This window comes from Coregonus lavaretus, assembly GCF_964263955.1.
Source record: "Coregonus lavaretus genome assembly, chromosome: 7".
In the NCBI taxonomy this organism is placed as follows: domain Eukaryota; kingdom Metazoa; phylum Chordata; class Actinopteri; order Salmoniformes; family Salmonidae; genus Coregonus; species Coregonus lavaretus.
This window is the reverse complement of record NC_139994.1, coordinates 21,556,982-21,701,160: the sequence shown is the minus strand read 5'-3', so window position 1 is coordinate 21,701,160 and position 144,179 is coordinate 21,556,982. Positions and strand designations below refer to the sequence as shown.

At 41.7% G+C, this 144,179-nt stretch overlaps 3 protein-coding genes across 5 annotated transcripts; 2 read left to right on the top strand and 1 right to left on the bottom strand.

Moving 5' to 3' along the window:
• Positions 1 to 18,887: 18,887 nt before the first annotated feature.
• LOC311132431 (uncharacterized protein) lies at positions 18,888 to 26,319 on the bottom strand (the record flags this gene model as incomplete). The annotated part of the gene is made up of 3 exons (XM_084165723.1): positions 26,188 to 26,319; positions 22,464 to 22,666; positions 18,888 to 19,157 (listed from the first exon to the last, which is right to left on the bottom strand). Exons 1-3 carry the CDS (start codon positions 26,213 to 26,215, stop codon positions 18,888 to 18,890), a joined length of 501 nt encoding a protein of 166 aa, XP_084021849.1. The 5' UTR covers positions 26,216 to 26,319.
• A 3,516-nt stretch (positions 26,320 to 29,835) lies between these two features.
• On the top strand, positions 29,836 to 57,769 carry LOC311131730 (death-associated protein kinase 2-like). 3 transcript variants are annotated; one of them, XR_014613458.1, is made up of 13 exons: positions 29,836 to 30,114; positions 43,947 to 44,124; positions 44,441 to 44,662; positions 46,858 to 46,996; positions 47,474 to 47,603; positions 50,320 to 50,368; positions 53,088 to 53,114; positions 53,288 to 53,440; positions 53,896 to 53,941; positions 54,040 to 54,129; positions 55,464 to 55,550; positions 56,131 to 57,233; positions 57,524 to 57,769. XR_014613458.1 is itself a non-coding variant. In XM_084164851.1 (12 exons), the coding sequence occupies exons 2-12, from the start codon at positions 44,060 to 44,062 to the stop codon at positions 56,209 to 56,211; spliced, it is 1,089 nt and encodes a 362-aa protein (XP_084020977.1). In that variant the 5' UTR covers positions 29,836 to 30,114; positions 43,947 to 44,059; the 3' UTR covers positions 56,212 to 57,769. The 3 variants fall into 3 exon arrangements, 1 of the variants encoding a protein (XP_084020977.1); XR_014613459.1 differs by having other exon boundaries at positions 56,131 to 57,347; XM_084164851.1 differs by having other exon boundaries at positions 56,131 to 57,769.
• Positions 57,770 to 58,812: 1,043 nt separating this feature from the next.
• Positions 58,813 to 142,459, top strand: LOC311132702 (rho guanine nucleotide exchange factor 2-like). Its single transcript, XM_084165974.1, has 28 exons — positions 58,813 to 59,026; positions 72,263 to 72,534; positions 74,029 to 74,203; positions 74,613 to 74,721; positions 76,340 to 76,379; positions 76,895 to 77,039; positions 98,826 to 98,988; positions 100,823 to 100,890; positions 101,179 to 101,242; positions 101,573 to 101,705; positions 104,620 to 104,729; positions 105,053 to 105,196; positions 105,542 to 105,792; positions 106,088 to 106,213; positions 107,003 to 107,120; positions 117,111 to 117,187; positions 125,740 to 125,911; positions 126,106 to 126,182; positions 126,383 to 126,555; positions 126,655 to 126,722; positions 130,281 to 130,475; positions 132,283 to 132,381; positions 132,483 to 132,532; positions 135,258 to 135,299; positions 135,409 to 135,459; positions 136,278 to 136,613; positions 136,842 to 137,007; positions 140,855 to 142,459. Exons 2-28 carry the CDS (start codon positions 72,263 to 72,265, stop codon positions 140,926 to 140,928), a joined length of 3,498 nt encoding a protein of 1,165 aa, XP_084022100.1. The 5' UTR covers positions 58,813 to 59,026; the 3' UTR covers positions 140,929 to 142,459.
• The last annotated feature ends 1,720 nt before the right edge of the window (positions 142,460 to 144,179 follow it).

Genomic DNA, 144,179 nt, shown 5'->3' with positions numbered 1-144,179 from the left:
TCCTGTGGATCATCCTGATGGTCATTGGCAAACTTCAGACGGGCCTGGACATGCGCTGGCTTGAGCAGGGGGACCTTGCGTGCGCTGCAGGATTTTAATCCATGACGGCGTAGTGTGTTACTAATGGTTTTCTTTGAGACTGTGGTCCCAGCTCTCTTCAGGTCATTGACCAGGTCCTGCCGTGTATTTCTGGGCTGATCCCTCACCTTCCTCATGATCATTGATGCCCCACGAGGTGAGATCTTGCATGGAGCCCCTGACTGAGGGTGATTGACCGTCATCTTGAACTTCTTCCATTTTCTAATAATTGCACCAACAGTTGTTGCCTTCTCACCAAGCTGCTTGCCTATTGTCCTGTAGCCCATCCCAGCCTTGTGCAGGTCTACAATTTTATCCCTGATGTCCTTACACAGCTCTCTGGTCTTGGCCATTGTGGAGAGGTTGGAGTCTGTTTGATTGAGTGTGTGGACAGGTGTCTTTTATACAGGTAACGAGTTCAAACAGGTGCAGTTAATATAGGTAATGAGTGGAGAACAGGAGGGCTTCTTAAAGAAAAACTAACAGGTCTGTGAGAGCCGGAATTCTTACTGGTTGGTAGGTGATCAAATACTTATGTCATGCAATAAAATGCAAATGAATTACTTAAAAATCATACAATGGGATTTTCTGGATTTTTGTTTTAGATTCCGTCTCTCACAGTTGAAGTGTACCTATGATAAAAATTACAGACCTCTACATGCTTTGTAAGTAGGAAAACCTGCAAAATCGGCAGTGTATCAAATACTTGTTCTCCCCACTGTATATATATATACACATACACATACATACACACATATATATATATATATCCTTTAAAAATATATACATTTCCCTTTATTACTTTCCAACCCCACCATCCCCTCCCTAATTGAAGTAAACTAGTGAACAACAACGCTTAGGCCTCTACTTCATGCTTATACATACTATATACATTTTATGGACACAGTCACTAATTATATTGTGTTTGTTTTTACTCCTGAACTTCCTCTGATTATTTTCATGATGTCCATCTGGTATGCTTCTATATGCCATATCTTTCTAACTGTGCTCTTTCACAAAAGCTCACAATATATAACCTATATACTTATTATGGACACAGCATGTCTTACACTAGTTATCTTGTTGTTATTAGTTGTTGTTATTAGTCCCATCTTTCAGCTCCATTCAACACCTCCCATCTACAGTGCTCTCCACTGTTATTGGCACCCCTGTTTAAGATGTGGTCGAGGACTTCCAAAAATTCTCATTTTTTTTAAACAACATAGAATCCAAATGCAAAAAAAGAGAAAAATCCAACCTTTTATTTAAGTACATTACTTTGGTGGTAAAAAAAAAAATCACACATTTAGAAAAAAAAAAACTTGAAATCATGTGTCCCACAATTATTGGCACCCCTGATGTTAATACTTTGTACAACCCCCTTTTACCAACAAGACAGCACTTAATCTCCTCCTATAACATTTCACAAGATTGGAGAACACAGAGAGAGGGATCTTTGACCATTCTTCTTTGCACAATCTTTCTAGATCATCCAGTGTCCTGGGTCCTCTCTTATGCACTCTCCTCTTTAGCTCGCCCCACAGGTTTTCGATTGGGTTGAGGTCTGGGGACTGAGATGGCCATGGGAGGACCTTGAGTTTGTGACTGCTGAACCATTTTTGTGTAGATTTTGCCACATGTTTTGGATCATTATCCTGCTGAAAGACCCAATGACGACCCATCTTCAGCTTTCTGGCAGAGGCCATCAGGTTTTTATTTAAAATGTCCTGGTAGTTCAAAGCGTTCATAATGCCATGCACCCTAACAAGGTTCCCAGGGCCTTTGGAAGAGAAACAGGCCCACAGCATCACAGATCCTCCACCATACTTCACGGTGGGCATGAGATGCTTTTCGGCATACTCATCTTTTGTTTTACGCCAGACCCACTTAGAGTGTTTGTTGCCAAAAAGCTCAATCTTAGTCTCATCTGACCAAAGCACACGATCCCAGTTGAAGTCCCAGTGCCGCTTAGCAAACTCCAGACGTTTACGTTTGTGAGTGTTAGTGAGAAAAGGCTTTTTCCTTGCATGCCTCCCAAACAGCTTGTTGGCATGTAGAGAGCGTCTGATGGTTGTTTTGGAGACTTTGTGACCCCAAGATGCCACTCTTTGATGCAATTCTGTGACAGTGAGCTTAGGACTTTTTTTTACTTCTCTTACCATCCTCCTCACTGTGCGTTGTGGCAAGATAAACTTGGGACCTCTTCCAGCCTTGTTTGTCACTGTTCCAGTTGTTTTAAACTTCTTAATGATTCCTCTGACTGTAGATACGGGCAAGTTAAGGCGAGTGGCTATTTTCTTGTAGCCATTGCCTGACTTATGAAGGTCGACACAAATCTGCCTTACTTGAATGGTGTGTTCTCTTGTCTTTGCCATGTTGACAAATGGGTAAGAGAATGAGGCCTCTGTGTCACGTCATATTTATACCCCAGGGAAACAGGAAGTCATGAATTACTAATTAAAAGTTCCTAGATACCCTGACCAACTTTAGCAACTACAGAAAAATATATTTAAAAAAAAATCAATTAAAATTTTCAGCGGAATTGTTAGGGGTGCCAATAATTGTGGGACACATGATTTCAAGTTTTTTTTTCTTCTAAATGTGTGATTTTTTTTTTTACCACCAAAGTAATGTACTTAAATAAAAGGTTGGATTTTTCTCTTTTTTTGCATTTGGGTTCTATGTTGTTTAAAAAAAAATGAGAATTTTTGGAAGTCCTCGACCACATCTTAAACAGGGGTGCCAATAATAGTGGAGGGCACTGTATCTATTAACACCATCCATATTGGATTTCTATTTGCCATATATTTTTCAACTGTACTCTGATGTTTTACAAAAGTTCTGAACCTTTCTATTCTCATTGTTTCTACAGTTTGTGAATTGAAAATAAACATCTTTGCTAAAAGTATTATTATATTATTGATCAATTGACTATGACTTTTCAGATCACCCAGTAGTGCTATCTGCAGGGTCAGCTCCATGCAAATATTGTAATCCTTCAGCCATTCCTGGACCTGTGTCCAGAAACAAGCTACAAATGGACAGTACCAAAACAAATGATCTAATGATTCTGTCTCTTCACAGCCAAATCTGCAGAGCTGGGAAGATTGTATCCCCCATAAAAATAACATTATATTGGTAGCAAGAATTTTATATAATAATTTAAATTGAAAAATTCTAAGTTTTGAATCCGGTGTCGTTTTGCGTATCAGTTCATAAACACTATGCCATGGAATCAGTACATCAAAAATCTCTTCCCAACTATTTTGCAATCTATATGGGATGGCTGTCAATCTTTTGGTCCTTAAATTAAACTGGTAAACGTTTTTATTTATCACAATTTTCTTTAACCAATTCAGTTCTTTAATGCAAGGCCGACAGACAAGTTCCTTACTTTTTCCTCCTTCCACTTTCCTCTTCCATTTTTGCGGTAATGCTGCAATTATTTGGTTGTAATTTTGGGTAGAGCAGACATTTCCATTTGTTTTTGTTAGCTGCATGTGCGACATAACTCCACCAGTCCTACTGATGATATCATTTACGAAGATTATACCTTTTTTTCTCAAAAAATAACGTTTTTTTTAATCAATTAGTATATTTGAGTTTAACCACAATATTTGTTGCATTATCTGTTCTGTCATTTCTGGAGGATTAAATTGAAATTGCAACCAACTTTCTATGGCTAGTTTTAGAAATAGTGATATTTGGGAGATTATTTCCTTTTCAAATACCTGAAAGTGAGGGGTTGTAATCTGAATAAAGGGAAAAAGTCCCTTCTTGAACATTGGGTGAGACAATCTTACTAGTTTGCTAGAGAACCAGTTTGGATTTAAGTATCATTTTTGTATGACTGAAGCTTTAAGTGATCGGTCTAATGCTTTAATATTTAATAATTTATGTCCTCCTAATTCATATTCATTATATAAATAGGCCAGTTTAATTTTGTCTGGCTTGCCGTTCCAAATAAAATTGAATATTTTTTTCTCATATAATTTAAATGAACTGTTCGCTAGGCGTAAGCAAGACCATAAGCAAATAGGTAAACTGGGATAATACTAAAGAGTTAATCAGTGTGATTTTTCCACAAATGTACAGGTATTTACCTTTCCATGGTAGCAAGATCTTATCTATTTTTGCTAACTTTCTATTTTTTTTTTGGGGAGTGAGATCATTTATTTCATTTGGGATATATATTCCGAGTATATCCACATCACCATCAGACCATTTTATTGGAAAACTACATGGTAATGTAAAAATTATTTTTTTAGTGATCCAATACGTAATATAGTACATTTATCATAATTTGGTTGTAATCCAGAGAGGTTAGAAAATGTATCTAGATCCTTGTTACGTTCCACAGTTTCTGTGTTGTAGGTTGTGTATTTTCATGTATGTATTTCAGGAAATGGGTTCCTGAAATTCCCCAACAAGCAGCTGATTGGTCAATGAACATTGATGATTGGAGAGCTGACCCTGCGCCCTCGTCAGGACGCAGCTGTCTCCAATTACCAACTCCTTCTGAAGCTATATAAGCCCCAGTTCTGTTGCTCAGAAGAGAAAAGGGGAACCAGAATTGCTGAGAGTTGGTTGTATGCTAAGAGTTTGGTATGTACTGTGTTGTTGTTGCTCTGAGAACCAATTGTAATGTTTTGTGTTAGTTTGTGGCTCAGAGTTTCTTTAATGTCCTGAGTTAGTTTTTTTCTCAGGTTTTGTTGTTGAACCAGTTTGTGCTATTTTTGTTTCATTTGTTCCCAAGGGGGGAAGGGGAAGGCACCTAGGGAGTGCTTAGGCAAGAGGCCCGCTGGCATAAATTACCCGTAGAAGTTGACTGTCTATGCACACTAGGAAAGACCTGGGTGGACCATCCCTTGTATTTTGGTTAGTGCACCAGGTGGTGCTAGTTAAGTAAGTAGTGGGTAGGCAGGTAAGGTAGGAGAGGGGGCTTTGATATTTACTTTATTTGCTTTGGTTCCGTCCAGCCCCTTTTCCCCAAACTTACCGTGCGAAGGAATAAATTCCCTGTTAACGGTATTCTCTGCCTTTTGTCATCCTTACTCACACCTACAGTCCCATACCTCTTTCACACCACAGAGAGTTGAGTTGTAGCAGGGTGTTGCGTTCCCTCTTCCGAGAGGCGTGCGTAACATAATGGGGGCTCGTCCGGGATTTCTTTAAACCCACCGGACCCTGCTGCACTGAGCTCTCTGAGTTGTGATTGAGGTGTAATGGTAGGTTGTGAGTTTGGGTGACTTGTTTAGTTTGTGTGTATTCAGGAGGCTGCTGTATACAAGATGGCTGCCTCAGCCATCTCCAAGTTCATTGAAGTGCCCTCTGTTGATAGTTTGGAGAGGTTTCGGAAAACAGATATTTTCGCTATTGCTCACCATTATGGAATTGTTGTCCCTGAGAAAGCCCTAAAGGCTGAGCTTTTGGTGCTAGTCAGGGAGTGTTTAATGAGAGAGCGAATTCTCTCATTTCAAGATAAGGAGCAGGAGGCTTCAGGAGAGGAGACGGGTAGACCTTCCGATGCCAAGTCGGAGGACAGGACGGAGGAAGGGGTTGCTCGTACCCCCTTTACATTGCCCCGATTTGATCCTTTATCTTCTGCTTCAGGTCATTCAAGCGGGACCGCTAGGCTAAAGGTGAGGCTGGCCCGGTTAGAAATGGAGCAAAAAGATAAAGAGAGACCGATGCAGTTTGAACTTGAAATAAGGAAAATGGAAATTGAAAAGGAAAAGGAGGTGAGAATCCGACAACTGGAGCTAGACGCTGGCTTCAGTGCGACTCCACAAACTGCTTATCATCAAGCCCACTTTGATGTAAGTAAAAATATAGCGTTAGTCCCTCCATTCCGAGAGTCGGAAGTTGATTCCTATTTCTTTGCTTTTGAGCGTGTGGCCGCTGCGCTACATTGGCCACCCGAGGTTTGGCCGCTCCTGTTACAATGTAAATTGTCTGGGAAAGCCCAGGAAGTAGTAGCTGCTCTCTCCCTGGAAGACAGTTTACAGTATGATACAGTTAAAACTACCGTGTTGCGGGCTTATGAGTTGGTGCCTGAAGCTTATAGACAGCGCTTCAGGAACCACAAAAAAACATCTCACCGTACTTTTGTTGTGTTTGCAAGGGACAAAGTGTCTGTTTAATCGCTGGTGTTCAGCCAGCAAAGCTAACACCTTTGCTGATATTCGGGAGTTGATGCTGTTAGAGGATTTTAAAAGCAACCTCCCTGATAGAATTGTAGTTCATTTAAATGAACAGAAAGTGGTGACATTGGCCCAGGCAGCAGTGTTAGCAGATGAGTACGCTTTGACACACAAGACTGTCTTTGGTGTGCCTCGTTTTGAAGACCGAACGATTACATCATCAGTGCCTCGTTCAGGTTGCTTTTCCTCTGACAACCCTAAGCCTTTTCACGAAAACCGTGAATGTTTTTACTGTCACCAAAAGGGTCATGTGATTGCGGACTGCCCGGTTTTGAAAAATAAACCGAAACAGTCCCGGTCACCGTCCCCAAAAATGAAAAGTATGGGTTTAGTCAAGTCTTTGGCTCGTCCGTTGGACCGAGTTATTGATTCAGCATTTGAGAATCCGGATCCTGTCTATGCTCCGTTTATATTTGCTGGTTGTGTTTCCTTAACTGGAGAACAAGTTGATCAAAAGCCCATTCAAATCTTGCGAGACACCGGGGCGGCGCAGTCAGTAATGGTTACTGATGCTTTACCCTGGTCTCATGAAACATATTGTGGCTCGCATGTCATATTACAGGGGGTCGAGACAAAAACAGTACATGTACCATTACACTGGGTCCACATAGTGTCAGACTTGGTATCAGGATGTTTCCGAGTTGGTGTAGTGTCTACACTGCCAATAAAAGGAGTTACATTGTTACTAGGGAATGATATTGCTGGTGGTAACGTCACTCCTGTGTTAGAGGTAGTAGACAACCCAGAAATCAGAACTGCAGATGATAAGCTGGTTCAAGCATTTCCACATGTTTTTCCAGCAGTGTGTTAACGAGGGCACAATCTCGCAAGCTAGGAGATGTGGTGGATTTGGCTAGTTCCATTTTTGAGAAGGTTGAGGTAGAAGACAATGCACCGAGTATTCCTTCTGCAATGCCGACAGTTTTTACTCCCGTAAAAACTAAGGCAGGGGAAAGTGAAATCACGCCCCAATTACATGACATTCTTTTGTCTGTCACCCCTGAGAAGGTGATTGAATGTCAAGAGACACCAGTCTTCGCAAGTGTTTTACTTCGGTAATGTCCATTGAGGAAGCTAAAACTAAGGAGACTGCCTACTTTATGGAAGCAGGAGTATTGATGCGTAAATGGGCAGCTCATGACACCGTTAGTGACTGGAGTGAAGTATGTCAAGTGGTTGTTCCGACAGCAGGTGCTGTCACTCGCCCATGACCAGGCTTGGTCCGGACACTTGGGGATCACGAAGACTTATAACCGAGTCCTTCAAAAAAAAATTTGGCCAGGTTTGAAGTCTGACGTTATCCAATATTGTAAAACTTGTCACGTATGTCAACTCACTGGGAAAGCGAATCAAACAGTTCCTTGTGCGCCGCTCTGCCCGATTCCTGTGGTGGGGGAACCGTTTGAAAAAGTGATAATTGATTGTGTAGGTCCGTTGCCGAAAACCAGGTCAGGTAACCAGTTCTTACTAACAATAATGTGCAGTGCTACTCGATACCCAGAGGCTATTCCTCTCCGTACAATAACGGCTAAGACTGTCGTGAAGGCACTGGTAAAGTTCTTCTCTACGTTTGGACTCCCTAAAGTAATCCAAACTGACCAGGATCCAATTTTATGTCAAAGCTGTTCTCAAATGTGTTGAAGATGCTGTGTATTTCCCATCAGGTCTCCAGTCCGTATCATCCGGAGAGTCAAGGGGCTCTCGAACGCTGGCATCAGACGCTGAAGGCAATGCTACGCAAGTATTGCATGGATACCAGTACCGATTGGGATGATGTTGTGCCCTTTGTCCTATTTGCTAGTAGGGAAGCAATACAAGAGTCCTTAGGGTTCAGCCCTGCTGACCTTGTGTTTGGACACACCCCACGGGGTCCGCTGAAAGTGTTGAAGGAGCATATCTTATCTCCTACACCCAGTAGTGCCCCCGTAAAAATGTTTTGGATTATGTCAGTAAGATGCGGGAGAGACTGCACACTGCATGTGCGTTAGCCCAAAAGTCTCTCTCCTCTACTCAAAAATGCATGAAGTTGCATTATGACAAAAAGGCTGTTGGCCGTTCTTTTGCACCAGGGGATCAAGTTTTAGTTTTGTTGCCAATCCCTGGCTCATCTCTGTCAGCACGTTTTTCTGGACCATATCTAGAGGAAAAGAAACTGAGTGACACCAATTATGTAATAAAGACCCCAAATCGGAGGCGTTCTTCTCGAGTGTGTCATGTTAACATGCTGAAAGCATATTATGTGCGTGATTCTCCCAACAGTTCCTCAGGTAAGCCGGTCCAGGCCGCCGTCTCCAGTGTGGCTGCGGTTGTGCTGAAGCCTGGTTTGGACCTAGAGGAGGATAAGGAGGACGGGTTGGAGTTGCGACATACGTTACAGCAGTGTGAACGCTTATATAATTCAGAGATGTTGAAAAAGTTACCCTCTCAAATGGAACATTTGGATAACGAGCAAACTAAGCATCTTATCCTATTGATAAACAGTTTTCTCAATGTGTTTCAGGACGTTCCAAGTCGCACGTCTATCTTGGAACATGACGTGGATGTGGGGAACGCGGCTCCCATTAGACAGCATCTGTACCGAGTTAATGCAAAGAAAAGGGAGGTGATGAAAAGTGAAGTAGATTATTTATTACAGAATGACATGGCAAAACCCAGTAACAGCTCCTGGAGTTCTCCGTGTATTCTTGTTCCTAAGCCTGACGGTATGTCTCGCTTATGTACGGACTATCGTCGAGTAAATGCCGTTACAAAGTCTGATTATTTTCCTCTACCTCGCTTAGAAGACTGCATTGATAGAATTGGCTCTGCTGCTTATGTTAGCAAGTTAGATTTGCCAAAAGGTTATTGGCAGGTGCCTCTGACCTCTCGAGCTTCTGACATCTCGGCTTTCGTTACGCCAGATAACTTCGTACAATACACTGTGATGCCCTTTGGAATGTGTAATGCACCTGCTACCTTTCAGCGGCTAGTTATCATTGTGTTCGCCGATGTGCCAAACTGTACTGCTTACCTTGATGATGTGGTGATTCATTCGTCTACTTGGTCTGATAATCTCGCCACCTTGAAAAGTGTGTTTCAGCGGTTGGAGAATGCTTCTTTAACCCTCAATTTGGCCAAGTGTGAGTTACTTAGGGAAACAAGTGGGACGAGGTCAAGTGCGCCCAGTAACTTGCAAATTGGAAACAATTGTTGCTTTTCCTGATCCCACGAATCGCCGCCAGTTGCGCAGATTCCTGGGGATGGTAGGGTACTATCGTACATTCTGTAAGAATTTCTCGACGGTAGTAGCTCCCCTTACATCTCTGCTTAGTCCTAAGGTACCATTTATGTGGTCCCAGGACTGTAACTATGCTTTTGAGTCCGCTAAAGCGCTACTTTGTAGTGCCCCAGTGCTTGCCGCCCCCAATTTTGACAAACCTTTTAAGTTGGAGGTAGACGCTAGTATAGTGGGGGTGGGTGTGGTTCTCTTGCAGGGAGATGAAGATGGAGTGGATCGACCCGTCAGTTTCTTCTCCCGTAAGTTCAACTCGTGTCAGTCAAGGTACTCCACAATTGAACAGGAGACGCTGGCTTTATTGCTAGCCTTACAGTTCTTTGAGGTATATGTGGGCTCCAGTGCCTTGCCTGTTATGGTCTTCACGGACCATAATCCGTTGGTGTTCTTAAAGCAAATGTACAATCAGAACCGCCGCCTTATGCGCTGGGCTCTGATTGTACAAGGATATAATGTACAGATAGCCTATGTGAAGGGCTCGGCAAATGTGGTTGCCGACGCCCTATCACGGGTTTAATAACTGGGGATGCGTTGGTTTTTGTTATTGTAAACTGTATGTTTGCATTTTTTGTGGTGGGCGTGTTACGTTCCCCAGTTTCCCCTGTGTTGTAGGTTGTGTATTTTCATGTATGTATTTCAGGAAATGGGTTCCTGAAATTCCCCAACAAGCAGCTGATTGGTCAATGAACATTGATGATTGGAGAGCTGACCCTGCGCCCTCGTCAGGACGCAGCTGTCTCCAATTACCAACTCCTTCTGAAGCTATATAAGCCCCAGTTCTGTTGCTCAGAAGAGAAAAGGGGAACCAGAATTGCTGAGTTACAGCATGTTGGTTGCAAGGGCGGTGTGTTCAATAGGGCGATATGGGCGACGCACTGCCAAACGGGAAAAGGAAGGGATTTTTTTTCTAATCAATTATATCACGGCAACAGTAGTTATCAGTGTTGTAATCTAGACGTCTGATCTGCCACAGTGCCACACTGCCACTAAATGTCCAATCAGGCTAAAGTCGTGCTTCAAATGGCCCCCCCCCCTTTTGGGGCGATTTCAGTCAGGTTGAAAATCGCCCAGAAGTCTGTCATAGACTCCCATGTAAAATCTATTTTTTTCAAATTTCAGAGCTTTCAATACAATCTCTATGGGTGTCTGAGGGCTTGCACTTACGCGCTTTCGTCATACGTAACGTAACCATGAACGTAACTAAGAAAAGAGCGGGTAGCAGCGTCTCTGTTGCGACCTGCAGTGTGTGTGACGTTTGGTGTGGCGTTATCTTATGTTTTTAATCTTATGTTTTTAATTTGTACACTTAGTGGCGTTATTTTATGTTTTTAATTTGTACACTTAGTTTACAAACATTCTGCCAACCATGGATTTCCAGTGGTGGGGTCACGGTGTTGGACTGATCTTGTTGATCGTGTACATACCCGCTACGAACTGACTAAATAATGAAAACGCTGCTGGCAGCGGAATCCAATACAGCAGGGAGTTTTTACTACAATGCAACTCAAATACGAACGCGATGGATATCCCAATGGCCCATCTAATACCTGATTGTCTGCGAGTGGATTACAAACCCAAATGCAAACGTGGAAAACGCGGGGGAATCAGACAACGACTTAAAAAAAATTAAGAACAAACTTCCCTTACCCACCACCTTGCTGATTAATGCCCAGTCACTGAGGGGGAAAGCGGATGAGTTGTCAGCGAATCTGCGCTTCCAACACGAATATCGGGAGGCCTGTTTGCTGGCATTTACTGAGACTTGGCTGGATGACAGAGTCCCGGACAGAGAAGTGGAGCCGGCCGGCTTCACCCTGGTCAGAGCGGACTGCGATCTGACAGTCACAGGGAAACTTCACGGCGGGGGCGTCTGCCTGCTTGTCAGCGACCAGTGGTGTAAATCAATCCTGGTAAGAGAGCGACTCTGTACCCCCGACATTGAACTGCTTTCTGTGTCACTGCGACCTTACTATCTGCCCCGTGAGTTCCCCCAATTGTTTGTTACCGTTGTGTACATTCAACCAAAAGCTAATATAACAAAGGCATCAGAGATTATTTATAATCTGTCACAGAAACTGGAATCCATCTCCCCCGACGCACCCACATTTATTTTAGGGGATTTTAACAACTGTACCTTGCACAAAGTCTTGCGCACATACCATCAGTATGTGAAATGTCACACTAGGAAAAATAGGACTCTTGATTTGTGCTATGGGACAATACCAAAGGCGTTCTCTGCCACCACCAGACCTCCTCTGGGGACATCAGACCACAATGTGGTCTACCTCAGGCCAATTTACTGTCGCCTCCTGGAGAGGGAGAAACCCACAGTTAAAACTGTCCAGATCTGGAATGACAACAGTATCACTTGGGGTGTTTTGACTGTACAATGTGGGAGGTATTTGAGGACAGCAGCTCTGATCTGGATGAACTCACAGAGGTTATTTCAGACTATGTAAACTTCTGTGTTGAGTCAGTTGTGCCTACTAAGACCTGTAAAATCTTCCCTAACAACAAGCCTTGGGTATCAAAACATCTTAAATCACTACTTGATAGGAAGAAGGCAGTTTATGCTGGGGGTGATAGACAGGCTTTAAGAGATGTACAACGTGAGATAAAAAGACAGATACTGGTGGACAAGTTTTGCGGAGTGTTTGGGTTAGCTTTGCGAGGCAAAGATGAAACTGAGGGCTCCACCAACCCTGGTAAGCCAACACTTTTGAGATCAGTCAATAAATGCTTCTGGTATTGACTTATATGCTGCCCCTGTCTTCATGTTGTTGCTGGACATATCTTTTTTTAAAATGTGTGTAGGTCACCTAAATCATCAGAAAAATTGCCCCCCCTGAGAATTTTTTCAGGAGCCGCCACTGGTTGGTTGTATGCTAAGAGTTTGGTATGTACTGTGTTGTTGTTGCTCTGAGAACCAATTGTAATGTTTTGTGTTAGTTTGTGGCTCAGAGTTTCTTTAATGTCCTGAGTTAGTTTTTTTCTCAGGTTTTGTTGTTGAACCAGTTTGTGCTATTTTTGTTTCATTTGTTCCCAAGGGGGGAAGGGGAAGGCACCTAGGGAGTGCTTAGGCAAGAGGCCCGCTGGCATAAATTACCTGTAGAAGTTGACTGTCTATGCACACTAGGAAAGACCTGGACGGACCATCCCTTGTATTTTGGTTAGTGCACCAGGCGGTGCTAGTTAAGTAAGTAGTGGGTAGGCAGGTAAGGTAGGAGAGGGGGCTTTGATATTTACTTTCTTTGCTTTGGTTCCGTACAGCCCCTTTTCCCCAAACTTACCGTGCGAAGGAATAAATTCCCTGTTAACGGTATTCTCTGCCTTTGTCATCCTTACTCACACCTACAGTCCCATACCTCTTTCACACCACGGAGAGTTGAGTTGTAGCAGGGTGTTGCGTTCCCTCTTCCGAGAGGCGTGCGTAACAATCCTCTATGAGGCTGTGGAGGGATTCAAGTTGTGGATTTCACTAGTTTACTTCAATTAGGGAGGGGATGGTGGGGTTGGAAAGTAATAAAGGGAAATTTATATATTTTTAAAGGGTATATATGTGTATATACAGTGGGGAGAACAAGTATTTGATACACTGCCGATTTTGCAGGTTTTCCTACTTACAAAGCATGTAGAGGTCTGTAATTTTTTATCATAGGTACACTTCAACTGTGAGAGATGGAATCTGAAACAAAAATCCAGAAAATCACATTGTATGATTTTTAAGTAATTAATTTGCATTTTATTGCATGACATAAGTATTTGATCACCTACCAACCAGTAAGAATTCCATCTCTCACAGACCTGTTAGTTTTTCTTTAAGAAGCCCTCCTGTTCTCCACTCATTACCTGTATTAACTGCACCTGTTTGAACTCGTTACCTGTATAAAAGACACCTGTCCACACACTCAATCAAACAAACAGACTCCAACCTCTCCACAATGGCCAAGACCAGAGAGCTGTGTAAGGACATCAGGGATAAAATTGTAGACCTGCACAAGGCTGGGATGGGCTACAGGACAATAGGCAAGCAGCTTGGTGAGAAGGCAACAACTGTTGGCGCAATTATTAGAAAATGGAAGAAGTTCAAGATGACGGTCAATCACCCTCGGTCTGGGGCTCCATGCAAGATCTCACCTCGTGGGGCATCAATGAGGAAGGTGAGGGATCAGCCCAGAACTACTCAGCAGGACCTGGTCAATGACCTGAAGAGAGCTGGGACCACAGTCTCAAAGAGAACCGTTAGTAACACACTACGCCGTCATGGATTAAAATCCTGCAGCGCACGCACGGTCCCCCTGCTCAAGCCAGCGCATGTCCAGGCCCGTCTGAAGTTTGCCAATGACCATCTGGATGATCCAGAGGAGGAATGGGAGAAGGTCATGTGGTCTGATGAGACAAAAATTGAGCTTTTTGGTCTAAACTCCACTCGCCGTGTTTGGAGGAAGAAGAAGGATGAGTACAACCCCAAGAACACCATCCCAAACGTGAAGCATGGAGGTGGAAATATCATTCTTTGGGGATGCTTTTCTGCAAAGGGGACAGGACGACTGCACCGTATTGAGGGGAGGATGGATGGGGCCATGTATCGTGAGATCTTGGCAAACAACCTCCTTCCCTCAGTAAGAGCATTGAAGATGGGTCGTGGCTGGGTCTTCCAGCATGACAACGACCCGAAACACACAGCCAGGGCAACTAAGGAGTGGCTCCATAAGAATCATCTCAAGGTCCTGGAGTGGCCTAGCCAGTCTCCAGACCTGAACCCAATAGAAAATCTTTGGAGGAAGCTGAAAGTCCGTATTGCCCAGCGACAGCCCCGAAACCTGAAGGATCTGGAGAAGGTATGGAGGAGTGGGCCAAAATCCCTGTTGCAGTGTGTGCAAACCTGGTCAAGACCTACAGGAAACGTATGATCTCTGTAATTGCAAACAAAGGTTTCTGTACCAAATATTAAGTTCTGCTTTTCTGATGTATCAAATACTTATGTCATGCAATAAAATGCAAATTAATTACTTAAAAATCATACAATGTGATTTTCTGGATTTTTGTTTTAGATTCCGTCTCTCACAGTTGAAGTGTACCTATGATAAAAGTTACAGACCTCTACATGCTTTGTAAGTAGGAAAACTTGCAAAATCGGCAGTGTATCAAATACTTGTTCTCCCCACTGTATATATAAACCCCAGTCGTACTTTATCAAATGCCTTTTCGAAGTCTGCTATGAATAGTAGGCCTGGCTTCTCAGATTTTTCATAGTGTTCTATTGTTTCGAGTACTTGCCTTATATTATCTCCAATGTATTGCCCATGTAAAAAACCTGTCTGATTAGAATGAATAATGTCCGACAATACCTTTTTTAATTCTATGCGCTATACATTTTGCTAGAATTTTTGCATCACAACACTGAAGTGTAAGGGGCCGCCAATTTTTTTTAATGGACTGGATCTTTATATTTTCCACTTGTATCCTGTTTCAGTAATAATGAAATCAGGCCTTCTTCTTGAGTGTCTGATAATCTACCATTTACATAGGAGTGGTTAAAACATGCTAATAACGGTCCTCTGAGTATATCAAAAAAGGTTTGGTATACCTCGACTGGTATGCCATTCAACCCTGGAGTTTTCCCGGACTTAAAGTCTTTAATTGCATCTAGAAGTTCTTCCTCTGTAATTTCACCTTCACACGAGTCTTTCTGTATGACTGTTAATTTTACATTATCAATAGAAAAAAAATCTCTACAATTTGCTTCAGTTAGAGGAGATGGAGGCGACTGAAAAGAAAACATATGCTTAAAGTACTTTGTTTCCTCCTTAAAAATATCATTTGGTGAATCATGGGTGACTCCGTCATTTGTAACCATTTTCAATTAATTATTTTTGGTAGCATTCCTATGTTGAAGATTAAAAAAGAATTTGGTGCATTTTCCCCCATATTCTATCCAGTTTACTTTATTTTTATAATATATTACACTTGATCTTTCTTGAATACGTTTCTCCATTTCTTTTTGTTTTTCCTCTAATTTATTCTGAGCCTCTGTTACAGTTTTTATTGCTATCTATCTGTTCTGTTAGACCTTCTATTTCCTTTGTTAGTGTGGACTCTTTTGACCTAAATTGCTTTTGTTTTCGAGATGAGTACTGAATTGCATGGCACATTAAATTAAAGGCACATTTAAAGGTATCCCATACAATAAGGGGATTTGCTGTCCCTATGTTATGTTGGAAAAAATCAGTTATAAATTCCTCTGTCCTAGTTAAAAACAAGTTATCATCCAATAGGCTTTGATAAAATTTCCAATATCCTCGCCCACGTGGAAATTCAGTAAGAGTAATGTATATGCCAATTATATGATGGTACGACCGCATTCTGTCCCCTATCAACACTTTTTAAACTTTTGGTGCCAACGAGAATGACATAAGAAAGTAGTCAAGACGACTAGCTTGATTGAGTCTCCGCCATGTATATCTCACTAGATCAGGATATTTAAGCCTCCATATATCTACTAGTTCTAATGTATCCATGACATTCATGATTTCCTTAAGAGCATGAGGGTGATTGTTTGTAGTGTGATTTCCTTTACGGTCCATTGAGCTATTTAAAACGGTATTATAATCTCCCACCATAATAAGAGTCTTGAATTGCTTGCAAGGTCGATAATTTATTATATATATTTTCAAAGAAGTGTGGTTCATCATTATTTGGTCCGTAAAAGTTAATGAGCAATATTTTTTTATGGTCCAATAACATATTTAAAATAATCCATCTACCTTGCGTATCTGTTTGGACAATTTGCACATTCGGATCGAAATTACTGTTAATTAATATCATCACCCCTTTTGAGTTTCTTAGCCCATGGGAGAAGTATATTTGCACCCCCCCCCCCCCCCCCCCCATTCCCTTTTCCACGCAACTTCATCTAGAATTGTTAAATGGGTTACCTGTAAACAATATATATTATATTCCTTCTCTTTGAGCCATGTAAATATTGTTCTTCTTTTGTTATTATCTGCTAAGCCATTACAATTATACATAATGAGAAACAAGTTTCAAATCTATTTGTCATTATACAGTGAGAGAAAAAAGTATTTGATTCCCTGCTGATTTTGTTCGTTTGCCCACTGACAAAGAAATGATCAGTCTATTATTTTAATGGTAGATTTATTTGAACAGTGAGAGACAGAATAACAACAACAAAATCCAGAAAAACACATGTCAAAAATTTTATAAAATGATTTGCATTTTAATGAGGGAAATATCTATTTGACCCCTCTGCAAAACATGACTTAGTACTTGGTGGCAAAACCCTTGTTGGCAATCACAGAGGTCAGATGTTTCTTGTAGTTGGCCACCAGGTTTGCACACATCTCAGGAGGGATTTTGTCCCACTCTTTGCAGATCTTCTCCAAGTCATTAAAGTTTCGAGGCTGACGTTTGGCAACTCGAACCTTCAGCTCCCTCCACAGATTTTCTATGGGATTAAGGTCTGGAGACTGGCTAGGCCACTCCAGGACCTTAATGTGCTTCTTCTTGAGCAACACCTTTGTTGCCTTGGCTGTGTGTTTTGGGTCATTGTCATGCTGGAATACCCAACCACGACCCATGTTCAATGCCCTGGCTGAGGGAAGGAGGTTCTCACCCAAGATTTGACGGTACATGGCCCCGTCCATCGTCCCTTTGATGCGGTGAAGTTATCCTATCCCCTTAGCAGAAAAACACCCCCAAAGCATAATGTTTCCACCTCCATGTTTGACGGTGGGGATGGTGTTCTTGGGGTCATAGGCAGCATTCCTCCTCCTCCAAACACTGCGATTTGAGTTGATGCCAAAGAGCTCGATTTTGGTCTCATCTGACCACAACACTTTCACCCAGTTCTCCTCTGAATCATTCAGATGTTCATTGGCAAACTTCAGACGGGCCTGTATATGTGCTTTCTTGAGCAGGGGGACCTTGTGGGCGCTGCAGGATTTCAGTCCTTCACGGCGTAGTGTGTTACCAATTGTTTTCTTGGTGACTATGGTCCCAGCTGCCTTGAGATCATTGACAAGATCCTCCCGTGTAGTTCTGGGCTGATTCCTCACCGTTCTCATGATCATTGCAACTCCACGAGGTGAGATCTTGCATGGAGCCCCAGGCCGAGGGAGATTGACAGTTCTTTTGTGTTTCTTCCATTTGCGAATAATCGCACCAACTGTTGTCACCTTCTCACCAAGCTGCTTGGCGATGGTCTTGTAGCCCATTCCAGCCTTGTGTAGGTCTACAGTCTTGTCCCTGACATCCTTGGAGAGCTCTTTGGTCTTGGCCATGGTGGAGAGTTTGGAATCTGATTGATTGATTGCTTCTGTGGACAGGTGTCTTTTATACAGGTAACAAACTGAGATTAGGAGCACTTCCTTTAAGAGTGTGCTCCTAATCTCAGCTTGTTACCTGTATAAAAGACACCTGGGAGCCAGAAATCTTTCTGATTGCGAGGGGGTCAAATACTTATTTCCCTCATTAAAATGCAAATCAATTTATAACATTTTTTACATGCGTTTTTCTGGATTTTTTTGTTGTTATTCTGTCTCTCACTGTTCAAATAAACTTACCATTAAAATTATAGACTGATCATTTCTTTGTCAGTGGGCAAACTTACAAAATCAGCAGGGGATGAAATACTTTTTTCCCTCACTGTATATACAACAATCCCTAATATATATATATATATATATATATATATATATATATATATATATATATATATATATATACGACAATCACTTTTACACAATATACAACACACTAGGCACCAAAAGTCAGTCCATATGCTATCCCGGGCATTTTCTTCTCACCCACGTATTATAGGCCTACTCCTCACTTTCGTGACATACTACTATTTAGTAATTATTTCAGTTAGAACTTGAAACCGACCATGACTGTTATGAATTTCAAGTTCTTTGGAAGACTATTCCAAAGAATGGCAGCTGAGTAGAAAAAAGTTTCCCTCCCCATACCACACTTAACGTCAGTTTCACTTCTTCTAGTGGAATAGTTGTGGTTATCCCTGACCAAGTTAAAGTAGTTACGTAGGTACACGGGGACCGTACTGTGGACAATCTTATGAACAAGGCACAATTTAAGGCTTTCAAAGTGGGAATGGTCAAGATGAGTATGTGTATCCCTATATATGTGTCGTGTCATCTGTGGTCTTGTGTGAGTGCGCGTGTGCATTTTACGTGTGTTTGAGTGTACGTGTGTGCATGTGTGTCTGTGGTCTTCTTGCATATGCACTTGTTTCCCTGGATGCGCGATGTTTCTTTATTTATATTGCAGATAATGTATACCAGTATATGTTTCTATGTGTGCTGTCTGTCTGTCCGTCTGTCCGTCTGTCCGTCTGTCCGTCCGTCCGCCCGCCCGCCCGCCCGTCCGTCCGTCTGTCTGTCTAACCTGCGCGTGGCGAAGCCATGTAGCCAGCTGGGCAGGGGGCGGCCAGGCCGACGCAGGCGGGGGAGCTGTGTCCTCTCGAACCACAGCAGGGTGTGGGCCCGAAGGGACGGAGAGAAGGGCTCCAGGGGCCCGGGACCACCCAGAGTCAGAGCAGGAGACATCCTCTTCACTACTGTCTGAGAGAGGGAGGGATAGAGGGAGATAGACAGTGAGGGTTGTGAGATGTATAGGCATATTCAATAGTTTCTCTGTTGTGCTATCTGGTATCTTTCCATTATTGTGGAGATTTTAAGGCCATATTGAAAAGAAAACAAGGCCTGGTCCAGAAACAGCACCTACCAACTACCACTTCATGTAGATCTGAAAGGAAAGAGAGAGAGGGGGTGGGAGAGGGAGACAACGGCTGTTCACACACGTAAGCTTGAATACGTTCCCACAGAAGTTACCTTAGCAAGAGAAGACAATTACATTTTAAACACTTGATATGCTAATCCATGCCTTTTTCATTCCAGCATGCAGTCAACTACATGGAAGTGGCCTACATACCTCCCATCCTGGACATTGGGCCTTACCCGCAGCCCATCCAGTTGGTGCTCTCTGTCACAAACAGCAAGGCACTACAGTCACCGGCGTTTGATACAACATTACTGTGCTGCCAGTGGACAACCAGGCCTATAGTCTGTTATATCTGGTGTTATTCTCCTGTCTTATTCGGTGTCCTGTGTGAATTTAAGTATGCTCCCTCTAATTCTCTCTCCCTCTCTCCCTCCCCTCTCGGAGGACCTGAGTCCTAGGACTATGCCTCAGGACTACCTGGCCTGATGACTCCTTGCTGTCCCCTGTCCACCTGGTCGTGCTGCTGCTCCAGTTTCAACTCTTCTGCCTGCGGCTATGGAACCCTGACCTGTTCACCAGACGTGCTACCTTGTCCCAGACCTGCTGTTTTCAACTCTCTCTCTACCGCACCTGCTATTTCAACCTCTAAATGCCCAGCTATGAAAAGCCAAGTGACATTTACTCCTGATGTACTGACCTGTTGCAACCTCTACAACCACTGTAATTATTATTTGACCCTGCTGGTCATCTATGAACGTTTGAACATCTAGGAGAAAAATCTGGCCTTAATGGCCATGTACTGTTATAATCTCCACCCGGCACAGCCAGAAGGGGACTGGCCATCCCTCTGAGACTGGTTTCTTCCTAGGTTTCTGCCTTTCTAGGGAGTTTTTCCTAGCCACCGTGCTTCTACATATGCATTGCTTGTTGTTTGGGGTTTTAGGCTGGGTTTCTGTATAGCACTTTGTGACATCTGCTGATGTAATATGGGCTTTATAAATACATTTGATTGATTGATTGATACAGTAGGTACACTGTGTAAGTCAAAGTGTGTAAGGTATAAAACTTCATACAGTGCCTTCGGAAAGTATTCAGACCCCTTGACTTTTTCCACATTTTGTTAGGTTACAGCCTTATTCTAGAATTGATTAAATTGTTTTTTTTCCCTCATCAATCTACACACAATACCCCATAATGACCAAGCAAAAACAAGTTTAGAATTGTTTTGCTAATTTATAAAAAATTAAGAAAAAATGAAATATCACGTTTACATAAGCATTCAGACCCTTTACTCAGTACTTTGTTGAAGCACCTTTGGCAGCGATTACAGCCTCGAGTCTTCTTGGGTATGACGCTACAAGCTTGGCACACCTATATTTAGGGAGTTACTCCCATTCTTCTCTGCAGATCCTCTCAAGCTGTTAGGTTGGACGGGGAGCATCGCTGCACAGCTATTTTCAGGTCTCTCCAGAAATGTTTGGTCAGGTTTAAGTCCGGGCTCTGGCTGGGCCACTCAAGGACATTCAGATATTTGTCCCGAAGCCACTCTTGCGTTGTCTTGGCTGTGTGCTTAGGTTAATTGTCCTGTTGGAAGGTGAACCTTCGCCCAGGTCTGAGGTCCTGAGAGCTCTGGAGCAGGTTGTCATCAAGGATCTCTCTGTACTTTGCTCTGTTCATCTTTGCCTCGATCCTGACTAGTCTCCCAGTCCCTGCATCTGAAAATCATCCCAACAGCATGATTCTGCCACCACCATGCTTCACCGTAGGGATGGTGCCAGGTTTCCTCCAGACGTGACGCTTGGAATTCAGGCCAAAGAGTTCAATCTTGGTTTCATCAGACCAGAGAATCTTGTTTCTCATGGTCTGAGAGTCTTTAGGTGCCTTTTGGCAAACTCCAAGTGGGCTGTCATGTGCCTTTTACTGAGGAGTGGCTTCCGTTTGGCCACTCTACCATAAAGGCCTGATCGGTGGAGTGTTGCAGAGATGGTTGTCCTTCTGGAAGGTTCTCCAATCTCCACAGAGGAACTCTAGAGCTCTGTCAGAGTGACAATCGGGTTCTTGGTCACCTCCCTGACCAAGGCCCTTCTCCCCTGCTTGTTCAGTTTGGTCTGGCGGCCAGCTCTAGGAAAAGTCTTGGTGGTTCCAAACTTCTTCCATTTAAGAATGATGGAGGCCACTGTGTTCTTGGTACCCTTCCCCAGATCTGTGCCTCGACACAATCCTATCTCGGCGCTCTACGGACAATTCCTTCGACCTCATGGCTTGGTTTTTGCTCTGACATGCACTGTCAACTGTGGGACCTTATATAGACAGGTGTGTGCCTTTCCAAATCATGTCCAATCAATTGAAGTTACCACAGGTGGACTCCAATCAAGTTGCAGAAACATCTCAAGGATGATCAATGGAAACAGGATGCACCTGAGCTCAATTTCGAGTCTCATAGCAAAGGGTCTGAGTACCTTTGTAAATAAGGTATTTCTGTTTTTAATTTTTTATAAATTTGCAAACATTTCTAAAAACCTGTTTTCCCTTTGTCATTATGGGGTATTGTGTGTAGATTGCTGAGGATTTGTATTTATATAATCAATTTTAGAATAAGGCTGTAACGCAACAAAATGTGGAGAAGTCAAGGGGTCTGAATACTTTCCGAAGGCACTGTAGGTCAAATAAACCCATCATAGTATTTCACCAATCCTTCCCATTTTTGCACATCAAACTTGGAGAAGGCTCTAGAGACAGAATCTGAACTGGACTGACCCATGCAACACTGAACGTAGAGAGGTAACTTTCAGTTTTCTTTGTTTTATTCTTTCATGAAATGGCCGTTTTTATTAACCGAGCCACAGGAAGTTGTGTGTCTCTAACTGTACTGTGTGGTTTAGGGTGTAAAGTGTGGCTGCTGGTTTCAGACATGACAATCTGACTGAAGGCTTACGGGAAGTCCTCTACAAAGACACAGACATATGCATTTTAGAACACAAGCATTCACATACAGTAGAAATACACGTGTCAATTAAAGCACAAATGCTTGTCTGTGTCATGTCTACCAAGCATAGAAAACACTATTGAAAAGCATGCAAATTTGCAGAATTTCCACTGATCTGGGATCTGATGTTAAATCTAATGTAAAATTTTAATTCTGTAACCTCATTCTCCTGGCCATGGGTTTGTTTGGCTGGCAGCGCCACCTCCTCCCGAGGGGTTTTCGGGACCTTTAAGCTCCGCCTGGGTTTGATTGGCGGAGTCTGGCGGGTGGGCAGGTCTTGAGCAGAATGCTGGTGTGGTACAGGCTTTTGGGGTTGGATAGGCAGGCAGCTGATTCGCTCCTCTCGCCTGATGCTTTCAACATCTGCAAACCAACACAAAATAATCTATAAAGCTAACGATTAACCATCACAAAAGTGACGGCCACAGAAAGCATCTTTTTGACATTGAACTAACACATTATGTATGTATTTATATATTTTTTTAATTGAACTTTTATTGAAACAGGTAAGAACCATTGATATTATCAACATCTGCAAACCAACATAAAATACATCTTATAAAGCTAAACATTAACCATCACAAGTGACGGCCACAGAAAGCATATTTTTGATGCTTCTACATCTGCATTGCTTGCTGTTTGGGGTTTTAGGCAGGGTTACTGTATAGCACTTTGTCATCTGCTTTATAAATAAATGTGATTGATTGACATTGAACTAACACAATATATTTTTATTCAACCTTTATTTAACCAGAGGTCACACTGAGTTTCACATCTCTTTTAAAAAAGTGAACCCTGGCCAAAAAAACAGCATACGTACAGTGGGGAAAAAAAGTATTTAGTCACCCACCAATTGTGCAAGTTCTCCCACTTAAAAAGATGAGAGAGGCCTGTAATTTTCATCATAGGTACACGTCAACTATGACAGACAAAATGAGAAAAAAAAAACACTGACTTTCAACTCCCTCCAAAGATTTTCTATGGGGTTGAGATCTGGAGACTGGCTAGGCCACTCCAGGACCTTGAAATGCTTCTTACGAAGCCAGTCCTTCGTTGCCCGGGCGGTGTGTTTGGGATCATTGTCATGCTGAAAGACCCAGCCACGTTTCATCTTCAATGCCCTTGCTGATGGAAGGAGGTTTTCACTCAAAATCTCACGATACATGGCCCCATTCATTCTTTCCTTTACACGGATCAGTCGTCCTGGTCCCTTTGCAGAAAAACAGCCCCAAAGCATGATGCTTCCACCCCCATGCTTCACAGTAGGTATGGTGTTCTTTGGATGCAACTCAGCATTCTTTGTCCTCCAAACACGACGAGTTGAGTTTTTACCAAAAAGTTATATTTTGGTTTCATCTGACCATATGACATTCTCCCAATCCTCTTCTGGATCATCCAAATGCACTCTAGCAAACTTCAGACGGGCCTGGACATGTACTGGCTTAAGCAGGGGGACACGTCTGGCACTGCAGGATTTGAGTCCCTGGCGGCGTAGTGAGTTACTGATGGTAGGCTTTGTTACTTTGGTCCCAGCTCTCTGCAGGTCATTCACTAGGTCCCCCCGTGTGGTTCTGGGATTTTTGCTCACCGTTCTTGTGATCATTTTGACCCCACGGGGTGAGATCTTGCGTGGAGCCCCAGATCGAGGGAGATTATCAGTGGTCTTGTATGTCTTCCATTTCCTAATAATTGCTCCCACAGTTGATTTCTTCAAACCAAGCTGCTTACCTATTGCTGATTCAGTCTTCCCAGCCTGGTGCAGGTCTACAATTTTGTTTCTGGTGTCCTTTGACAGCTCTTTGGTCTTGGCCATAGTGGAGTTTGGAGTGTGACTGTTTGAGGTTGTGGACAGGTGTCTTTTATACGGATAACAAGTTCAAACAGGTGCCATTAATACAGGTAACGAGTGGAGGACAGAGGAGCCTCTTAAAGAAGAAGTTACAGGTCTGTGAGAGCCAGAAATCTTGCTTGTTTGTAGGTGACCAAATACTTATTTTCCACCATAATTTGCAAATAAATTCATTAAAAATCCTACAATGTGATTTTCTAGATTTTTTTTCCTCAATTTGTCTGTCATAGTTGACGTGTACCTATGATGAAAATTACAGGCCTCTCTCATCTTTTTAAGTGGGAGAACTTGCACAATTGGTGGCTGACTAAATACTATTTTCCCCCACTGTATACAGTGCCTTCAAAAAGTATTCACACCTCTTGACTTTTTCCAAATTGTGTTGTGTTAAAGCCTGACTTTAAAATGGATTACATTTAGATTTTGTGTCGCTGGCCTACACACAACACCTCAAAATGTCAAAGCGGAATAATGTTTTGAGACATTTTTACAATTGAATTAAAAATGAAAAGCTGAAATGTCTTGAGTCAATAATTATTCAACCCATTTGTTATAGCAAGCCTAAATAAGTTCAGGAGTAAAAATGTGCTTAAGTCACATAATAAGTTGGACTCACCCTGACATTGAATATCCCTTTGAGCATGGTGAAGTTATTAATGACACTTTGGATGGTGTATACATACACCCAGTCACTACAAAGATACAGGTGTCCTTCCTAACTCAGTTGCTGGAGAGGAAGGAAACTGCTCAGGGATTTCAGCATGAGGTCAATGGTGACTTTAAAACAGTTACATAGTTTAATGGCTGTGATAGGAGGATGGATCAACAATATTGTATTTACTTCACAATACTAACCTAAATGACAGAGTGAAAATACAGAATACATTCCAAAAACATGCATCATGTTTGCAATAAGACAGTAAAGTAAAATTGCCAAAGAAATGTGGCAAAGAAAGGAACTTTATTTCCTGAATTCAGAGCTTTATATTTGGGGCAAATCCAACAAAACACATCACTGAGTACCACTCTTCATATTTTCAAGCATGGTGGTGGATGCATCATGTTATGGGTATGCTTGTCATCATCAAGGACTAGGGAGGTTTTTTTAGGATAAAAATAAACGAAATAGAGCTAAGCACAGGCAAAATCCTAGAGGAAAACCTGGTTCAATCTGCTTTGCAACAGACACTGGGAGACAAATTCACCTTTCAGTAGGACAATAACCTAAAACCCAAGGCCAAATATACACTGGAGTTGTTTACCAAGACGACATTGAATGTTCCTGAGTGGCCTAGTTACAGTTTTGACTTAAATCGGCTTGAAAACCTATTGCAAGATTTTAAAATGGCGGTCTAGCAATGATCAACAACCAACTTGACAGAGCTTGAAGAATTTAAAAAGAATAATGTGCAAATATTGTACAATCCAGGTGAGCAAAGCTCTTAGAGACTTACCCAGAAAAACTCACAGCTGTAATCGCTGCCAAAGGTGGTTCTAACATGTATTGACTCAGGGGTGTGAATACTTATGTAAATTATATATTTCTGTAACATTTACAATAAATGTGCAAACATTTCTAAAAACTTGTTTTCAAAAATGTATATTTAATACATTTTGAATTCAGGTTGTAACACAACAAAATGTGGAATGAGTAATCAAGGTAGTAAGATAACTACTCTTGTGTGATGAGTAACCTTTTTATGAGACTTGCCTTAGCTCCCACAGCTAATGCCTGTAGGTTTTAGCTTAGTGGGCTAACACAATCTTCGGCTGCGCAGACAAACCTGTCTATCTAACTTGGTATAAAGCTGAGTGAATGGGCTGGGGAAATGTAACCACTCTCAAATTGAGTGAGATCGACATGATATTTTGAAGTATATTTTGAAACTATACATTGTTTGTTAACTAAGACTCGTGACAACAAAAATGTAATCAATGGTAGACATTAGCAATGATATTAAATGGGTTAATAATGAAAACATTGTTCCTACATAGTTCTGACTGAATATAAAGTTGTTAAAAGTATAAGCCTGACCTTTTAAGCGCTGGTAGTCGAAGTCCATGTTGATGTTTAAAATAGGTCGTCACAAGACGGCTGTGAAAACGGATGTCTGAACATATCTTTCCTCCTCTACATCAACTGCTGTTTGTCTGTGTGTGTGTCTATGAGAGCGAAAGAAAGGGAGAGAGAGCGAGAGAGACAGAGAGAGTGATAAAGAGGAAGGGGGAGAGAGAGGGAGGAAACAAAATAGAGAGATAAACTATGAGTTTTTGTGGGTGGGGGAGGGAAAATTGAATCTTTACCAATTTCTTAATTACATAATTATGTCCTAAGTTGTGCATACATAGATAAAATGTGATATGTGCATGAATCTACAATTCTCATGTATTATTTTTTAAATAAAATAACAACTGCTCACGGCCGTCACTTTACCCGTCTCATTCTTATGAAAATAAACAATAACTGAGCTGAGTCTTAACCCTGTTGCCTACGACATGTAACCTAGCACTCTCTTTTTGGTGCACATTCTGCATTTATCATGTTAGAGAACTGAGAACCCCCCAGGGTGAGTCCACACACACACACACACACACACACACATATATATATATACCCCTCTATCTGTCTCAGTAAAGGTACTGCATTCTTTCACTTCTTTCTCTCCACTTCCTTTCACCTAAAAATATCTATGTGAGTCACACTATAGCTGTGATTGTCTCAACTTGTCATGTGACTTGGCACTTGCTAATTATGAAGCATTTAGAGCTATTTGTTTTTCTAAGAGCTCATATTATGTCCACAACTGTTCTGTTCCATCAATGTAGGTCTACTTACTACTTTACAGACGTATTCTAAAATGAATTAAATTACTTGTTTCCCTCATCAATCTACACACAATACCACACAATGAGAAAGCAAAAACAGGTTTTTAAAATGTTAACCAAATTTATTAAAAATAAAAAACAAAAATACGTTATTTACACAATTATTCAAACCCTTTGCTATTATACTCGAAATTGAGCTCAGGTGCATCCTGTTTCCATTGATTATCCTTGAGATGTTTCTGCAACTTGATTGGAGTCTACCTGTGGTAAATTCAATTGATTGGACATGATTTGGAAAGGGACACACCTGTCTATATAAGGTCCCACAGTTGACAGTGCATGTCAGAGCAAATACCAAGCAATAAGGTTGAAGGAATTGTCCGTAGAGCTCCGAGACAGGATTGTGTCGAGGCACAGATCTGGGGAAGGGTACCAGAAAATTCCTGCACCATTGAAGGTCCCCAAGAACACAGTGGCCTCCATCGTTCTTAAATGGAAGAAGTTTGGAATCACCAAGACTCAGGGGAGAAGGGCCTTGGTCAGGGAGGTAGACAAGGACCTGATGGTCACTCTGACAGAGCTCTAGAGTTCCTCTGTGGAGATGGGAGAACCTTCCAGAAGGACAACCATCTCTGCAGCACTCCACCAATCAGGCCTTTATGGTAGAGTGGCTAGATGGAAGCCACTCCTCAGTAAAAGGCACATGACAGCCCGTTTGGAGTTTGCCAAAAGGCACCTAAAGGACTCTCCGACCATGAGAAACAAGATTCTCTGGACTGATGAAACCAAGATTGAATTCTTTAGCCTGAATGCCAAGCGTCACGTCTGGAGGAAACCCGGCACCATCCCTACGGTGAAGCATGGTGGTGGCAGCATCATGCTGTGGGGATGTTTTTCAGCTGCAGGGACTGGGAGACTAGTCAGGATCTAGGGCAAGATGAACCGAGGTAAGTACAGAGAGATCCTTGATGAAAACCTGCTCCAGAGTGCATAGCGATGCTCCCCATCCAGAGGATCTGCAGAGAAGAATGGGGAAAAACTCCCCAAATACAGGTGTGCCAAGTTTGTAGTGTCATACCCAAGAAAACTCAAGGTTGTAATCTGCTGCCAAAAGTGCTTCAACAAAGTACTGAGTAAAGGGTCTGAATACTTATGTAAATGTAATATTTCCATTTTTGCTTCATCATTATTGGGTATTGTTAGAAATGGCGTAATTCAAATCTGGTATTGGAATAAGAGAAAACATAATCAAGAGATATTCAATCCAAGCTCAATTTATTATATGCAAAATGTATGTATGATAAGTATGTTGGTTCGTATACGGGCTCACTGAAATACCACGCAGGGCAGACAGAGAACTAATCCATTGTTACAGGTTCTTCTTCAAATACTCTGACAGAGATAGTTCCCACTCTCTGCTGGCCAATCAGAGTAGAGACTGAGCGTGGTTTAGACTTACTCAGCCAATCCGTTGGCGCAGGGGCTGGTCCCAACCCCTTGGCGCTCCACCGTTCCCAGGCATAAGTTGCTATCATAATAACCTGTGGAGTTAGCACCCAAAAAACACCATTCTGCTGTACCTACGTTCAAGGACGGTTCACAGGCAACAAAGAGAGAGTGTTCGGGTATTGTGAGACAAGTTCTTATCTCCCCTTACTCCCTAAAACAGCTCCTCACATTAATCACAGCTTGTTAGGTGAAACAATTCATATCAGTACAGTACAGACCTTTTATGCTTTAATCATTAATGCATTCTTTCTAAGTTAGTCATCCCATCCATTTATGAGAATAATAAATCCCCACAGTATTGTGTGCAGATTGATGGGGGGAAAGTCAAGGGGTCTGAATACTTTCGGAATACACTGTAGTCTATATAAACCGCACAATTGTTCAACGCTTTTGTTTGAAACAGCCGGTACATGCATAGATTTCGGATCTTGGCTGGACTGGCACGACTCGTGACGTCTCGGTGTGCAGCCACGAGGACAGTTTCGAAAACAGGTGAGCCTCTTTCCATGGCCTTATGCCTTTAGGTACCGGTATTTACTCATACAGAAAAGCAGAACACTGCCGGGGTATCAGATCATGTTGCATTGCTGTGGTATGTCGCAATTCAAACGAAACAACGTTGCCTGAATGATTATAATAGGCTACATTCCTAGAACAGGATTCCAATAAATTGCTGGTATTTATTTTCATCCAGATGGGTCTATTGCAAAATGAAATGCACACAGTTGTAAATACCGGTTGTAGTGTTTTGTACGACATGCCATTCTCTCCATGTAGTGAGAGCGAGGGGTCCATTTTATATTAGTAATGTATAGGCTACTGTACAATCACATTCTCTATCCTAGTTCGTTTTTATGTGATACCCTACTGTAAATCTGGTTGTGTGTAGTGGTACTACTTCGAAGTGATGGGAATTGGGTGAGTGTGTGCACTTGAGCGAAAAGCATCGTGAGCTCTGCTGAGTTGAGCCTACATGAGTTCTCTGCGCTGTTCCCAGGGGAATGTGTTGTCTGTATTGTTTCAGTACCACATACCAGTAGACATCATAACATATTAATTGTGAGTTTCAAATCCATATATCTTTGTGTGCGCGCGCATTTTCCTTGAGCAATTCATGACTACACTGAAGAACTCCGTAGTGGCATAATCATTGGCGACCACAGCCACAAAGTCATTATGGCTAAACCCCGCCTATTTAAAAAAATGTGTCTTCTTAAAAATGTTTAACCTTAACCACACTGCTAACCTTATACCTAACCTTAAGTTGAGACCAAAAAGCACATTTGAGTTTCATACAATTTTATGATAGCCAATTTTGACTTTGTGGCTGTGGTAACTAGTGCCAAACGAGGCATAGCCGGGCTGCACCCAGGCAAGCGAGCACTCCCAACAAAGTTACACAGAAACTGAAGGAGGGGCAGAAATAAGGTGAACTTTTCCGCATTCCACGGCTATCTGTAAAGACCTCTGGCTGTAGGCCTATTTACACATGGCACAGAAAAGTTTGCTACGTCGTTGACTAGTCGTCGTCGTACTTGTCATGAAGGAAAAGTAATTGCAACACATTAGAAGACCACACGCTTATCTGTTTCAGGTTGCAAAAGAGCCTCGTCTGGCATTCAGTTGGGTGAGTTTCTCCTGATGTTCTTCTCTACGCATTTTATTATTTTCGGTGTTTTCTCTGATTTATGCTTCTCTCTATATATGTAATCCACCCAGACTACCCACCACATTTCGTACAATAAGTTATAAACACACAATAAACGATGCGCCACTCTATCACCCATTTTTCTGTCAAGTCCATTGCGTATCACTGCTGCAATCATAGCGCTCTGTCTCTCTCCCTCATTCCCGACGAGTTGAGTTTGAAAAACGGTGGAATACCTTTTGGAATAGAACATTTATTTTCGGGTTGTGTTCTGCTATGACCTGATGGGAGTAATGGATTGTCAGAATCTGAAGGTTAGTAATTTTAAAATGAGAAAGCTAGGCACGTTACACACCGTTTATTTTGGAGAAATTGTGCGCGTCGATGTTTGGTGTGAGTTATGGGATTTGTTTTTTTCATACCTGGTTGATCTGAGCTTCTGATTAAAAAAGTTTTGTTTTGCATAAAGTTTAGGCACCCTTCTTTCTCCACATTGGCTTTCATATTTCCCTAATTCCAACCTATTCAGCTTCCATATATCGTTATTGTGGTATCCATATGATCATAATCTTCTCTAAATCTTTTGCTCTGTGTGGTGATCACTTCAGTTAGGAATTCATAGTAGTATTTTCTACGAATTCATTCCAATGAGTAGCTGGTCAACGACTTTATATTCACACACACACAGGGGAAGGCCAAACTCAACATAATGTTGAAAAATGAACAGATCACATTCCCTTAGACACACATGTGTGGTCAGGGTCTGCAGTAGCCCAATAATGGATTAAAGGATCCTAACGTTACTCCTTATATGTCCTGTTTAGAGGCAAATAGGCTCCAGCAGCTGAAACAACCTCTTCCTTACTCTTCAGAATAGACTGACCTAGATAAAGCAGTGAAGCCACGGTCTGTCAATTGTCTATTTTGGCCCACGTTCAGGAGTGAGGCCTCAGTTTTGGCCACTTATCAGACCTCTTGACATGATGTCATAGTGCACCGTTCAAAGACAAGGGACATTGTTCAACTGTAGTGTTATTGGGGGAAGGGTTGGTTTTGGAGTTGCGCGGGAGCTGCTTCTTGAATAGACGCAGTTGTTCTCAGGATGTTGTACTGTTGTTGACTTCATGGTATTGGGGTGGGAAGCTGGGGGTGGATCACGAGGGGAGTTTAGGAAATCCAGGCTGGCATTGGATTTACTGTTACATATGGGATGCAACAACATCTAGGAATGATTTTTAGCACATGGACGAGGGGAGGGGACATGCACATAAATACAGTTTTAGAGTGAAATAGTAAGTTATACAGGAAGACTCACAAACATGCTGTCACAAATAGACACATTTCCCTACTCTGATAGACAGACATGGTATAGTGTGTTCAACAGTCACTTGACCACTTCTCGTCCCATGTTGGTATCATCTCTCACTTTTCTTTCTTCTTCCCTCTTCAGTCTTATGCCTACGCGTATCTCCCTTCTCCCCTGTCTCGTCCTGCGACAGGTCATTAGCTCACTGTCTGTCTCGTCTGTATTCTTGTGTGTTTTATTCCTATTGTGTTACTATTTTTCTTTTTATTATAGTTTCTTTACTCTGCATTGTTGGGAAGGGCTCGTAAGCAAGCATTTCACGGTTAAGTCTACACCAGTTGCATTCGGCGCATGTAATAAATACAATATGATTAGATTTTCTCAAGGAGAATTTTCAAAAGTGCCGCATTACATAACCAAAGCAAAAAAAAAAACATGCAGACACTCACTGATGCATGGGCTGATGTACTTCGACAATTGAGGCTTTTTGAGAGTTTCAGCCTGTAATTTTAATCACGTTTGTTTTCACACTATGGGTAGAGACAGAGTAATGCTCTGAACTTGCACTTCAAAACACTGGCTCACTCTTCAGTCCCTCAGAATGCACTGCTAATAAGGGCTTATGGGTCGTACCATTTGATTTCAATCACTTTTTGACCGCACCCCTTTTGATTGGAATGAAACTTCAGAAGATATTTGCCCATGGTAGAAGTGGTCAGAACTGCCAAAACATTTAGGAGATGGAGGTGCTCAAGGTTTACCCATTTTGCAGACCCCACTATACCATGAGACATCCATGTCTTCATCACTGGTAAAGATAAACTGTTGAGTTTGATACGGTTTAAAAGCTTGCAAACAGGGTTGTCAAACTATTTTATATTTTCTTGAAAAAATTGTCCCCCAAAAAAATACAAATGGTCATTTAATAAAAAGAGTAAATTATCAAACGCCTCAACTCAGACTTTTTCAATTTTCGCATATGTTGTAGTTTAGACCCTATTTTACATAATCTGAGGTGTTTGTGTTGTGACTGCCATTGTTTGAGACACACCATACTCTTGAATACAGGGTGGTTGGCATTTCAATCATATAAATATAATTTATAGAATGGACATCCCTTCAGACCACTGCAATTTAGCTGGTACGTCATTGTACAGATGGCTGCCGGTCCACCCACCGTCGAACGTCAATTTAAAAGGGAATGTATTTTTTTATTTTTTTTTATTTCACCTTTATTTAACCAGGTAAGCCAGTTGAGAACAGGTTCTCATTTACAACTGCGACCTGGCCAAGATAAAGCAAAGTAGTGCAATAAAAACAACACAGAGTTACATATGGGGTAAAAAACATAAAGTCAAAAATACAACAGAAAATATATATACAGTGTGTGCAAATGTAGCAAGTTATGGAGGTAAGGCAATAAATAGGCTATAGTGCAGAATAATTACAATAGTATTAACACTGGAATGCTAGATGTGCAAGAGATTATGTGCAAATAGAGATACTGGGGTGCAAAAGAGCAAAATAAATAACAATATGGGGATGAGGTAGTTGGGTGGGCTAATTTCAGATGGGCTGTGTACAGGTGCAGTGATCGGTAAGGTGCTCTGACAACTGATGCTTAAAGTTATTGAGGGAGATAAGAGTCTCCAGCTTCAGAGATTTTTGCAATTCGTTCCAGTCATTGGCAGCAGAGAACTGGAAGGAATGGCGGCCAAAGGAGGTGTTGGCTTTGGGAATGACCAGTGAGATATACCTGCTGGAGCGCAGACTACGGGTGGGTGCTGCTATGGTGACCAATGAGCTAAGATAAGGCGGGGATTTGCCTAGCAGTGATTTATAGATGGCCTGGAGCCAGTGGGTTTGACGACGAACATGTAGTGAGGACCAGCCAACAAGAGCGTACAGGTCACAGTGGTGGGTAGTGTATGGGGCTTTGGAGACAAAACGGATGGCACTGTGATAGACTACATCCAATTTGCTGAGTAGAGTGTTGGAGGCTATTTTGTAAATGACATCGCCGAAGTCAAGGATCGGTAGGATAGTCAGTTTTACGAGGGCATGTTTGGCAGCATGAGTGAAGGAGGCTTTGTTGCGAAATAGGAAGCCGATTCTAGATTTAACTTTGGATTGGAGATTCTTTATGTGTGTCTGGAAGTTGAGTTTACAGTCTAACCAGACACCTAGGTATTTGTAGTTGTCCACATACTCTAGGTCAGACCCGTCGAGAGTGGTGATTCTAGTCGGGTGGGCGGGTGCCAGCAGCGTTCGATTGAAAAGCATGCATTTAGTTTTACTAGTGTTTAAGAGCAGTTGGAGGCTACTGAAGGATTGTTGTATGGCATTGAAGCTCGTTTGGAGGTTTGTTAACACAGTGTCCAATGAAGGGCCAGATGTATACAAAATGGTGTCGTCTGCGTAGAGGTGGATCTGAGAGACCAGCAGCAAGAGCGACATCATTGATATACACGGAGAAAAGTGTCGGCCCAAGAATTGAACCCTGTGGCACCCCCATAGAGACTGCCATAGGTCCAGACAACAGGCCCTCCGATTTGACACACTGAACTCTATCTGAGAAGTAGTTGGTGAACCAGGCGAGGCAGTCATTTGAGAAACCAAGGCTATTTAGTCTGCCAATAAGAATGCGGTGGTTGACAGAGTCGAAAGCCTTGGCCAGGTCGATGAAGACGGCTGCACAGTACTGTCTATTATCAATCGCGGTTATAATATCGTTTAGGACCTTGAGCGTGGCTGAAGTGCACCCGTGACCAGCTCGGAAACCGGATTGCATAGCGGAGAAGGTACGGTGGTATTCGAAATGGTCGGTGATCTGTTTGTTAACTTGGCTTTCAAATACTTTCGAAAGGCAGGGCAGGATGGATATAGGTCTGTAGCAGTTTGGATCTAGAGTGTCACCCCCTTTGAAGAGGGGGATGACCGCGGCAGCTTTCCAATCTCTGGGGATCTCAGACGTTATGAAAGAGAGGTTGAACAGACTAGTAATAGGGGTTGCGACAATTTCGGCGGCTAGTTTTAGAAAGAAAGGGTCCAGATTGTCTAGCCCAGCTGATTTGTAGGGGTCCAGATTTTGCAGCGCTTTCAAAACATCAGCTGTCTGAATTTGTGTGAAGGAGAAGCGGGGGGGGCATGGGCAAGTTGCAGCAGAGGGTGCAGAGTTGGTGGCCGGGTTAGTGGTAGCCAGATGGAAAGCATGGTCAGCTGTAGCAAAATGCTTGTTGAAATTCTCGATTATTGTAGATTTATCGGTGGTGATAGTGTTTCCTAGCCTCAGTGCAGTGGGCAGCTGGGAGGAAGTGCTCTTATTCTCCATGGACTTTACAGTGTCCCAAAACTTTTTGGAGTTAGTGCTACAGGATGCAAATTTCTGTTTGAAAAAGTTAGCCTTTGCTTTCCTGACTGCTTGTGTATATTGGTTCCTAACTTCCCTGAAAAGTTGCATATCGCGGGGGCTATTTGATGCTAATGCTGTACGCCACAGGATGTTTTTGTGCTGGTCAAGGGCAGTCAAGTCTGAGGAGAACTAGGGGCTATATCGGTTCTTAGTTCTGTATTTTTTGAATGGGGCATGTTTATTTAAGATTGAGAGGAAATTACTTTTAAGGAACAACCAGGCATCCTCTACTGACGGAATGAGATCTATATCCATCCAGGATACCTGGGCCAGGTCAATTAGGAAGGCCTGCTCGCTAAAGTGTTTTAGGGAGCGTTTGACAGTGATGAGGGGTGGTCGTTTGACCGCGGACCCGTTACGGACGCAGGCAATAAGGCAGTGATCGCTGAGATCCTGGTTGAAGACAGCTGAGGTGTATTTAGAGGGTATGTTAGTCAGGATGATATCTATGAGGGTACCCATGTTTATGGATTTAGGGTTGTACCTGGTAGGTTCGTTGATAATTTGCGTGAGGTTGAGGGCATCTAGCTTGGATTGTAGGATGGCTGGGGTATTAAGCATATCCCAATTTAGGTCACCAAGCAGTACAAACTCTGAGGATAAATGGGGGGCAATCAATTCACATATGGTGTCCAGGGCACAGCTGGGGGCTGAGGGGGGTCTGTAGCAAGCGGCAACAGTGAGAGACTTATTTCTGGAAAGGTGGATTTTTAGAAGTAGAAGCTCAAACTGTTTGGGCACAGACCTGGATAGTATGATAGAGCTCTGCAGGCTATCTCTACAGTAGATTGCAACTCCACCCCCTTTGGCAGTTCTATCTAGACGGAAAATGTTATAGTTGGGGATGGAAATTTCAGAATTTTTGGTGGCCTTCCTGAGCCAGGATTCAGACACTGCTAGAACATCAGGGTTGGCAGAGTGTGCTAACGCAGTGAATAACTCAAACTTAGGAAGTAGACTTCTGATATTTATGTGCAAGAAACCAATACTTTTGCGATTACAGAAGTCATCAAATGATAGCGCCTGGGGAGTAGGAGTGATACTGAGGGCTGCAGGGCCTGGGTTAGCCTCTACATCACCAGAGGAACAGAGGAGGACTAGAATAAGGATACGGCTAAAGGCTTTAAGAACTGGTCTTCTAGTGCGTTGGGTACATAGAATAAAGGGGGCAGATTTCCGGGTGTTATAGAAAAGATTCAGGGCATTATGTACAGACAAGGATATGGAAGGATATGAGTAAAGTGGAGGTAAACCTAAGCGTTGGGTAACAATGAAAGAGATAGCATCGCTGGAGGCATCAATTGAGTCGGTCTCCGCGTGTATAGGGGGAGGGGCAAAGGAGCTATCTAAGGCAGGTTTAGCTAGGCTGGGGGGTCTACAGTGATATAGTACAATTAGAAATAACCGAAACAACAATAAACTAACCATGTTTGGGCTGAGGCTAAACATAAACAGGATGTAGTACCGTAAAAAGGAACAGTCCAGCAGACATCAGCTGTATAGCTGAGTTATCATAAGGTCCGGTGGTAAAGGACTAGTGAGTAAGAGGCCACGGCTAGCGTGTGCTAGCGGGCCGGGGCTAGCAGATGGATGGAATCTTCGTGGTTAACGTCGTAACCACATCAGACGATTTCGTCGGCAGACCAGTCGTGTAGGATCGGCGGGGCTCCGTGTCAACACTAGGTGGTCCCGTCCGGTTGACAGAGAGGTAGATAGCCGGGAGATGGGCCTAGCTCAGGATGATTAGCCAGACCACAGCGTCCGTTTTGTTGTAGCTAGCTGGTAGCGATGAATCCGGAGTTAAAGGTCCAGTGATTCAGTGATTCCGGCGGAAAAACTGATATGTTCTGGGTCGATAACGCGCTGTGCAGACTGGCCGAATATCCGGTGATTAATGTCCAGTGATTAAAATTAATTAAAAAAATTAATCCCGCAGAAAAGAATCCAATGTTCTGGGTGAAATACCGCTAGCTGTGGCTAATAGCAAGTAGCTAGTTAGCTGGCTAGCTAGTTTCAACTGGAGATTCTAGATTCTAGATAAAGGTAAGTCAATAATAGAATCCGTTCCACATTGAGTGAGGCGGGTTGCAGGAAAGTATATTTTGTAGAAGGATGAAAAGTCTGATAGGGAAATATGTACGAAAAATACAGAAAAATAGGGTATTTACAGGCTATTTACAGACATACGATAAAAACACAACTGCACTACTACGCCATCTTGTATGTTCTATTATCTATATTTCTATGATTTCAATAGGTTTCCTATGGAATATTGACAGTATAATTTAAACAACTGATATTCCCTATCAGGGGTTGGAACCCAAAATTATTTTCCAATCATTCCGTTCCGAGCAGAACTGATGTTTTGTTCGTCCCAGTGTTCTGACCAGAAAATTAAGTTCTGAACTGGTTAGGAACCAGTTCTTAAAAAAAAAAAACATTTAGCTCATTAATTTACTCCAGCAATTTGCGCTGATAGAGCAGCTTGCTGTTGAAAGGGTAAGATATTTGTTTACATGTTTGATTGGTCGGATAAGTGCAGGTTTGAGATGCTACTGACATTTCGCGGGGGTGGACATGGAGGGGGCTTGGCTTGAAGCGCTGAACATCATGACGTGAATTGCAATGTGTTTAGGCTATTACTAGTACTATAACTTCACTGAATTACAGAATGTGTATATACTAGAAATTAGGAATATTTCTGGAACTAAAACTACTTTTTTTTTTTACCAGTTCTCAAAATGTGAAAATAATGGTTTTGTTCCGGACACTTTAACTCACTTTCGTTCTTTTTTGGTGTTTGGTTCCCTGAACCGGTTCCAACCCCTGATTCCCATTCAAGTCAACATTTTCTGATGTGTGGATATCCAACCATCTTTGTGCTACCGTTTGAAAGCTAACATGGAAATTTAATACAGTTCTCAGCCAAAACATGAGACCCACCCTGTATTCAAGAGCATGCTGTGTCTCAACCAAGGACAGGCACAACACAAATGCCTCAGAGTATGTAAAATAGGGTCTCAACTACAACATATGCGAAAAAGAAAAAAATCTGAATTGACAAGTTTTTAGACAATTGACATTAAAGGGATATTTTGGCAATGAGGTCCTTTATCTACTTCCTCCAAGTCAGATGAACTCGTGGATACCATTTTTACTAGTTAGCAATTGCGCTAGCGCTAGTTAGCAACTTCCTTCAAACTGCACGCAGAGATGTAAAAATGGTATCCACCAGTTCTTCTTACTCTGGGGAAGTAGATAAAGGTCCTCATTGCAAAAATCCCGAAGTATCCCTATAAATATATACAGAACTAGTCACAAGTTTGTCACACCTACTCATTCCAGGGAATAATAGTGAAGACATCAAAACTATGAAATAACACATATGGAATCATGTAGTAACCAAAAAAGTGTTAAACAAATGAAAATACATGTTATATTTGAGATTCTTCAAATAGCCACCCTTTGCCTTGATGACAGCTTTGCACACTCTTGACATTCTCTCAACCAGCTTCACCTGGAATGTTTTTCCAACAGTCTTGAAGGAGTTCCAACATATGTTGAGCACTTGTTGGCTACTTTTCCTTCACTCTGCGGTCCGACTCATCCCAAACCATCTCAATTGGGTTGAGTTTGGGGGATTGTGGAGGCCAGGTCATCTGATACAGCACTGGTTAAGTGTGCCTTGAATTCTAAATAAATCACCAGCAAAAGCACCCCCACACCATAACACCACCTCCATGCTTTACGGTGGGAAATACACATGCAGAGATCATCCGTTCACCCACACCGCGTCTCACAAAGCCACGGCGGTTGGAACCAAAAATCTCCAATTTGGACTCCAGACCAAAGGACACATTTCCACCGGTCTAATGTCCATTGCTCGTGTTTCTTGGCCCAAACAAGTCTCTTCTACTTATTGGTGTCCTTTAGTAGTGGTTTCTTTGCAGCAATTCAACCATGAAGGCCTGATTCACACAGTCTCCTCTGAACAGTTGATGTTGAGATGTGTCTGTTACTTGAACTCTGTGAAGCATTTATTTGGGCTGCAATTTATGAGGCTGGTAACTCTAATGAACTTATTGTCTGCAGCAGAGGTAACTCTGGGTCTTCCATTCCTGTGGCGGTCCTCATGAGAGCCAGTTTCATTATAGCGCTTGATGGTTTTTGCGACTGCACTTGAAGAAACTTTCAAAGTTCTTAATGTTCCTTATTGACTGACCTTCATGTCTTTAAAGTATTGATGAACTGTTGTTTCTCTTGCCATAATATGGACTTGGTCTTTTACCAAATAGGGCTATCTTCTGTATACCCCCCTTACCTTGTTACAACACAGCTGACTGGCTCAAACGCATTAAGAAGGAAAGAAATTCCACAAATTAACTTTTTTAAGAAGGCACACCTGTTAATTGAAATGCATTCCAGGTGACTATCTCATGAAGCTGGTTGAGAGAATGCCAAGAGTGTGCAAAGCTGTCATCAAGGCAAAGGGTGGCTATTTGAAGAATCTCAAATGTCCAAACCTTTTGACTGGTAGTGTGTGTGTGTGTGTGTGTGTGTGTGTGTATATTTTTTTTATAAGAAATAAAATAGTTGACCAACCCTGTTTGTAAGCTTTTAAATTATCAAACTCTATATTTTCTAGTGATGAAGATATGGATGTCTCATGGTAGGGTGGGTATGCAAAATGGGTCAACTTTGATTACCTCGATCTCCTAAATGTTTTGGTATTCAGGTCCAAAAAGTTACTTTCTGACTACTTCTACCATAGGCAAATATGTATAGAACATTTAGTTCAAATTTGTATTTATTATGGATCCCCATCCTCTTCCTGGAGTCCAGCAACATAAGACAGTTAGATACAGTTTGAAATACTACATGACATTACATTTCATAACACCTTACACAACACCATTTAGTTTGTTCCCTCAGGCCACCATTTGACCAACACATATTTACAATAGAACATCCATGTGCACGTGTGTGTAGATTTCGTGTCTTATGTACAGTGGGGAGAACAAGTATTTGATACACTGCTGATTTTGCAGGTTTTCCTACTTACAAAGCATGTAGAGGTCTGTAATTTTTATCATAGGTACACTTCAACTGTGAGAGACGGAAAAAAATCCAGAAAATCACATTGTATGATTTTTAAGTGATTTAATTTGCATTTTATTGCATGACATAAGTATTTGATCACCTACCAACCAGTAAGAATTCCGCCTCTCACAGACCTGTTAGTTTTTCTTTAAGAAGCCCTCCTGTTCTCCACTCATTACCTGTATTAACTGCACCTGTTTGAACTCGTTACCTGTATAAAAGACACCTGTCCACACACTCAATCAAACAGACTCCAACCTCTACACAATGGCCAAGACCAGAGAGCTGTGTAAGGACATCAGGGATAAAATTGTAGACCTGCACAAGGCTGGGATGGGCTACAGGACAATAGGCAAGCAGCTTGGTGAGAAAACAACTGTTGGCTCAATTATTAGAAAATGGAAGAAGTTCAAGATGATGGTCAATCACCCTCAGTCTAGGGCTCCATGCAAGATCTCACCTCGTGGGGCATCAATGATCATGAGGAAGGTGAGGGATCAGCCCAGAACTACACGGCAGGACCTGGTCAATGACCCGAAGAGAGCTGGGACCACAGTCTCAAAGAGAACCATTAGTAACACACTACGCCGTCATGGATTAAAATCCTGCAGCGCACGCAAGGTCCCCCTGCTCAAGCCAGCGCATGTCCAGGCCCGTCTGAAGTTTGCCAATGACCATCAGGATGATCCACAGGAGGAATGGGAGAAGGTCATGTGGTCTGATGAGACAAAAATATAGCTTTTTGGTCTAAACTCCACTCGCCGTGTTTGGAGGAAGAAGAAGGATGAGTACAACCCCAAGAACACCATCCCAACCGTGAAGCATGGAGGTGGAAACATCATTCTTTGGGGATGCTTTTCTGCAACGGGGACAGGACGGAGTGGGCCAAAATCCCTGCTGCAGTGTGTGCAAACCTGGTCAAGACCTACAGGAGACATATGATCTCTGTAATTGCAAACAAAGGTTTCTGTACCAAATATTAAGTTCTGCTTTTCTGATGTATCAAATACTTATGTCATGCAATAAAATGCAAATTATTACTTAAAAATCATACAATGTAATTTTCTGGATTTTTTGTTTTAGATTCCGTCTCTCACAGTTGAAGTGTACCTATGATAAAAATGACAGACCTCTACATGCTTTGTAAGTAGGTAAACCTGCAAAATTGGCAGTGTATCAAATACTTGTTCTCCCCACTGTATGTGTGCCTGTATGTGTCTCTGTCCTCCCGAGTGGTCTAAGGCACTGCATCGCAGTACTAGCTGTGCCGCTAGAGATCCTGGTTCGAATCCAGGCTCTGTCGTAGCCGGCCGCGACCGGGAGACCCATGGGGCGGCGTACAATTGGCCCAGCGTCATCCAGGGTAGGGGAGTGGCCGGCAGGGATGTAGCTCAGTTGGTAGAGCATGGCGTTTGCAACGCCAGGGTTGTGGGTTCGATTCCCACAGGGGGCCAGTATGTAAAATAAAATAAAATAAATAAATACAATTTAAAAAAATGTATGCACTCACTAACTGTAAGTCGCTCTGGATAAGAGCGTCTGCTAAATGACTAAAATGTAAATGTCTTCACAGTCCCCGCTGTTCCATAAGGTGTATTTTTATCTGTTTTTAAATCACATTCTACTCTCATCAGTTACCTGATGTGGAATAGAGTTCCATGTAGCCATGGCTCTATGTAGTACAGTGCGCCTCCCATAGTCTGTTCTTGACTTGGGGATTGTGAAAAGACCTTTGGTGACATGTCTTGTGGGATATGCATGGGTGTCCGAGCTGTGTGTTAGTAGGTTAAACAGACACCTCGTTGCATCAACACTTCTTTCAAAAACAAGTAATGGTAAAGTCAATCACTCCTCCACTTTAAGCCATGAGAGATTTACATGCATATTATTGTTAGCTCTCCGTGTACATTTAAGGGCCAGCCGTGCTGCCCTGTTCTGAGCCAATTGTAATTTGGCACCTGACCACACGACTGAACAGTAGTCCAGGTGTGACAACTAGAGCCTGTAGGACCTGCCTTGTTGATAAACCCTGGATTGTAAACCATGACAGTTTACAATCCAGGGTTACTCCAAGCAGTTTAGTCACCTCAACTTGCTCAATTTCCACATTATTTATTACAAGATTTAGTTGAGGTTTATAGTTTAGTTAATGATTTGTCCCAAATACAATGCTTTTAGTTTTTGAAATATTTAGGACCAATTTATTCCTTGCCACCCATTCTGAAACTAACTGCAGCTCTTTGTTAAATGTTGCAGTGATTTCAGTCGCTGTAGTAGCTGACATGTATAGTGTTGAGTCATCCGCATACATAGCCACACTGACTTTACTCAAGGCAAGTGGCATGTCATTAGTAAAGATAGAAAAAAGTAAGGAGCCTAGACAGCTGCCCTGGGGAATTCCTGATTATGTTGGAGAGGCTTCCATTAAAGAACACCCTCTGTGTTCTGTTAGACAGGTAACTCTTTATCCACAATATAGCAGAGGGTGTAAAGCCATAACATATACGTTTTTCCATCAGCAGACTATGATCAATAATGTCAAAAGCCGCACTGAAGTCTAAGACAACAGCTCCCACAATATTTTTTATCATCAATTTCTCTCTCACAAATGACTGATTGGCTAAGTGCTGTGCTTGTTGAATGTCCTTCCCTATAAGCGTGCTGAAAGTCTGTCAATTTGTTTACAGTAAAATAGCATTGTATCTGGTCAAACACAATTTTTTCCAAACGTTTACAAAGGGTTGGTAACAGGCTGATTGGTTGGCTATTTGAGCCAGTGAAGGGGGCTTTACTATTCTTGGGTTGCAGAATGACTTTTGCTTCCCTCCAGGCCTGAGGGCACACACTCTCTTGTAGGCTTAGATTGAAGATATGGCAAATAGGCGTAGCAATATCGTCCGCTATTATCCTCAGTAATTTTCACATCCAAGTTGTCAGACCCCGGTGGCTTGTCATTGTTGATAAACAACAATAATGTTTTCATTTCTTCCACACTCACTTTACGGAATAAAAAATTACAATGCTTGTCTTTAATAATTTGATCAGTTATACTTGGATGTATAGTGTCCGCGTTTGTTGCTGGCATATCATGCCAAAGTTTGCTAATCTTGCCAATTAAAGTAGTTGGCAATATGTGATGAATGAGCCATCTGATTCAATGAATGATGGAGCTGAGTTTGCCTTTTTGCCAAAAATTTCATTTACGGTCTTCCAAAGCTTTTTACTATCCTTTTTTTATGTTATTTATCTTTGTTTCATAGTGTAGTTTATTTTTATTATTCAGTTTAGTCACATGATTTCTCAATTTGCAGTATGTTTGCCAATCAGTTGTGGAGCCAGACTTATTTGCCATTCCTTCAAAATGGGTGCGGTCAAAAAATGATTGAAATCAAATGGAACGACCCTTATGCCACTACTGTTGATTCATTGTTCTGTCACTGTTTGTGGTTTTAAGTTATTTGTGCTGCAATAGAGCCCCCTCCTTATTATGAGCCAAATCCTAATTTCAGATACGCACTTAGGCCTATAACTCGAGCTAAAATCATCCATTGGCCTCAACTGAAGATATGTCTCAACATTTGAGTTGCGGGTGCACATCTCAAGCACATCTCAATATTGGTGTTGTTTTTTGTGTGACGTGCCTTAATGTGTTTGGACCCCAGGAAGAGTAGCTGCTGCCAAGGGGATCCATAATAAAGACCCCCAAAAAGTCAGGATTCAATGAATCCCCTATGCCCCTCAAACTCAACCCTGGACCTCGAAGCCAGTTCCACTGCATTTTTTCATTGTTCCCCTCTAATCAGGGACTGATTTAGACCTGGTACACCAGGTGTGTGTGTGTGTGTGTGTGTGTGTGTGTGTGTGTGTGTGTGTGCAATTAATTATTAGGTAGAACAGAACCTCCGGACCTCGTAGGGTAAGAGTTGAGTACCCCTGCATGCTATCACGTTTGCCTTAGAACTGTGATATTGTTTTCTTTCTCTCTTTGTTCAGGTCCCGACCTGGTGAAGCCATAGTTGAGCGCACCATGCAGGACTTGGGCTTGAACCACCAGTAACATACAGAGGGTGGAAACTGAGGGATAAACTGTGGAGAAAAAGAGAAGTATGGCAGTCTTTAATCAGCTTGAGAATGTGGAAGACCTCTATGAGATCGGAGAAGTACTTGGGAGGTAAGGATTGTCATTATAAAAGGTCTTCTTGTATGAGGCTGTTTAAGTGAGGAAGGTATTTGAACTCTGAATTCAGTTACTTTTCAAGGTCAATTTTGCATATGCTGTCTTGCTGCATAGGTCAATGTGAACTAACATTCAATGTAAGCAATTGGAATAATTCAAAAACGGACTGAATTGTGTATAGAAAGAATACTTTTCAACATCACAAATGACATTGCAGAACAGCTACATAAATAAATCTGTGTTGTGTTCAGAAGGAATATATTTTTATTGGACAAACAACTACATTTTTGCACTCTGTCGCCGCCCCCAGTGGCCACTTTGGGCAGGTGCGGGAGGTGCGTGAGCGGGCCACGGGGGCTCGCTGGGCTGGGAAGTTCCTGAAGATCAGGAAGTGTGCTAGCAGCCGGCTGGGCATAGAGCGGAAGAGCGTGGAACGGGAGGTTGAGGTCCTGCAGGCCCTAAAGCATCCCAACATCATGGCCCTGAAGGATGTGTTCGAGAGTCGGGCTGAGGTGGTGCTGGTGCTGGAGCTGTGAGTGGAGGGAGGGGAGGAGGAGGAGGGAGAAAACCAATACTTTTTCATCCCAGGTCTGACATGAGATACATGCAGGGCAAGTCATTGATTCTGTTGATGTGGTTGAATTATGTAGTAGAGTTAAAGGAAAACTCCACCCAAAAACTATCTTTTGGTCCATTGTTGATATAATCCCAAAATGTTTTGGATGTCAGCAATCAAGTTTTCAAGATATATAACTTTCGAAATACAGCCAGTATGATGCATTTTGTTTGCATCATGTCATGCTGCTTGGGCGGTAATATCTAATTTACATAAGTATTCATACCTCGGAGTCAATCATTTGTAGCAGCACCTTTCTTCAAGCTCTGTCAAATTGGTTGTTGATCATTGCTAGACAACCACTTTCATGTCTTACCATAGATTTTCAAGTAGATTTAAGTCAAAACTGTAACTCGGCCACTCAGGAACATTCACTGTCTTCTTGGTAAGCAACTCCAGTGTAGATGTGGCCTTGTGTTTTAGGTTATTGTCCTGCTGAAAGATGAATTAATCTCTGTCTGGAGGAGAGCAGACTGAACCAGGTTTTCCTCTAGGATTTTGCCTGTGCTTAGCTCCATTCCGTTTCTTTTTTATCCTGAAAAACTCCCCAGTCCTCAACGATTACAAGCATACCCATAACATGATGCAGCCACCGCTATGCTTGAAATATGGATAGTGGTACCTACTCAGTAATGTGTTGTATTGGATTTGCCCCAAACATAACACTTTGTATTCAGTACAAAAACGTAATTGCTTTGGCACATTTTTTGCAGTATTACTTTAGTGCCTTGTTGCAAACAGGATGTATGTTTTGGAATATGTTTTATTCTGTACAGGCTTCCTTTTTCACTCTGTCAATTAGGTTAGTATTGTGGAGTAACTACAATGTTGTTGATCCATCCTCAGTTTTCTCCTATCACGTCCATTAAACCATGTTACTGTTTGAAAGTCACTATTGGCCTCATGGTGAAATCCCTGAGCAGTTTCCTTCCTCTCCGGCAACTGAGTTAGGAAGGATGGCTGTATCTTTGTGACCGGGTATATTGATACTGTCATGCGTCAGTGTGTAGCGGTAGGACGGAGTCAGGCGCAGGACACAGAACTTAGTCAACAACGTACTTTACTTGTCAAGAGTAAATAACATATCTTCCACGCAGGGAAGAAAATACTGACTAACATGTCAATGACAACAAAACAACCACGCACAACACCATGAGGGAACCAGAGGGTAAAATAGGGAAACAAATTATCGTAATTGGAACCAGGTGTGTGCAAATTAGACAAAACAAGTAGAACACAGAAACTGATCGGTGGCAGCTAGTACTCCGGTGACGACGAACACCGAAGCCTGCCCGAGCAAGGAGGAGGAGCAGCCTCGGCTGAATTCGTGACAGATACACCATCCAAAGTGTAAGTAATAACTTCACCGTGCTCAAAGGGATATTCAATGTCAGTTTTCTATTTTTTTTACCCATTTACCAATAGGTGCCCTTCATTGCAAGGCATTGTAAAACCTCTCTGGTCTTTGTGGTTTAATCTGTGCTTGAAATTCACTGCTCGACTGAGGGACCTTACAGATAATTGCATGTGTGGGGTACAGAGATGAGGTAGTCATTCAAAAATCATGTTAAACATTAGTATTGCACACAGTGAGTCCATGCAACTTATGTGACTTGTTAAGCACATTTTTACTCCTGAACTTATTTAGGCTTGCCATAACAAAGAGGTTTATGTCTTGACTCAAGACATTTCAGATTTTCATTTGTAATTCATTTGTAAAAATGTCTATAAACAAGATTCCACTTTGACATTATGGGGCATTGAGTGTAGGCCAGTGACAAAAAAAATCTCAATTTAATCAATTTAAAATTCAGGCTATAACACAACAAAATGTGGAAAAAGTGAAGGGGTGTGAACACTTTCTGAAGGCACTGTATATGATATACTGCCCAAGCCTAATGCTGCGTTTTGGATCATATGATGCAAAATGCATCACACTGCCTGTATTTCAATATGTTGAAAGTTATATATTTTTAACTTTATTACTAACATGCAAAACAATTTGGGTCTATATCAACAATGGACTAACGAAACAAATACCAAAATAGTTTTTGGGTGGAATTTCCCTTTAAGTTCTAACACCTCTCCATTTCTCCTCCTTCCTCTTTCAGTATTAGTGGAGGAGAGCTGTTTGACTTCATCGCTGTGAAGGAGAACCTGACGGAGAGCGACGCCATCGAGTTCATGAAGCAGATACTACTGGGCGTGGGCTTTATGCACAGCAAACAAATAGGCCATTTTGACCTAAAGGTAAATTATGCTAGTGTGTTTATTTAACATATTATCCAACTTCTTTTGTTCGTTACTCACTCCATATGACATTTATGAATCCAGTGCTGCAATAGTCTGTAGTAGTGGTTTACATCTAACCTTCCCGATAACACTGCTAAAGTAGTATTACGCATAGAAATAGTAATACACAGCCTGTTCATTTATTGAATCCAAAATCCTAGGATTTTAGGTATGAGTGCTTAAAGTGAAAAGAGCATATCTTTATTAATCTATCCCAAAACCACACAAACATGCTGACACTGCTACTTATTAGTGCAAACGTCCATGTCGCATGCTCATGTTTGCATCCACAGTTGTCACTAAGGGAGTGTGGCTGTGCACTAGGGTGTTGAAGAACGTGCTGTTCGTGGTCCGGTCGTTCAGCATGCTGTTGACCTTTATGGTCAGATTGTACTAATTTTGCATGTAAAATGTGTACTCCCCTTCCACGATCAGCCGGAAAACATCATGCTGTCGGACAAGATGGCGCCAAACCCCGACATTAAGATAATTGACTTTGGGCTTGCCCACAGCTTCCAGCCGGGGGAGGAGTACAAGTGCATGAGTGGCACCCCGCAGTACATTTGTGAGTAGTACAGTCCTTTCATACAAGTTAGGCCCTGTTTAAATACCATGTAAATTCATGCATCCTTCCCCTTCTACCTACAGTTGTTGTGAAGCACTTATTGACATGACTAGATTCTTGAGGGCTATGTAGTGAAACCTATTGCTTACATTATATGCAAATTGTCACACCAGTGATTACTTTTAGGAAGGAAACTGAAGAAAAGGACTAGGACAGACTAAGCTAGGTTCAGGACTGTTTCTGCCATCCTTTGGTGCATCGGTCAGAATGCGAATCCGGAGATTTAGCAGTAATCCAGGTTTAGGGGTATTTATTATACAGTTGAACACGGGAACGAACAGAGGCACATGGGGGAGGGTTTGGAACAGAGGTAGGGCTTGTAAGGCCGGTAGGAAGGATGTGCTTTAGGATGTGGCTTGTAAAGAAGATAGGATTGGATGTGGTGGTCTGGAAGGGAGATACAAAAGGGAAACATTAGAAATACATCAACATAAAAAGGTACAGACATGACAAAGTAGTGCCAAGTGACTTACAGGGAATGGGCTTAAGATAACCACAAACTAAGGAGGCTGCCAGGACTAAACATAAAAGGGCATTAGCATAGCATGGATATAAAAGATACAACATAAGTTCAGGCAGGTTGACTTACATTTCTCCTACAAGTTAAGGCACTGACTCATCACACAAATGATAGGGCCACCCCATGGCATCACCAAGCAAACTATTCTAGTGTGTAGGAAGGAGCATGCTGCTTAAATAGGGAACTGAAAGTGTTGAAAAGGGCAGAGGAGGGGTGATTTGGGAGTGGAAACAGGTGTGGTGGAAAGGGGCATGGCCTAGGGTAATTTGAGACCCTTGGCATGACCCTTCACAACAGATACATTATTAAAATTATTGGAACAGACCCCTTGTAATGCAGTGCCTATGTGGCTGAGATCCCTACTGTGGTCTGTGGAAGTGAGCACCTATTTCCAGGTGTTTCCATGGAGACAGTGCAAGAAGTGCAGTGTCATGATCTGAGTTGATGGTGTTTTGATAAACTACAGTGGTTGCAATTCCAGTTGAAACAGGAAGCAATTTGGATGGTCTAGGATAGTCGCCATTTCGGTCATAACTACATTACCCTTCAACCCAAATCATTTCAGAAACCTCTTATCAATATAGTAATTATATTCTACATATATTCCAAATCTACATATTTAGTAATATATCACAAACCAAAAATGCTTGACAAAGCAAAAGTATCCTTAAAATCCTATTAGATTTTGAAACAACAGGTAGTTTGCCCAAAGAAAGAGACATCTCAAGCTGTTTACAAATACTAGCTGCTTCAACACAGATTTGGTCAGCATGATAAGGTTGGCATGGTTACAAACCTTGTCCAGTTTAGAATTCAAATGTGTTTGCCCAGCAGTAGCAGCTACACACAGTACTGTAGGTTTAAATAATACAATGCGACTGGTGGAGGAAGTCCCTGGAGTTTGACTGGGAGGAACAATCTATGAATGGTTTTCTGATAAAGTGTTTAGTTTGCATTCTTGAAAATGTTAAATTTTTCCTTCACAGATAGTGTGAAGTCTGACAGGCCTTCGGGGCTTGCGTGTTTTTCATAAATGCAGCTACATGCATAGACAAGTCTCTCAGATTGCTTTATTGGCACAAAATACAATTTGTAGATATTGCCAAAGCAGTATAGTGGTACAGCATTTCAGGAAATACAGTACAATGCAATGAGGATAATGAAATACTGTTAATTTCAGCAGTAATAATAATAGTACATACAGCTCCAAAAGTATTGTGACAGTGACCATTATATTTATTTATTTGTCTCTGTACTCAAGCACTTTGGATTTGAAATGATGTGTTTCAGATTATTTTGTGCCCAATAGAAATGAATGGTAAATAATGTATTGTGTCATTTTGGAGTCACTTTTACTGTAAATAAGAATAGAATATGTTTCTAAACACGTCTACATTAATGTGGATGCTACCATGATTACGGATAGTCCTGAATGAATCGTGAATAATGATGAGTGAGAAAGTTAAACGCATAAATATCATACCCCCAAGACATGCTAACCTCTCACCATTACAATAACAGGGGAGGTTACCATTTTTGGACGGGCATGATATTTGTGCGTCTAACTTTCTCAATCATCATTATTCACGATTCATTCAGGACTATCCGTCATCATGGTAGCATCCACATTAATGTAGACGTGTTTAGAAACATATTCTATTCTTATTTACAATAAAAGTGACTCCAAAATGACACTACATTATTTGCCATTTATTTCTATTGGACACAAAATGATCTGAAACACAACCAAAACAAACAGAAAATAAAATCAACAAGTTTGTGGAGTCACAAGCTTGATGTAATCATTGCATGCTAGGAATATGGGACCAAATACTAAACTTTTGACTACTTTAATACACAAGTTAATTTGTCCCAATACATTTAGTTCCTTAAAATGGGGGGGGGGGGGGGGGGGAGAGAGACACTATGTATAAAAAGTGCTGTAATTTCTAAATGGTTCAACCGATATGGATGGAAAATACCCTCAGATCAAAGCTGACAGTCTGCGCTTTAACTTCATAGTCAGTGTATCGTTTCAAATCCAAAGTGCTGGAGTACAGAGCCAAAACAACAACAAATGTGTCACTGTCCCAATACTTTTGGAGGTCACTGTATAATCATCTCTCTCTTTCTCAGCCCCTGAAGTGATCAACTATGAACCTCTGAGCACAGCTGTCGACATGTGGTGAGTGTGTGTCCCGCCACCTCTCCCAACATACACACTCACACACACTTATACATATATAGACACCTAACAGTCACACTGTGTTATTAGGGAAAGGAGAGAGGGTGCCTACACATGCCTGAACGCATCCCAAGGGCTTATTCATCAAGATGGAAGGGGGACATTCTTTGTGTGTGTGTATATGAGGTTATTATTGGGTAGCAAGGGATGTGGGATGGGTGTGTGTTTTGAGATTCCTTGATCTTTGAACCTCAAAACACACACCCATCCTACACCTCTTGCTACCCAATAATAACCTCTTAAATATACAAAGAATGTCCCCCTTCCATCTAGACATTACAGTGAAATGCTTACTTACAAGCCATTAACCAACAATGCAGTTTAAAAAAATAAAAATAAAATAAAGTGTTAAGTAAAAAATAAAAGCGAATAACTAAAGAGCAGCAGTAAAATAAAATAACAGTAGGGAGGTGTCACGCCCTGACTCTGAGGACTTGTATTTGTTGAGTCAGGGTGTGTATTTTCTGTGTTGTGTTTGCTATGTCGATGTTCTATGTTTAAGATCTAGTATGTGTAGATCTATGTTGGCCGGGGTGGTTCCCAATCAGAGGCAGCTGTAGCTCGTTGTCTCTGATTGGGGACCATACTTAGGCAGCCTTTTGGCACCTGTTAGTTGTGGGATCTTGTTCCGTGTAAGGTATGTTGTGTGTATGCTACCTTGGACGTCACGTTTCGTTTGTTGTTTTGTCGTGGTGTTTAGTCGTAAATAAACATGTATGCTTATCACGCTGCGCCGTGGTCTGTCCCGTTCGTCAACGATCGTGACAGGAGGCTATATACAGGGGAGTACCGGTACAGAGTCAATGTGCGGGGGTACCGGCTAGTCGAGGTAATATGTACATGTGGGTAGAGTTAAAGTGACTATGCATAAATAATAAACCGAGTAGCGGCAGCGTAAAAGAGTGGGATGGGGTGGCAGTGCATATAGTCCGGGGTAGCCATGATTAGCTGTTCAGGAGTCTTATGGCTTGGGGGTAGAAGCCTTTTGGACCTAGACTTGGCGCTCCGGTACCACGCTGTAGCAGAGAGAACAGTCTATGACTAGGGTGGCTGGAGTCTTTGACCATTTTTATGGCCTTCCTCTGACACCACCTGGTATAGAGGTCCTGGATACCAGGAAGCTTGGCCCCAGTGATGTACTGGGCCGTACGCACTACCCTCTGTAGTGCCTTGCGGTCGGAGGCCGAGCAGTTGCATTTTTACATTTTAGTCGTTTAGCAGACGCTCTTATCCAGAGCGACTTACAGTTAGTGAGTGCATACATTTTCATACTGGCCCCCCGTGGGAAACAAACCCACAACCCTGGCGTTGCAAACGCCATGCTCTACCAACTGAGCTACATCCCTGCCAGCCATTCCCTCCCCTACCCTGGACGACGCTGGGCCAATTGTGCACCGCCCCATGGGTCTCCTGGTCGCGGCCAGCTACAACAGAGCCTGGATTCGAACCAGGATCTCTAGTGGCACAGCTAGCACTGCGATGCAGTGCCTTAGACCACTGCGCCACTCGGGAGACATAGTTGCCATACCAGGCGGTGATGCAACCAGTCAGGATGCTCTCGATGGTGCAGCTGTAGAACTTTTTGAGGACCCATGCCAAATATTTTCAGTCTCCTGAGGGGGAATAGGCTTTGTCGTTATCTTCACAACTGTCTTTGTGTGTTTGGACCATTATAGTTTGTTGGTGATGTGGACACCAAGGAACTTGAAGCTCTCAACCTGTTCCACTACAGCCCTGTCGATGAGAATGGGGGCGTGCTCAGTCCTCTCTTTTTTTTTTTTTCCTGTAGTCCACAATCATCTCCTTTGTCTTGATCACGTTGAGGGAGAGGTTGTTATCCTGGCACCACATGGCCAGGTCTCTGACCTCCTCCCTATAGGCTGTCTCATCGTTGTCGGTGATCAGGCCTACCACTGTTGTCGTCGGCAAACTTAATGATGGTGTTGGAGTCGTGCCTGGCCATGCAGTCATGGGTGAACAGGGAGTACAGGAGGGGACTGAGCACGCACCCCTGAGGGGCCCCCGTGTTGAGGATCAGCGTGGCAATGTGTTGTTACCTACCCTTACAGTGTTACTGTTTCTGGTTGAATGCATTATCTACACACTATGAGTTCAGCCACTGTATAACAATCTGATTCTCTAGTGGGTTTCGGCTAGATACTGTGTTTGTTTTTACACAGAAATTAACTGTTTTGAGTCTAAAGGGTTGGACTTGATTGTTGTACAGTGGAATATGAGTGTACCCAGACGCGCTCCAGCCCAGCATTAATAAATGGTGCTAAAAAATGAGGACTTCGGGGAAAAAATAATTTTACCCCAGGACATTTCACATCGTGACTATCCCCGAAAAAGTAAAGTAGCATTCAGATGTCTGCGTTGATCTTTGAGTTTAATTTTAGGGACAAACAGACAGGCTTATGTTTTCAATGTGTCATGCTCCTCCCCCAGAGCCTTAGGCAGGAAACTGTCAGAGGCAGCTGATTATAGTACATTTGGAAATACGAAAGCAAGCATTAAATAACTACTCACCACAACCGCTCTGTCTACATCCTTTGGAATAAAGTTAAGATATTGAGATAAGAACTGAGTCTCTAGGCCTCTGTGAACAAAATAACCACATGACTGTTAGTTCTTTGTTTGTGTTTGCCTCCCCATATAGGAGCATCGGAGTGATCACCTACATACTGTAAGTTGAGGGAGAAAAGGGGGGTGCTACTGTACGTTTGGATTTACACATATGCCCAATTCCAAATCAACCCTTAGCCTACCATAACCCTGTACAAATGTGCCAATATTGCTATCTTCCTCTGTTGACTTGGAATTGGGCTATAGTAACAGCAACCTTCTCTATTTTTCCAGACTGAGTGGTATGTCCCCGTTCCAAGGGGACACAGACGAGGAGACACTGAGGAACATCATAGCCCTGAACTACAAGTTTGACGACCACCACTTCAGCATGACCAGCGCCATGGCCAAAGACTTCATCCAGAAGCTCTTTGTGAAAGATCTGAAGTAAATAATGCATTGGTCATGGGTAATTTGGCCTATTACGATGTCCTTTTACGACATCAAGACAAGTATAGAACGGTGACTGGAATAGTGAATGGATCACTTATTTTGTAACTTTGCACCTATCGTAAATGGATTGATACTTTTTCAGCCATATTTGGTTTTAAGCTTCTATTGATAGAATAGGAACTCTGTATTGTATGAATATATCACCCTTTGTCTGGCTGTCTGTGGTTGCCAGTGTTTGTCTGTCTGTCTCTGTGTAGTGAGATAATGACAGTTGAGAATGACGGCTTTCTTTTTCAGCTGCTTTTGATAGAATAGAACTTGCATGTATCGAATTAATAGATTACCCATTGTCTGACCGTCTGTGGCTGCCACTCTCTCCCTGCCTGCCTGTCTGCCTGTCTCTGTTCGTCTGTCTATGCCGATCTTATTGTCGGTCTGTCTCTGTGTAGTGAGAGAATGACCGCTGAGGAGTGTCTACACCACCCCTGGATCAAGGTGAGAGTCAGCAGCACAAGGCTTTGCTCCTTACAAACAGTTTAATATATGTACTTGTTTTTAATCTCCTTCACTTATTATCTCTCCCTCTTTTTTAGCCTCTGACACGGAAACAGGTGGCCAACAGGAATCGTTCCTCCATCAACATGAAGAACTTTAAGAAGTTCAATGCCAAGAGGAAATGGAAGGTGAGTAGGATATATGTCCTATTTTTGTCCTATAGTTTTATGCCATATCACATATTATTATGACACTGAATAAAGCTCAAATCTTGGAAATGTGCATGTGTTTTATTACGGATAATGAAATCAAACTGAGGTCATTGCTACACAGTCAATGCTTGTCTTCTGGAACTAAACGAACAAATAGGGCATGAACGTGAGGCGGCAATGTTTTGTCCGAAAGGCCCTTTTCAAGTCTACTCTTGTTTGTCTATTAGAACATAAAGCACACTGACATTATAGTCTGAGACAACAGAGTACATGTTCACTAAATGTAGTTTACATAAGACAAACACAAAACCGGTTTTGAACTTACAGCTACATTGAGAAGCAGGGCCTATACATCGTAGTGTCAGTTAAGCCGGGCGGTGCTCAAATAAAACAACAACAACATATTGACACAGCAAGTGGGTCAGAGAAACAGACTGAGCAGTGCGCCGAGCCTCATACATAGATCTGTATGTTCATGTGCAAAGTTTAAATGAATTAAAGAACGCACATTTTAGCAAGGTGCTGAATTTCCTTGCTAAGACAGAATAATATGGTGTCCAGAATAATTAAATTGTACCCAATCTTAAACATGTTCACGTATAGCCTCAATTATAAGGCGCAGGCTGATAGCAGTAATATGAAGCTATGTAGAGGTTGTAGTGAAGACGCTCTACTGAAGTTGACGTGTAACTTGACGTGTAAATGACCTTTTAGCACACTACTGTCAAATACAGTATGAAGATAGGCAGACACAGCTTCTCAAATAGAAGTCCCCAATCACACTTGTAGGTGATGTCATGACAACATTGGCTAGCTAAGATCACGTGCAGAGACACATAATCGGGTGTAACTGTCATCTCGCACTGAACTGCCAGGCTGTCAAATTAAAGGCAATCCTTATCTATATATATATATAAGCTGTTTTTGACAAAAATGAAAACGTGTCAGTTTGTCACTTTCACGAGGTTGGAGTAATAACATGTTCAACCACTTAAGATATTTTCTCGAATCTAGGTTGTGCTTTTATATACCACTTCTCTCCTTCTCGCGATGTTGTGTCTCTCGGTTTAGAAACTCTGTGCTACTGTGGTAGTTAGTATTGCAGCTTAAAATATAATATTTTCAATCAATTTCTCTCGCTTTCTCTTTTATTTTGCTCTCTTCTATATTTACTCTTACTTACTCTTCTGTTCTCCTGATCTGTCTTTTTCTGTCTAACATCTCTTATGGTCCCCTGTCCCCTCTCTCCATCCTCCCCTTTTCGTTCTATCTCCTTTCATATCTCCTTTCCTCTGATCCTCTCTCTCTAGATGTCATATAACATGGTATGGGTGTGTACCCGGCTGCGTCGACTGAAGCTGCAATGTAAGACTAGTGCACTGGCGGGCGAGGAACTGGTGAGTAAGGCTGCCATGACAGTCCAACTAAGAGTTACACTTGAACGAAACCCAGTACATTGGTTATTAAGTGTGGCCCTCATTTCCAACCTCTATTGTTAAAAAATGCTATTAATTGCAAAAATGCTTTATTTCCAGGCTTTGAAAATTAACAGGTAATATAGCCTACTGTATCATTAACTCAAATGGCTTATCAACCAAGCTTTGCTTATCTCTTGTTTTGATGTGTTTGATGATATCCTCACCAGTTGAAAAGCAAGCCAAATATTGGAGTGGAATGAGTGAGGAGTTAGGAAAATCGCATAAATAACGACTAAAAAGGGAGGGTGAGGGTAGAAAACAATGCAAAGAACTTGACTGTATTCAAATACCCTTTGCACACTACTGAGCCAAATTGAGCTAAGCAAAGTTGTACTGGAATGGCCTGCCTGGTTACGCATTCACCCTAGTTGCTTGAACTTTTCTGAAAATAACAATGTGAAACTAAAATAACCGAGCCAGCACACTATGATTTGTGTCTGCCCTATAGTGTGAATCCGGTAAAAGATAACTAACCTGCTGTATCTCTCCTTGTCATCAGAGACAGTGTGAGAGTGACCAGGAGGACACAGAGACCAAGCCAGCCTCTCTCATTCGCCGGCGACTCAGCAACAGTTCATAGACTCGACCACCAGGAGGGAGACAAAGCATCAAGCTGCAATGCACACTTCCCTTTACAGTGACACAACCAAGCCTACAGTATTTGCCCTCCCCCTTTACCAGGCCTCGAGGGAGGGTAAGACCAAGACAGGCTGACACAAGTGCCAGGCACACAAGGAATTTTCGGGCTCTATGTCCCTACATGAGACTTTTCCTTGATGAAGTGGAATGGAATCTATAGAACAAGGCCCGTCAAGGCTCAACTTTAGGCTCAATGCACTTCAGGTGGATTGTTTTTAGAGCTCTGCTCAGTATCACTGTGGTTTATTGCATGTTTTTATGGTGCTTTTGCAGTTGTAAAGGTCAACTGATAGCAGGCGGCGACATTATTGTTCTTATGGTGAAGTTACTGATTTGGGGATGAACAGTACTGGATTGCCAGGTAGGTCACCCGTGATACAAGTCAGTATTAGACGTCCATCCATGTCGGAGGATGTCAGGAGATGACTGGAAAACCGGCCACTAGGGGCAACAGTGAGCGCTGTTACCTTCAAGTGGGTTTAAGTTTTGCTATGGATGGGGATGGTGGATGGGTGTAAGCATCTGTCTCTGATTCCAAAGGTTCCATGTTTGAAACCAGCAATATAATTTTAATTTTAAAAATTAAACCTATCCCAGACCTTAACCCTTACCTTAACCATTCAGAGTTAATGCCTAAACTTAACCTTAAACACTTCAAAATGTTACGTTTGGAACAACTTTGAAATATGACGTTTGAGAAACATGGATGAACGTCTAATTCTGATGTGAGACTGTGAGAGCTTGTAGGGATTGAACCACGTAGGGTTGTTTAAACCTGAGGTATATCTGTACATCTAGTATGTTCCCCATAAGAGGGTGGACGGAATTTAGCAGGTTTTCATCTTCGTAATGTGTTTTTGACAAATATAATGCTATACAATGATAAAATATCTAGTGTCCTAAACATGATTACGAAGTGCTCTCATATTGTACGATGGACAAATGTTTTAAGATAACTGACCAGTAAAAATAGCACAGCAAATCAACTTTTAAAGGTTCTATAAATTCTAGTTTTACTAATCCAATACTGTCGTCCTGCATACAGTAAATACTCTGAACACTCCTCGCTCTACTGCAGTGTTTCCCAACCCTGGTCCTTGAGCACCCCCAACAGCACACATTTTTATTGTAACCCTGAACAAGCACACCTGATTCAACTTGTCAACAAATCATCAAGCCCTCACTGAGTTGAATGAGGTGTGTTTGTCAAGGGCTACAACGAAACTGTGTTGTTGGGGGTAGTCAAGGACCAGGGTTGGAAACACTGCTCAACTGAACCAGTAGCATTACTGAAGATCATACAGTGATGCATGCCAAGTAACGTGACAACATGTTGGTCTATGAATTGTCTTTTTGTGAGAACTATATACGTTTTCTGTTTCTCTAAGAAGTTCAAGAATTTCATTTTTTTTGTTTATTTGATCATAACCTTGTGAAAATACATTAAATCGACTGCCAGTGTTGTGTGGTTATTTTAAATAAAGGAACATTGTTGTCAACAGGTTTTGTGAATACATTTTGGAATCATCCCCCTTGCAAACTTTTCAAATCATAGGGAATAGAACAATAGTGCAGGCCATACTTTTTTATCAGCTCTTAATATTCTAACTTGGACCAGAGCTTTGCACCTCTGCACTAGTTTAACTCTGCAATGTGTCATTGTTGGTCAGAGGGGACCTGACTGCTGTCAAGCAGCATCCTTTAAGTGTTTGGGTAAATAGGAGCATGACCATTGTGTAATAACCCATTCTTGAAGCTGTAGCCTATATTTTGAGGACCACAATTAAAATAATCATTTGGCCTTTATGCTCATTCTCCTTTTAAAAACAGGCCTATGTAATTTATCCAAATGAAGCATCTTCTTTTTCATTAACATAGATTCATTAATAAAAAACTACCTTTCTGAGTGCAGATTGGGGTTCTAACAGTCTTCGGTCGCCCTCTGCAGGAGTAAACCATAAAGCACAAAAACGAATACCTGGGCTGGCCCATCAATGATTTGATGAGAGAGATGATTAATACAGAAAAAAACAGTGAATTGATAGCCTAATGTGGTCCATTATCAACCAGAAATTAGTTGATATAATAAAGTATCTCATGGAATGTCTATGCCTATAGGAATACACTTCTGTGTGAGATAAATCATTTTAGAATGACATTTAAAGCTATAATATCATGTTTTACATATGCTACTATCAAAGAGTCGGTCCAAAAACATGAACAATAAAACAATATTTCATGGTGCAGGCCATGTGATTTTCACTTAAACGTCATTTCTATAAATCATATATATCGGTAATCAAGCGTTAAGTTGAAATTCAAATAAAGTTGCATGTATGGGTGTAGCAAAATTCCAAATGCGTTATTTATATTTCTTTATAAACCAATGATGTATAATAAACCCGTCAAATAAAAGGTGCACGCGTGCGTTTCAGTCCTTCGTGCGCACCTGCTTGAGCCGCACGCACGCAGTCCACAGACTAAGGAGGAGAGGAAGGAGTGACGATTCTCGCTAGAAGAGCAAGGGGCAACATGACAAGAAGATCTTTGGCGACACTCCTGAGACGGGTCAACAAACAAATGACCGTAGACTTCGTGTAAACATTCGACCTGAAAAACGTTTGGCAGTATTCTCAAGAAGCAGTCCAGGTGGTGTTTTGAAGATTGTTTCCTTTTGGACCAGCTTATTTTCTCTGGAACTATTACTTGGGATCTCGCGCAGAAAGAAGTTGATTGATTTAAATCCAAGAAGAAAGGTAAAAACCGCCGACAGAACTTCTTATTCTAAATATAACTACGAACAAAGAGTTTATAAACTAAATTATTGTACAAACGTTGAAACAAAACAGTAGTCCATTTGTATTTTAGTGAGCGAATGTTTCCTGGAGTCCGGTACAACAACAACGTGAATTCGTCTAATTTTATTCACATTTGCATCGATATAACCAAGGTTTTCAGTAGGACATATTTTGATATGACTACACTATATTTAGGCTAAATTAGCCTACATACAATTATACTGAAGCCTAATTACTACCTTGCATGCAATATGTTACGACTTGCTCACCTCTCAATTTAGTGTTAAATAAAATGGCAATGTCTTGACTATTTGGAACAAACCTAACAGTACAGGTGGCTTACACTAAGTGAAATATATCTCCAAACCTATACTTAGTTTTGGAAGTCTCTCTTTCCACTGGATTATTCTTCAAAAGTAAGGCAACAGTAAACCTCTCGTCCCCTACGAATGATGCAGCGCCCCTCTCCGGTCTTGGGCCAATTAGTGTAATTTTGTAAATGCCTGATCTCTATGGCAAGACACATTCACCCAAGTTTCGTCAAAATCTTGCCAGTGCTGTCAGAGATATCACGTACAGACCGAGACAGATCCACAGTCCCCTCCCCGATTTCATAGTGGAGGACAATAAACCCTAGGAGCAGGAGACAGAACGTACAGGAAGTTATGAGGATGGCCACCTGTTTTAGCTTTAGCAGGTATTTCATTATTCTAAAGAGAAGGCTAGACTGCTTTAGTTTTACAGCAATAACTCGACTCAGCTCTTAGACTCATACCCCATTCATACAGAGGGCTTTAATTGCAAAGTACCTTCCTTTTGCAGGTTCATCATTGTGGGGGGCAAAAATAAGGGATTCTAACAATGTGCATGTATAGTCAGTCAGACTTTACCTTAGTAGTGTAGGCCTATAGGCAACAACCAGGCAGCAACTGTAGTAGAAGCCCTTTCCTCAATGTGCTTGTGTCTGACTGTCCCCATTTCCATCCTAAAGAGATTAGCTAATGAATGCTTGGAGTCATAGGGAGGTAAGGAGAATTCAAGACCCTTTGGCCCTCTCTTCCCCCAGGGGTCCCAATAGAGTAGAATCTGTAGATAGTCACGCTCAATGTTCAGCTAAGAATGTGTATCCCCCTGAGAGTGAGAGATAAGGAGGAATACATCAACCCTTAAACTCTTTAGCTGTTTTGTGAAGGGCCCATGTCTTTGTGTGTTACGGTGCATCCCCTAAAGCACTGGTTACCTGAGACTAAACCATCCTCTTTGTGCTGCCTGGCAGCTTTCACGCTTGAAGTGTGCTCCTCACCAAAACCGAGCTGTCGGAGTGAAAGAGGTCGGAGAATGAAGTTGTCGAGAAAGGAGACCAAGATTATGCAAGTGAAGAATAGCTTTTAAAGGTACTTACTTGGAACTTCTCATACAGGTCCATCTGTGAGAGGTGGAGAAAAGGTGGAGTTATGGAAGATGATGAGGATTAAGGATCAAATAAAGACAATGGGCAAGAGAAGAGGAGAATAAGAATGATGTTGTGTGGTAGCATTTTGTCACTTTGGATGTAAAAATGGCTCATGTATTTTCCTACCTTCAACCATCTTTGTTTTATTTCCAGAAAAACACAGGGATGAAAATAGGCCGGAGCCTTTATTGGCACTCCCAATATAAATTAGGGCAGCACCATAAATGTTGAAATATTAACGTTAGCAACCCCCTAGGCTTAAGAATATCAATGTTGTTCAAGTACACCGTTCACTCTCTCAAGTCAATGTATAATTCGACCCCTGCTTCAAAATTTTCCCACATTCTATCTGCATTAGAACATAAACTGTAGCCTGTCTAATCGCACATCTTTTTTGTGCTGTCTTGTCGACTCCTATGGTCATTGTCATGCTATACAGCACAAACAGATCTGGGACCAGGCTACATGAAGTTACCACTGTACCAAATGCCCCCCAGGCACTCTCAAAAGAAGCACTGGTGACTTAATTCACCTCACCTCCATGAATAGGAAGAAAGAGCAGGAGACTAAAGAGAGTGAGGGGGAGGGAGGGAAGTGGGGGTTTATGGTGGAGAATGAGTGAGTGACATGAGATGGGGGATGGAGTGAGGATGTAGGGGGACAGAGGGAGGACAAAGACTGGAAGGACAGATGGTGGGAAGGTAAGAGGTGCAGTTATGTCTTCTTGCCCACTTTTTTAATTCTACCCATTTTAGTCTTTCTATTTGTGTCTACAGTCTAAGTCTATAGGGGATGAAAACTGCAGCATGTGTTGAAAAGTGTAGTCGGCAGCATTGACCACTGCAACGTGTGGATGTCGGGATGCAGCTATGGCAATTAAAGTAGTCGGATGCAACCATGTCAGTGAGATTATGCCTTTATTTTATAGAGCTGCAGTGTGAGGGTCTGCAGCAAGGCTAGTAGTAGTAGGTGGCTAGTGCGTAAGAGGATAAAGTACAGTAGATTTCTAAAGTACTCAAGCCAAGAAATATTGTGGTAACAGTGGGAACTTTTCAGGTATTTGCATCATAGAATTTAACTCAATGGGCAACAAATTGGAGACAGTGGTGCTTGTTTGAATGAATCCTCAAGAAACCAAAAGCTAATTTGTTAATACGGGAAGTAATATGTAAAATGATAATTACATATTACTTCCCGAATATGTAATTATCATTTTACCATGTAAAATTCTACAGTACTTTATCCTCTTACGCACTAGCCACCTACTACTACTTCGGACCCTCACACTGCAGCTCTATAAAATAAAGGCATAAATAGGTAAATAGTGGATCAACGATGAATAAGTAAAATGAAGTATTTACACAATATATTGAATAGATATCATTTTATTGAATAGAGGGACTTTAGAACAGATCTTTCAAACTTGAGTTTTACCAACTATTTACTTGTGTTTTGATGCTTTGGTTGCCCATAGAGACTGTTCAAACTTGTTTACCGAACACTGTTCGGTGCTTTGTGTCCTGTTACTGTGTCATGCACCTGCAGTTTGAATGGACATACAGTATAACTGTACACACCTTTCTTTCTTTCTTTTTCTTTGTTTCTCTCTCACTCATATGGGAATACACTTTCAGATAAATATTGACATACTGCTAGACATGTCCAGTATGCTTGCAGACTTTTCAGTCTGTCACACAAATGTGCGCGGGCACACACACACACGTTCATTGACTCAGCGTTGAACACTGACGTATTTGCTGACCCATCACACTCCCCATTGTTTTCCATGTTTGCTCTATGGGCCTGAACAAGGATAGGGCAGGAGAGAGCAGGAATATGACAATTGGATACGATGGAGGGAATTGTTAGAGAAAGACCTAAGACGGGGGAGATATAGAACCTACTCAGAATAGAAAGAAAAGAGAGGGTGAAGAAGGCCTACTAGTACAAAGAAACCCGTAAGTTATTTTTGCTTGTTTAAGGCCTACTGGTAGTTGGAAGAGGAAATGTTTAACTGCAAACAGTTAATCCCTTTTTGTATACAGGTTTATACTTGTGACTCATTTGGAGTACTGTCTGTGTACTTGGTGAAAACAAGCCATTTCAAACAGCTGTCTTGCATTGATGATGGTCTTCTATTAAGAAGCTCAGCTGAAATTGGCTTTGGGGAAGCTCCATTGTGTTGTATAGATCTCAGTGTTGGATCTGAAGTGTGTCTCTAACTATGTCCTTTCTCATGCATCTGAGCATAACCCAGCTTTTTATATGCTATCCGTGCTGACACAACTATCATATACTGTATATATACTGATCATCATGACATGCAGTTATAGGACTCTCCAACCCCAAGGCAAACCAAAATGTCCTGCAACAAGCTGCCTGCCAATTAATGGCCAAAACACAGTATTCCCCAACCTGATATTCATTACGGCTTGAATTGAAGAATAGAGGGAGGAATAAGGAGAGAGGAAGAGAAAGGAATGAGGTGGGAGAGGAAAGAAAAACACCTGTGGGAGTGAGCAGAGGTTGACAAAAAAAGTATAACCTGTATTTGATGACAACTATGCCAGTAAATCTAATGTTGATATTGCGTTTTGTAAGGGTTGCGAAAGTGTTGAAAAGAGTGACGTGAATAGTGATCGTGCTCTTGTGTTGTAATGGAGTTACAAATGTTATTCAAGCGTTGTGAGGGTGTTATGTTATGACAGTATAATGGATAATGTTATAGAAATGTTGTGACTGTATCAATGTTGTGGAATCTACTTAACTTGCTATTGATTTTTTGTGTTATCATATCTTTTTGATTTGTTGAATACTAGGCTTTCAAACTGTTTTTAAGTATGTTTGTTTAGGGTTATGGTAGCCTTTGTGTTCTAAAAATAATGGGTTAGGGGAAGTTCTGTTTGTTTTCATAGCCATGATGAGAGTGTTGTGAATGGGTTGTACAAATGTTGAGTGTTGTCAGGTTGTGAAAGTGTTGTTCTGTGTGCTATTGGGTGTGGTGGCATCCAAATCTAATCTAACTTATCTCAGAAGTGTTTACCCACTGTGTGATTGCATGGTATAACCCTGTGCTTACATTGAGGTTCTGCTGATATGACACGTGGATACACTCAAAGCTGTCATCACACACACGCACACACATTTGCATACACACATACAGTGCATTCGGAAAGTATTCAGACCCTTGACTTTTTCTACATTTTGTTACGTTACAGCCTTATTCTAAAATTGATTAAATCTTTTTTTCCGTCATCAATCTACACACAATACCCGATAATGACAAAGCAAAAACTGGCTTTTAGAAATGAGAATTGTCCCGAAGCCACTCCTGTGTTGTCTTGGCTGTGTGGTTAGGGTCGTTGTCCTGATGGAAGGTGAACCTTCTCCCCAGTCTGAGGTCCTGAGCGCTCTGGAGCAGGATTTCATCAAGGATCTCTCTGTACTTTGCTCCGTTCATCTTTCCCTCGATCCTGACTAGTCTCCCAGTCCCTGCCGCTGAAAAACATCCCCACAGCATGATGATGCCACCACCATACTTCACCGTAGGGATGGTGCCAGGTTTCCTCCAGACTTGACGCTTGGCATTCAGGCCAAAGAGTTAAATATTGGTTTCATCTGATCAGATAATTTTGTTTCTCATGGTCTGAGAGTCCTTTTGGTGCCTTTTGGCCAACTCCAAGTGGGCTGTCATGTGCCTTTTACTGAGGAGTGGCTTCCGTCTGGCCACTCTACCATAAAGGCCTGATTGGTGGAGTGCTGCAGAGATGGTTGTCCTTCTGGGAGGTTCTCTCATCTCCACAGAGGAACTTTGGAGCTCTGTCAGCGTGACCATCGGGTTCTTGGTCACCTCCCTGACCAAGGCCCTTCTCCCCCGATTGCTCAGTTAGGCCAGGCGGCCAGCTCTAGGAAGAGTCTTGGTGGTTCCAAACTTCCATTTAAGAATGATGGAGGCCACTGTGTTCTTGGGGACCTTCAATGCTGGATAAATCTTTTTGGTAACCTTCCCTAGATCTATCTATGCCTTGACACAATCCTGTCTCGGAGCTCTACGGACAATTCCTTTGACCTCATGGCTTGGTTTTTGCGCTGACATGCACTGTCAACTGTGGGACCTTATATAGACAGGTGTGTGCCTTTCCAAGTCATGTCCAATCAATTGAATTTACCACTGGTGGACTTGAATTTACCACTGGTAGAAACATCTCAAGGATGATCAATGGAAACAGGATGCACCCGAGCTCAATTTCCAGTCTCATAGCAAAGGATCTGAATACTTATGTAAATATGGTATTTCTGTTTTTATTTTTAATACATTTGCAAAAATGTCTAAACCTGTTTTCGCTTTGTCATTATGGGGTATGTGTGTAGATTGATTAAATATTTTTTTTACTCAATTTTAGAATAAGGCTGTAACGTAACAATGTCGAAAAAGGGAAGGAGGTTGAATACTTTCCGAATGCACTGTACATATATACACTGCTCAAAAAAATAAAGGGAACACTTAAACAACACAATGTAACTCCAAGTCAATCACACTTCTGCGAAATCAAACTGTCCACTTAGGAAGCAACAATGATTTACAATAAATTTCACATGCTGTTGTGCAAATGGAATAGACAACAGGTGGAAATTATAGGCAATTAGCAAGACACCCCCAATAAAGGACTGGTTTTGCAGGTGGTGACCACAGACCACTTCTCAGCTCCTATGCTTCCTGGCTGATGTTTTGGTCACTTTTGAATGCTGGCGGTGCTTTCACTCTAGTGGTAGCATGAGACGGAGTCTACAACCCACACAAGTGGCTCAGGTAGTGCAGCTCATCCAGGATGGCACATCAATGCGAGCTGTGGCAAGAAGGTTTGCTCTGTCTGTCAGCGTAGTGTCCAGAGCTTGGAGGCGCTACCAGGAGATAGGCCAGTACATCAGGAGACGTGGAGGAGGCCGTAGGAGGGCAACAACCCAGCAGCAGGACTGCTACCTCAGCCTTTGTGCAAGGAGGAGCAGGAGGAGCACTGCCAGAGCCCTGCAAAATGACCTCCAGCAGGCCACAAATGTGCATGTGTCTGCTCAAATGGTCAGAAACAGACTCCATGAGGGTGGTATGAGGGCCCGACGTCCACAGGTGGGGGTTGTGCTTACAGCCCAACACCGTGCAGGACGTTTGGCATTTGCCAGAGAACACCAAGATTGGCAAATTCGCCACTGGCGCCCTGTGCTCTTCACAGATGAAAGCAGGTTCATACTGAGCACATGTGACAGACGTGACAGAGTCTGGAGACGCCGTGGAGAACATTCTGCTGCCTGCAACATCCTCCAGCATGACCGGTTTGGCGGTGGGTCAGTCATGGTGTGGGGTGGCATTTCTTTGGGGGGCCGCACAGCCCTCCATGTGCTCGCCAGAGGTAGCCTGACTGCCATTAGGTAACGAGATGAGATCCTCAGACCCCTTGTGAGACCATATGCTGGTGCGGTTGGCCCTGGGTTCCTCCTAATGCAAGACAATGCTAGACCTCATGTGGCTGGAGTGTGTCAGCAGTTCCTGCAAGAGGAAGGCATTGATGCTATGGACTGGCCCGCTCGTTCCCCAGACCTGAATCCAATTGAGCACATCTGGGACATCATGTCTCGCTCCATCCACCAACGCCACGTTGCACCACAGACTGTCAGGAGTTGGCGGATGCTTTAGTCCAGGTCTGAGAGGAGATCCCTCAGGAGACCATCCGCCACCTCATCAGGAGCATGCCCAGGCATTGTAAGGAGGTCATACAGGCACGTGGAGGCCACACACACTACTGAGCCTCATTTTGACTTGTTTTAAGGACATTACATCAAAGTTGGATCAGCCTGTAGTGTGGTTTTCCACTTTAATTTTGAGGGTGACTCCAAATCCAGACCTCCATGGGTTGATAAATTTGATTTCCATTGATAATTTTTGTGTGATTTTGTTGTCAGCACATTCAACTATGTAAAGAAAATAGTATTTAATAAGATTATTTCATTCATTCAGATCTAGGATGTGTTATTTTAGTGTTCCCTTTATTTTTTGGAGCAGTGTACATACACACACACACACAGACACCGCCTTTTAAAGGATGTATACACACCGGCTGAATTCATAAACACCAATATAATTACACTGTGCAGTACACAAACAAACTCCCTCTCAAAGACATGAGTAAACATTGATGTAGTTAACCTGTATTGCAGTATAGGGAAACATTTGCTTAAAGAGGACGTAACTGGACCGTGTGGGGCATATTTCACTACATAAGTTATTGTTAGATAATAGCTAAGTAACTTGGAGCTTGGCATCACCCTGTGAGAGAGTTCTGTCACATGTACAGTTGCTATAGCACATTTTGAATAAGTAACTTTTTAATGCCTCCAACTGTAGTTGTAGATGCTTTACCTCCGGTGTGTGTGTGTATGTCAGGTTTTCCATTAGCCGGTAATAGCTGGCTTTTGGCCTGTAATTTAAAAAAAAAAAAAAACTGGTTTAAAAAAAATACTTAATTGTTTGAAACCTGAACATTTTAATACATATTATGAGGCATGTCTTACCTTGCTTCAAAGTAGCCTATTAGATCTCTTTCTAAATTTCAAACTGATATTTTCATATGTCAGACTAAACCGTGCCCTTTTGACAATGCTGTTTTCCAGCTAATTGCATTATGGAATAAACATTCACGCATAGATTACAGCCTTGTGCACATTGCTGTGCTTATAATGTGAAGAAATAATAGTTAACAAAACATTTTAAGCTAAATGTTCTTATCTGTTGCATCAGACATCATTTGAACAGTGAGAGACAGAATAACAACAAAAAAATCCAGAAAAACGCATGTTATAAATTGATTTGCATTTTAATGAGGGAAATAAGTATTTGACCCCTCTGCAAAACATGACTTAGTACTTGGTGGCAAAACCCTTGTTGGCAATCACAGAGGTCAGACGTTTCTTGTAGTTGGCCACCAGGTTTGCACACATCTCAGGAGGGATTTTGTCCCACTCCTCTTTGCAGATCTTCTCCAAGTCATTAAGGTTTTGAGGCTGACGTTTGGCAACGCAAACCTTCAGCTCCTTCCACAGATTTTCTACGGGATTAAGGTCTGGAGACTGGCTAGGACACTCCAGGACCTTAATGTGCTTCTTCTTGAGCCACTCCTTTGTTGCCTTGGCCGTGTGTTTTGGGTCATTGTCATGCTGGAATACCCATCCACGACCCATTTTCAAAGCCCTGGCTGAGGGAAGGAGGTTCTCACCCAAGATTTAACGGTACATGGCCCCGTCCATCGTCCCTTTGATGCGGTGAAGTTGTCCTGTCCCCTTAGCAGAAAAACACCCCCAAAGCATAATGTTTCCACCTCCATGTTTGACGGTGGGGATGGTGTTCTTGGGGTCATAGGCAGCATTCCTCCTCCTCCAAACACGGCGAGTTGAGTTGATGCCAAAGAGCTTGATTCTGGTCTCATGTAACCACAACACTTTCACCCAGTTCTCCTCTGAATCATTCAGATGTTCATTGGCAAACTTCAGACGGGCCTGTATATGTGCTTTCTTGAGCAGGGGGACCTTGCGGGCGCTGCAGGATTTCAGTCCTTCACGGCGTAGTGTGTTACCAATTGTTTTCTTGGTGACTATGGTCCTAGCTGCCTTGAGATCATTGACAAGATACTCCCGTGTAGTTCTGGGCTGATTCCTCACCGTTCTCATGATCATTGCAACTCCACGAGGTGAGATCTTGCATGGAGCCCCAGGCCGAGGGAGATTGACAGTTATTTTATGTTTCTTCCATTTGCGAATAATCGCACCAACTGTTGTCACCTTCTCACCAAGCTGCTTGGCGATGGTCTTGTAGCCCATTCCAGCCTTGTGTAGGTCTACAATCTTGTCCCTGACATCCTTGGAGAGCTCTTTGGTCTTGGCCATGGTGGAGAGTTTGGAATCTGATTGATTGATTGCTTCTGTGGACATGTGTCTTTTATACAGGTAACAAGCTGAGATTAGGAGCACTCCCTTTAAGAGTGTGCTCCTAATCTCAGCTCGTTACCTGTATAAAAGACACCTGGGAGCCAGAAATCTTTCTGATTGAGAGGGGGTCAAATACTTATTTCCCTCATTAAAATGCTAATCAATTTATAACATTTTTGACATGCGTTTTTCTGGATTATTTTGTTGTTATTCTGTCTCTCACTGTTCAAATTAACCTACCCTTAAAATTATAGACTGATAATTTCTTTGTCAGTGGGCAAACATACAAAATCAGCAGGGGATCAAATACTTTTTTCCCTCACTGTAGCTTAGGCCTACTGGTTTTAAGATCCCAAATTCAATCTTCCCACAACTGTCCCAGAGTCTGTTTTGGAATAGGCTATTGCTTTCTCAATAAGCTGACCAATACAATAGGTCAACTTTTCTACTATGGGGGATAGTAGATTGACATAGGCTAGTGATTTTGCTGTTCGTTACTCGTCTTGTTGGCTGAGCAAAAGTCAATGTGGAGAGTTATATCTTCAAAGTCCACATCAGAATTCGGTAAGCAGGACCGCACATCATTGCATCCTTGACTTGCATCTTCTGTTAATATAAATTACCATAATCCAAATGTGATTTCTGGTCAATTAAAATGTTGCCGGTGAAATGTCCGGAATCCCTGGTGTATGTGTGTGTGTGTGTGTGTGTGTGTGTGTGTGTGTGTGTGTGTGTGTGTGTGTGTGTTATTGACCCATTTTCATTTATTGTACTTTACCCACTTGTATAGCATTGTTAACAAGGTAGCCAAACATTCGATTTTTGATGTAAATCAATGATTTACATTTTTCTTGATGATTTTATCTATTGCTGTACTTAATGGATAATTGTTGTGAATAGATCATATTGGGTTAATTGTGTTGAATGCATTTTGAGATCGAACCCTCGTTGGATCTTAAGTAGTATTTTCTTCCAATTCATCGGGTAGAGACAGACAGTGATTGGAAGGAGAAACTACGAGGCATACATCAATAACATGCAAACTTGTCCTACACAGAATTCATAAGTTAGTCATCCACATCCACCCATTTATGCAGGAAATATAAGGTATTCAGCAGCAATGTTCCCTCTAATTGTTTTCGGCACTGAGCGAATTTCAGGTCTGCTGAGCGCAAACTTGAACATTGTGAAAAATCTTTGCAACTTCCGGCGCGCGTTTAGTGTGGACACGGAGGCTGTACCTGCTTTAATTTACTGTTTTAACAGTGGCCAAGTAGGCTACTGTGGCTATTTGATCTTAATGTAGGTCTACCAGGGTGGCCTACCATAAAAACTATGGAGAAAATGCATCACTTAACATGGAAATAGCGGTTCTATCATTCAGCCTACAGTAGCAGCCAATGTGTAGTGTTCAATGTAGGCCTACATTCCATGAGACTTTTGAAAAAATACATGCAGGGCTTGACATTAACCTGTTTATCCACTTGTCCTACAGACAAGGTGGTGACTGAACATTTTGTTGTTGTTTGATGCAAGAAACCACTTTACAAAATAAAATGCGTTATTATTCCCATACCATTATTACAGAGAATCAGACAAATTATGCTACCCTCTGCCTATTGGCTACTTAGTTTATTCAAGCCTGTCTCAAAATACAACACTGCCCCTTTAAGACATAAAAGTCCCGCGTAGCTCAGTTGGTAGAGCATGGCGTTTGCGACGCCAGGGTTGTGGGTTCGTTTCCCACGGGGGACCAGTATAAAAAAAAAATGATGCACTCACTAACTGTAAGTCGCTCTGGATAAGAGCGTCTGCTAAATGACTAAAATGTAAAATAAAAAAAGCTCTTTACCTGACTAGCTTTTCAAAGATGGCTAGATATGTACACATTTGGTGCTCTTGTAGGAAACAATCACTCCCACATTACTGATTAGCTATAACTGGGCTAATAACTCACTAACTAGCAAAGAATATGAACAAATGTGCACAGATGGCTATATGCAGCTCTCGCTTTGATCTCAAAACAAGCACATAATAATGACGACCACTCGTGTGAAACAGTCCAGTTCAAAGTCAATGGCACAAATCCGTATATGGCAATGGTCTATTTTCATATAGGCCTACTGCAGCTCTGATTGGTTATGGCGCACCGGTCTGTGTAGAGTACGGGTCTGAGTCGTGCCTGTCAATGCAATAGAATCCTACTACGATGCGCTCTGCCTACAACAACATCTCTTGCTTAGTTTGTTTTGCATGCGAAGTCTTGCATAGTTCGTTTTATTTCGGTATGTTGCATTGAAAGTGGCTAATATTGCGTTGATTCGATCACAATTCCCACATTAAAGGGAAATGTTGATAGTGTTAACTAACAGGGAAAACTCGTTCAATCTCGTGCTTCTCTGCGCGGGCTGATATTTCTTCTGCACGTTTAAGCTTATTAAGAATAAATGATCCATGCGGGCCGGGAAAATCCATCCAAGCGAGTTTGAAAACCAAATGGCCAATAACAATAACCTATCCTCGTACTGGGCTATCGTAAACGCTTTAAGAGAAGTTAGTTATGAACAGTAGCTTATTTCCCAAATATTCTAGCCTACGAAGGTGTCCAAAAGTTGTGGCTTTCAAAAATGACAAGATTGAAAGTCTATAGCACGTGTCAAACTAATTCCACGGAGGGCAAAGTGTCTGCGGGGTTTTCGCTCCACCCTTGTACTTGATTGATTAATTAAGGTTACTAATTGGTAAGGAACTCCCCTCACCTGGTTGTCTAGGTCTTAATTGAAAGGGAAAAACCAAAAACCTGCAGACACTCGGCCCTCCGTGGAATGAGTTTGACACCCCTGGTCTGTAGCCTAAGCCAAGGCTATTCTCAATCACAGCTTTATGATAGATAGAACAAACAATATTATTTATTTTCTATTTATTTTATGAGGCAAATTAAAGTAATTATTATCCAGTTCTGAAGACGGTAGACTGCCTCTATCCAGCCAATGATGTCACTACGGTAAGACAGCCCGTTCCTCATCAGACAGTCACTGCTCCATCACAGCGCGCCAGACAGACAAAGACACACACACAAACCTGCTCCATGCTGAAGCTCCTCCACCAGAAAGGAATATTAGAAAAGATTTGCCTGCACTTAGCCTCTGCTCAGGCTTTCAACAACATTATCTTTCGTCATGATTCGTCCAGTTGCATTTGATTTCACGCTATAGCCCAACTGTTGTTTTTAGCTGAGTTAAAGCGGCAATATGTAACTTTTTGGGCGACCCGACCAAATTCGCATAGAAATGTGAGTTATAGATCTGTCATTCTCATTGAAAGCAAGTCTAAGAAGTGGTAGATCTGTTCTATGTGCACTGTTTCTATGCTTCCCGTGCTTAAGTTGAATTTTTTGAATCTTTTACTTTCGGTTTTGTACACCAGCTGAAAATATAATATTTTTGCTTATGGAAAATATTTTTCACAGCGGTTTAGATGGTACAATGATTCTTTACACTATACTTGGTTGTTTTGTCACAAACTGAAATTAGCCGAATTATTAGAATTTTCGCAACCAGGAAATGGCGGAGCTATTTCTGCATGGTGCATCTTAAAAATAAATAAATACATCTAAAATGTAATATTTTTTTGGGGGGCGATAGCATCTTTAATCACAATGTTTTATGGATACATAATCACGATAGGACAAAGGTTGACATCGCCCATCCCTATTGAACAGTATGAGCTCTCACTGTGCCCCTTTCTTACTTCAACCCCTCATCCAGATGCCGACCACCCCTTCCCCCTACGCCCACCCACCAGCTTGCCTGCCCTCTTCCTCTACCACACCACCCGCCCCACCCTGTTTCCCATACCCCTCCCCGCCATGCTCCCCAGGCTCTGGGGTGAAGGGGGTTGGCGGGGCCGGGGGGGTTATCCTGCGCTCTCCGGCCACCCGTCACCTCACCCACCTGGACCCCTGGAGGAGACACAGCTGGGAGCCCGGGGCTATCATTACGGTGCAGCAGAAGGGGACGGAACCCAGCGACAACCGCAGGTAGGGGGTGCAATAAACATACAATTCTATACGGGAATCCTTATGTTCACATTTTATCCATTTACAATACAATCTTTCTTGATCTATTATACAGTACCCAGTCCCACCACACAACTACAATATAGCTTTAATAGACATTCTTATCCACACACTCTTAAATCACATGTTCACACCCAAAAATACAATCAAATCTATCAACATCAGTGCATGGTTTATTTGAAAACCGTATTCATGTGGCTCTCAGGCAGTCCCTCCAGAATTTAGCTGGGATTTTTTGTGATATTTGAAGGCAAAAATGCTTGATTTTACTGCAGCAATTCTGACATTTTGCATGGCAATATGCAATGATTTTGTCCAATTTGATGCAAAAATGCTCTGACGAGGGAAAAGATTTGTTGACGTGTGGCACGATTGAGCCAAACTATACAGTAAATGTGCAGTGATTGGTTGAAAATGTTTGCAATCACGGAATCATGATGCTGCCACCACCATGCTTCACCGTAGGGATGGTGCCAGGTTTCGTCCAGACGTGACGCTTGGCATTCAGGCCAAAGAGTTAAATATTGGTTTCATCAGACCAGAGAATCTTGTTTCTCATGGTCTGAGAGTCCTTTAGCGGGCTGTCATGTGCCTTTTACTGAGGAGTGGCTTCCGTCTGGCCACTCTACCATAAAGGCCTGACTGGTGGAGTGCTGCAGAGTGCTGGTTGTCTTTCTGGAAGGTTCTCCCATCTCCACAGAGGAACTCTGGAGCTCTGTCAGAGTGACCATCGGGTTCTTGGTCACCTCCCTGACCAAGGCCTTTCTCCCCCGATTGCTCAGTTTGGCCGGGCGGCCAGCTCTAGGAAGAGTCTTGGTGGTTCCAAACTTCTTCCATTTAAGAATGATGGAGGCCACTGTGTTCTTGGGGACCTTCAATGCTGCAGACATTTTTTTGGTACCCTTCACCAGATCTGTGCCTCGACCCAATCCTGTCTCGGACCTCACGGCTTGGTTTTTGCTCTGACATGCACTGTCAACTCGCTCTTGCATATACACACACCGTCCAGAGAGTAGCCATTGTACTGGCACTGCCATCGCTGGACAACATCTCTCCCCCTCCCCTCCCCTCACACACAGAAAACACCACGACAGGTCCAGTCAGACAGTGTTACAACCACAACACACACACCTCCTTGCCTTGACACGTATCAGGGGTTATGGAAACAACCTCTCATCTGCAACTATAGTGTGTATGTGTGCAGAGACATTCTTTACAGAAGAGGTAGAAGAGGATGGGTCAAAGTTCATTACTTTTACAGACTCCCTTTCTCTCTCTTCTCTCTACTTCTATTCTACTAATGATGTTGCAGGATATGTATTTTATTGGGAAATGTGATGTCTTTTTGAATGTATTTGTGGAGTATATTTATATTTGTAAACTGACGATGATTTTCTTAATTGCTCTTGAGGGGATAAATAAAGTTATATTGAACTGAACTGAATCTCCCCTTAGTGTGAGTCTGGAGAACCTGGACCCCGAGGAGATGGAGAAGGTTCTGGGGGCGGCGCTGGACGTCCGGCGAGGGGGGAGGGATCCTCGGAGGAACCCCATCACCCAGGAGGGCTCCCTGTCCTCCCTCACAGAGGAAGAGGCAGGGTCTGACGCGCAGCACTACTCCGTATTGGAGGTGAGCCTGTCAATCAGGGTTGTGGGATTGGATGAGCAGGCTGTCACTCATTCTGAATGGAGATGCATGTATTGAGAAAACCATAGGGACTTTTAATGCTATGAAAATTGTGGGATGAGCAAAATGTAATGTTAATGTATATTCCAAATAAAGATTTGTACATATACATACAGTATATTATTACCTGGGATGTAGTGTAGCTTAGGTTGGTCAATGCTGAACACTGGTTGAGATGATGAGTAGTAAGTAATGTAAGTGCTAATTTAGCGTGATAGGTGCGTAAACACTATTTACTTAATAAAATGGTGCGTAAATGCTGTTCACCCTCCACTATAACCCGAAGCATAACTTCTTGTTGGGTCACAGGAGCAGTGCAATGCTCATTTTGTGTAATATGTGCATTAAACAGGAACAGTCCAACCAGCTGCAGGGCTGCAGTGCATCGGCCCCAACCCTCAGTGTGGCGCGTCGCAGCAACCTTCAAAGCGCGGCCCCCCGACCACGCTCCAACTGCTACGGTAAGCCTATGCTGCACGCCTGGGTCATGTTCATTATGCACCAAATGAAGAAAACAGACTGAAACAGGGAGGGACTACCTGGAACTGTCCAATAAGAAACACCTATTTTTGTTTCTTGTTGCAAAATGTTTTTAACGTTTTCTGTTGTGTGCCTTAATGAACACAACCCAGGGTCAGACAAGTTCACCGGGTAACAGGGTTGAAGGAGTCACATGGGCTGCCTGCGGTCCTATTCTGTATCCCTTCACCCTAAAGTGTACACTCGTTTCTCCCATATTTCTTACACCTGTCCGTCCATTCCTTTTCAATTCAGTCCATGAATGGGAGTGCTCACTTTGTGGAAAAGGTTAGAGAATTTGACCGCAGCCAAGGAATGTTTGTTGGGAAGAATGTATCCTTAGTGATCTCTAGATTTGAGTAAGTCTATAAACTCCTCACTCTACCCAAAGACTGCTCTGACTGCAGAGGGTCTTTCTGTGGTCTGTACCGTATCTAGACTCTCACAGACGTACTCGCTCTCTCTCACACACACACACACACTTTGTCAGTCTTTGTTTTGCTCTGAGTCGGGCTCAAGTTGGACAGTAAGTCAGTGTTTGTCAGTGTCAGTCAACAGCAACGTGTGTATGTGTGCATGAGTTTGATAGACGGCGTGAAAGTACATGTGTTTGTGTGTAAATGCCTTGTTTTTGTTTACAGTAGTTGAATCATTTTGTAAATTGTATGTGGGTGTATTTAATTATTATAATTGGGTATTGTAATTTGCACTAAGTGCATGCTTGTTTTTGTTTGTTTGTCAGGATTATTACTCAGTGTGTATGTGTCTGTTTTTTCACTGTTTATGTCAACTGTGTGTACTGTTTTTCAGTGTGTGTGTGCATGCTTCAGTCTTTATTTCTCATTGTTTGTCTCCGTCTTTTGTCTCTCATTATGTGATTCTTAAGGGTTTGTTTGTCCGTGTGTGTGTTTCTCAGGGTTTTTTGCATGCCCCTGCCCCTATTAGTATGTGTGTGTGTGTGTATGCCTCCATCTGTGTGTGTGCACATGTATGCACCCAGTGTTTGTGTGTGTGTGTGCAGCAGTGCGGAAGCGCTCTTCCTGTGTTTGTTCTGTCTTTAGCCCCAGTTCCAGTTTCACAGCAGAGCCTCCATTTCTACTTCTAACTCTCCCATCTCTCCTTTCTCGCTCTCTACTAGTCTCCTTCCACTTCAATTCCTCCATTTTAACACACTGCTCAGACGACCAACTCGGATTTACTAGAATTTATTCTATCATTCTCTTCCTATCCCTCTCTTCTAACCTGTGTTATCAAACTCAGTAGCCTATAGGCTATCTGTGCCTCTTTCACTCTCATAACAACTTACTCTTTGTGCTTGGCAAGTTTATTATTGGTTAAAGATAGCACTGCAGCCCTTGAATGAGCATCAGGTGATTGGGACATTTCCCTACTTTGTGTGTTTTAAAAAATGTTTTGTTTTTACTTTGTGTATTTTAGATTTTGATTTCTGCCTTGTTCTAGGCATAGCTGTTATTGAGAAGCTCAGCCAGAGTCGTAAGCTTTGGAGAGTGTTTAGGAAGGTCTCCGTGTGTTGAGTGTCTTCTGATCTGTGTGTTCCAGAGACTTTACCCTACCGTCAACTTGGAGGATCCACGCAGAGGTGAGTTGCCTTTCTCCCGTTTTCCCTTTCATGCAAAGGATGTGGCCATTTTTAAAAATCTATTTCCATTAGCAAACCGCCGTCTCCATTCTGGACCTGTTTGTCTCGCACACTGCAGTCTCCATTCTGGCTCTGTTTCCTGTTCTCACGGAAGCCACGGTGCCTTTTATAGTTGCGTGTCCGATGTTATTAAATGACCATTTACAGTCAATGCTAAAAGCGGTCTGCAGTGATAATATGCAATCTGGCACTCCTCTCTTTCTCCACCTCTCCACTTTTCTCCCTACCTCTTCTCTTTATCATTCCCTTTTCCTGTCCTGCTCCTTCCTCTAATCCTGTCTCTAAATCTTTCCTGTCTTCTGTCCCTCTCTCCTCTCTGTAATTCTTCCCTTTGCCGTCCTCCGTCCTCTCATCCTGTCACAAACTTTCATGTCTTCTCTCTCTTTTCTTTGTCTAACTTTCCTGTCCATTTCCCTCTGTTCTCTTTAATGTTCTCCTGCTCTCCTCTCCCTCAGTGTGGATAGTGACCTGGGTCTGCTGCTCTGGGGGAGAGAGGGAAGCTGGACAGAGGTCGAGAGAGACGAGACCCAGGAGAAGAGGACAGGCAGCCCTTTAGAGCGCACCTTCAGTTTCCTACGCAAGATGGCCGGCAACCGCAAGGTAGGAGAGGCCTACTTTCTGCAGTAGAGTCAATCGTATTTTATTGACATTGATTCATATGAAGGGGAGACCAATAGAGGAGAAACAGTGTAGAGGATCGGGATTCCATCCCTCGCAGACATGGGATCACATATGTGCCATTGGTGGCGGCTTTAACCGTCCGACCAACCCACAGCACACAATATCTAAAACCCATTATACAGTACCAGTCAAAAGTTTGGACACCTACTCATTCCAGGGTTTTTCTTTATTTTTACTACTTTCTACATTGTATAATGACAGTGAAGACATCAAAACTATGAAATAACACACATGGAATCATGTCGTAACCAAAAAAGTGTTAAACAAATCAAAATATATTTTATATTTGAGATTCTTCAAAGTAGCCACCCTTTGCCTTGATGACAGCTTTGCACAATCTTGGCATTCTCTCAACCAGCTTCATGAGGTAGTCACCTGGAATGCATTTCAATTAACAGGTGTGCCTTCTTAAAAGTTAATTTGTGGAATTTCTGTCCTTCTTAATGCGTTTGAGCCAGTCAGTTGTGTTGTGACAAGGTAGGGGTGGTATACAGAAGATAGCCCTATTTGGTAAAAGACCAAGTCCATATTATGGCAAGAACAGCTCAAATAAGCAAAGAGAAAAGACAGTCCATCATTACCTTAAGACATGAAGGTCAGTCAATCCGGAACATTTCAAGAACTTTGAAAGTTTCTTGAAGTGCAGTCACAAAAACCATCAAGCAATATGATGAAACTGGCTCTCATGAGGACCGCCACAGGAATGGAAGACCCAGAGTTACCTCTACTGCAGAGGTTAAGTTCATTAGAGTTAACTGCACCTCAGAAATTGCAGCCAAAATATATGCTTCGCAGAATTCAAGTAACAGACACATCTCAACATCAACTGTTCAGAGGAGACTGCGTGAATCAGGCCTTCATGGTTGAATTGCTGCAAAGGAACCACTACTAAAGGACACCAATAATAAGAAGAGACTTGCTTGGGCCTAGAAACACGAGCAATGGACACTAGACCAGTGGAAATCTGTCCTTTGGTCTTGAGTCCAAATTTGAGATTTTTGGTTCCAACTGCCGTGTCTTTGTGAGAACGGATGATCCGTTCATGTGTGGCTCCCACCGTGAAGGATGGAGGAGGAGGTGTGATGGTGTGGGGCTGCTTTGCTGGTGACACTGTCTGTGATTTATTTAGAATTCAAGGCACACTTAACCAGCATGGCTACCACAGCATTCTGCAGCGATACGCCATCCCATCTGGTTTGCGCTTAGTGGGACTATCAGTTATTTTTCAAAAGGACAATGACCCAAAACACACCTCCAGGCTGTGTAAGGGCTTTTTGACCAAGGAGAGTGATGGAGTGCTGCATCAGATGACCTGGCCTCCACAATCACCCGACCTCAACCCATTTGAGATGGTTTGGGATGAGTTGGACCGCAGAGTGAAGGAAAAGCAGCCAACATGAGCTCAGCATATGTGGGAACTCCTTCAAGACTGTTGGAAAAACATTCCTCATGAAGCTGATTGAGAGAATGCCAAGAGTGTGCAAAGCTGTCATCAAGGCAAAGGGTGGCTATTTGAAGAATATAAAATATATATTTTGATTTGTTTAACACTGTTTTTGGTTGCTACATGATTCCATATGTGTTATGTCATAGTTTTGATGTCTTCACTATTATTCTACAATGTAGAAAATAGTAAAAATAAAGAAAAACCCTTCAATGTGTAGGTGTGTCCAGATTTTTGACTGGTACTGTACATCTAAAGTCTCTTCCTAATAGGGTAATATCGTTATGACAACGACACTATGTGGTAGTGCTGATCATATTGAATGGTGGGCCCGTAGACTTGCTACCAAAGTAATGGTAGAGGAGACAGTGAGTCAGAAAGAATTGACCTTTGAACAAGGTGTGTTGACTCATGGCTTAAATGGAAAGGAAAGCAATAAACATACCACATGTCATTTAAATATGTTTACATATATTTTAGTTTGGTGTCATTTGTTAATGACAACGGAATAATTTTGTCCCATAAGTAGTCATTAGTTGTGATAACTGAATAATTTTGTATAGTGTAATCAACCTATTGGCTTAGAGACCTAGGCGGTTGTGTACTTATGGCACAAAAGAGTGGATCCTCGCTGGACAGAGTGGATACTTCTTGATTATTGGCTTTTTTTGGTTACAGTGGACTTTGTCCATGGTCTTTATAACTATGTAGTATACTGTGAAAGGGACTGATCATTCACTTGCAGTGACTGACCGCTTACATTGAGTAATAACAATACCAGCAAAACATCACAATGGAAACAATGTTTTTTACGGATTGGCACTCAAATAATTTCAATGGTCTTGTTTGTTACATAATTCAATACGTATGTTGATACGTTCTTGTGTTTCATAGCCCTGAAATTCCCTGAGATATTACTTGTACTTGACTATGGACTGTACTATTGGGAGTATGTATGTACCAGTTATGTCCAGCAGAGGGCAGAGTAAATCTATTTCCTTGTGAGCTCAGCAGAGCTTTGCAGTCAGCTTTTCTCTCCCTCCCTCACTGTCAACCCTCCTGCTACTAGAACACAACAAGTAGCTGCACATTGTCCAAATCTGGTAGAGGACAGCTAGGTGTCCGTCACACAGTCAGCCATAGCCGTCGAGGTCATGATATCATACTTTTTTGTCACTAGTGCATTAAGCAGCCCGACAATGCTGAGTCAACCATCAGAGCTTGTACAATCCATAAACTGAAAAGACAATGACATTTAACACTAACAGTCTGACTAATTTAGCGTGACTCAAACTTGCTCTTCCCTGTATCAGACAGTGAGTTCACTTGGACTTTAAACATCCTGTGCACACTCATACATAGGCACACACTAATAATCTCTCACACACAAACACGTCCAACTCACTTACACCCACACACACACACTGTCATGGAAGAGTGTTCCAGGGAATTTATGACAATGTTCCAGCATAATCTGACTAGATGCCATGAGAACATACCATTGGCAACACACTGTAACACATGTCCCATGGGAGTCTGGGTAAAAAATGTAACTATGCCTCGACCCCGGAGAATGTTGTATACACTTTATCTACTTTTTAAACAAAGTAGCCTACGAATACTATCCACGTCAGGGGGTATAGATAAATAAGAGTATTATATGGAGCCTAGCCAATGGTGAGCCAATGGACAGTTGTGATTTATATTTTACAGGCTGGTTTCTGTCTGACATGCCTAGTTATCATAACAGTCTGCTTACCCAGTCTGCATGGTTACAGGCTACAGCAGGCGAGCCCTGTCTTCAAGGCTGATTCTGTGTAACATTGTGATTATGTGTAAAAGACAGGGTCAAGCCAATCAAACAAACTGCCTATGTATGTTTAAAAGACTGGTTATTTCTTACAGATTCTGACGTCTAACATTTAGGTCAGGAATCAGGGGCCTGATCAACTGAGCACTGAAACATGACATCACCACAAGCTTGTGATAGAAAACTGACAAGCCTGGAGGGACTTTTTAAATAGGGCGGGACTGAGATCTGTGTGTGTGTGTGTGTGTTAGGGCTGTCCCCGACCCAAAGAAATATTGTTAGACCGAGAGTCGTCTTTTCTTTCAACATTTTTAAATGTGATTTTCCATATATAGACACACCCTATGTGTTTTTAATAAAATCAACTATATGTACTGAGCATGTCTAATGCTTGAAGCATGCTGTTTGATTAAATAATTAAAACACACAAATGACTCAAGAGGGAGCCAGAAATCAAGATAGCCTAACCAGAAGAAAAAAAAACTGTTCCAGACCCCCCTCCTCTCGCTGCTGCTGTCCTTCACAGATTCTGCCGTTATGCGCCTGAAGTTGCTGGTAATAGGCTACACCAGGGGTCGGCAACCTTTTCCAATTTTCTACTGATCTGCATGCCAGTTATGATTTTCATATACACATTTTTTAGTTTCAATTGAATTTATAATAGTAGTTTTTAATTTATATCTCAATCACTGTCATGTGGTTCTTAATTGCATCTAAATGAAAATGATACCAATCTTAACTTTCATTGCCAACTATGTAAAAATAGCCTACAGTGCCTTCGGAAAGTATTCAGACCCCTTGACTTTTTCCACATTTTGTTATGTTACAGCCTTATTCTAAAATGTATATATATTTTTAAAAAAGCCTCAGGAATCTACAGACAATTCCCCATAATGAAAAAGTGAAAACAGGTTTTTAGAATTGTTTTTGCACATTTATAAAAAATAAAAAACAGATACCTTATTTACATAAGTATTCAGACCCTTTGCTATGAGACTCGAAATTGAGCTCCAGTGCATCCTGTTTCCATTGATCATCCTTGATGTTTCTACAACTTGATTGGAGTCCACCTGTGGTAAATTCAAATGATTGGACATGATTTGGAAAGGCACACACCTGTCTATATAAGGTCCCACAGTTGACCATGCATGTCAGAGCAAAAACCAAGCCATGAGGTCAAAGAAATTGTCTGTTTGCTCCAAGATAGGATTGTGTCACGGCACAGATCTGGGGAAGGGTACCAAAACATTTCTGCAGCATTGAATGTCCCCAAGAACACAGTGGCCTCCATCATTCTTGAATGGAAGAAGTTTGGAATCACCAAGACTCTTCATAGAGCTGGCCGCCCGGCCAAATTGAGCAATCTGGGGAGAAGGGCCTTGGTGTCAGGGAGGTGACCAAGAACCCGATGGTCACTGACAGAGCTCTAGAGATCTTCTGTGGAGATGGGAGAACCTTCCAGAAGGACAACCATCTCTGCAGCACTCCACCAATCAGGCCTTTATGGTAGTGGCCAGACGGAAGCCACTCCTCAGTAAAAGGCACATGACTGCCCTCTTGGAGTTTGCCAAAAGACGTCTAAAGACTCTCGGACTCTCAGATTCTCTGGTCTGATGAAACCAAGATTTAACTCTTTGGCCTGAATACCAAGCGTCACGTCTAGAGGAAACCTGGCACCATCCCTACAGTGAAGCATGGTGGTGGCAGCATCGTGCTGTGGGGATGTTTTTCAGCGGCAGGGACTGGGAGACTAGTCAGGATCGAGGGAAAGATGAACGGAGCAAAGTACAGAGAGATACTTTATGAAAACCTGCTGTAGAGCGCTCAGGACCTCAGACTGGGGTGAAGGTTCCCCTTCCAACAAGACAACGACCCTAAGCACACAGCCAAGACAACGCAGGAGTGGCTTCGGGACAAGTCTCTGAATGTCCTTGTGTGGCCCAGCCAGAGCACGGACTTGAACTCAATCGAGCATCTCTGGAGAGACCTGAAAATAGCTGTGCAGCAACGCTCCCCATCCGACCTGACAGAGCTTGAGAGGATCTGCAGAGAAGAATGTGAGAAACTCCCCAAATACAGGTGTGCCAAGCTTGTAGCATCATACCCAAGAAGACTCGAAGCTGTAATCGCTGCCAAAGGTGCTTCAACAAGTAAAGAGTCTGAAGACTTATGTAAATGTAATATTTCCGATTTTTAATACATTTGCAAAAATGTAAAGAATCCTATTTTTGCTTTGTCATTATGGGGTATAGTGTGTAGATTGATGGAGAAAAAAACAATTTAATCAATTTTAGAATAAGGCTGTAACGTAACAAAATGTGGAAAAAGTCAAGGATTCTGAATACACTGTACATAAAGCCAACAAATACAAACATTGCAGCCTGCAGGTAGAAAATATTCTGATAAAAATAAATGTCCTATAAATCACATTGGCTACACAAGGCCTGTCTGCAACGAACTTGAAACATTGTATCAACTGTGTCCAGCCTGAAGCTTGTGCTAGCAAACTTGCAACATTGCATAAAATATTCTGAGGCCTCAGTTTCCTGCGCCAGTGAGCTTGGGACAGACACAGCTGTAGGCTATTTGTGCAAGGGGTGAGAAGTAATCAGTTATTTTATGATGTTTCCATGGGATCAGAGCATTACATTTTTCCCTTTGATGCGTAGTGGTTTCAAATACATTGAGGAACTTTTGTCATTCTCAATGGATTCTAAAAACAGACATTGTTTACTTACAGTTTGAGGTGAAGACAAATCTACTTTGAGAAGCTCCACAGCTCATTAGTGGTGGTGAGTTAAGACAATCAGAAATACTATCAGACATCCCCAAATGGGCACGTTTATAGGCCTACATTTGTGCGCGGGCCAGGTAGCCTAGTCCTATTTCAATATGCGTATTCAGGTGCGCTTCCTTAACATTTGATAGGCGCGCTCCAAACGAAAGACAATGAATAAATTGACATTACTCGTAAATGGAATGAAATAATCCAAAACTTGTTTCTCACAAGTGTAGCATAGGTTGTTAGCTCTGTAAACAACCTGTCCACTTCGACAATGAGAACGGTAAACGACTGTAATAATAGTAATAATAATATATTGAATGTATTAACAGAAAATACCGTAACCAAACAAACATTGTAGATTAGAAATTATGGAATTAACGGTAAATGTAGGCTACTACTGTTGATATATGTAATGGGGAATTGATAGACACTAACAATAAAATACCAAACAATTCACACAATGAAGTTATGATACAATGAAACCTCACGAAATGGCGGGAGAGAGCGCATTCTGGAGAGAGACATGCCTTGTGCATCTTAGCCACACTTCCCTTCTTCTTGGACCGTGGCATCCCCGCGGCCTCCTCAATGGATTAGTCCACTAAGATGGGTGCAAATCAGACGGTGTCTCGTGTGCCATGAAAAATATATATTTGCGACTGCTAGACTAAAAAAATATATTGGGCGACCAACGGCCTATCGACCAGTCGACTAAATGGGGTCAGTCCTAGTGTGTTTGTTTTTTGGCATAGTATTATGAAGGAATGTGAACAGAAGTTCACAATGTGCAAGTGTGAATGTAAGTACATTTTAATGTTGCAATGTTTGCATATTAATTGAATGTGTGTGTGTGTGTGTGTGTGTGTACAATATTTTTCAACTGCTTCAACTCTCTTCATGACTTCCTGATTTCTATTAATATGGGTTTTGAAGAGAACCATAAAGCCTTAATGTTTTACTCCGGCATCTGTCTGCTCCCTTAGTGGGGAAAGCTACAAATCAGACTTAAACTGAAATGAAACCTGCCTCACAGATTTTCATTAAACACTCTATAACAAACGGAGGAGTCCTGTAAGCATGCTCCAATTAGCCGGCCTAGATAATTTCAAGTTAAAACTAAGTTGTAGGCTATAAAAAGTGGTTGAAACTAGTTGCAGTGACTTCATTATGACGTATTTCGTGACATCCTGGCCAGGTTGTATAGCTTATTATCAATAAAAGTCACAATCTGTTTCAAAGGACAGCCTCTGGCCTCTGATTCAGGAAGACTTCCACACTAAACTTTGTCACCTCTGACCTCCACTTCAGTTGATCCTCCACAAGTGGCAGTTGTGGTGGTAACACCGAACAGGGACCTAGAGGTCCCACGAAAGTCAACTAATAAACTATTTATAAGCACTACATAGATATTGTTTGAAGACATAAATACTCATGGATCAGTCAGTCAAATAAATAAATAACTGTTAGCCACACTTACCCTAGTTTCCCATTCCCTCAGTTGCATTACAGTATTTGAGTAAAAGTATTTTAAAACGTTTCGAAATTGAAAACCAAAATGTGTGTTTCTTATTGGACAAATCCAGGTAATCCCTCCTCAGTTTAGTTTCTTCTGTTTAGTGCCTAATAAACACAACCCAGTCTTTCCTGTAGGCCCCTAAGACTTCATAATCACACCCACTTTAGTACAGCAGTAGCCATTCAATGAAAAGTATTTGAAAAGCATTGGTAGCACGGCACCAGGGTGTACAGATCTGCTAGCTTTTATAGGGTGTGTCTTGAGTGTTTTTGTTTTAAGAGCTAGCCAATATCTGGAACATGCTAATCAAAGCCACTGATTACTTAAATTGAGTGTCAGCTAATTAAGCCTAATTTGGAGTCAGATTGTGACACCTGCGTGACTGGTTTTGGAGAACCGCTTTAATGTGTGTGTGGTGTGTGTGCATTCATGCATGTGTGCTTTGTACAAGTATCTTGTTGTTGTTAAGGAACTAAGCAGGGGCCATCATTTCATGGTGGTCTAATAAGCTAAATACACGCACGCACACAGACGCACGCACACATTAACATACAGGATGTAATGCAACTAAGGGCATTACCAACTGCTCCTGTACAACCAATAATATCATAATACTGTTCAGTAGCTGGCGATGTTTGTTTGAGTTTGACATCTCTAGTAGATGTTCCTTTGTAATGTGATAGGTGTTCACAGTTTATTTCCTTTGTGCTGAAATGTTAAGAGGTCGACCGTAGGGAGCAGAAATCTATTGAAGACCGATGTAGCACACACATCTGTACAACATTTGTTAGGGCTTGAGTGTTTTTATTTTTTATCTTCGCTCTTCGTGTGTGTTCATGCGCAAGTGCCTTCAGGAAGTAATCATACCCCTTGACTTATTCCACATTTTTTTGTTACAGCCTGAATTCAAAATTGATTAAATATTTTTTATTTTCTCACACACCTACACACAATACCCCATAGTGCCAGTGAAAACCATGTTTTTATAAATGTTTGCACATTTATTGAAAATGAAATACAGAAATATCTCATTTACATAAGGATTCACACCCCTGAGTCAATACATGTTAGAATCACCTTTGGCAGCGATTACAGCTGTACGTTTTTCTGGGTAAGTCTCTAAGAGCTCTGCACACCTGGATTGTACAATATTTGCACATTATTATTTAAACAATTCTTCAAGCTCTGTCAAGTTGGTTGTTGATCATTGCTAGACATCCATTTTCAAGTCTTGCCATAGATTTTAAAGCAGATTTATGTCAAAACTGTAACTAGGCCACTCAGGAACATTCAATGTCGTCTTCGTAAGCAACTTGTGTATATTTTGCCTTGTGTTTTAGGTTATTGTCCTGCTGGAAGGTGAATTTGTCTCCCAGTTGACAAAACCAGGTTTTCCTCTAGGACACGTGTCAAACTCATTCCATCGAGTGCTGAGTGTCTGCAGGTTTTTGCACCTCCCTTGTACTTGATTGATCAAGTAAGGTCACTAATCAAGTTTTTTGCAGACAGGCCTTGTGTAGCCAATGTCACCTGGTTGTCTAGGTCTTAATTGAAAGGAAAAACAAAAAACCTGCAGACACTAGGCCCTCAATGGAATGAGTTTGACACTCCTGCTCTAGGATTTTGCCTGTGCTTAGCTCTACCGTTTCCTTTTATCCTAAAGAAACTCCCTAGTCCTTGCCGATGACAAGCATACCCATAACATGATGCAGCCACCACCAAGCTTGAAAATATGAAGAGTGGTAGTCAGTGACGTGTTGGATTTGCCCCAAACATAACACTTTGTATTCAGGACATAAAGTTAATTTCTTTGCCACATCTTTTGCAGTTTTACTTTAGTGCCTTATTGCAAAGAAGATGCATGTTTTGGAATATTGTTTATTCTGTACAGGCTTCCTTTTCACTCTGTCATTTGGGTTATTATTGTGGAGTAACTACAATGTTGTTGATTCATCGTCAGTTTTCTCCTATCACAGCCTTTAAACACTTTAACTGTTTTAAAGTCACCATTGGCCTCATGGTGAAATCCCTTAGCGGTTTCTTTCCTCTTCGGCAACTGCGTTAGGAAGGATGCCTGTAGCTTTGTAGTGACTGGGTGTATTGATACACCATCCAAAGTGTAATTAATATCTTCACCATGCTCAAAGAGATATTCAATGTCTGCTTAATTTACCAATAGGTGCCCTTCTTTGCGAGGCATTGGAAAACCTCCCTGGTCGTTGTGGTTGAATCTGTTTGAAATGTACTGCTCGACTGCGGGACCTTCCAGATAATTGTATGTGTGGGATACAGATATAAAGTAGTCTTTCAGAAATTGTTAAACACTTATTGCACACAGTGAGTCCATGCATCTTATTATGTGACTTGTTAAGCATATTTTTACTCCTGAACTTATTTAGTCTTGCCATAAAAGGGGTTGAATACTTATTGACTCAAGACATTTCAGCTTTTCATTTGTAATTAATTTGTTTAAAAAATCTAAACATTATTCAATATTGACACAAAATCTCAATGTAATCTATTTTAAATTCAGGCTGTAACACAACAAATTGAGGAAAAAGTCAAGGTGTGAATAATTTCTGAAGGCACTGTGTGTGTGTGTCTTTGCGCAACCATGTGTCCATACATCTGTGTGTTTTTGAGAAAGTATTGTGTATGAATTTACTATAGGTGAGTATGCAATGTGTGGGTATGTCACAATGTGTGTGTCAAAGAGCAAGTCAGTGCACCAAATACTCGATCTGATGTTTTGTAGGTACGGTCGTCCACCACTCTGCCCCCTCCTCTCTCCTGTAGCCTCCCTCTCCTATCCTCTGTTCTGTCATATTTCTGGATTGCAACAGAGAACAAATGTAAGGCTAATTCAAACAAGCTACTCACAATACCAGTGCTCTCTCCTGTTGCTACATTATCACACTATGAAACACATTCAAACAAACACACCTATGTGGTTATTTTGTCCTGGTCTCCCTGTGCTGGGCTGAATGACAGGGTTTGTGGGTAAAGGCTCTCAGCATCTGGTCATTATCTCACCGGAGCAGGAGCATATCTGTCCATGGAGACACCTACGCGGTGCTGACTCAGAATACAAACAAACTTGCATTGGTTCTCACACACAGTCACACAGGCACACACACATTTCTCCACAAAGCGGTCTGGCTCAGCAGCGAAGCGGTAACCCACAGCAACGCTCTGGTCTCATGCCGACCAAAATTTACCAGAGCTGTGGAGGGAGAGGACTGATAGAGGCAGCACAGTCAAACGTGTCACTCTGTCAGTGTCTGCCACCGCCCCGTAACATCTCCTTTAAAATCAAGAGGACCCTTTCACTCCCACGCAGACTCCCTAAGATAAAGCCTTTTAAAAGGTGACAGTACAGAGCCCGTGGGTGAGTGGTAACACTCCCGTCTCTTGACACATGTATGTGTATAACCCTGACGACTGGGGTTCAATCCCTGCGTCCTTCAAGAGGCTGACATACACTGAGTATACAAAATATTAAGAATACCTGTTCTTTCCATGACGTAGACTATCCAGGTGAAAGCTATGATCCCTTATTGATGTCACTTGTTAAATCCTCTTCAATCAGTGTAGATGAAGGGGAGGAGACAGGTTAAAGAAGGATTTTTAAGCCTTGAGACATTAATTGTGTATGTGTGCCATTCAGAGGGTGAAGGGGCAGGACAAAAGACTTAAGTGACTTTGAATGGGGTAGTAGGTGCCAGGCGCACCGTTTTGTGTCAAGAACTGCAACGCTGCTGGGTTTTTCATGCTCAACAGTTTCCTGTGTTTATCAAGAATGGTCCACTACCCAAAAGACATCCAGCTAACTCTTAAATTTTTTTTTTTACTAATAATCCTGACCATAACAACCAAAGTATCACGTCTTCATCTCATCATGAAAAGTACGTCTGTACTTGTTTGTAACAGAGACCAGATGGTCTTCTCAATCACAAAACCAGTTTCCAACCAGAAAATTGTTATTAAGATGTCATGTGCCAAATGCTGCACACTGGGATGGGAATCTGATGGAGAGAGGGCAGGAGAAAGGTAGGGAGCGACTGAGGGAGGGAGTCAAATACACCTTTCAAACCAATATGTTTTTCTGCCAACTATTGCCTACTTTTCTTTATATGTGAAAGCTATTGCCGGCAACAAAGCCTGTAATTTTATTTCCGCCAACCGACCTAGTCATGATTGCGGTAAAGTTCTGTCTACGGCTTAGTATGAACGTAGCCGTAATGCTGAGGCAGCCTTGGCATGCACTACGCTCTTGATGGTTGCTACACTCTTTTTTTAATTTTTTTTATTTTTTTTAATAAAAGAGTTCCAAAGAGGTTCTTCGGCTGTATCCATAGGATAATATTTTTTGGTTTCAGGTAGAACCCTTTTAGATTCCATGTAGAACCCCCTGTGGAAAGAGTTCAAGATGGAACCCAAAATAGTTTTACCTGGAACCAAAAGGGGTCTCCTATGGGGACAGCCCAATAACCCTTTTAGGTTCTAGATTGCACTTAAAAAAATTTTTTTATTGTAGGCAGCACCCGTTACTAGGCTGTTACCATTCTCCTGGCAGTTATAAACTTTGCGAGGCTTGTCACTTCGCCCATCTCTTCGCATAGCCCACCACTAACGGTAGCTAACTCTGTTCTGTACGTATGTGAGCAACCGTGGCATTCAAACGAGGCTGCAATGAAAACTAATGGGACTGTAGTGACTGTGTTGGCATCAAAATCCGGGGTGTGAACTAAGTTTCAATTCGGGGTTGATGGTATTGGAGAAAAGTTGAAAAGAGTGATTTTTTTTTTAGCGCCTCCCTAAAAACCCTATTGAAATTTGACACAAACCTTCAAATAGGTATGTAATGAGACATTATATAAACTCTTTAGAGGTGATATATAAACATTTTAGAGGTGATTAGTTGGACAAATTGGGTGAAAAAAGCCAGTTCCCCACAAGACATATCTCCCCCTTTCACTATGACGCAGTAGCTTTCGCTTCCCCACCCGCCATTTTTAAAAAGACCGGCGGAGCTCCATTGCTTTCTTCAATCATGCAGAGACGGGCAGCATGAAGGTCTCGTCATTGATTTTGCTGGAAAGGGGAGAAATTGTGCTTTACAATGGTATTAATATTACAGTTGACCTGGAAGTATTACGTTTTTGGGCGCTAAAATAAGGTCAAATGTACGGAACAGGGGGATGTACAAAAGTGTGTTAGCTACCTTTTTAAGCATTTACTGTTTTCTAAACCACAACTGGATGGATCCATAAATAATTACTGTGGGAATGAATGTCACTGAATGATGAAAATATTGGAATAAAGTGGGCTAATGCAGTTGAAGGCATGCATCAAATTGTTGCTTACTGAAACTGCCAAAGTAACCTAATCGTTATAATACATTTTAAGCAATAGCCTACCCGCAGTGGTCAACCATATGACAATTTCAGCACAGTTTTGATTGGGACAGCGCCTTCACGCTACTTTGAGACAAGCATGGGGATTAGTCTTGATGAATCAATGTCAGATTTTTGTTTTCACTGAGTCTCGGTTGGTTATTGGTTATAAGCTACATTAGGCTGTGGAAATGTTAGCTAAGTTGAGGTGAGTGCATGCTCATGATCGTCTTGTCTAGTTAACTCATTTATTAGCACTGATCAGAAAATCTTGCCAGCATGTTATGTAGCTTAACAATGAAATGTTTTGCTCTTCACTCTCAGTTGCTTGGTAGCCTAGGCCTACTCTTGACCAAAAGCCTGTGACTTGTCTGATCAATCAATGTGATTTTTGTTTCTCTGTATATTTGGTTGATTGGTCTCTCGCTGGGCAAATAAGTGGCGGTGGTAGACCTATAGCTCATCTATTTGTTTGCTCGTCTGTCACTGATAAGAAACATTTAGTATGCAATAATTTAGCCTAAATCAAGTGTAGGGCTATTATTTTGCTCGATGGTGTACATGCAACTCTAAAAGCCAGTGGATGTTGTAAAATATGAACACGAAACACATGCTTTTGAAAATATAGATTTTCTATCGGTATCATGATGAAGATACTCTTAATGTAAGACCCTATGTCTGCTCCATAACTAAGTGGAGTAGGAAAGCGATAATATGTAGATTAAAAAAGCATGGGCTTGGGCTCTGTTTTCAAAATATCTATTTTTTTGTTATATGACAGTGGTTCCACGTTCCCGTGACATAAGTTGTGTGGGAAAAATATGTTCTTTCTATTTTATTCTGTTAAATTCTTACTATAAAATGTGTTGACTTTGATCAGGGTAAGTGTGTCTTGTCTGTTTTTAAATTAACAAAATATCAAACTATTGATTTTAATTTGCATTTGGACCTGCCTAAACAAATTAATAATGGATTTCTTTGTGATGGTATATGTTCAATAAATGTACTAAAATAGACGCTCACCCACATCGACCCATGCCTTCTCCCACTCCTAAACTTGCTGGCATGTGTATGGGAGGTATACAACACTTATCCAGGCAAGAATGTGGTAAAAATTGGACTGTAAGGATTACCTGATAAAAATATATATATACAGTGGGGAGAACAAGTATTTGATACACTGCCGATGTTGCAGGTTTTCCTACTTACAAAGCATGTAGAGGTCTGTAATTTTTATCATAGGTACACTTCAACTGTGAGAGACGGAATCTAAAATCAAAAATCCAGAAAATCACATTGTATGATTTTTAAGTAATTAATTTGCATTTTATTGCATGACATAAGTATTTGATACATCAGAAAAGCAGAACTTAATATTTGGTACAGAAACCTTTGTTTGCAATTACAGAGATCATACATTTCCTGTAGGTCTTGACCAGGTTTGCACACACTGCAGCAGGGATTTTGGCCCACTCCTCCATACAGACCTTCTCCAGATCCTTCAGGTTTCGGGGCTGTCGCTGGGCAAAACTGACTTTCAGCTCCCTCCAAAGATGTTCTATTGGGTTCAGGTCTGGAGACTGGCTAGGCCACTCCAGGACCTTGAGATGCTTCTTACGGAGACACTCCTTAGTTGCCCTGGCTGTGTGTTTCGGGTCGTTGTCATGCTGGAAGACCCAGCCACGACCCATCTTCAATGCTCGTACTGAGGGAAGGAGGTTGTTGGCCAAGATCTCGCGATACATGGCCCCATCCATCCTCCCCTCAATACGGTGCAGTCGTCCTGTCCCCTTTGCAGGAAAGCATCCCCAAAGAATGATGTTTCCACCTCCATGCTTCACGGTTGGGATGGTGTTCTTGGGGTTGTACTCATCCTTCTTCTTCCTCCAAACACAGCGAGTGGAGTTTAGACCAAAAAGCTATATTTTTGTCTCATCAGACCACATGACCTTCTCCCATTCTTCCTCTGGATCATCCAGATGGTCATTGGCAAACTTCAGACAGGCCTGGACATGCGCTGGCTTGAGCAGGGGGACCTTGCGTGTGCTGCAGGATTTTAATCCATGACGGCGTAGTGTGTTACTAATGGTTTTCTTTGAGACTGTGGTCTCAGCTCTCTTCAGGTCATTGACCAGGTCCTGCCGTGTAGTTCTGGGCTGATCCCTCACCTTCCTCATGATCATTGATGCCCCACGAGGTGAGATCTTGCATGGAGCCCCTGACTGAGGGTGATTGACCGTCATCTTGAACTTCTTCCATTTTCTAATAATTGCACCAACAGTTGTTGCCTTCTCACCAAGCTGCTTGCCTATTGTCCTGTAGCCCATCCCAGCCTTGTGCAGGTCTACAATTTTATCCCTGATGTCCTTACACAGCTCTCTGGTCTTGGCCATTGTGGAGAGGTTGGAGTCTGTTTGATTGAGTGTGTGGACAGGTGTCTTTTATACAGGTAACGAGTTCAAACAGGTGCAGTTAATACAGGTAATGAGTGGAGAACAGGAGGGCTTCTTAAAGAAAAACGAACAGGTCTGTGAGAGCCGGAATTCTTACTGGTTGGTAGGTGATCAAATACTTATGTCATGCAATAAAATGCAAATTAATTACTTAAAAATCATACAATGTGATTTTCTGGATTTTTGTTTTAGATTCCGTCTCTCACAGTTGAAGTGTACCTATGATAAAAATTACAGACCTCTACATGCTTTGTAAGTAGGAAAATTCTTGTTCTCCCCACTGTATATATGATGTATTTTTTTATATGCAACATACCGTGAATCCAATGTGAAAGAAGTAAAAGAGAGAGTGCTAAAACTGCTGTGTGGAAGGCCGCCCACAGAACAATCTGTCCTCTTTAACTCCCACCCTTCTAATGGGCGGTTATATTTATCAGTTGCCTGGAGAGAGATTGGGAGAGCGATACAGTTAGATTTAAAGAGCCGAGAAAATTTTCATTTTAGTCATTTAGCAGACACTCTTATCCAGAGCGACTTACAGTTAGTGAGTGCATAAATTTTTTCATACTGGCCCCCCGTGGGAATCGAACCCACAACCCTGGCATTGCAAGCGCCATGCTCTACCAACTGAGCTACAGAGGAGGCCTCTATGGCGCGAGAGAGCGAGCGATGCCATGAGATGGAGACAGTTGAGAGAACTGAAAGAGGGAATGAATTCGAAAAGTAAATGTTAACAAGAAAAGTGCTTCCTCACCTTTTTGAAAGGTATTGTATAAAAGCTATAACAGACTGAAGTCCTGATTCATCAATAGCCCTATTGGTAATTTTAAAAACACTTCTCAAACAAATTTGCTATTGTGTCCAAGGACTTCATGACAAGTAGCGCCAGTCAGTCACACTCCCTTTGTTCGTTGCGTGTTAGCTAATAGCTACTCAAGTCCAGTTTGAACAATAAACTAATTATACTTCCCCCAACCATATGAGTGCTGGATCGTGTTCATTAGGTCATGCAACAGAAAATGTTTTAAAACCAAATGCAATATTTGCAAAGGAAAATGTTTTAAAACCAAATGCAATATTTCTTATTGGGCAAGTCCAGGTACTCCCTCCCTGTTTCCGTCCGTTTTCTTTCATTTGGTTAATAAACACAACCCAGGCATGTAGAGTTGGCAACAGATGTTGAGGCAGCATTGCCATGAGACTGTAACCATTAGCCTCTCCTCAAAATGTCCCTCCATTTTGGCTACCACTCCCCACTCACCCAACTCACTTTACATTTCTTACAGCTTCAAAGTTTATGCTGTCATTTTCAGCCCACATTCCTCCATAGAAAATGTTTAAATGAGAATGACATGATCAAAACATGCTATTTTAATTTGAGATTGTTATCAACAATGCATTTACAACTCGTATAACATGTCCATATGAATTGACAAGGCATTGATTATAGCATAGCCTATGTCTTCAGTTGTCTTGACCTCATTGGAAGTGGTCCCTCAGTGTAAGTTGGTCATGCATTTCTCTGCTTTTCCAAAGCTATTTAGCTATTACATGTGACATTGCTGTCATCTTATTTCAACACATTTGTGACTTTGATTTCTGGCTATTTATGGAATATTATTAGCCTATGCTTGTCCATTTATCTGGCAGTGTGTGTGTGTGTGTGTGTGTGTGTGATCTATTATATTTATTTATGTATTTACATTTAGTGACCTCTCCCTCAATCTCCATAATACCAGAATTGTACCAGAAAGAGTTCAACACTTTTCTTGATTTACTTCCATCCATTTTTTTCTCTGTGCTAGCACAGCGCATTGAGTGGTACCACAGAATTAAGAGAAAGAGAGGCTGGTTCTGAAACTATGAAACCTCCTCCAGTAGGCGTGATTCCGGATAATCTGAAGTGCAAAAAAACTACTGAATTTCCTGTATGAGAAAGTCGCCTCTTGCGCAGCATCAGAGACCGAACCGTTGGACTAGGGATACAGAGAAGTTGTACGCTCTATTTTGTAAAGGTGTTATAGTTTGGCTATTACATTTACCCTAGCCATATAATCATAGAACTACTTTAGCATTAACCTCTCAGGGAAGAACAAAACAGGCAGATATTTGGAGTTGCTGCTTGACAGCCACAAGCGCTTTGCCTTTAAAAGGATTTATTATCGTACTGGAGAGGAAGGGACCCGATTCTCACCATGTCCAGAGTCGCAGATCTGTCAAAAATTCGACAAGAGAGAATGAGAGATATTAGTTTACGGGTGAGTAGATGTATTTGGAGGCTTGCTATTACTGATAACGTGTTACTGGCAAACTTCTGACAAGAAAAGTGAAATGCGCAAAAAGCAAGTGTTTCTAGAGCATCTGTACATATGACTAATAAAACGTAACTTGTAGATGTCATTTTAGAATGGGAGACATTATCTTACATTTGGTTATAATGATAACGTTTAGATTGCTATAATCATTGCAGAAACATGGAGGCTATTTTTCAGGAAGTTTGCGCAATATGGAGATACTTTACAAAAGCAAGCGGGGCGCTTGGCAATGATGCAGCCCGTATGGCAATGATGCAGCCTGTATGGCAATGATGCAGCCCGTATGGCAATGATGCAGCCCGTATGATGAGAACTGGTTTGGGTACGCTGGAAGCTTCTACTGTTCATCACCTTTTTCTGTTTGGGCATGATTCTCCAGGCACCCAGAGGTGTTGCCACATACTGGAAAGCCAACATAGTCACTGGAAGTAACAGTTTCCATATTTGCAGTTTTCCAAGTAGGCTATATCTAGGCCTATGAGACACAGCTAAAATAACTTATGTTTGTAAGTTTTACTATTTTGATTAGTGTAATATTTGATTAGTGTAATATTTCTAATTGGAAGAAGCATCTGTCTATCTGTACAGTATTTGTTTTTTCCAGAATGACATATGAACGTTATACACCATAGGCTACAACAACAAAACAACAGTTCAGCATGCTCTTATCGTGCCAGCCTGCAATATTAAAATATGACGTGTGTACCATTTTGCCTTCCTATTAGACTGATACAGCAGGTACTGATTCAATTAGTAAATATGCTCTCCTGTACAGCACTGATCTAGGGTTGCATGTGTGGATGTTTGATTTGATCAAGATCCTGTGTGCAATAGCAATGTGTGTGCGTGTGCGCTGGTTTCAGGGAGTGAGGACTGAATGTGCCCTTATTTTTTTTTAATGTAGTGATCTTGTGTGTAAGGGAGGACTATATGCATTTGCGCTCAGTGTGTGTTTGACTATAGCAATGGTTGCCATAGAAATGCCACTGTTGGTGTGATATTATCTGCTTTCTCTGGCACAGTGGATGGCTGAGAACCTTGGCTTGCCAGCGCCATATAAACATCACTTTCCTGCATTGGGGTATATGGGCGCGCATGTTGTGTGTATTTATTGAACGTGAACATAGTATTGGGGTCAGTGCCACCAAATCTATTGGACACTCATACACTACTACAAACTGGACAGTTAGAGGCTTTGCGTGGTCAACACAAATTCAGGAGACACCTATGCTTCAAGTAATTTTGCTGGTGTCCTCAGTTCAAATTACACATCGACTCCACTACACTAATCAGACCTGAGTTGAAATAGTATTTGTTTTCTCTCAAATACTTTGTTTCACAGAGCCTGCTTGGAGTGCCATATGGGTGGGGTTTGTACTTTCGGGAGTATTATTTTGGTTTCTTTGCACCAGGCAAGGTCAAGCAATCAAGTATTTGAAAAAAAAAACATCTGAACCCAGGTCTGTCCCTAATAAAGGCTGATAAACACTGCCCTAGTATATCAAAGTCAATATTGTTTTACTGAAACGCTTATTACAACCCCTGCTGTTGATGTTTTAAACCTTATTTGCTTTGTCTAGTCCCTAGCACTCCTACACACCCTTGTAATTTGAACCCTGATTAAATAGTAACGTTCCAGGTACAATTAGTGACCAGAGTAAAAACCTTCATCACTATGTGATTCCATATTTTATTATTTTGATCGGTATTGCTACCGGTATGTATGGTTGGTGGTTGTGTTGAACTTAACCAAACAAAATAGGAATACTTCCTACAGTACAGGAGTGAGGTGGGAGGGAGCTATTGCAGTCTATAGCACACAGGGGAAACTGTAGGCGTGAATGTGTTCGAACGAGAGGGCCGAGGGCAAAGGACAAAGCTCGAGAGTTAGAAATAAAGTGAGGGAGAAGGAGTGAGTGAGAAAGAGAGGGATGGATGGAGAAAGATGGTGTGTGTGAGATGCAGAGAGAGAGGGAGGGAGAAATGGAGGATATGACTTACCGTAGAGCGCAATGACCTGAGTTGTGTGTTCAGGTTGAGGGGATAAAGAAAATGTCACATCAGAATCTGATCCAGAGGCAGCCACTCTCTCTCTCTCACACACACTAGTCAATATTAGGCTGACTCCCCGTGATCTTTTGTCCTGTATGGTATGTCGTTCAGGGAGACTAAACTTGAATCCACCTCAGGCTCTGATTTGCCCAGTATCCCTCCAGAGGAAAGAAACCAGGTTACAGGGCCACCTCAATCCACACAGCAGTTACAGATCAGTCATTAATCTGGAGCATACACACACACACACACACACACACACACACACACACACACACACATTTGATGTCACCGCACATACCAACACACAGGAAACATGGATATTTTAGGAAACACACATACACACTGTATAATAGAGGTGTGAAACATACTTTGTGTTGTGTGTGTATTTATCAGTGACTCGGTGAAGTAAACCGGTGGAATCCCGTGTCTTTCTCAGTGTTATATGTCCTGACACCTTTTAATGACAGCACAAACTAACTTCAGCTAAAACAGCGTTTTTAGGGAGGACGTCTAGATCTGCCTGTCTCTATCTCACCCCATCTATTCTTTCACTCCCTTATGTATTGCTCACTTTAGAACCTAAGCCAATTCTACAGCACTAGGCTGTATATTGAGAGAAGAGGAGCGTGCAAAAAGAGAGCGAGAGAGAGAAGGAAGTGTGCTTTTGCCTCTGATGCATCAGAAATGACTAATTCTAAACTTCGTTGGTATAGTTCTTGTTGTTTTCCTGTAAAAATGTTAGTGCTTTGCATAGCTGCATCAAAATAACATTTGACTTTGACCAGCAATTAGGGACAGTGCAGATGTAGAGGTTTTCGAAGTCAACCCTGAATTTTATGGGTCATCACTGAGGTGCTGATGCTAAAATGTAAAGGTAGTATTGGCAAATGTTAACTTTTGGACATCACTATGCCAACTGCTGCTATTTTGAACGTGTCTCTCTTGCAAAATACATTTATCTCAATGGGACAAACATATATAAATAAAGGTTAAATAAAAAAACTAAACTGTACAAGTAGTCTCTGGATGGATTCAGAGCAGTGTTTCTCAACTCCTGTCCCCGCAACCCACATTTTTGTTCCAGCCAAGCCCTAACACACAATTCAACCTGATGTGATGAATCATCGACTCATTAAGTCTTGTTTTGTCAACCAGACAATTTATCAGGTGTGTTAGTGCTGTGTGGACAATGAGATTGTGGAAAACACCATGGCGGTCATTGTCTAGACATTTACAACTTGGAAATATTATTATTATTATGACATGGCAAACTACAGAGTATTTGATTTTGTGGAATGTTATACAGTCAATCTGGCTAGCATGGGTTCCTGTTTTATTGTAAAGTTCATGTGATCATCACAAGGCGTCCTCCAATTTTCTTTTCAATAGCATCCTCCAACCGAGAAAAGAGACAGAAGGCAATGATAGAGAGAGTGGGAGGTAGTGAGTGAGAAGGTGGAGAAAGACAGTGAAAATGCAGACCCACATCTATTGTGTTTCATTATAGGTCTCTCTCATTCATATATATATATAGATGGATGGATGGATGGATGGATGGATGGATGGATGGATGGATGGATGGATAGATGGATAGATGTATGTATGAATAACTTCCTCTGCTGGTCATCACTGTCAGAAAATTCTAACTGGTTCTAAATGCTCTTACTTTTACAGTGACATTTTGGTTTTGAGACCTACCCATACATACTGATCTCACACACAATCAAGTCTCATGTAGTCCCTCTTTTGCCGCTGTTGCCCTAGCAACAGCTCACCCTGCACACTTTAGCCATTAAAGAGGAAGCCTCCTCTGTCTACTTCCTGTGCAGGATGGCAACAGACAAAAGGCTCTGACCTGTCCACCTTATGTCAACGGTGCCAGTGTATGTCATCAGTGCATTCTGTTTCTCTCCTTTTTCATTTCCTCCCAGAATAAGGAGAAAGAGCGCATGAGGGAGAGGGAGAAAGAGGCGCGGGAAAGGGAGGCGCGCTACAGCAACGGGCACCTCTTCACCTCCCTCACCGTGTCGGGGACCACCCTCTGTTCAGCGTGCAACAAGAGCATCACTGCCAAGGAGGCCCTCAGCTGCCCAAGTGAGTGGTGCTGCTACTGCTACTACTGCTACTACTGCTGCTACTACTACTACTACTACTACTACTACTGCTACTACTCCTACCACTACCACTACCGCTACTACTACTACCACTACCACTATTACCACTACACACACACAGCACCCATATATAGTGTCCCTTAACTGCCCCAGTAAGCCTTGCCTACACACCACATCCTTCAGATACAGGCCTCAGCTACACAAAAAGAATACCTCAGCAAACCACAAAGCACCTCAAAAACATACCATAACCTGTACCTCTAAAACCCTAACATGCTTTAAAATAATGCAGCATAATTTATCAGAACATACATTGTCACATCACTGGCAGAATATTGGGGCACTACCAAAGGGAACAATCTACACAATCTATACCATTCCTTTACAACCAAATCAACCTGTTAACTCTCCAAACAAGCTACAACACAGTAATAAACTACAATGTGACTATGAATTCCGTTAAAGTAGTTAGATTATGGACATTGATCTACATGCAGTCAGATAATGGGTGAGAGTTGGAGATGGGGAGCTTCACACCCACTCAAAAACACCTGTCCACTGTCATCGTCACAGCCACATTGGCCTAGAAGGAGCTGCAGCCCAATGTGTTTTCATTACATTTGATTTAACTTACAATAGATTGTGGTGGAATACATTTGGTTTGGGTCTTATGCTTAGTATTACTTTTTTAAATATGTAAATAGTAGGAATACATTTTGCCACACAGTTCACACACACATACAGACCCAGTCCTGCTCGTGTCACACACACCCACTCCCTTTCCTGTTATGCCGTGAGCCAGTGCACCTCCCCTACTTCACTTTTTCTGCTGTTAGCATTTCTTCACTGTCTTTCTCAACCAAACCTGATGCAGTTTTTCAGACAGAGGGTTGGTCACAGATAACAAACAGACCCTGTGTTGTGTCAGGATTGCATGCCCCTGTTCAGATAATAGTCCCGCTGTTGTCAGAACTGTGCAACCTGTGCTGGCCCTGCACCAGGCTCTGCTCTGATATCCCACTGCTAACGTAGCCAGGCGCTAACTCAGTTCCTTGCAGGCTCTTCCTATTTTGAAGGGGAGTTATAGGTCAAAGGTCACTTTTTTGTTTTTTTCTTACAGCGTTCAAATTCCTAATACTCAATTATGAACTACGGAAATGAGTTCACGGTAATACTTAGGGGTTGGGAAGGATGTCCTGAATACCATGGATGCTAGAACACTCACCAGACTTTGTTTGACTTGATTTCACGGCACCAAATCAAACAGGTGATAGCAAAAACAGTCTTCACTCAAAATATTGTCTTAAAAGATATCTTTAAATTCATTTTTTACTGCAACAGGGAGTCAGGATTGCCTTCTTCAGTGTGTAAGCCTACTAAGTAAGCTTTAAGTCCAGATTTGGGTCAGACAAGTGTTAAGGGTGGGCGGTGGAGGAGCAGTGGAACTGAGTTAGAGGGTTCCAAAACACCCCTGGGTCTCCTCCCCTCCGCCAGTTGTCTGAACCCTAACTTCCTGTTCACAAACCCTGCACAGGAAGTCAAACTGATTTTAAAACAATGGCCACAAACGAGGCAGGGGGATAAGTGCAAGATGCAGGAGATGAAAAGAGAAGTGGGAAGAGAGAGTGAGAAAGAGAGGGAGATGCTCACCATATATTCAAAGTGTCTCCATATTCGATAAAGGTTGACATATATAAAATAGAGGGTCAAAATATAAATATAGGGTAGGGGGGACATTAAGAGTGAGAGCAGAGTGGGAGAGGAGAGAGAGAAAATAGTTGAGTGAGTCTCTTGTGTGTTTATTTTTCTCACAGCCTGCAGTGTCACCATCCACAACCGCTGTCGAGACACGTTGCCCAACTGTGCCAAAATGAAACAGAGGGTAAGAGATGATAATACTGAATAAATATATAGGAAAATATATTGGAAGTATATAGTTTTCATACAATTCCATACCATATAATATATACAATAAACATTAGACTTGTGCATTTCCATGACACATAAAATGAAGGGAATTGCACAAGAAATACACATTAATGAATTGTGTAATATATGGATATTTGCCTTTTGATATGCTGTCTGTATATTGCAACCTTATTCTACTACATATACAAGTATGTAATAATAAGTGGTATATGATATTAAACTGTACTGTATGTAACCACAGCAACAGAAGATGGCTCTCATGAGGAACAACTCAGCTCTGCAGAACGTGACCCTTCGTACTAAAAGTGAGTACATGCAAACACACACACGTGCGCACACACGCTACACACTTCGAATTCTTTATTACATACGCGAAGGAAAACTTATTTTTCACTATTGGACTAGAATGTAATAACAATGTCAGTTTTGCAATTGAGCAAGAGTTGTTATAGTTTCACTTTTAAACCCCTTAATTGCATCTGTGGAGACTCTTTTTTCACTGAGAGTTTTCCTTTTACGTTATTCCACTATATTTCTCCTCCTCTTCCCCTTCCTCCTCTATTCCCTCCTCTTCTTCCTTCCCCTCTTTCTCCTACTCCTCTTCCCCTCCTCCTCCTTTATCTACTCCTTGTTAGCCCCCATGATGAGGGAACGCCCCAGCTCAGCCATCTACCACTCTGACAACCTCCGCCAATCCCTGCTGGGCTCGCGCCGTGGACGCTCCGGCCTTTCCCTCTCCAAGAGCGTCTCCACCAATAACATTGCAGGGTGAGCCCCGCCACCGCCTGCTCATTGGCCAAAACAGAAAAAGGGGGATGGTACGAGGGAAACCACAGGCAATCTTGTCCTTGACATTAATAGTGGCATCATGCCTATATACAGTACCAGACAAAAGGTTGGACACACCTACTCATTCCAGGGTTTTTCTTTATTTTTACTGTTTTCTACGTTGTAGAATAATAGTGAAGACATCAAAACTATGAAATAACACATATGGAATCATGTAGTAACCAAAAAAGTGTTAAATAAATCAAAATATATTTTATATTTGAGATTCTTCAAAGGAGCCACCCTTTGCCTTGATGACAGCTTTGCACACTCCTGGCATTCTCTCAACCAGCTTCAACAGGAATGCTTTTCCAACAGTCTTGAAGGAGTTCCCACATATGCTTAGCACTTGTTGGCTGCTTTTCCTTCACTCTGCCGTCCGACTCATCCCAAACCATCTCAATTCGGTTAAGGTTGGGGGATTGTGGAGGCCAGGTCATCTGATGCAGCACTCCATCACTCTCCTTCTTGGTAAAATAGCCCTTACACAGCCTGGAGGTGTGTTGAGTCATTGTCCTGTTGAAAAACAAATGATAGTCCCACTAAGCCCAAACCAGATGGGATGGAGTATCGCTGCAGAATGCTGTGGTTGCCATGCTGGTTAAGTGTGCCTTGAATTCTAAAAAGATCACAGACAGTGTCACCAGCAAAGCACCCCCACACCATAACACCTACTCCTCCATGCTTTACGGTGGGAACTACACATGCGGAGATCATCCTTTCACCCACAGCGTCTCACAAAGACACGGCGGTTGGAACCAAAAATCTCAAATTTGGACTCCAGAACAAAGGACACATTTCCACCGGTCTAATGTCCATTGCTCGTGTTTCTTGGCCCAAGCAGGTCTCTTCTTATTATTGGTGTCCTTTAGTAGTGGTTTCTTTGCAGCAATTCGACCATGAAGGCCTGATTCACACAGTCCCCTCTGAACAGTTGATGTTGAGATGTGTCTGTGACTTGAACTCTGTGAAGCATTTATTTGGGCTACAATTTCTGAGGCTGGTAACTCTAATTAACTTATCCTCTGCAGCAGAGGTAAGGAAAAGCAGCCAACAAGTGCTAAGCATATGTGGGAACTCCTTCAATACTGTTGGAAAAGCATTCCAGGTGAAGCTGGTTGAGAGAATGCCAAGCTGTCGTCAAGGCAAAGGGTGGCTATTTGAAGAATCTCAAATATAAAATATGTTTTTATTTGTTTAACACTTTTTTTTGGTTACTACATTATTACATTTGTGTTCTTTCATAGTTGTGATGTCTTCACTATTATTCTACAATGTATAAAATAGTAAAAATAAAGAAAAACCCTTGAATGAGTTGGTGTGTCCAAACTTTTGACTGGTACTATATGTATGTATGTATGTATGTATGTATGTATGTATGTATGTATGTATGTATGTATGTATGTATGTATGTATGTATGTATGTATGTATGTATGTATGTATGTATGTATGTATGTATGTATGTATGTATGTATGTATGTATGTATGTATGTATGTATGTATGTATGTATGTATGTATGTATGTATGTATGTATGTATGTATGTATGTATGTATGTATGTATGTATGTATGTATGTATGTATGTATGTATGTATGTATGTATGTATGTATGTATGTATGTATGTATGTATGTATGTATGTATGTATGTATGTATGTATGTATGTATGTATGTATGTATGTATGTATGTATGTATGTATGTATGTATGTATGTATGTATGTATGTATGTATGTATGTATGTATGTATGTATGTATGTATGTATGTATGTATGTATGTATGTATGTATGTATGTATGTATGTATGTATGTATGTATGTATGTATGTATGTATGTATGTATGTATGTATGTATGTATGTATGTATGTATGTATGTATGTATGTATGTATGTATGTATGTATGTATGTATGTATGTATGTATGTATGTATGTATGTATGTATGTATGTATGTATGTATGTATGTATGTATGTATGTATGTATGTATGTATGTATGTATGTATGTATGTATGTATGTATGTATGTATGTATGTATGTATGTATGTATGTATGTATGTATGTATGTATGTATGTATGTATGTATGTATGTATGTATGTATGTATGTATGTATGTATGTATGTATGTATGTATGTATGTATGTATGTATGTATGTATGTATGTATGTATGTATGTATGTATGTATGTATGTATGTATGTATGTATGTATGTATGTATGTATGTATGTATGTATGTATGTATGTATGTATGTATGTATGTATGTATGTATGTATGTATGTATGTATGTATGTATGTATGTATGTATGGTATGTATTTTGTATGTATTATGTTGTATGTATGGTATTATGTATGTATGTATGTATGTATGTATGTATGTATGTATGTATATGTATATTTTGTGTGTTATATATATTATATATTATATCAGCATGGGCAATGCAGTTTACGTTCTACAGAATGTGTGAACTAGCATGTTTACCTACACATGGCATATGCCTCATCTCTATGTGTATGTGTGTCTCAGGACATAAGCATGAATAGTAATATTCACAGTGGCTCATACATTGGTGTGCGTTTTGTGATTTTGTATCATTGTAATCGTGTGTGTCTGTGTATCCAAATGCATGGATGGGTGTGTGTGTGTGTGTTTTGTCTCTGCTTGTCCTCTGTGTGATTGTATCTATATCACCGTTTCTTTATTTTTTGGTTTTCTGTGTACTCATACATATTTATGTGGATGGTTTCTGTGTGCGTGTGTGTATACCGTACCTGCATGTTTCTTGGTGCATGTGTATATATGTGTATTTGTATTTTTGTCCTGGTATGTATGTGTGTGTCCTCGTCCATGCTTCTGCATAGGAACCTGAATGATGACTCTCCCTTGGGGCTGCGCAGGATCCTGTCCCAGTCCACAGACTCGCTCAACTTCAGGAACAGAGCCATGTCCATGGAGTCGCTCAACGACGAGGGTAAGACACAGTGATGTGGTTGGGACTGACTGGGATTGAATGTGGGACATTTGTGCTCCGTATTTGCTACTGATCTTAAGCCTAGGCGCACAGATTGTGTAGCATATGCAAGTCTTTGGGTCTGGGACAAGGTTGCATCCATTACATAGGGAAAGCCTCAGGGATATTGGCAACTGTCATGTCCATGTCTACATTGAAAGTGTTGTAAGAAAAAAGGATTGATTGTCAGGAGAGTCTTTAGAACTGTGAACATTTGAGGCATTGATGGTCTGTTTTAGTCCATTTGTTGTTTATGCTGGATGAATGTTGTTTTCCTCTCTCAGGGGAAGTGTATTACACCTCCATGCTGGAGGAAATGGAGATCGAGGGGCGGGATTTTGAGGCAGACTCATGGAGCATGGCGGTGGACTCAGGCTACCTGCAGACGCATCGCAAAGACATCATCAAGAGGCAGGACGTCATCTATGGTGAGAGCAGTGACATGCACTTGAAACTCTTTCCCTTTGTGGTGAAAAGGCCGTGGCCTGGGCAATGAAAAAGTGGCAACTGGAGGGGGCTACTTTTTTCAGATAATGGCCACAATCCACTACTGTTGTGCTTTGAGCAAGGTACTTAACCCCGACATAGCTCCAGGGGTGCAGTTGACCCTGTGCCTCCTCCCAAATTGTAATGTGTGTTCTACGTGTTTCTGGCAGGTTATGAACAGAGCAAAAAAATGAATTTTATTTCGCCTGATGGACAATCAAAGTTGTATTCTATTCTATACCCATGTTACATGATCGACTCTATCTTTGCGTTTCTGTTTTCCTCAGAGTTGATCCAGACAGAGCTGCACCATGTGCGGACGCTGCGCATCATGGAGCGGGTGTTCTGCCAGGGCATGCTGGAGGAGGTGCAGCTGGAGCCGGGCGTGGTGCACGCCATCTTCCCCTGCCTAGACCGTCTCACCGCCATACATGGCCGCTTCCTGACACAGCTGCTTACCCGGCGCAACCACAGCCTACAGCCTGGCAGCACCTACAACTTCACTATCCACCAGCTGGGAGATGTGCTGCTGGAACAGGTAGACAGACCTGGAAATTATACCCACTGCCTTATGTGATGTATACATTTACCATCCTAGTGGATCATTCATTCTTTGCAAGACCTGAGAAACTATCTGGCCTTGATGGTCATATGTAATCTTAACTACACTGTACAAACAGAGGAGTATGGGCCTCCCCTGGTTCCTCTCGAGGTTTCTTCCTTCTAGGGAGTTTATCCTAGCCACTCTGCTTTTGATTGGTCTTTGGGGTTTAGGCCGGGGTACTTTAAATGGATATGATTTGATTGATTGACGGATTGATTGTTTCTCTCAGTTCTCGGGCCAGTGTGCTGACGAGATGAGGAAGACCTACGCTGAGTTCTGCAGCCGCCACCTGAAGGCTGTCAAGCTGTACAAGGAGCTGCTGGCCAGAGACAAAAGGTTCCAGTACTTCATACGGGTAAGACAGAGGGAGAAAGAGAAAAACAAGAGAGGGAGAACAAGTGATGTGACTTTATGCAATTTTTTACTTTTAAAACTATGTTTTTTGGAATGCTTTGGCAGTATTCACAGAATGTATTTAATGTCAATAAAAAACCTTGAATTGAGATTGAGAGAGGAGGGGGATAGAATGAACAAATGAGACTGAGGGAGAGCTTTTGTGTTTTTTTTATATTTTAATAAACCCACACATTTTGTCACCGCTACTAAGGTCTTACTTGTGATGATCATGCTATTTGGTAGTTTCATATTCCTTAGCAGAGAGAAAGAGTGAGCGAGGGGGCACAGATAAATAAAAATAGGCCAATGGGAATGTGCGTGTTTGTGTACATGTACTTTTTCTATTGTAAATGGTGTGTTTTATCTCTCATTTAGATTTAAAGCTCTTCAAGCTAGTTTTGAAGTTGTATCATTCATATCAATTGATATCTCCAGAATTCCGGTAAAAAAAAATATTTGCACTTGATTGCATTACAAAACACTAATATGTGTTGTTTTCCATCCATCCTTCTCTGTTTGCCGCTTTTCCTGTTTTTTCTCACCCTTTTTGTCTTGTTCATATTCATGTCTTCCTTTCTTTCTCCTGCTCCTGCACTCTTATACCCTCTCTTTCACTCTCTTCTCTCCCCTCTCCTTTCCCTCTCTCACACTCTCGTGCTCACTTTCACACTAACGCTTTATTTATCTTTCTCTCTCTCTCTCCCTTCTCTCTTTCGTCTTTAATCTATCTTTCCCGCTCTCTGTTCAGCGGGTGTGTCGGGGTCACCTGTTGCGTCGCCATGGCGTCCAGGAGTGCATCCTGTTGGTCACTCAGCGCATCACCAAGTACCCCGTCCTCATCCAGCGGATCCTTGACAACACCAAGGGTGAGAACAAGACCCCGTTGATACTGCAACTGAAACCAGGGGTGAGTATTTGATCCCTTGCTGATGTTGTACATTTGCCCACTGACAAATAAATGATCAGTCTATAATTTTAATGGTAGGTTTATTTGAACAGTGAGAGACAGAATAACAACAACAAAAAATCCAGAAAAACGCATGTCAAAAATATTATAAATTGATTTGCATTTTAATGAGGGAAATAAGTATTTGATCCCCTCTCAATCAGAAAGATTTCTGGCTCCCAGGTGTCTTTTATACAGGTAACAACCTGAGATTAGGAGCACACTCTTAAAGGGAGTGCTCCTAATCTCAGTTTGTTACCTGTATAAAAGACACCTGTCCACAGAAGCAATCAATCAATCAGAATCCAAACTCTCCACCATGGCCAAGACCAAAGAGCTCTCCAAGGATATCAGGGACAAGATTGTAGACCTACACAAGGCTGGAATGGGCTACAAGACCATCGCCAAGCAGCTTGGTGAGAAGGTGACAACAGTTGCTGCAATTATTCGCAAATGGAAGAAACATAAAATAACTGTCAATCTCCCTTGGCCTTGGGCTCCATGCAAGATCTCACCTTGTGGAGTTGCAATGATCATGAGAACGGTGAGGAATCAGCCCAGAACTACATGGGAGGATCTTGTCAATGATCTCAAGGCAGCTGGGTCCATAGTCACCAAGAAAACAATTGGTAACACACTACGCCGTGAAGGACTGAAATCCTGCAGCGCCTGCAAGGTCCTCCTGCTCAAGAAAGCACATATACAGGCCCGTCTGAAGTTTGCCAATGAACGTCTGAATGATTCAGAGGAGAACTGGGTGAAAGTGTTGTGGTTAGATGAGACCAAAATGGAGCTCTTTGGCATCAACTCAACCCTTTGTGTTTGGAGGAGGAGGAATGCTGCCTATGACCCCAAGATCACCATCCCCACCGTCAAACATGGAGGTGGAAACATTATGCTTTGGGGGTGTTTTTCTGCTAAGGGGACAGGACAACTTCACCGCATCAAAGGGACGATGGACGGGGCCATGTACCATCAAATCTTGGATGAGAACCTCCTTCCCTCAGCCAGGGCATTGAAAATGGGTCGTGGATGGGTATTCCAGCATGACAATGACCCAAAACACACGGCCAAGGCAACAAAGGAGTGGCTCAAGAAGAAGCACATTAAGGTCCTGGAGTGGCCTAGCCAGTCTCCAGACCTTAATCCCATAGAAAATCTGTGGAGGGAGCTGAAGGTTCGAGTTGCCAAACGTTAGCCTCGAAACCTTAATGACTTGGAGAAGATTTTCAAAGAGGAGTGGGACAAAATCCCTCCTGAGATGTGTGCAAACCTGGTGGCCAACTACAAGAAACGTCTGACCTCTGTGATTGCCAACAAGGGTTTTACCACCAAGTACTAAGTCATGTTTTGCAGAGGGGTCAAATACTTATTTTCCTCATTAAAATGCAAATCAATTTATAACATTTTTGACATGCGTTTTTCTGGATTGTTTTGTTGTTATTCTGTCTCTCACTGTTCAAATAAACCTACCATTAAAATTATAGACTGATCATGTCTTTATCAGTGGGCAAACGTACAAAATCAGCAGGGGATCAAATACTTTTTTCCCTCACTGTATCAATCATGCTCACTTTAGAATAAAACATATATTGTTGGGGGAAGCTAAATGTAATGGGCCTCCCGAGTGGCGCAGTGCCACTAGAGATCCTGGTTCGAATCCAGGCTCTGTCGTAGCCGGCCGCGACCGGGAGACCCATGGGGCGGCGCACAATTGGCCCAGCGTCGTCCAGGGTAGGGGAGGGAATGGCCGGCAGGGATGTAGCTCAGTTGGTAGAGCATGGCGTTTGCAACGCCAGGGTTGTGGGTTCGATTCCCACGGGGGGTATATAAAAAATGAAAATGTATGCACTCACTAACTGTAAGTCGCTCTGGATAAGAGCATCTGCTAAATTACTAAAATGTCAATGTAATGTGGTGTATCAAAAAAGACAGATATCTCATTTATCCAAACTATGCCTTTTATATCATGAGACGAGGTCCTCAGAACTAACTACACAGTAAATTTTGAAGTGTTAAAGTAACACTTAAAGAGTTAAATTTAACACTATTTCTGAGTGTATATGGTCCCACCCTGAAATAGTGTTAATTTGACTCTTTTCATAGTGTTAACATTTTAGAGTTAAATTAACTCTAAATAGAGTAAAAATTTAACACTCGCTTACACTGAATAGTGTTATTTTAATTTTACACTAAAGGTTAAATAACACTGGAGAGTGTAAATATTACCCTTGGAAGAGTTAATCATTTACTCTTCTAAAATAACAAATCAACTCTGATTGAGTTTGATTCCAGTCCAGTTTAACACTGCATGGAGTTGACACTCAAGGTTAAAATAACTCTGATAAGTGTTGATGTTACACACTATTGTGTTGATAATTGACTATCTTGCAGTGAAAAACAAGCTCAAATAGAGTCAAATTCTAACACCGTATAGTGTCACGGAAATAAATCTCAGCAGTATTCATTTTACACTTTTTTAGTGTCAAATTACACCAAATACTCCATTAAGTGAGTAAAAATCACAACTTACCACAAAATAATGCATTTCAAATTTTTATTAACAGCTCAACTATGTCAGGCTAAAATATATTAAGAATACAAATCCCTTTTTAAAACATTGACCTTAGGTTTCCATAAAATGGCAATAGGGAACAACATACAAGGAGGAATCTGTCGTTCCATACTTCATTTGAACATCAAAAGGTTTAAAGTAACACAGTTCAGTAATGTTGATCACCTTTTGAACCCTGTCTGGATGCATCCTGACCTTAAAGGCATAGTAATGGTAATCAAAACACACTGTTTCCATCAGTTTTCCACAGAGCAATACACAGTCATCTTTCACAGCAATAATTTTGATTTTACAAAATACAGGCATCTCAAATGCTACCTCAGTACAGATAATGAAGTCACGGCGGTACTCTGTACCATGATGTTTGATCCACTTGGCAGAAAACACACTGGTAGACAATACAGACCCAAATTTTAAAGCAATCTCGGGACCTTCTTTGAGCTCACTAAGTGTTACCATCTTCCCCGAACCTAAAGTTAATCTTTCCTTGCTAAAGGACTCTCGATACATTGCCATACAACTTTGGTGCTTTTTGGCTAATGTTTTTGTTACATTTTTAAAGCTTTTTAATTGCTTCTTAAAAAAATTATGTTTAGCTTCATAACGCATGCACCACATGTGCAGAACTGGGCCGATGTTTTTTATATTACGAGGGTAATGAATCATGAAGTGATGCTTTGGTAAGAGATTGATTGCAGGAAACAACTGCTTGAAGAGCTGATGATGATCAATGATTAAATGTTTGAGGTAAATGGTCATGCCTTCTGTAAGGACTGGGGAAAATACAATGTTAACAATGTGTAGAAGCAAAAGTAGAAGATGCCAGTGCTGGTCATCTGACTGTATTAAATCACCAAATAGCAAAGGCATATTACGTAATAAGCACCAAGACTGTATAGCATTCAACCCCAAATCATTACTTCCATCAAACAACTTTACTCTAGGTGGACGGTTTCGCTGCTGATTGTATCCATAGTCAAAAGCATGTATTCTACCAGCCAGTTGTTCAGCATTTAGGAAGTTTTCCTTAATGTACTGCAGGACAAGTTTGACTTCAAACTGAGCAACTCCTTCTAAAATATCGTGCATTATATCTACAGAAAAATTGTTGGCTGTATTAAAATACTGTAGTGAATTCAGCAGACAAATGCGTTTGACACCATAGATATGAGGTAGTGTAGGATCTGTTTGTAAAGTTTGACAGTGCAGTTTGTGCATCTCGATAGTTCGTAGTACAACTTTTGGATCATCTTCACAGAACACAGTTTGAAAACAATCTTTCTCAAGGAGACAGAAACGACAACAATACCTTGCCCCAAATGACTCCACAAAGCCAAATAAACCATGCAACCCAAGATTATCACCAGTGACCTGAACTATGGTACCGTGAATCACATCTTTCAATCTGGGAACTTTAAGTCCCTCTGTCTCGAGTACTTTAAGATCACTGACAAGTGGCTCAAGTATCAAATTAAAACCATAACGCTTGATGTCCTGCGCATGGAAAAGAGCACCCAAATGAATATTTATCAATGATGAATTAAAGATTGGGGGAAAATTCCTTAATGTAAAGTATATAGCACCTAATTTGTGTATACCCTTTTTAGACCCCAAGGGGTTTGCTGTTTCAAAGTCGTCATAAAATAGCTGGATCTGTATGGCATCTTTTTCTATAGAGAATAAGGGACTTTTTTTAAAATAGGCGGCATCTCTCAAGTCTGCATACACACCTTCCTTGGGCATGTGCCTGGGCTTGAACATGTCTGCAAGTTCTGGGTTTTGAAAAATGGCCTTTAGTGTTTCTAAAATAGGAATATATGCAAACTTGTCAGTTACAACGACCTGATCGTATGTCCCAGTTGTTTTGTTTCTTCTGCTGTCAAATCTTGTGCCAAGCACCTTTTCAACAGGTTCTACGATTCCCCATTTCTCTTTGAAGTGTTTATTTCGTTTAGCTTCTGAATTTAAGGGTGTGAAAGGGTTTTCCAACTTTTGCAAAGATTGTTCTATTCTGTTCTTATTTTCAGTTTCCTGTGGAGATAAGCACTGCAAAGCTGCATCTGTAGCTTGACTTTGAATCTCAAAAAACACTTCTTCCATGGAGGAAACAAAACTATTTACAGTAGATTGACTTAATCCAGCTGCTTTTAGTTGTGCAACAGCAGAGGCACACATATCTAGAGTGCTCCTGTTGGACTTTTTCAACAGAGTAGATGTGGCTACCTCGTGTTCATTAACTGTCCGTGACGTTGTAGCTGTCTCCTCTACATTAGTGGTCACTGCCTCTCCAATGCTGCTTAAATAAACATCAGGGTCAACCTGTTGGTCAATATACTCAGTGTGTTTTGTGTTTAAATGTTTCCTAAAACCAGAAAACGTACCAAACGCACAGCCACATCCAGTCTGAGCACATTTAAGCCGGAGATTTTTTCCAGGCAAGTAACCGTGAACTAATCGTAAATGCCTAACAAGCATATTTGAACTCGATAACTCAGCCTGACAAACAAAACACTTCATGTTCGAGGAGAAACTTCAAGCACTAATGAAGTAACCTCGCCCTGATTTCAGCAACACGAGGGCTCTCTTTGACCTTGCCAGCATCGATGCTGTACACTGTAGTTTGGATGAAAGTGTACATGTTGTGGAGCATGGTGTTGTAGGATGTGCCAAACACAAAATGTGCCTTAAATAGTTCGTCAAAAGCAACAAGAGAAGAGGTTGACCTGCAAGGTATGGCATTCTTGTCGATAATGATGAAGAACTGGTGGATTGCATTCTTCTTAACTCCAACAGCTAGGAGATAGGGCTGAGCGCTAGTAGTGATGGCATCGAGATGCTCTTGAATGTTTGTTCCGGTCTGCGAAGACAAATGAGGGAAAACTGTAGTTAATGGCCAAGTAGTTGTAGAATATGCAGAAAGAGCCAATACACTACTCTTATTGAATATGAATATTGAATGAATACTTGTAGCCTAATATTAGGTGTTCATACCACAAATTAGAAAAAATACAAACCTTCTTGAATACCACAAGATGTTTCTCTGCTTGGGATGCGGAAACCTTTCCTGGTCTCTTCCGACCCTGAGCGGAGGGTGGAATCAGGTGTATAAGCAGTAAAACCGATGACAGATCACTGTCCCAACCTGTAACAACACAAGTTCAATGTTAACACACTTCAGTTACGTTGTTTTCTTTACAAAAGACCCCCCAGACAGACAGCAGTTCTACATCACAAGAAGTTCTCTAACTAAAACATCCACAGGGCTGAGTCAAATCTCAAAAGTTTTGTTCAATATACTGCTACAGAACGTACTCGTAAATCTTTCACAGATCCAGCTTCTTAGTATTATGTTGATATTTAAATGTTTACACATAATGTTGATATTGCAATACAACACAAAAGGTAGGCTTACAAGCATCTTACCAAAGTCAACATCCAATTCAGTGCCATCCTCAGGAGGATCAGCTGCCAGCAAGAGTTCTTCAAGCTCACTTGTGGATGGAAGCTTTCTGCATTGTTTGATGATCTTTTTCTTGAACGTGACCGGCCACCTTTCCAGAAGCTTGCTTGAGGTATCCTCTCCGAACATTAGAACAAAATCCTGTTCAACCTGGAGTGGGGTGGTGTTGGTGACAATTTCAGTTATTTGACAGCCAATCAAATTGTATTGCGTGCTAGTTTAGCTAGCTAGTATCACTACAATGTCTTACAAAACAATTCACTTGTCATAGTATTTTCAAAATAACATAATTACCAAGCTTTTGACGTCTTTAAAACGTGGAAACTCAGACAGTATGTTGCTTGACTGCTGGGGGTCGAGGATCATTTTGCGGCGATACACAAACGTCAGTTCCATTTTCTTCTTGATTGTGTCTGCATCAGCAGAATGTTTCATCAGTGAGATTGCTTTGTTGCACTCATCATCAGTCAGGGCAGTCTCTGGAACAAACTGGGATTCTCGTCTGACAGTCGGTCCTCCAGACATGTCTTCACCAGTTGATCCTTTGGCTGATTCTACACAACACGGGAAAATTTCAATCATGTCAAAAGTTTTAGTAGCCTGGCTAACTTTTAAAGGAAGTACTCCACTGTAAAATATACTTTTTGAGCTGTAAACTAAATGATATGAATGATATGTTTGATGCTAGGGAGTGTGGCAAGCTGGTTTAGCCAAGGCCAAATGGGAAGAAGGCCAAATTACAGGTGTTGGCCATCTGAGGGGCAGAGGACAGCAAAGGGGGGGGGTGGTTACATGATATATATGAATGTATATGGAGCGTGATAAAAAGGTGACCTTGAAATTGTGGCGTTAATGGCGACGCAAGGAAAAAATTTGGGTGCACCTACATTTTGTGCTGGTGCACCTAAATAAAAAAGTTAGGCGCACAAGTGCAACCAAGACAAAAAGTTAGTGTGGAGCCCTGCATCAATGCTGGTGTTAATATTGACATTATTTCTTCACAATTTATGAAATCTGCAGTTTGTGGGTTGAAAAATGTATGAAAATGCCATCTACTGGTTTAAATCACCCTAAAGTTTGCAAGGCCAGTTTGCCAGGGGTTGCCTCGACCAGTCAGTGTCGAGGCAACCCCCCCTTATGTCACAGTCCTTTGTAGGTCTCTGATGCATATTTTCTTTAAATTTGCTAAGAGGGAGGGAGCTAGCAGAATTGAAGGATGTAGTTACACATTATACTATATGTCTGAGAAATAGTGCAACAAATGCAATTATTGATCTAGCAACTGTTTTGTTCCATACATTTTCCAGTATTACCTCCGAATGATGATCGCCTGTCTTTGGCGGTGCCTCTCTGAATAGTTTTAATCCTCCAGGCCAAGTACCCAGTTCCACTCTCGCCATCATAATAATGCTCCTTGAAGGATGAAAGGATAACAAAAATGGATACTTCATTGAAAACAACATGGTCTGGTAGGATTCAAAAACTTCCAATAGCATTTAACATTACAACTATTACTGTGTGCAACTCACATAGCCATTCTTAGAGAATGGGTCACTGAGGTACGGGAATAAGGTCAGTATTCCTTTGGCATACATTTCTTTCACCTGTCTGGGTGGAGATGTACTGCAAAATTGAAGAAGAAAGGATTGTGCAGTCATATTCACTTAGATTTAGATTTACAGATTGAGAACACAAGGACTATTAACAAATTACCCATTCTTTTCTGTCATGTCAGCTGCCAGCATGTTCACCATTTTGCGTCTTGTTTCATCCGTCAAGGACTTGGTTCGGTTGTATTCATTTATTATACGTTCCCCACCGGTTTTGTTGGTAAGAGCTGATTACACCAACTTAAAACAAAATGCATAACAATTCTGCATGTTATGTCCACTGCAAATAAACTGGAAATAAACTAATATGATGTCAGAGGATGTCCCGATCCAATCTCAAAGATTGCAAGTGCTACAAAAATCCAATGAAAAAGCCAATAATGGTAAGAAACTCCCTCCAGACAGCGACAATAACTTGAATGTACTCGAAGTGTGCACTGTATTATCAATAAATAAATAAAAGTATCCTCAAAAACATCATCATCCAATTCAGTCCCTGAACTGTCAACAATTTTCACACCTTCTGTTACAGCTGGGACACCAAACTTTGCAAATGCTAGAAAAAACAGGGATAAAAGCTTGTGTAAACAAAAGTAAATCATTATTTATATAATAATTTCACTGTGTACACCTACCTTACCCTATAAAATAGGTTTTAAACAAACACTATTAAGTGATTAAAATGTTTTTTTTTGTAGCATCATAACTATACCTTAAGCAATGCATCCACAATTAAAGTGTAGTTACCAAGGGCAAAACAGAAGAAATTTAGACGTACAAAAATGGACCAGTTCCAAAAACCTGAGAACTTAACATGTCCCATCATTTTAGGAATATTCCAGTATATCAATTTTAAACAGCTAAATTCAGACAGTTATTACTAACATTGTCAAATTCTTACCTGCAATCAAAAAGTCTTTCAGATTTGGCTCAGTTATTCTGACAAATTTTTGGACATCTCCAAGTTTAGCTTTAAGCAGCATGCTCCCTGCAAATAGTATCAGTACAATTTCTCACAGTTAAAAAGTTGATGGTCTTATTTTAGCAGTATTTCCTCAAATATAAGAAAAAATATTGTTTCAAGCCACCAAAGTGCTGAGAAATGATCAGCACTTTTGCAGAAATGGCCAGTTAAATTGAAGTTACTGTCAAACACATTAAAAAGGATAACGTCTGATTTTCATCCTTGTAACATTAATGTTACCGCCTTGCCCGCACAATTACTGCAATTGTTGGGTCTTGGTATATTATAGAGTGTGGTCTAGACCTACTCTGTCTGTAAAGTGTCTTGAGATAACTCTTGTTATGATTTGACAATATAAATAACATTGAATTGAATAATGTTAGCTAAACGTTACACCATAAGTGTGTGCTAAGATAGTGCTTAAGTATTTTAACAGTACTGCTGCTGCTTTGAAACCCGAAAGTCATTTTGTATAATATCCAGGAAAAAAATAAAGGCACACCGCTTAAGCAGTGTCCAAGGTTAATGTCTACCCGCCGTTAACATAATAAATCCATGCCACCCGCACATAGTTAGCCAGTCAAGCTAACGTAGCTAACTGTAGCTAGTTTAGCCAACTCCCCTTAGTCTTTGCTATGTTCCTGTAATATCTGAACGTTAACAAGAAGTACACAATCCCCCCTCCACGTTGTATTAACATAACTTACAATAAATCGGGCTGACATTGTCTAGTTTGAACGTTATGTTCGTCAGTTAATGTTAATTAACGTTAGCTTAATACTGCTGGCACATGGACTGGACAGAAGTCAGTCACAACATGTTAACGTTAGCCTTTTTAAAATTCGACATTTTAAGACCTAAAACCAACTAGAGTGCACTGTTAGCAACGATATAAAGTAATTCTTAAATGCTGCTTCTGTTAAAATGACAAATAATGTGTGTATAGTCGCTTAGGATAAACTTACCGCAGTCATTCCACATGAAGAAAATGGCGCCGTGAAAATGTGTGGTCCGTTTGAGACGAGTCGTAGGTGGGCGGAGCTTTCCAGAGTACGTCTGACACTGCGTCTTTTAACACCGTACTTTAACACCAACACTGGGCGGTATCTTACTCCAACTGTTGTAGTAATAACTCTGTAAGAGTCAATGTACTTTGACACTGCATATTTAACACTATGGAATTTACTGTGTAAAAGCGCAGAGTCTTTAAAGTCAATGACGGAGGATGGGGAAAAAACAGCACTACTAATAATATGTCTAACCCCCTTATATCCCCCTCTCTTTCTCTCTCCCTTAACCAGACAATGAAGAGGAGGCCTCCTGTCTGACCCAGTCTCTGATTCAGATCAGGGAGCTACTCACCTCAGTGGACCAGCAGGTGCTTTACACATCTATTAATCCATTTATAGTTTTATTTACTCAGGTTATTACTGAGATGCACTAACACCTGTTAGTCAGATTGAAATAAAGGATGCCATTTTTACTTTATCTATAAACCTGTCCTTTTACTATGTCCATGAGAAAGTGGCAATTACACAGTGCAGAAAGTGCATTGCACACTGACACTATTGTGAACCAGGGTTTTGTTCATTAGGGCAGGGGTTCCCAAACTTTTTAACTCTTGGGGGGGCCCCCCTTCCAGCATTGGGGAACATCCCGTTCCCCCCCCCCGCACCACGTCTATTTCTATGGGCACAAGCACTGTTCACACACGCATACACACATATATATATATATATATACATACATACATACACATCCTTTTTAAAATTATATTTCCCTTCATTACTTTCCAACCACACACCCCTCTTGTTGGTGGAGAGAATTTTGCAGGTTTAAAGCTTATTTCCAGCAATTATACACATTTTGTCATAGAGTGCAAAGAAAAGTGTTAAGATTTCCCTTCACTGGAACTAAGGGGCCTAGACCGAACCATGAAAAACAGCCCCAGACCATTATTCCTCCTCCACCAAACTTTACAGTTGGCACTATGCATTGGGGCAGGTAGCGTTCTCCTGGCATCCGCCAAACCCTGATTCGTCCTTCGGACTGCCAGATAGTGAAGCGTGATCCATCAATCCAGAAAACGCGTTTCCACTGCTCCAGAGTCCAATGGTGGCAAGCTTTACACCACTCCAGCCAACACTTGTTCAGAGACACAAAGACTACTCCATGGCTATTCTAAAAGTTGTAATAGAGGAGTCAAATATTGGAGCACCTGATGCTAGCAATGATAGGGATTGTAATATTAAATAACATTTATAGTAAGTATAGTATTTTATAAAAGGATAAAACGATATAACAAGCAGAATAATACATCTTTAAATACAGATAATTAGAACATGGCGGGAGGTTGTTTTTTTGGCGGATGGTTGTTGTGGTTGGTCCTGTGTTCTCTCTGGCGTCCTTTCCCCCTTGCGGCAGATGTGGATGCGGGTGTGTTTGCACGCTCGGCCCATTTCTTCCGCAGTCAACCATGTGGTGTGCATTTTTGTGTTTGAAAAGGTGCGGCGTTAAGTGAGTGAGAGGGGAAATGGTTGCATATCCCAGAGCCGACCGGGGGTCTATGAGCAGGGGTAGTGAGAGAGAGCTTTCAATTTTGTGTAGATGAGCGATATACATTTTTAAATATAGTATACATCTAATCTAATTATTCATTGTCCTATCATGATGGAAAGATCCCTAACCCTATAACCTGGACACCCACCTGAGCGACCCATACACCAAAGAGAAGTTCCCATCTCTTTTATGGACCTGCTGTGAGTATGCAGCCTAAACAGATAAATAAATGCGGTCAGAGACCTACTTGAGCAGCACCGCCCCCTCAAGATTCTGAGCCTGCCTGGCAGGGTTGGTCCTACAAAGCCAGAGCCCCCTGATGGGAGAGCATAATATACAAGGAAATTCTCAAAGCTGCTAATGAGAACCTTGACGACCTTTTACCTAGCCGGTGGGGATTCCGGTGGGGTACGCCCACCCAGGTAGTGGCAGTGCTGGCAACACTGGCTGCAGTAACCCATGGGGAGGGGGTCACACTCGGACAATCAGAGAGGGGGTTTATCATTGTGGCCGAGGTGGCACAAAATAATCAAAGGTCTGACCGCACGGAGATGCTTGGGAAAATGGTTACAACAGGGGATCAGAGTGTTTGTCTCAGGTGAAGAGGGTGGATCTGATCTCCATCACCTAGGACTTGACATAGATTAAGTAGATTAATCAAATCTCACATTGTTATCAATTTCTGCTCAATCTGCATGCTTTCTCAATCAGCTTTAACTGTATGTGCACTCGTAAATCAAGTTATTTCTCGAGTTGGGCTCTGGGATATAACAGCCGTTGAGTATCTGATTTTATGGTGGATTGTGGAGGAGGGGGGTTGAGTGTGTTGGAGTATGTGAGTATGTGCGTGTGTGCTTGTCTGGCATCTGTTGTGGGGGGGGTGGGGATGTTGGGAGGGAGGGTATGGGATGGACCACGGGAATTATTTGCTAGGATAATAATTGCTTGTCAATGAATTAAATGTAATACAATGGCAATCCGGGTTATATGTTAGAATCCTACGCTTGAACTGCCGACATTATTACGCATATTAATTGATAATGATGGAAAATAGGATATGCATGATTTTTAAAAAATTGTTATATATATATATATATATATAGAGGTGAAAGCATTGGAAATGCTTTTGGCGGTTAATCTGCTTCTGTTTTGTGGGTGTCACTGTGTGCTGTTTTCGATGGATGGGTCCTGGCCTCTCGGGGCCTTAGGGATACGGAGGGACGTGGGTGGGATGCTGATCACTGGGATGACGGCTCAATTTGGGATGGGGAGGGGCTTTAGCGGGGGAAATAGTGGAGAACAATTGAAGGGTTACTCCGTAGCAATGCAAATATCACGGTACAGCTATATGGACACTCAATCATTACGCTATTTTTTATTGGTAAATTTACAAACATATATAATGATAAATAGACTTGAAACTTGTATCTCATTATGGTGTATGGTGAAATAAGTATAGCCAGTTATAATTGTAATGGCTTAGCTGATAATAACAAAAGAAGAACAATATTTACATGTCTCAAAGAGAAGGAATATAATATCTATTGTATACAGGAAACTCATTCAACAATTCGAGATGAAGTAGCGTGGAAAAAAGAATGGGGGGGGGGGGGGAATATACTTCTCCCATGGGCAAAGAAATTCAAAAGGGGTGATGATATTAATTAATAGTAATTTCGATCCGAATGTGCAAATTGTCCAAATAGATACGCAAGGTAGATGGATTATTTTAAATATGTTATTGGACCATAAACAGATATGGCTCATTAACCTTTACGGACCAAATAATGATGATCCACAATTCTTTGACAATATATATAATAAATTATCAAGCCTGCAAGAAACTCAAGACAATATTATTATGGTGGGGGATTATAATACTGTTTTAAATAGCTCAATGGACCGTAAAGGAAATCACACCACAAACAATCACCCACATGCTCTTAAGGAAATTGTGAATGTCATGGATACATTAGAACTAGTAGATATATGGAGGCTTAAATATGCTGATCTAGTGAGATATACATGGCGGAGACTGAATCAAGCTAGTCGTCTTGACTTCTTTCTTATCTCATTCTCGTTGGCACCAAAAGTAAAAAAAAGTGTTGATAGGGGACAGAATGCGGTCGGACCATCATATAATAGACATATACATTACTCTTACTGAATTTCCACGTGGGCGAGGATATTGGAAATTTAATCAAAGCCTATTGGATGATAATTTATTTATAATTAGAACAAAGGAATTTATAACTGACTTTTTCCAACATAACATAGGTACAGCGAATCCCCTTATTGTATGGGACATCTTTAAATGTGCCTTTAGAGGCCATGCAATTCAGTACTCATCTCGAAAACAAAAGCAATTTAGGTCAAAAGAGTTTATACTAAGAAAGGAAATAGAAAGTCTAACAGAACAGATAGATGGCAATAAAAACTGTAACATAGAGGCTCAGAATAAATTAGAGGAAAAACAAAAAGAAATGGAGAAACTTATTCAAGAAAGATCAAGTGTAATATATTATAAAAATAAAGCAAACTGGATGGAATATGGGGAAAAATGCACAAAATTATTTTTTAATCTTCAACATAGGAATGCTACCAAAAATAACTTAATGAAACTGGTTACAATTGACGGAGTCACCCATAATTCACCAAATTATATTTTGAAGGAAGAAACAAAGTACTTTAAGCATATGTTTTATTTTCAGTCGCCTCCATCTCCTCTAACTGAAGCTAATTGTAGAGATTTTTTTTCTATTGATAATGTCAAATTAACAGCCACACAGAAAGAATCATGTGAAGGTCAAATTACAGAGGAGGAACTTCTGGATGCAATTAAAGACTTTAAGTCTGGGAAAACTCCAGGGTTGGATGGCATACCAGTCGAGGTATACCAAACCTTTTTTGATATACTAAGAGGACCGTTATTAGCATGTTTTAACCACTCCTATGTAAATGGTAGATTATCTGACACTCAAGAAGAAGGTCTGATCTCATTATTACTGAAACAGGATACAAGTGGAAAATATAAAGATCCAGTCCATTTACAAAATTGGAGGCCCCTTACACTTCAGTGTTGTGATGCAAAAATCCTAGCAAAATGTATAGCGCATAGAATTAAAAAGGTACTGTCGGATATTATTCATTCTAATCAGACAGGTTTTTTACATGGAAGATACATTGGAGATAATATAAGGCAAGTATTGGAAACAATGGAACACTATGGAAAATATGGGAAACCAGGCCTGCTATTCATAGCAGACTTCGAAAAGGCATTTGATAAAGTTCGACTGGGGTTTATATATAAATGCCTGGAGCATTTCAATTTTGGAGAATCTCTTATAAAATGGGTCAAAATCATGTATAGTAACCCTAGGTGTAAAATAGTAAATAATGGCTATTTCTCAGAAAGTTTTAAACTGTCAAGAGGAGTGAAACAAGGTTGTCCACTATCGGCATATCTATTTATTGTGGCCATCGAGATGTTAGCTATTAAAATCAGATCCAATAATAATATCAGAGGATTAGAAATCCAGGGCTTAAAAACAAAAGGTGTCATTGTACGCTGATGATTCATGTTTTCTTTTAAATCCACAACTAGAATCCCTCCACAGCCTCATAGAGGATCTAGATACATTTTCTAACCTCTCTGGATTACAACCAAATTATGACAAATGTACTATATTACGTATTGGATCACTAAAAAATACAATTTTTACATTACCATGTAGTTTACCAATAAAATGGTCTGATGGTGATGTGGATATACTCGGAATACATATCCCAAAGGAAATAAATGATCTCACTTCAATAAATTTTAATAGAAAGTTAGCAAAAATAGATAAGATCTTACTACCATGGAAAGGAAAATACCTGTCAATTTTTGGAAAAATCACCCTGATTAACTCTTTAGTATTATCCCAGTTTACCTATTTGCTTATGGTCTTGCCTACGCCTAGCGAACAGTTTTTTAAATTATATGAGAAAAAAATATTCAATTTTATTTGGAACGGCAAGCCAGACAAAATTAAAAGAGCATATTTATATAATGAATAAGAATTCGGAGGACAGAAATTATTAAATATTAAAGCATTAGACCTATCACTAAAAGCTTCAGTCATACAAAAGTTATACTTAAATCCGAACTGGTTCTCAAGCAAATTAGTAAGATTGTCTCACCCAATGTTCAAGAAAGGCCTTTTTCCCTTTATTCAGATTACAACCTCTCACTTTCAGTTATTTGAAAAGGAAATAATCTCCCAAATGTCACTATTTCTAAAACAAGCCATAGAAAGTTGGTTGCAATTTCAATTTAATCCTCCAGAAACGACAGAACAAATAATGCAACAAATATTGTGGTTAAATTCAAATATACTAATTGACAAAAAACCTTTATTTTTTGACAGAATGTTTAAAAAAGGTATAATCTTCGTAAATGATATCATCGGTAGGACTGGTGGAGTTGTCGCACATGCAGCTAACAAAAACATATGGAAATGTCTGCTCTACCCAAAATTACAACCAAATAATTGCAGCCTTACTGCAAAAGTGGAAGAGGAAAGTGGAAGGGGGAGAAAGTAAGGAACTTGTCTGTCGGCCTTGCATTAAAGAACATAATTGGTTAAGGAAAACTGTGATAAATAAAAAAGTATATCAGTTTCACTTAAGGACCAAAGGATTGACAGCCGTCCCATATAGATTGCAAAATAGTTGGGAAGAGATCTTTGACGTACCGATCCCATGGCATAGTGTTTATGAACTGACACGCAAAACGACACCGGATTCAAAAATTAGAATCTTTCAATTTAAATTATTTATATAAAATTCTTGCTACCAATAGAATGTTATTTATATGGGGGATACAATCTTCCCAGCTCTGCAGATTTTGCTGTGAAGAGACAGAATCATTAGATCATTTGTTTTGGTTCTGTCCATTTGTAGCTTGTTTTTGGACACAGGTCCAGGAATGGCTAAAGGATTGCAATATTTACCTGGAACTAACCTTGCAGATAGCATTACTGGGTGATCTGAAAAGTCATAGTCAATCGATCAATAATATAATAATACTTTTAGCAAAAATGTTTATTTTTAATTCACAATCTGTAGAAGCAATGAGAATAGAAAGGTTCAGAACTTTTGTAAAACATCACAGTACGGTTGAAATATATATGGCAAATAGAAATCCTATATGGATGGTGTTAAGAGATAGATGGGAGGTATTGAATAGAGTTGAAGGATGGGGCTAATAACAAATAACAACAAATAATAACAAAGATAGCTAATAAATAAGCATACTGTGTCCATAATAAGTATATAGGTTGTATGTTGGGAGCTTTTGGGAAAAAGCACAGTTAGAAAGATATGGCACATAGAAGCAAACCGGATGGACATCATGAAAATGATCGGAGAGGTTGAGAGTAGAAGAAGTTCAGGAGCAAAAAAAAAAAAATATATATATATATATATATAATAGAATTATTGTAAAATTAACTCTGTCCATAAGGTGTAGATAGTAAGTATAGACCGGAAGTAGAGGCCTGGGCATTGTTGTTCACTAATTTACTCCAAGTAGGGAAAGGATGGTGGGGTTGAAAAGTAATAAAGGGGAGTATATATATATATATATATATATTTTTTTTTAACATGGGGGATTGGAAGTGATACAGACAATTACATTGATAGAAGATACAATCTATCTGCAATATTAAGCTGATCCATCCCCCCCAATAAATAAATAAATAAATAAATATATAAATAAATACACTTGGCGTTGCGCATGGTGATCTTAGGCTTGTGTGCGGCTGCTCTGCCATAGAAATCCATTTCATGAAGCTCGCGACGAACAGTTCTTGTGCCGACGTTGCTTCCAGAGGCAGTTTGGAACTCGGTAGTGAGTGTTGCAACTGAGGACAGACTATTTATACGCACTACGTGCTTCAGAACTCGCCGGTCCCGTTCTGTGAGCTTGTGTGGCCTACCACTTCGCAGCTGAGCCGTTGTTGCTCCTAGATGTTTCCACTTCACAATAACAGCACTTACAGTTGACCGGGACAGCTCTAGCAGGGCAGAAATTTGACAAACTGACTTGTTGGAAAGATGGCATCCTATGACGGTGCCACGTTGAAAGTCACTGAGCTCTTCAGTAAGGCCATTCTACTGCCAATGTTTGTCTATGGAGATTGCATGGCTGTGTGCTCGATTTTATAGACCTGTCAGCAATGGGTGAGGCTGAAATAGCCGAATCCGCTAATTTGAAGGGGTGTCCACATACTTTTGTATATATAGTGTATGCACTGGTGCCATGACAATCAAGTAGGGGTGGGGCATGTTATCAAGATAACTCCAGTAAGGACTTTTACCCTTTGACATTGGGTTGGGTGGGGTGTGACGGGGCATCTTTCCACAGGAAACACAACTTTTTGTACATTATACAGGGGGAAGAGTTTGTGTGCTTATTTAAGTTTTCTTCCCCTTTCTTGGCTGTTCTCGAGTTTCTTAGAACCCTGCTAGTTGGGTGGTGGTGGTGATGATGATGGTTGCATGATGTTTAGACAGCTGCACTGGACAGTGAAATAATCCATGCCGGGTAAATGAAAACAAAGACAAGTAATAACAGGCCAGCCAGGGTCCAAAGCAAGTCCCTATAACACCAACAAATGGGGGCTAAAGTGAGAGCTGATCCCTTTCCAGTCGCCACCATTCACAATGACATCAGCATTAATGGTGTGTTAGTTAAATGAAGTCTGCCATAGAATTAGGAATTATAATAATGTAATAGGATCTCTATGTTAACAGCCCTCTGATGTTCACTCGAGGAATGAGCCTCCATATTAATTACCCTATGCCGAATACAAAGCAAACACTAGGCTAACCCCTTAAATGGTTAAATTATGAGGATATATTATTGAAGCTTTTTCTTACAGTCAATGATCTCAAACACCATCTGGTAATTAAAGTAATGAAATAGCTTAGCCTAGTGTTTAATCTGTCCATACATATTTGGGTGTATGACCTCAGAGAATTGTATGTTTAGTTAGAAATGTGGCAATGTAAGGCCATTCTACTGCCAATGTTTGTGTATGGAGATTGCATGGCTGTGTGCTCGATTTTATACACTTGGCTGTCAGCCAGAGGTGTGGCTGAAATAGCCGAATCCACTAATTTGATGGGGTGGCCACATACTTTTGTGTATATATAGTGTATATTATTTTATTTTAGAGGCGACCCCTCGCACCCCCCACAGTTTGGGAACCACTGCATTAGGGCATGGAAATGGATGATTCTCATTGAACAAGTCCAGGTAGTCCCTCCCTGTTTCAGTCCGTTTGCTTCCATTCATTGCCTATTGAACATGACCCTGCTGTCCAGGTGATGGAGCTTGAGCGGACCCAGAGGCTGCAGGAGATCCGGGCCAGGCTGGACCCACGGGCCGAGGCCAAGGTGAGGGACGGTGGCCTGTTCAGGGGAGGAGAGCTGCTCCGCAGGAGACTCATCCATGAGGGAATGCTGCTCTGGAAGACCCCTGGGTCCAGGCTCAAAGGTGTGTGTGGGTTGAAGGGTCTGTGTGTGTGTAGAGGCTGAGGACAGGCTCTTTGTAATGGCTTGAATGGAATGTATGTATCAACAGTATCAAACACATGGAAACCAGCCTCCACTAGCTTAATTTGTCACAGAAGTTTGTAGGGGATGGAACTATCCCCAAAACATGTTGCTTACCCATGTTTTAATGTTTAGATGTGCAGGTCCTGCTGATGACCGACATCCTAGTGTTCCTACAGGAGAAAGACCAGAGGTTCATCTTCCCTTGTCTAGTAAGTACACACACACAAGCATACACACACTCTCTCTCTCACTCACTCACTCACACTGACAAATAATTTACATCAAACAAAAAACACTTGTGTGTGTATATAGAGAGACTTGTTTCGTCACAATTGAATATACTGTATGGGGAGGTCAGGGAATATAGCAACTCCCCTTCTTTCTCTCCTCTCCCTCGTTCTCTTTGCAGGACAAGTCTCCGGTCCTCTCCCTGCAGAACCTCATGATTAGGGAGATAGCCAATCAGGAGCGAGGGCTCTTCCTCATCAGTGACTCCTCCCCTCCGGAGATGTATGAGGTCCACGCTGCCTCGAAAGATGACAAGAACACCTGGATACGCCTCATACAACACACTGTCAGGAGGTAGACACAGACACACACACACACACACACACACACAGACACACACACACAGACAGACACACACTGCTCATATAGTCAAAATATTTTCTGTCTCTGCAGTTGTCCTTCCAGGGAAGAGTTCCCACTCATAGAGACTGAAGACAAGGCCCTGCTGAGACGACTGAAAGGTCAGCAATGAACACATACACACCCAGTCATACAGATCTATATGTAACGTAGTGATGGCACGATTGCGCCGACAGACACGGCGGCCCTATTTCTAGCTCCTAGCCAACTTTGCAGAATTTCATTTACTTTATTTGCTCAGAACATTTATGGTATCATTTCCTATAATCGACAAGATCTTTTGGACCACAAATTTGACTTCCCAGACCTGAACCCTTTGTTTGGATTAGACAAAGCCGCTCCATTCATCCTGGGTGCTCTACCAAAAAGATGCTGCCAAGGAGAGGTAGGAGAGCTGTCGTTCTAGTCAGTCTCAGTAGGAGGCCAAACCACCCACCGCTTCCGAGTATATTACTTGCTAATGTACAGTCTCTGGACAATAAGTTTGATGAGCTCAGGGCGAGTATCTCCTTCCAGAAGGACACGAGATTGTAACATAATTTGTTTTACAGAGACATGGCTCTCCCCAGCTACACCTTCTCCGTCCATACAGTCTGTTGGCTTCTCCGTACATTGCGCAGACAGGAAGATAGAAAAAAGGAAAAGCAAAGGTGAAAAGCAAAGGTGGACATGTATGTTTCATGATTAATAACTCATGGAAACGGCTGATTTTTAATGGAATATCTACATAGGCGTACAGAAGCCCATTATCAGCAACCATCAGTCCAATGGCACGTTGTGTTTGCTAATCCAAGTTTATCATTTTAAAAGGCTAATTGATCATTAGAAAACCCTTTTGCAATTATTTTAGCACAGCTGAAAACTGTTGTGCTGATTAAAGAAGCAACTTTAATCAGAGACTAGTTGAGTATCAGGAGCATCAGCAATAGTAATTGTGGGTTCGATTACAGGCTCAAAATGGCCAGAAACAAAGAACCTTCTTCTGAAACTCGTCAGTCTATTCTTGTTCTGAGAAATGAAGGCTATTCAATGCAAGAAATTGATCTCTTACAACGCTGTGTACTACTCCCTTCACAGAACAGCGCAAACTGGCTCTAACCAGAATAGAAAGAGGAGTGGGAGGCCCCGGTGCACAACTGAGCAAGAGGACACATACATTAGAGTGTCTAGTTTGAGAAACAGGCACCTCACAGGTCCTCAACTCGCAGCTTCATTAAATAGTACCCGCAAAACACCAGTCTCAACGTCAACAGTGAAGAGGCGACTCCGGGATTCTGACCTTCTAGGCAGAGTTGCAAAGAAAAAGCCATATCTCAGACTGGCCAATAAAAAGAAAAGATTAAGATGGGCAAAAGAACAGACACTGGACAGAGGAAGATTGGAAAGAAGTGTTATGGACAGACAAATCGAAGTTTGAGGTGTTCAGATCACAAAGAAGAACATTTGTGAGATGCAGACCAAATTAAAAGATGCTGGAGGAGTGCTTGATGCCATCTGTCAAGCATGGTGGAGGCAATGTGATGCTCTGGGGGTGCTTTGGTGGTGGTAAAGTGTGAGATCTGTACAGGGTAAAAGGGATCTATCACTCCATTTTGCAACGCCATGCCATACCCTGTGGACGGTGCTTGATTGGAGCCAATTTCCTCCTACAACAGGACAATGACCCAAAGCACAGCTCCAAACTATGTAAGAACCATTTAGGGAAGAAGCAGTCAGCTGGTATTCTGTCTATAATGGAGTGGCCAGCACAGTCACCGGATCTCAACCCTATTGAGCTGTTGTGGGAGCAGCTTGACCGTATGGTACGTAAGAAGTGCCCATCAAGCCAATCCAACTTGTGGGAGGTGCTTCAGGATGAATGGGGTGAAATCTCTTCAGATTATCTCAACAAATTGACAACTAGAATGCCAAAGGTCTGCAAGGCTGTAATTGCTGCAAATGGAGGATTCTTTGACGAAAGCAAAGTTTGAAGGACACAATTATTATTTAAATTAAAAATCATTGTTTCTAACCTTGCCAATGACTACATTTCCTGCTCATTTTGCTATATTTCCTATTCAAACTCATTTCATGTATGTTTTCATGGAAAACAAGGACATTTCTATGTGACCCCAAACTTTTGAACGGTAGTGTACCTCTCCATCAAATGCCGATTACCTCCCAAGAGAATTCTCATCGGTTATTGTCATGGCCGTTTATATCCCCCCTCAAGCCGACACCACGGTGGCACTCAAGGAACTATACGGGACTTTGAGCAAACTGGAAACCGCATATCCTGAGGCCGCATTTGTTGTAGCTGGGGACTTTAACAAAGGAAATCTAAAGAAAATTCTCCCGTGGTAGGCCTGATTACCAAAAATGATGAGACCGCCTACAGGGAGGAGTCTAGAGCCCTGGCGGAGTGGTACCAGGAAAATAACCTCTCCCTCAACGTAAAAAACAACAACAAAGGAGCTGAATGTGGACTACAGGAGACAGAAGAGGGAGCACGCCCCCATCCACATCGACAGGGCCGCAATGGAGAGGGCCAAAAGCTTTGAGTTCCTTGGCGTGCACATCACTGAGGACCTGAAATGGTCCAACCACACAGACACCTTGCATGGCCCCCAAGACCCTCACAAACTTCTACAGATGCACCATTGAGAGCATTCTGTCGGGCTGCATCACCGCCTGGTACAGAAACTGCACCTCCCTCAACCGCATGGCTCTCCAGAGGGTGGTGCGGTCAGCCGAACGCATCACCGGGGGCAAGCTGCCTGCCCTCCAGAACATTTACAGCACTCCGTGTCAAAGGAAGTCCAAGAAGATCATCAAGGACCTCAGCCACCCAAGTCACTGTCTTTTCACTCTACTACCATCTTGCAGACAGAGACGGTACATGTGCATCAAAGCCGGGACCGCGAGATTGAAGAACAGCTTCTATCTCCAGGCCATCAGACTGTTGAACAACCATCACTAGCCGTCTACCTGCTAATCAAGTGTTTCCACATAGGAACTCCATATTTCAATTATTCTCTACACTACCCTCTCTATCTCTCTCTTCCTTTCTACCACTCCATTGTTCTCTTTCTCTATCAATCCCTTTGACCATATCCATCCCTTCCTTTTTCTCTCTCCACCTCTCCCTTTCAATCTTTATCTCTCTCCCTTCCCTTTGCATTCCCCACCCCCCATCTTTCTTTCTCTCTACATGCTGCGTACAGTACAATGTGCAGTTCTCGCTCTGTGTGTAGGAGGATAAGTGTGAAGCCTGACTCCTACTCAGGCCCAGTGGAGGATCTCATCAAACTCTATCTATCCATCACAGCCTTTCTCTCTCTCATTTTCACTCTTGCTCTCTCTCTCTGTCACTCTCTCTCATTTTCTCTTTCTCTCGGACACAATCTTTCTTGCTCACTTGTACTCCTGCACTTCCCTCTCCCTTCATCCCCTTCTCTCGCTATCTCTTATAGCCAACATCCAACTGAACAATGTGTGAATAGGATTGCCCCCCACTGTTAAGTCAAGGTCTTAAGGAGGAGCATCATGTCAGCTTTTCCCTCTCTCCCCTTCCTCCTTCCCTCTTTCTCTCTCCCCTTCTCTCTACTCCATCTCTCTTTCCCCCCTCCATCCCTTCCTCCCCTCCATCTTCCTCTCTCCACCTTAATCTCTCCTTCCAGCGGATATCCAGCAGAAGGACCGGGAGGTGCTGGAGCTGCTCCAGGAGCGAGTCACCCTGTTCTCGGACCTGGCCGAGGTGACAGGGGGCCAGGAGGTCATGCTGCCAGGGGGCCCCAACTCCCGGAACCTGTTCCGGGCCGACATGCCCCAGGTGCCGCTCGGCGAGAGACTGCTCACCGATGCCATCGCAGAGGGTGAGGGGTTGGTGGTGGTGGTGGGGGTGGGGGGAAGGGAGAGAGGGGGTGGGGGAGAAAAAGTGAAAAAGAGAGGTAGGGTAATAGACGGAGGGATGGAGAGCAAGTTTCTCAGTTTCAAGAAAATCAGCACAAAAGCAATAATGGCATTATAATACATTTAAGTGTCGCTATGCTCGTGCTTAGATGGTGTGCTTCTTCATGCAATGACAGCAGTTGGAGCATGTCCATGTCACAACGAGTTCATTGCTGATGTTGGTTTTTGCTTGAGATGTAAGGTTTGCTCTCTCAGTGATGACATTTTGTGCTGATAATCGGCTCTTAGCATTGTCACTGGCTTGTTCTATCCAAATGGTGCCGTCCCTTCCTTTCTCCTGTCTCACTGTTTCGTTTCACTACAGTTTCATTTGGTGGTGGTGCGGGCACCTGCTCAGTGCGCACCGTTTTGGCTTTTTTGGCCTCTGAGGTGTAGGTTCAGACTGAGGCTCAGAATCAGAAGAAAAATCATCAGAGATGTCATGATAAATTTCTTCCCCACCATCTGAGTCTTTTCATCCAGATCTTGTAGCAGCGCTAACGCAGCATGTGCATCCATTCGTCTTGGTCTTCTTGCCGTTGTAAATTACGCACGCTCTCACTGTTTATTTACTCCAAGTAGGCCAGAGTAGACTGATAAAACTGCTTGGATTCGGTGGCCTGATATAGGGTAAATACCATTTTGAGATTATAATTAGAATAGATTAGTATAATAGAATGGCCCGCACTGTTCTTCATTCATAATTGGTGATTACATAATTAATCATTGTTCGCTTCCCCTCGCTCATCAACTCACCCTTTCTTCCCCATCATACTTTACTTGTTACATGTGTGAAATTAGTTTAGGTTCAGTTGAGGCAATTATTGGGGTGATTATCAACTGGGCATGGCACCTTCATGTCGGAAGAAGGAGCGGAGCAGGCCCTACTGTCGGGAGAAGGAGTGGCAATGGGGGAAAACCATTCAACAAATGACATGCCCCTTCTAAAACTGGTTATAACTCCAGTTCTGTTTGTGATATTAGATTCTAACAACCACAGTGTGTTATATAGACTATACCCCCAGCCGTTCCATGTATTTGATCTATTCCAGAGCTAGCACACCAGATTCAACTTGTTACTGATCATCAATCCCTTGAATAGGTTAATCAGGTGAGCGAGTTTAGAGCTACAACAAAATTGGGAAACGTGTGAGAAACAACGATTATTATAAGAAAAGTGTATGTTCTGACACTGTAACCTTTACAAAAGAAATGCTTTCGTTATAGGTTTCACATTGTTTTTATAAGACAATATATAAAAAACAACATGAAAATTACATCTATGAGTTTCCATGGTTAAAAAAGCAATAGGCTGGGCAGCACCTCCTACTGGACAGTTGATTTATCTACAGCTATCCCTTTGGTCCCCCGTCCAGGGTTTTAACCAAGCCCAGCCCTGCTTAGTTTTTATATTTGTCACTGACTACTACCAATGTGCTATCGAGAGAATCTTAACAGATAATTATTCTACTTCTTCTGCCATACAAGATTCTTGTTAATGTTCATAATTATTTTTGTATTAATCTTGTTAGTGTATTTGCTGCCATATGTATTACTTTGTTAGATTCTTCCATATATTTTCCATGTGGGTGGAGATTTGACTTTAGGACCAATGGAATGGTCTAAAATTTGAAAACTCTACCTACACTGTGTCATGGGTGAGCTGAAATGAATGCACCATACATTTTGTTAAGGCACTGATGTTGTATTGTATGTCTTTGTGTCTCCCAGTGGATAGGCTGAGTGAGTTACTGCTGGGCTCCACCTTTGAAGTGCCTCTGCCCTGCAGTTTCAACAGTCACCCGAACCACACGGGAGCACTAGTGATCAGTGAGTGACTCCTCTGTGCCATTGATTGACAAGGCTTACAGTAGTCTAGTCTCCATAGCACTGTGAGCAATGACCATTGAGTGACCATTGTTTGTTTGTAGATGGTCAGGAGGTGGTTCTCAATGGAATGCACAGGTGCCCAGCAACAAAGGTGAGGTCTTAATAATAATAATAATAATAATAATAATAATAATAATAATAATAATAATAATAATAGCATGGTCATTTACTGTGGTCGACCAGGCTTAGAACCAAGGTCTCCCATGCGCCACAATAATGTGTTAGCTTGTTTAGCTAAAGCCAAGTCCTTAGCTTGGGAAGCTAACAGAATTCTTCAGGTCCCAAGCAAAATTACTCATTGTAACAGTAACAGCAGCGTATGTGATGAGTCAAAAGAGTTAGTGCAAAAAGGGTCAATGCAGATAGTTAATTAGTTAACCAATAGCTACCCAGACTAACTATTTGGCAGTCTTATGGCTTGGGGGGTAGAAGCTGTTCAGGGTCCTGTTAGTTCCAGACTTGGTGCATCGGTACCGCTTGCCATGCGGTAGCAGAGAGAACAGTCTATGACTTGGGTGGCTGGAGTCTTTGAAAATGTTTTGGGCCTTCCTCTGACACCGCCTGGTATAGAGGTTCTGGATGGCAGGGAGCTCGGCCCCAGTGATGTACTGGGCTGAACGCACTACCCTCTGTAGCGCCATGCGGTCGGATGCCAAGCAGTTGCCATACCAAGTGAGGATGCAGCCAGTCAAGATGCTCTCAATGGTGCAGCTGTAGGACTTTTTGAGGATCTAAGGGCCCATGCCAAATCTTTTCAGCCTCCTGAGGGGGAAGAGGCATCAAGCCCTGCAAGGGCATGCTACTTTAAAAGATGGCTAGTCATTATTAGCCTGGTTCTGTATGGAATGCAGGTACATTATGGGACTCAGGTCATTATTGGTGCGACCAAATCATGTGCCGATGCCATCAACTGAAGAAGTTAGTAGCACTAGTGCCACCAGTTGATAAAGTTAGTCTAAAGTGAAAACGTGAAAACGTTTGGGAACAAAAATTGTCCATGTAGTCCCTCTCTGTTTCAGTCCAATTTCTGTTTGGTGCCTAATGAACATGACCAAGGCTTTATGTTTGAAGTTTCAAGTGAAGGCTTCCGTTATCCGAGTCTTCCGCTCTCTGAGTTATTATAGCTTGACAGCTCTGTTTCAAACAGTGCCTTGGAGTATCCATGGCAACATCCATTTTTCCAATCACCATTCTTTTCTGAAGCCTGTTTGACAACTCTATTCTGAAATGTTGTGACAATAACATGAATGTTTCACAATGAAACCCTACTGGTTTACTTAGAAATATTCATCAAAGTTGAAAAGTACACTGAACAAAAATATAAACGCACCATGTAAAATGCTGAAATAAAAGATCCCAGAAATGTTCCATTTGCACAAAAAGCTTATTTCTCTCAAATGTTGTGCACAATGTTGTTTACATCCTTGTTAGTGAGCATTTCTCCTTTGCCAAGATAATCCATCCACCTGACAGGTGTGGCATATCAAGAAACTGATTAAACAGCATGATCATTACACAGCTGCACCTTGTGCTGGGGACAATAAAAGGCCACTATAAAATTTGCAGTTTTGTCACACAACACAATGCCACAGATGTCTCAAGTTTTGAGGGAGCTTGCAATTGGCATGCTGACTGCAGGAATGTCCTCCCAGAGCTGTTTCCAGATAATTTAATTTAATGTTCTGAAACAAAGCTGAAAATGTCCTAGTTCTTCCATGGCCTGCATACTCACAAGACATGCCCCCCATTAAGCATGTTTGGGATGCTCTGGATCGACGTGTACGACGGCGTGTTCCAGTTCCCGCCAATATCCAGCAACTTCGCACAGCCATTGAAGATGAGTGGGACAACATTCCACAGGCCATAATCAACAGCCTGATCAACTCTATGCGAAGGAGATGTCGCGCTGCATGAGGCAAATGGTCACACCAGATACTGACTGGTTTTCTGATCCACACCCCTACTTTTAAAAAAGAAAAAGTTATCTGTGACCAACAGATGCATATCTGTTTTCCCAGTCATGTGAAATCCATAGATTAGGCCCTAATGAATTGATTTTAATTAACTGATTTCCTTATATGAACTGTAACTCTGTGAAATCTTTAAAAATGTTGCGTTTTATATTTTTGTTCAGTATAGTTTGTTACCAAACATTTTTCACCTCCACCAAAGGAATGGAATTTCTATTGTGATAAGAAGCAATTCTATAATACAATCAAACAGTGAGTAATTTGCTTCATTTAATGGCATTTGGAATCTCAAAAGACAGAAACCAAGTGATATGTCACGCCCTGACCTCAGAGATCACCTGTATTCTCTGTTTGGTTAGGTCAGGGTGTGATTTGGATAGAATCTAGGTTATTCTATTTCTATATTGGCTGGGTGTGGTTCCCTATCAGAGGCAGCTGTCGATCGTTGTCTCTGATTGGGGATCATACTTAGGCAGCCATTTTGCCTACCTATGTTGTGGGATCTTGTTTCTGTTTGGCTTGTTGGATGTTTAGCCTCTTGAACGTCACATTCTGTTGGATTTTGTCGGTGTTTATAATAATAAATGACTATGTACGCATACCACGCTGCACCTTGGTCCGATCCTTTATACAACAAGCGTGACATGATATGAGGATCATACAGATATTTTTGTTTAAAGTATTATGTTTGCATGAAATTCTTATCAGTTTACCTCTGTGGCATTAATTGGAGTTTCATTTATTTTATTTATTCTTACACCAATTCATCTGGTATTGCTTTCTGACATGTTGTGAATAAACAATAGTTTCAACTTGTTTAAGTGTATAATATTTCAAATTTCCCAGGACTGGAATGGAAATCAGGCTGGAGATAGGCCCCCAACTGAGGTACAGTAGTAAATGCTCACTGAATCAACACTGTCTCATAATGAACTACTGTCACTTTATCTGTACATGGCTAACTATTGTATTCACTGATGGTGTGTGTGTTTTTCAGGAAGTGTATCAGAGGCTGGTCAACCTTAGTGCCCAACTTCATGCCCTCCAGGTCAGTGGATGCATCTCTTTGTACCAGACCTTAGTCAAATATTCTTTATTATTTTCCTTCCATTATCTCACAGTTAACAAAATGCATGTATTTTCTATTGTGGCATCTATAAATGGATCCAGATTTTTTTGGGGGTTGAATTTATATAGGATGAGCCATGACTAGAATACAGTATATACATATCAAGTGGATGAAACTGTATGTAAACACTATTAAAGTGACCAGTGTTCAATGACTCTATGTACATAGAGCAGTAGTCTCTGAGGTGCAGGGTAGAGTACCGGGTGGTAGCCGGCTAGAACACTAAGGTTTAGGGCAGGGGACTGGGCGGAGGCCGGCTAGTGGTGACTGTTTAACCTCTTAAGGATCACACCCTTTTTTTCAATTTTCGCCTAAAATGACATACCCAAATTTAACTGCCTGTAGCTCAGGCCCTGAAGCAAGGATATGCATATTCCTAATACCATTTGAAAGGAAACACTTTGAAGGTTGTGGAAAGGTGTAATTAATGTAGGAGAATATAACACATTAGATCTGGTAAAAGATGATACCAAAAAAATGTTTTATCATCTTAGAAATGGCTACATTTGAATATAAAAATAGTTTTTTTTGATAAAATCCATGCTACAGTCATGCTAATCACATTAGCGAACGTTGGCTCAACCGTCCCGTATACGCGACACCAATCCCGTAGAGGTTAACAGTCTGATGGCCTGGAGATAGAAGCTGTTTCTCAAACCCCTGTCACATGGACCAGTCTCCTCATATCTCCCTTCATTCACTTGTAATTTACTCTTACTCTCTTTTTCCTCTCCCAGGGCACTGTGATCAAGCAGGACTCCATCCTGGAGCTCTGCCTGCGTTCCGATGGCCCGCCAGTCGATGCCCCAACCACGCCCACCGGGCGGGTGTGGCGCTCCCTGTCACGTGACGCAGGCATGGCCGAGGCCAGCACGGGGGCGGCCATTGGGGAGCTGGCCCTGCTCCAGAGGCAGCACAGCCTCCTGCAGGAGGAGCTGGGTAGACTGCGGGGGGCCGAGGGCCGCCTGAGGGATAGCGAAAAGGCCCGAACCCAGCTGGAGAGGCAGGTCCGCGACATGAAGGCCCACAGTGCCACCATGGTGGACAGCGTGGGAACTGCAGGCTCAGAGCAGGTAGAGCTACTCTCTGGCACTGTGGGTAGTTGCACTTAGCTTAACTATAGGGGGGTGCACCTATTCTTAGCCAGGTTATTGTTGTAGATGAGAATCTGATAATGGGAATATGCTCTCAATCAACTGAGTTGAGCTAATATAGGTTATACATTAGAAATAAAGTGTCAATAGGTGTCACAATTGATTTGGTTTTTTGTCGTTCCACTTAACACTTGTCATCTTGCCTAGGCTCCACCCCTTCGTAGAGCAAGTGAAACTAACGCAGACACCCAATTGGCCAGCCAGCAGTCAATCGCGCATTCGGAGGGGCATCAGGATGTCAGTGATGTGGAGGTGGAGGTGACGTCAGATGAGGAGGAGGCCAAAGCGTCACCGCGCTCAGAGAGTCCCCGAGGTGTGTAAATCTTCCGTTAGGCATGTCTCTTGATGTAATAAGATGAGTTTTGGGCAACCCTTCCCCCGCTTTTGTTCCATGCTGGCTGAAGACCTAGCTAGCCAGTTGCTAGCTAACACCAGACACAGATGAAAGTGCAAACCTATAAGTATCTATGCCTTAGATGAATAGGAGAAACCTCTAATTTGCTGACACACTGCAGTAAAGTTTTGGCACCAGGGGCCGGTTGCACCAGCCTGTGTAAAAAGGTTGGTTTAAATGCTAGGTCGGGCGTAGCTGCGTCCGACGTTGTGATCAGAATTTACACCTGTTGCACCAACCAAAAATAAGACTATTTGTAGCTAAATCCAGCGTAATGCGCATTCATGAGATTAGAAGATTCGTAGTGACGGTTGCTAGGCAGCGCTCATTGCTTAGCTACAATTCTAACAGCTAAGTTGAATAGCACCGCTACAAACAGGAAGGAAAACTCAACCTGGAAGTAGTAAAGTAAATGAGGAGAGTGGGGAGCTTGGCTGCAGGTCAGTGGAAGAGGTGCGCAAGAAATGGAAAGATCTCATGACAAGCGCAAGAAAAGATGCAGGTGAAGTCTTTAGTAAGGCCATTCTACTGCCAATGTTTGTCTATGGAGATTGCATGGCTGTGTGCTCAATTTGATACACCTGTCAATTTTATACACCGGGTGTGGCTGAAATAGCCGAATCCACTAATTTGAAGGATGTCCACATTCTTTTGCATATATAGTGTATGTGATCGTATACAAATGTAAGCAAGGTTTTAAATGATTGTTTTAGTCAAATATTATACCTGTTTGGGCTACTTGCAGTCAATTTTCATTATATTCTGGCCCCCTGACCATCCGCTCAAGAAAAAATTGGCCCACGGCTGAATCTAGTTGATGATCCTTGGCCTAGACCTGTTGGCTACATTTGATTGATGATTTGATTCCGGAAGAGTCAACCTCTGATGTCGTCTGGACCAGCAGGTTCCCTATGGTTTTCCATGACCCTGTGCCCTGGCTCAATCATGGGATGGGGCAGCCTCTACTCCACGCAGATATTATGCAGTACCACTGTGGCAGCGATAACAGTTCAGGTCCTCTCTGGTGCTATTCTTATCTCTCCATGTAGGCAGTGGAACCTAGTGGGAGTACAATGCAATAAGACTGCGGTAACGCAACACTGTGTCCTATTATTCGGTATCATCTTATGTTATTTGCTGCATGTCATAGCCTAATGAAAAAGTAAGCTACTAACCTGTGCTTCAGCACCCCTATGTAGCGCTCAATAAGGCACCTCGCCTAGGCATGAACATTGTTGTACTCCCGCTCCTAGTCTGTCTGTGTGCCAACACTAGTGTCATCAGCCACCTTTTTAGTGTCCCCCAGCAGGATGCCACAATATCTAACCTCTTCAAACTCCCACTGGTGTGCGCTCTCTCGTAGGATCTGAATTTAAAATGGATTACATTTAGATGATTTGTCACTGTCCTACACATAATACCCCATAATGTCAAAGTGAAATTGTTTTTAAAAATGTTTACAAATTAATTACAAATGAAAAGCTGAAATGTCTTGAGTCAATAAGTATTCAACCCCTTTGTTATGGCTAATGCATATATAACTTTCTATGATATGACATTCCATGAGAGAAACATTAGCCTAGGGGTTGACAGCCGCTTCAAATGTACCATTGAATATTCATCAACAAACACATGATACCCACATTGAGGACTTGTATGTAGGGAGGGAACTGGACAACTGTACATGTCAATCAATGTCTGGGTGATGATGAGTTAATGGTTTGCTGTTTGTGTAAATGTAGCTACAGTGCCTTCAGAAAGTATTCACACCCCTGTATTTAAAATGGAGTACATTTAGATTTATGGTCAATGGCACACAATACACCATAATGTCAAAGTGGAATTATGTTTTTTGAAGTTTGTACAAACTAATCTTGAGTCAATAAGTATTCAACCTCTTTGTTATGGTAAGCCTAAATAAGTTCAGGAGTAAGAATGTGCTTATCAAGTCACATAAGTGTAGTCCCCTGTAGCTCAGTTGGTAGAGCATGGCGCTTGCAACGCCAGGGTTATGGGTTCGTTTCCCACGGGGGGCCAGTATGAAAATGTATGCACTCACTAACTGTAAGTCGCTCTGGATAAGAGCGTCTGCTAAATGACTAAAATGTAAATAAGTTGCATGGGCTCACTCTGTGTGCAATAAGTGTTTAACATGATTTTTGAATGACTTCTGTAAGGTCCCTCAGTTGAGCAGTGAATTTCAAACACAGATTCAACCACAAAGACCAGGGAGGTTTTCCAATGCCTCACAAAGAAGGGCACCTATTAGTAGATTGGGAGAAAAAAAAAAGAAGCAGACATTGAATATTCATTTGAGCATGGTGAAGTTATTAATGAGACATACTCATGTAAATGTAATTATAGAAAATGATCATCCATTTTGAATTCAGGCTGTAACACAACAAAATGTAGAATAAGTCAAGGGGTATGAATACTTTCTGAAGGCACTGTAGGTACTCATGGTCAGAAGGGGCCTGTATCTGGACATGAGTACCGTCAATGTATCCGATGATGCTCGTCATTGCCATGATCACCAGCAACTGTAGCAGTGGTTTCGACAAGCAGAGTTTCAGCGGCACTTGTTGTAGCAGATGGTGCATTCTTTTTAAACCAATTTCTAATATCCATTTTGACGGTAGCCAGGTCTACTGATCACTGAGGCACACTTGTGTTTACCGAACACTCCACCCACTATTAATTTGAAATGGCGGTAAAAAGAGACATGGCTTCATGATGCATTTATGATGGGTCTAAAACAGTCAATCATAATTACTTGAGCCATATTTAACATACAAATATTTTGGGGGGTAATTTAAATGTTAAATGGGCTAAATATCATATAATAGTCTTATAGCAAATAAAATAAAAATGTACTTATAATTTAGATACTGTACATTTCATTCAACCATGCATTTTATTTGGAGGGGCCAGGAGGTATTCTATGGTAGGGTGGGCCAGGCTCCCTAAGGCCCGCCTGTAACGCCGGCCCTGCTGTAGATCCTTTAGTTTTTCTAAACATTTGCTTTAGTGTTGTTCATGTCAGGGCTTTCAGTACAGAGCCATTCTGTTAAAACAGCAAAAAGCTGCAATATACGAAATATAAATAAATTATAACATTCCCAATAGGGGATATCCCCACTGCAGTATCATTATACAGAGATGTGCTTTATCAGAGATGAGCTCACCTCTGTCCTCTCAATAATGCTAATGCAAGCCCACACACAGTTTTATATAACATATCTATTTTGTGATGAGGCACAAACTCTCTTTCTGGCACACACACACACCATCGCTGCCCTTCTCACCTCATGTTCTCTCTGTGTGCATGTGCGCATGCGAACACCTCATATCCCTCAGCTTCTGTCAGTGTTAGGTGTGTGGGTGGAGATGTCTTTCCAGGGCTAGTACTCAGCTCACTCATTCTACTCCCTGATGAGAAATTACAGTGCTGGTGTCTCTCTCTCTCATATATATATGTATATGTATATGTATATATATGTATATATATATATGTATATGTATATGTATAGCTGAAATTAAGAGAGAGGCTAGCATCCAAGATTACATATGCCAAAAAGCGTATAAACGTATGTGCCAGGAAAGGAACGCACTACACTAATGATCTGCAGCCCAACGTAACAAAAGAGAGTACAGTACCCTCCAGGTTTGCATGAAAATAATCACTATTCTAAAGAATCTGTGATGAACAACTATCTATGGCAATTATATTAAATTGTTAATTGGCTAATTGTGTCTCTTTACTCAGATCTTCAGGACATTCCAGAGGAGAGCGAAGCCACAGCAGAACCACCACGAGAGCCTGACGTGTCACACTGCTAATGACCCTCCAGAAACAAAGACTGGGCCCCACCTCCCCTACTCTCAAAAATAGGCCGAAGAGAACAAGAGAACTGAACTTGAAATAGTCTTCCTCTTTTTACACTAAAAAGGAAGTATCATTAATTTTCAAATATAGATCTATATGTTTGTTCTGTGGCTTTTGCTTTACAGTACACGACCAGTGGCAATATGTGACTTTACGTTATATTCTTTCGTATTTCTCGCTTGGGATTATTTGGATTTGTACTGCTCCCTTTTGGAATCGATGCTGGACCAATGAGGACCTATTAGAGTGGCGTGAATAACAGGAAGGGAGTTATGCAATGATATTCCAAAGAAGAATATGCAAGAAATGGACAGCAAATATAAAAGCAGTAAATGGATAACAAACCTGATGGGTTTTGTCTATTTAATTGAATGCGATACTGCATGAATGATATTGGTTGGGTAGCTGCTTCTGTGCATTAGGATGTTGAATGCGGACGTGTATAGATAGCAGTTTGTGCTGAGAGACACACATACAAAAATATGACACGCAGATACAAACATGCACAAACACACAGTCATACACGCTCACACACACACTTGAGTCCTTTACATTTCCATAATTAGGATGATCTAATTCTCAACGCTGTTTATGATGCTAATGATTTGTTTATTTATTCTTCCTTCCTTATTTAAGCAGGTAAGTTAAGACCTCAAGCATTAGTGACTGTATAAGAAGTAGAGGTAGCACTGTATTTTACTCTCCCCTAATTATCATGTTTTTACTTAGAAACCACATGGTAACAGCATAATGACATAATTATTATTCCAAAATGACTTACTGGTTTGTGGGTTCATTTCCTGTAGGGATCACATACATATACTATACTTTAAATGTATTTGCTTTTGTGGCACACATATATTACTTGGGGATTCTTCGTCACAAATATAGGAAAGTGACAATTGTTAACAATTCATTTCAAGTAATTATCAGAAAGAACTACTAAGTAGATACCTGGCAATAAGGGAGAATGAAATAAAGTTTGACCTAAATGGACGAAAATAGTCCAATCACTATATGGCTTACTACAGGTGCAACCACATATAAGCAGTGTAGTTTACAAGTTTAACTCCAGTGGACTTAGTTGACTATATATATATATATATATTTTTTTTAAAGCTTTCAATATTGCTTTGGTTTTCGTCTGTACAAACAAAAGGACAAGACATTGGAAGATGGAACTAGGACAATGCGCCATGTTATTCATTTTGAGATGCCTTGAGGGATATGGGAAATCAAGTTTTTGCCAAGATGGTAATATAAAATGGAGTCTTCTCTATTAAGGACTAAACCAATGACTTTGGGGACTGTTTTTGAGCAACGAACAGCCGAGCAACCGTTATATTTGCCCTTACATTGTTTTGAAACTAAAATGCTTTAATTAACACTTTCTTTATTGTTGTACTTGTCAACTGTTCATTTGACTCATGTACCATATTCTGCTGTCTTAAATAGTGTGTATAAATCTGGCTGAAAATGACAAGGGCAATGATTTTGTGTCTGTCTTTGTTTGACGAGGAAACTACTGTATTCAATTGCGGTTTACCGAAAGCCATACTAAAGATATGTTAGTTTCGCCTCCATTTGTTTTAATATCGAAATTATAGTGTCAAAAGTCATATTTATGTATCAATTACCTATCCACTCGTTTTGACAAGTTCTTACTATAACTTGTGCTGGTGTAAAGGTCATATTGAAAGGGATCTTCCTGATTTGTGCTCTTACTACAGATAGTTGTGCTCCACCTCACTTGGGCCCTCTGTCAAAACAACAGATGGTGTAGTAATGAAGACTTATTTACACAATTTATCATCCTCCTGACACAAACTGTTATTAAGGTAAGTTTGTTGGCATTATGCCTATCCTAATTGGAAGTATGCCTAGGTAAAGGTTTGCGACAGTTGTCATAACCTCTCATGTATGTCATTATTATGACAGTGTTAGGTATACCTTGTGATGAAAAGGTCCAAAGAAGTGTTATCAACAGTAGCTCTTACCTGAAGCATTACCACTGCATGCTGGTAATTGAATCTCTCTGCTTTAAACTGACACATTGTACAGACAATCAAAAGCATGGATACCAAAGCTTATCATATCAGACTGATGATGATCCCCATAGTATGTCAACCAATTCGGTGGTAAAAAGCAGCTGTCTTTTAGGAGGGACTGAGCTCAAGTATCCCACTGTCTCATACTCTATATCTACTGTAGGCTGACACCGCTTCCCCAAATACCTCCCCCTAAACCCCTCATGATGGCTTGATGCCTCTACCGAAACATCAGGTCAAATCTATCAAACCCCAATACACTATTAACTCTCTTCTCCATCTCTCTTTTCTCTTTAACCTTTTTAACTTCCTCTATACAATTTTGTATTCATTCCCTCTCCCATCTGTCTCCATCTCTGACCCTCTTACTCTCCTTTTCTCCTACACTCTATGCCTCTGTCTAGAAACAGCCCCTAGCCCCTACTCACCTGTCCAGTTGTCTCACATCTCCATGAGGAGTTGTTTCCGGACAGGTTCTATCACTCTCTTTGTTTCTCTTTCTCCCTCTTCCTTCCTCCCTTCCACAGTCTAAACCTGGACACAATGTTGACCAAGTGACATGTATGCACTCCCTTCTCCCATCGCTAACCGTCTCACTCTCTTGTCCACTACCTCTCTCTTTCTCTCTAGCTGTGTATATAGATGGAGATATATATATATATATATATATATATATATATATATATATTTATTTGTTTCTCTCTATCCCTCCCTCCCTAATCCTGGGGACAATGTCAGCCAAGTAACATGTATAAATATCCCCATTGGGGGACATAGCTGGCATAGTGGTCGCCCCTCTACGCCCCGCCTGCACTCCATTTATCATTGGAATTTCCCAACGTTGGGGATGCCATGGCACTGTAAGCCCAGACAAGCTCCGGTGGTCCGGGAGAGTAGCAAGGGGGAGTGGGGTTACTGGGAAGCTGTACTGTGGCCCATTCTTCAAGAGATCTCCCTCCCTTTCCCCCCACGTCTCTGTCTTTTATTTTCCTCTTGCGCTTAAATAATCACCTGATTTATAGTATTCGTCATGTTTTAGGTCACAGTACAACCAAACTGTCTTAAATTGTTCTTACATTTAACATTTTGCAAGTGTGGTAACTATTAGAAGGGTACATAAAACCTTGGATCTGACCTCCAGCTTTAGCCTCCAAAAC

What these genes read in the sequence shown, in the direction of transcription:
- LOC311131730 (XM_084164851.1), top strand. Translation starts at nt 44,060, where the DNA reads ATGGCAGTCTTTAATCAGCTTGAGAATGTGGAAGACCTCTATGAGATC. An exon ending in GGAGTGATCACCTACATACT is followed by an intron (nt 53,115 to 53,287) that starts GTAAGTTGAGGG and finishes CTATTTTTCCAG; the next exon opens with ACTGAGTGGTATGTCCCCGT. An exon ending in TACACCACCCCTGGATCAAG is followed by an intron (nt 53,942 to 54,039) that starts GTGAGAGTCAGC and finishes CCTCTTTTTTAG; the next exon opens with CCTCTGACACGGAAACAGGT.
- LOC311132702 (XM_084165974.1), top strand. Translation starts at nt 72,263, where the DNA reads ATGCCGACCACCCCTTCCCCCTACGCCCACCCACCAGCTTGCCTGCCC. An exon ending in GGAGGCCCTCAGCTGCCCAA is followed by an intron (nt 98,989 to 100,822) that starts GTGAGTGGTGCT and finishes TTTTTCTCACAG; the next exon opens with CCTGCAGTGTCACCATCCAC. An exon ending in GAGGCAGGACGTCATCTATG is followed by an intron (nt 105,197 to 105,541) that starts GTGAGAGCAGTG and finishes TGTTTTCCTCAG; the next exon opens with AGTTGATCCAGACAGAGCTG.